The sequence below is a fragment of the Ctenopharyngodon idella genome, chromosome 9 (assembly GCF_019924925.1).
Source record: "Ctenopharyngodon idella isolate HZGC_01 chromosome 9, HZGC01, whole genome shotgun sequence".
In the NCBI taxonomy this organism is placed as follows: Eukaryota; Metazoa; Chordata; class Actinopteri; order Cypriniformes; family Xenocyprididae; genus Ctenopharyngodon; species Ctenopharyngodon idella.
Window position 1 is genome coordinate 38,719,163 of NC_067228.1, and position 134,337 is coordinate 38,853,499.

General features: G+C 37.8%; 6 protein-coding genes and 1 long non-coding RNA gene across 11 annotated transcripts; 2 read left to right on the plus strand and 5 right to left on the minus strand.

Annotated features, from left to right (window-relative positions):
• Positions 1 to 9,749: 9,749 nt before the first annotated feature.
• Positions 9,750 to 15,709, plus strand: LOC127518719 (eIF5-mimic protein 2-B). Of its 2 annotated transcripts, XM_051905738.1 has the most exons (12): positions 9,750 to 9,974; positions 11,278 to 11,350; positions 11,807 to 11,983; positions 12,105 to 12,199; positions 12,300 to 12,365; positions 12,457 to 12,592; positions 12,664 to 12,773; positions 12,867 to 13,037; positions 13,145 to 13,291; positions 14,959 to 15,097; positions 15,176 to 15,298; positions 15,413 to 15,709. In XM_051905738.1, the coding sequence occupies exons 2-12, from the start codon at positions 11,287 to 11,289 to the stop codon at positions 15,439 to 15,441; spliced, it is 1,257 nt and encodes a 418-aa protein (XP_051761698.1). In that variant the 5' UTR covers positions 9,750 to 9,974; positions 11,278 to 11,286; the 3' UTR covers positions 15,442 to 15,709. The 2 variants fall into 2 exon arrangements, with proteins under 2 accessions (XP_051761698.1, XP_051761699.1); XM_051905739.1 differs by lacking the exon at positions 9,750 to 9,974 and having other exon boundaries at positions 11,260 to 11,350.
• A 1,195-nt stretch (positions 15,710 to 16,904) lies between these two features.
• LOC127518720 (SLAM family member 5-like) lies at positions 16,905 to 22,469 on the minus strand. Its single transcript, XM_051905740.1, has 7 exons — positions 22,249 to 22,469; positions 21,535 to 21,825; positions 19,071 to 19,310; positions 18,867 to 18,983; positions 18,645 to 18,695; positions 17,416 to 17,550; positions 16,905 to 17,071 (listed from the first exon to the last, which is right to left on the minus strand). The coding sequence occupies exons 1-6, from the start codon at positions 22,301 to 22,303 to the stop codon at positions 17,432 to 17,434; spliced, it is 873 nt and encodes a 290-aa protein (XP_051761700.1). The 5' UTR covers positions 22,304 to 22,469; the 3' UTR covers positions 16,905 to 17,071; positions 17,416 to 17,431.
• A 13,297-nt stretch (positions 22,470 to 35,766) lies between these two features.
• LOC127519242 (immunoglobulin superfamily member 2-like) lies at positions 35,767 to 53,288 on the minus strand. Of its 2 annotated transcripts, none has more exons than XM_051906820.1 (9): positions 52,979 to 53,288; positions 45,287 to 45,655; positions 44,566 to 44,982; positions 43,482 to 43,880; positions 42,830 to 43,213; positions 42,308 to 42,682; positions 39,633 to 40,016; positions 38,902 to 39,285; positions 35,767 to 38,157 (listed from the first exon to the last, which is right to left on the minus strand). In XM_051906820.1, the coding sequence occupies exons 1-9, from the start codon at positions 53,082 to 53,084 to the stop codon at positions 37,946 to 37,948; spliced, it is 3,030 nt and encodes a 1,009-aa protein (XP_051762780.1). In that variant the 5' UTR covers positions 53,085 to 53,288; the 3' UTR covers positions 35,767 to 37,945. The 2 variants fall into 2 exon arrangements, with proteins under 2 accessions (XP_051762780.1, XP_051762779.1); XM_051906819.1 differs by having other exon boundaries at positions 43,482 to 43,883.
• A 1,657-nt stretch (positions 53,289 to 54,945) lies between these two features.
• Positions 54,946 to 70,333, minus strand: LOC127519191 (dentin matrix acidic phosphoprotein 1-like). Of its 3 annotated transcripts, XM_051906725.1 has the most exons (11): positions 70,023 to 70,328; positions 64,275 to 64,565; positions 63,136 to 63,384; positions 62,933 to 63,046; positions 62,766 to 62,807; positions 59,030 to 59,077; positions 58,384 to 58,887; positions 57,630 to 58,091; positions 56,585 to 56,818; positions 56,426 to 56,491; positions 54,946 to 56,287 (listed from the first exon to the last, which is right to left on the minus strand). In XM_051906725.1, exons 1-11 carry the CDS (start codon positions 70,072 to 70,074, stop codon positions 55,890 to 55,892), a joined length of 2,460 nt encoding a protein of 819 aa, XP_051762685.1. In that variant the 5' UTR covers positions 70,075 to 70,328; the 3' UTR covers positions 54,946 to 55,889. The 3 variants fall into 3 exon arrangements, with proteins under 3 accessions (XP_051762685.1, XP_051762687.1, XP_051762686.1); XM_051906727.1 differs by lacking the exon at positions 57,630 to 58,091 and having other exon boundaries at positions 70,023 to 70,333; XM_051906726.1 differs by lacking the exons at positions 56,426 to 56,491; positions 56,585 to 56,818 and having other exon boundaries at positions 70,023 to 70,331.
• A 943-nt stretch (positions 70,334 to 71,276) lies between these two features.
• Positions 71,277 to 73,343, minus strand: LOC127518924 (uncharacterized). Its single transcript, XR_007931691.1, has 5 exons — positions 73,208 to 73,343; positions 71,983 to 72,152; positions 71,789 to 71,875; positions 71,634 to 71,674; positions 71,277 to 71,399 (listed from the first exon to the last, which is right to left on the minus strand). It is a non-coding gene; the product is annotated as an uncharacterized LOC127518924 (long non-coding RNA).
• Positions 73,344 to 73,684: 341 nt separating this feature from the next.
• On the minus strand, positions 73,685 to 76,129 carry LOC127518889 (uncharacterized). The gene is made up of 6 exons (XM_051906107.1): positions 76,099 to 76,129; positions 75,456 to 75,743; positions 75,066 to 75,314; positions 74,899 to 74,967; positions 74,664 to 74,749; positions 73,685 to 74,555 (listed from the first exon to the last, which is right to left on the minus strand). Exons 1-5 carry the CDS (start codon positions 76,127 to 76,129, stop codon positions 74,691 to 74,693), a joined length of 696 nt encoding a protein of 231 aa, XP_051762067.1. The 3' UTR covers positions 73,685 to 74,555; positions 74,664 to 74,690.
• Positions 76,130 to 84,135: 8,006 nt separating this feature from the next.
• Positions 84,136 to 87,775, plus strand: LOC127518724 (SLAM family member 5-like). Its single transcript, XM_051905745.1, has 6 exons — positions 84,136 to 84,298; positions 84,706 to 84,993; positions 85,135 to 85,383; positions 85,482 to 85,550; positions 86,176 to 86,325; positions 86,477 to 87,775. The coding sequence occupies exons 1-6, from the start codon at positions 84,241 to 84,243 to the stop codon at positions 86,635 to 86,637; spliced, it is 975 nt and encodes a 324-aa protein (XP_051761705.1). The 5' UTR covers positions 84,136 to 84,240; the 3' UTR covers positions 86,638 to 87,775.
• The last annotated feature ends 46,562 nt before the right edge of the window (positions 87,776 to 134,337 follow it).

The following is a 134,337-nucleotide window of genomic DNA, read 5'->3' on the forward strand; positions in this document are numbered from 1 at the left end:
ACATTCAGAATTTAGCAGGAATGAAGGCACACTGGTGGCGGTGAAAACTCTCCAGAGAGGATGACCCCCTACCACACCTAAGCACATTTAGGACTTTGCCACCCTTCTGGAGTGTTCCCGTCTTTGTATACAAGTCTACATGTGGAGGGTCCTGGATGCACTCGAGGTGTTTTTGCTGCATCTCCCAAACATGGCGCATGCTGTCAGGGTTAATCAGGCGAAGCCCTGTAGTGTCGGTTAGCTCCCACACTGATTCCAGCAGCCCTGAAATCATGGCCCGGATCTCCTCAGCCCCGCGCGTCCGCCGCCTACAGTGCTTTGCCAGTTCACCTGGGCTGATGCTGGCCATGAGCTGTGCCTCAGTGGGAGCCTGTCCACCATGTCTGTTTTTCCACTCCCCTCTCTTGGCCGCCTTAAGTTCTTTCACATCCTCCTGATCCCACTCAAAGATACAGGAGGAAAGTTTAGAACAAAAGGTACCATAGAGAGGGTGGTGCTCTGTAGTAAGGCCGCAGTTGAATCTTCTCATAAAATGGAAGATATCTAGCCTTACGATACACTTCCATGGCCGAAAAAGATTTAGCACCGCAGGTGCACCTGTGGATAGGGAAAATAAATAATCAGAAAGCATGCATTTGATTTATTTCAACATACTTTTCAGTCATTATAATTAATTACAATTACATTGATGGTAATAATAATACTAATTACCTCCAATAGGGAAAGGGGATTTTTTTTACACCACTATTAACTTTTGTAAAATATATTGCAATGCACATTTGTGACCCTGGACCACAAAACCAATCATAAGTCGCACAGTAATATTTGTAGCAATAGCCAACAATACATTGTATGGGTCAAAATTATTGATTTTTTTAAATGCCAAAAATCATTAGGATATTAAGTAAAGATCATGTTCCATGAGGATATTTTGTAAATTTCCTACCATAAATATATAAAACATTTATTTTTGTGAGTGGATATGCATTGCTAAGTACTTCATTTAGGCAACTTTAAAGGCGATTTTCTCAATATTTAGATTTTTTTGCACCCTCAGATTCCAGATTTTCAAATAGTTATATCTGGGCCAAATATTGTCCTATCCTAACAAACCATACATCAAATGGAAAGATTATTTACTCAGAATAAGCTTGCCTTTCAGATGATGTCTACATCTTAATTTAAAAAAACTGACCATTAAGACTTGGTTTTGTGGTCCAGGGTCTTTATCCACATTTGATAAAGTTAGTAATCTGAAAATCCCACCTGACTGACTGCAGCAATCCCAGTCAACATAAATGACCTCCGGCTCTGGCTCGCCAGCATTCTGGTAGCGTCTGACGACGCCCTGGCACAGCTCCTCCAGTTCTGCACCTTCAGCTGTTGTCAAAACACTGTTCAGAACCTGGCCGAGCTCATTGCCAATGTTGGTCATCCATGCAGCCGTGTCCCCAATGCCACCAGCCAGCTTTTTGGTGATATGAAAAACAAGCATAAGAAAACATAAAGACATAATGACACTTAATTATACATTTTCTTCTTTTTGTTATGGTTCATTACAGCATATATAACACAAATGCACACATTTTCATCATTATGATGAAATTAAATCTATTCCAATTACTTAACATGGATGGCTGAAAATAAAACTCATGCTCAATCCTTCATGTACTGTACCTTCTTAGTAGAATCCATCTTTAGGATTCAGCCATAGGTGGAGGTAATCACCCCCTTCATCTCGTCCACATGGCTGAGGATGTTATTGGAGTGGACAGTCTCAAACCACTGGGCGAGTGGAAGCGGCCTGAAGGGTGCAGGTGCAGAAAAGGAAGGTGCCATTGCAGATTGGACCAGGGCAACCTTTCTCAAATGATGCTCACAGTCAGAGAGGTACTGGATGGTCCGTCGTGCCCACTCCTCACTGTGGACTTCCTCTACTGCTGACTGGAGGTAGGAGGAACTGTTGCCGCTGGTCCTTGGCCTGAGGAAGGTCACACATGTCCTGTCCAGGGCTAGCTGAGTGGTCAGCACTGCTGGAAACAGTGTCCTGTTTGCCACATCCAGTTGTAAAAGGATGTCCTGGCTCCATGGGCATACTGGCAACCTGCATACACTGCAGCGTGGATAGTCTCCACCCACCAGGTAGTAGCGGCTATCCATGTCGATCACCTCCCTGACCTTCGGGCAGATCCCTGAATGGTGCATCTTACGGCCACACTGTGGACATTTAAGAGGAGTGCCCCACATCCTCATTGGTGCCCACAAGAACATCCTCTGGCGGAAGTACCACCCGGGCTCAGGAGGAGACAGCTTGGGCTGCATCGGTGGATAAAACCAGTTCTCCTGGATCTTCTGCCTCAGCTGTCCTGTGGGCTCATAGAGGCACTTGGCAATCCACACCCAATCTGCTGGCTGGAGGACTCTCTTGAACTGACTGGGAAGAAAGCTTTCCCAATCAGTAACAGCCTGAGGCAGAGGTGGTGTGGTCAGTGAGGGTGCTGGATGTGAGGATGGAGTGGGCTGCAGGGACGGAGTGGGCCGTGGTGGTGAGGGCTGTGGAGCTGGAAATTGGCGTGAGGATGGAGATGGCCGCCGGGATGGAGTGGGCCGTGGTGGTGGTGGTGAGGGCTGTAGAATTGGAGAGTGGTGTGGAGATGGAGTGGGCCACAGGAACGGAGTGGGCCGTGTGGACGGAGTGGGCCATGGGGATGGAGTAGGCCGTGATGGTGGTGAGGGCTGTAGAGCTGGAGAGTGGCGTGGGGATGGAGTGGGCTGCGGGGATGGAGACACTGATGCTGGCAGTGGAGACGGCAAGTGCTGCGGAGGTGGCGCCAGCTGTGGAGATGGTGTGGGACTTTTTGAAGGGCTGACATGTGGAGCCAACAGGGCCCCATAATGGTTGGACTCAATGTGTTGGAGGAGTCCAACAGCACCCTGGACCCACAGGTGTCACACCTCTCTTCAGCGTGGTGGTCAGAGAGGTGCTCGGAGAACTTCTCTGCCTCCACAACCACACTACACAGAGAAAACTTCACCCACTGTTCTCCCTGTGATGTCCCTGCCTCCTCTGAGCTTATCAGAGCCTTATCTGCCTTATCTGTTGACTAGGAGAAAACAAAAATTAGGAACAAAAGAAGGCCATACTATTCATGTTAAATAATTTCACTAATTATTCTGCAGAACTGTGCACTCTGATAACAGATCAGGGGATGGTCCATAAAATAGTCTATTACATGATACAGGGACTTATCATGCCTTTGATATATTATATCATATACCTACCTTATGGAACCCACAAGTGCACACTATATGCCTGCCAAACAGGTCCACTTATTCCCCCTTTGCAGGGGACAGGCATCAATCTGCTCCAGGGCTTCCTTACATTTTCTGCTTCCAGGCCTTTTGCCTGTACTGAACTGGAAGGTGCCCTGGGCATACCTATAGCAGACGTCATTCCAATAGGCGGAGGATTTGCCTGTTTTGGTCATATCTGAAAAATATTGTGGAACAAATCAATGTAGTTGAGCATTTCTTGGCAGTGTCTTTTGGCTATGTTAATATAGCAACAATAGAATTGTTAAACTGTTTTTGCCTTAGGGCAATAGGCCTATCATGCTAAAGTGTGGATGCATATTAGAACCATATGGTGCATTCAAGTCCTCCTATGTAAAAAAAAAAAAAAACTAATAACATTTTCTAATGCATATGTTGGCACACCCACAGAAAAAAATACTATAGTAATTTATAGTAAATACTACAGTGTTTTTGAACCATACTATAGTAAATTGTAGTATTCTGTATATATTATAATATAATATACCATATAAATTGTAGTATTAACTATAGTGAACTGATAAACTGTAATGGTAACACTTTAGGTTAATTAGTTAACATTAGTTAACTACATTAGTTAACATGAATTAATAATGAACTGCACTTATACAGGATTTATTAATCTTCGGTAATGTTATTCAACATTCAACATTTACTAATACTTATTACTATTAATACTTATTTACTATTAAAATCTTGTTAACTGTGAAATAACATGAACAAACAACGAACAACTGTATTTTCATTAACTAACATTAACGAAGATTAGTAAATACAGTAACAAATGTATTGCTCATGGTTAGTTCAGGTTAGTTAATACATTAACTAATGTTTAACTAATGAACCTTATTGTAAAGTGTTACCACTGTAATAAATACTGTAGTATAGTTTAGTTTTTACTACAATAAACTGTAGTGTATTGTAGTATAATATACCCTGTTGTAGAAAACTTAGTACAGTATTGGGTGAAGTAATTTGTTTATATTACTATAGTTGTTATATTACCACAGCAACTGTAAAATTACCACAAAATTACCACAACAAATTAATTCAAATACTTTACTATAGTATGGTTCAAAAACACTATAGTATTTACTATAAATTACTATAGTATTTTTTTCTTTAACACATTGTTGCCCTGAGGCAACAAACCAACATCTGGATCTGGGGTGGGGGGTCGACACATTTTATGATGGATATATTATCAGGGATCCCCAAGAAAATATTAAAAAATTATTTCCCCCCCAAAAAATAAAATGACGTGCCATAGAGGGTTAACTAGCGTTAGTTAGCACTAACTGTCACACGTCAATGTTAAGTTAACTTGCCTTAAGTGTACCGAACCAAATAATCTTTATTCCAAATCATGAATTAATGTTTAAACAAATAGGTTAACAAGAATTTGTAATTTGATAACGCTTACCTTGAATCTCCCGATAGCAGGCGATGTCCCGTGAGTTGCAAACAGCGGGAATGTCACGATAACCAATCAGCCAATCAGCCAATCAGCCAATCAGCGGCGAGATTGGCCTGCATGTCAACTCGATTGCTGATTGGCTCTTTTTCGGTAGGACTTGATTGGCTCGTTTTTGCCCCATCAGTTCAGAGTTTTCGGATGTGCATTAGGACCTGTTTGGATTTAGTTTGGAGGTGTTTGCACCTCGTTCGAACTTTCGTTCGGAAGTGTTCTGTTGAAAATGGTTATGGTTTCAGAATAGCATTTTGGTAGCTTTACCTCAAATAGGAACAGAACGTGTTCATAAATAAAACAGTTTTAGCAGAGGACGGTTTCGAGCCATCGACCTCTGGGTTATGGGCCCAGCACGCTTCCGCTGCGCCACTCTTCTTGCTGTAAGCAATCTTCCATTCACAGGTGTTTTTAAAATGACTTGTGTTTAGGCATACATTAAATGCTCCGCTGTCACAGATGAGATCTGTTGAAAATGGTTATGGTTTCAGAATAGCGTTTTGGTAGCTTTACCTCAAGTAGGAACAGAACGTGTTTATAAATAAAACAGTTTTAGCAGTTGGTGGTTTCAATCCATCGACCTCTGCTTTAAACCACCCCAGACAGGACTCGAACCCACAACCTCTGGCTTAGGAGGCCAGTGCCTTATCCATCAGGCCGGTGGGACTGCTAAGCTTCAGTGCTCACATGCCCTCATGCCCTCATTTCTTCTGCTTCAGTGACAACAATAGGCTTGGTAATTAAACAAGGCAAGCACAGTAATGGTTCATGGATTATAGTCAAAATTATTATGACTTTAGAATAGCGTTGTGGTAGCTTTTCTTTGAGTAGGTTCTGGACATGAATATAAAGAAAATAGTCATAGCAGAGGATGGTTTCAATCCATCGACCTCTGGGTTATGGGCCCCGCACGCTTCCACTGCGCCACTCTGCTTGCTGTAAACAGTCATTACTTCTGCCCCCATTACTTCTGCTTCAGTGATAACAGTAGGCTTGGTGGGTAAACAAGGCAAGCACAGTAATGGTTTATGGATTCAGCGCAGTGTTTTGGTAGCTTTCCTTTGAGTAGGAACAGGACATGTATATAAATAAAACAGATTTAGCAGAGGATGGTTTCGATCCAATGACCTCTGGGTTATGGGCCCAGCACGCTTCCCTGTGCCACACAAATTTGTGTGGCTATGTTTAAATGAAAATGAAAAGAGGCAGATTGGTGTTTTATAACATGTTTTGTATAACATGTTGCTGGCAGTTATACATACAGAGATAACCGGAGTAGCCAGAGCGAGCCGAGTGATGTTATTGAGATTGCTGCTGTTGCATTTTGCAGATAATGTAGAATTACCAAACTTTGTGTACTTGGTATTGAGAAATGCCCCACTCACCTGTTCACCACTCATTTTTGTTAGCTGTAAACTCCTTGTAAACTTATTTTCTATACATGATTATTTGGTTTTATATATAACTATATATGTCTTGAAATGTGTTTTGATGTATGTTTCTATCTTTTATTTCCCCTGTTCCACTGTATTTTATTTGTATGTTCTTGTAAAGCACTTTGAGATGCAACTTTTAAAGGCGCTATAAAACAAAGTTTATTATTATTATTATTATAAATGCATGTTTCAGGGCTTCTCTCGAGAGACTAGGGTAAATTGACCCATAGCAAAGCGCCATCTGCTGTTTTGGAAGAGGAAGTTGCACAACTGCATTTGTGAGAAAATCTGCCTGCACACATTTGTGAGAAAATCAAGCTGAGAGATCTCATAAAAAGACAAGTGTCTTACAATCGTAACAGACAGGTGTGCGTTTGTATGCACTAAATTTGGTATTTGTTCAAAGATTACATGCCACTTGTAGGATGGTTTGTATTTATTTGTGAAATATGGTGTAGGCACATTTATTTATATTTGTAAAACACAATACATTTATTTGTTACTCCTCTGCGTTTTCGCTCAAACTGACCTTTGTTTTTGCACATCACTTTCTGTTTGTTTGCGAGTCGAGTTTTCCTTTGAAAAGCAGATCGTGTTTGTTTGTAAAATGCTGGATTTGTTTAATTATGGCACAATATTAACTCCATAATAAAGTCACAAGACCCATGTATAATGAACAAATGATAAATGTACGTTTTGTATTAAATATACAGACAAGTAGGTATAATACATTTTACTGACTTTGTTGAACCTATTGCATTACTGTAGTCAATCAGGACTTTGTAACAGCATTTCATCTGAATTAAATTCTCTCCTTGTATTATTCACAACTCCACACATGCACTTCATACCGCAGCTTTTTTAACCAATGTCATCCAGAGTCTGCAGATGGAGTCAAGCCACAGAAAATAATTAAATATTCTTGTTTTAAATTCCTGCAACAGCAAGTGTGATATGCTGCAACGTGGGATTGATTGTTGGCTTCTAAATCCTCACTTCAGTGGCCTTCATGTTTGCTTACATATAATAGTTTGCTGATGAATTTTTTATTGTAATGTCTTAAGACAGACAAACAAAGGAGATCTTCTTTGAAAGCTTTAACGCAGAACAACAGGCACAGCAGCCTACGCAGCACTTATATTTTCTCATTCGGCACTTCCTGTACTCCCTGCATTAACCCCGTAAATGCTGGTGCTAAAGAAAACAGAAAATCACAACTATTACAAACAGACTGCTGCACTACATTATTGTTATTTTTTGCGCATTTGGGTCAGTTCAGGGCTGTGACCAGTTTGCACTCAAATCTGGTACTGGCCACTTTTAAAATATATTGTGAAGAGCCAAACAAAATAAATGTATCTGAAAAATAAATATAAATCGAGCTGAATGTAGGCTTGCAGTGCCTAAAGTCCCATAAAGACACCACTTTTAAACTGTGCAGGAACTAAATGAAGTATCGTTGTGTTGCCTTACAACCTTTTGAAAGACAGTGTGAGTCAGATTCCCAAATGTAATATCTAAAAAGGTACTTGCTTCCCCTTACAAAAAAAGAAGTTTATTCGACTCTGCTATTATTAAACTTCTTTTAAACTAACAATAAGAAAGTATACTTTCAGCCTACTTTTTATGTACTTCTCAAAAATGTGCTTAAATTAATGACAGAAATGTCATTTTTGTGTGAACTAACCCTTTAAGTGTACTTGACTTATACTGACAGAAAAGTCTAAGGGCCCTATTTTAACGATCTAAGCACATGGTCTAAAGCGCATGGCGCAAGACCTCCAAATCCACTTTTGCTAGTTTGTGGTCGCCCGGCGCATGTTCTAAAAGGGTTGTCCCTATTCTCTTAATGAATAATGGGTGTGTTTTGGGTGTGTAACATGCAATAAACCAATCAGAGTCTCATCTCCCATTCCCTTTAAGCGGCATGCAGATTCGCTATTTACATGGTGGAATTTGCAAGCGGAAAAACTGAATGCGTCTATAGTGAGGAAACGATCTGCTCGTGCATGAGGTTAAAGCGCATGAACAGACCATCTCTGGGACAAGATGGATTCCTCCAAAGCATTTTTATCTTTATGCACACAATAATAATCTTTTACATTGTAATTCTTTTATTTTTAATATTTGGCATGTTTGTGTGCTGCTGTGCATCCCTGTGTGTGTAATAAGCAGAATGCACGCACGTTGTGCACCCGCATATAGGCACATATTACTAACGCGCCCTTTAAATAACAAAACAAATATTGTTGGTCAATGGCGCAGTCTATTTCAGTTGTTTTATTTTATTATTCTATTTTCATGCACATGTTCACATAACACATACAAAATTCCATGAAATGTTTTAAACCGGCTGTGCTCTGTATAAGCTAAAAACCATCATACAAAGCTATAGTTGTAATGAGAGAGTCTATATAAAGTCTATATAAAAATGTACTACCAGTTTGTGTCATTCTTTATATCTTAGTTCATACTTACATTGAAAGTTCAACATTTTAACCTTTAAATGTTGAAAGGATCTAAAATACAGAATCCTTATAAAATCTCTGCTTAATGTTATAGCTTTCAGTAAAATGCGTTTGAAGGATTCAGTCACTTCAGACACAGTTTCTGGAAACAAGTTTTATATGTCTCGGTCATGTGACCCAGCGAAGTGTTGTGAAAGACATTTTGGTCCAGGACATGTTGCGTAACAGCATGGGATCGAAACTTTTGCCAGGTGTGACGCATCGTGTGACGTAACTCTGAATCTGAAACATTTGGGTACAATCTGAGACAAATTTCTGATAACTGAATGTACTGTACAACAGAATGAGTGTATGATATACTTTACTCTGGGTTCAAAATAAATATTTCATGGATCATCTGCCTCACTGACAGTTTAAATATAAAACTGCAAACACTTTTTATTTTATAATTAAACATTATAACATAATTCATTTTATGAACAGAATTTCTGGTTCAAATGGGCCACAAAGAAATGGACTAAGACTAAATTTAAACACTACACTGTAAAAATGAAAAGACACTATCCTGCACTTCTGATTACATCATAATTTCATCTTACTCTTTGACCATATAAATAGCAGCAACTGCACCAAATTGTATATTTTGCTCAGTTTGGGCCTATGAATAAAATGAAGCATTTTTCCTCCTCAAGTCTGTATATGAAAATGTATATGGCTAAAAGTGGCTTTTCTTCCATCTAACACTGACCAATTTTGTGGAATTATAAGGAATTTACTGCATGGAGCCTGCCTAAAAATAAACCCTGCTGATTTCTGTTTTTTTTTTTTTTCAGAATGGGTGGGAAAATGGCCTTTTTTTCCATTATTTTATTTTATTTTATTTTAGACATGACGCCACGTCTTAACAGCAGCCCTATGAGTCATGTGGTTACGAAACCCGGAAACTGAGCAATTTAGGTCTGGCCAATATAAAGAGGGGGAACCAAGTTACACGCAACGGACCTTTTTTTAAAAAATATTAAGATTACCTACTTTATTTTGTGAGCAAACAAATTTATATTCATGTTAACTAAAAAAAGTTGATAAAGGAGAGCCATTTAGTTGCTTTTATCCAATTTTCCCGTATCCCCCGTCACTGATGCCCCCTCTGTAAATGGACTCGTCCAGCCTTTATGAAGCTCGTGCTAAGCGCGTGAAGTGAGTCTCCTCGCGATTATACATTTGCTCGGTTTACTTCTTGGAAACAGTTGCCCTTATTCAAGTATTTCGGTAAGTTTTGCTTTAAAATGTTCTTTTATGATATGTCCTGTTCTTATTTTTTTTTCCTCATGTGATTTAGCCAGCGATACCTGTTTAAAACATTTTGAGTTTTCAGGGTTCCTACGCACTTTGAAAAAGTGTTGAATTTGATTTGAGTAACTTCCAGGTCTTTATAAGTATGGGAACACATTTGTGTTTTCAGACTATTGAGCTTATTCAGTTTTCTAAAAATTAAGAATTTCTAAAAATAAATGTATCGTCAGTATTTTAATGTCACAGGATCAGTGATTGTCGAACACGACTGAGTTAATCAAGACACACAATTTCATTATGCGAAGCTGTTTGTCTTTACTATAAGCGAGTCTCTTTTGAACGAATGTGCCACTCGAACCAGCAACAGATGAAGAAACAGACTGTTCTTTACTGTCTGGTGATCATGCGACATCAGCATGGATGGCGGAACGTACCAAAAGAAAGGGGGAGGAGGGGTGCGCGAGAGGGGCGTGGTTTGCAGAGTTTCACCGGAAGAGAAGCGGCACGTCTTTAAAACAAGAGAACATTCAGAGTCCTCCATTATGTTTTATAATTGTAATTTATACCAAATCCTTGTTAATATAGATGAAGGCTTCATCCAGACTGTACACTTTAATAATAGTAACAATACTATTAGCATTAGTTAGATGCCAGATATATTTGTTGTTTTTAAGCTGAATTTATGACTTTTTTTTTTATTTATTTTTTTTATTTTTTTTTTTTTTATAAATATATAAAGAGATCATGATTCTTCCACGATTCTGAAAATATTACATTAGTTACAGAGAGGTTTGGACATTTGAAAAGTAAGGAGTTTTGAAATGGGGGGGAAAACGTGTAGGAACCCTGAATGGGGAAGTATACGTTGTATCTTATAGCACATTAGTTAGTGGTAACAAGTTACCAACTTTATTAACCATATCACTGCAGAGCGTCTAACTTATAGTTTTATAGATTTTATGAAATCCTACAACTTTGCAACTTTAAACAACATCTCAGGATCAAGGTGTTTTTTTGTTTTTTTGTTTTCTCCTCCCTCCCTTTTGGTGTCCTCAAGTTTCTTTTCCCTCATTCTGTATTACTTGTGATAGTCTTTGGTTGGTATCACTTGCTCAATAGACATGTTTTTCTTGAACTTTAATTTCTCTCTCTCTCTCTCTCTCTCTCTCTCTCTCTCTCTCTCTCTCTCTCTCTCTCTCTCTCTCTCTCGTGTTGAACTCATGTACCCATGTGAATTGTGGTGAACTTTAAATTTATTATTTATTTATTTTTTTTTAAGGTATCTTTTATGAGTAATCAAAAGCAGCAGAAGCCAACGCTAACAGGCCAGCGTTTCAAGACACGAAAGAGAGGTTTGTCTTTATTTTTAAGGGAGGCTGGGGCAAGTTGTTACATTTGTACTTCAGTGAATTAGGTTTATTTGAAATCCCTTAGAGTCTTGTGTTGATGTTGACTAAGAAATGTGTGGGTGTTTTTGTGTTTTTTTTTTTTTTTTTTTTTTTTTTTTTTTTTTTTTTTTTTTTTTTGAAGCACTAAGAAGTTGCAACACTTTGACAATGCCACATGTGCCAGTCTTAATGTACTTTAACTCTTGACAATGTCTGTGTGGGTTTTGTTCTTCTGTTCTGGTAGTTACAAAGATACCAGAGTTTAGTTTCCTGGATAATTAAAGTTCTGTAATGAAAAGGATTGTCATTGGACTTTACTCTGAACCTTATAGTTACTGAGATATAGACCTTGTGACAGCTAGTCTTGGCATGTCATTGAACTGTACACCTCACTTACTACTATCTCTTCCGTTTGAACAGATGAAAAGGAGAGGTTTGACCCTACACAGTTTCAGGAACACATTGTACAAGGACTAAATCAAACTGGCACTGATTTGGAGGCTGTTGCCAAGTTCCTAGATTCCTCTGGCGCCAAGCTTGACTATCGGCGCTATGCAGAAACCCTGTTTGATATCCTGGTGGCTGGTGGAATGCTGGGTAAGAGGGCAATGAATTCTTTTGAACACTTTTTTTTTTTTTTTTTTTTTTTTTTTTTTTTTTTAAGCAATGAAATTATAGTTTTAACTAGAGCTCTTCCATCTGTCCCGGTGTTCCTCAGCTCCAGGAGGTGCCATATCAGACGACATGACTCGGACTAACTTCTGTGTCTTCACGGCACAGGAAGATGTTAAGACCATGAAAGCATATGCTCAGGTATATAACGTCTCTTTAGTGCCAGAATGGGGTCAAGATGTATAATGGTGTCAAAAATCTGAGAACATTCTGAAATTGACTTTCTTTTTATTTATTTTAGGTTTTTAACAAGTTAATCCGGCGTTACAAGTACCTGGAGAAGGGTTTTGAAGAGGAGATTAAAAAGGTAACTTGGATCTAAAATGTCAGCCTAGAATATTTGGACTTGTAAAGACCAAATACTCAAGTTTTTGTGCCATAATTTTTCCCTCCCCCAGTTGCTCCTGTTTTTAAAAGGATTCAGTGAGTCTGAGCGCAACAAGCTTGCCATGCTTACTGGCATTTTACTGGCTAATGGGAGCCTGTCAGCCTCAATCCTTAGCAGCCTCTTCAATGACAACTTGGTCAAAGAAGGTACGTCTGACACATGGTCAAGTTTTCTCTGATTAGCTTAACTTTTATACTAAATGCGGTGTTTTAAATAGGTGTGTCTCCGGCCTTTGCTGTGAAGCTGTTCAAATCGTGGATCAGTGAGAAGGACATTAACTGTGTGGCTGGCAGTCTGCGTAAGGTTGGCATGGACAATAGGCTGATGGTGAGTCTTAAAATGCATCATGAGTGAACATGCGCAGTTTGATATGGTAAGCAGCAGCTCATAACCCGTCAATGTTTGTCTCTCCTGTTGCAGGAGCTGTTTCCAGTGAACAAGCGCAGCTATGAGCACTTCTCGAAATACTTCACTGACGCTGGGCTGAAGGAGCTCTCTGATTTTGCACGTAATCAGCAGTCGTTAGGAGCTCGCAAGGAGCTTCAGAAAGAGCTCCAGGAGCAGATGGCTCTAGGGGTTTCTTTTACAGAGGTCCGTGAAGACCCTTCTACATGAGTCGCTTTCTTTTTTGGTTCAGAATCGGTATTTCAAGACTCCAGCATTTGAAGAGAATCATATGATCTGATTTGTTTTTTCAGATCATTGCCTCTTGCAACGAGGAAATGAAGAGGAGTAACATCACTGAGCAGAAGATGATCGGCATCATGTGGACCAGCGTTATGAGCTTAATGGAGTCCAATAAGAAAGAGGAGATGGTCGCTGAACAATCCATCAAACACTTGAAGGTTAGAATAGTGTTTAGGCTATAGCTACATCTACGTTATTCTGGATCTGCTTGAGAATGTCTCTGTCCGCACTCTCGTTTTCCCAAACAATTATCTACTATGAATTATCTACATTTCTTCCTATGTAAGTTTTCTGGATTCCGTTTTAATGGTTTAATTAAAAATAATTAAGCAGGTCTAATTGAATTTATGAAAATTCTTTAATTTTTCTGGCAATCAAATGAAGGCATAAAACAATATTTAATTATGAAACTAAACTACTTTTGACAAAGTGCTGCACAACAGAGCTTTACTGTTTAAATTTAGGTAAAATGTGATTCATTAAAGTTATATATTACATAATAATAATAAATAATAATAATAATAATAATAAAATTATTAGTGTTAGAATTATTATGCTGAGACCTAGTTAAATTCTACTGTACAAAAGTAAAATTTGTCACAATTTCTTCACTTTGCCGTGAAGACCTTTTTGAGTTTGTGTTTATGCTCATTAAGTGACTCTCACCGACCTGCCAACATGTACGCATTTTGTGTAGCGGGTATGCATTTTGACCTCAAAGTACGCTGGTACGATTTGTCACTCTATACTACGCAAAAACCCGGTGACTCCTCTGTGCACGTGTAGTACTCAAATCCAGCAAAAGAAAGAGTTCGACCAATCATAGCGCTAGGTTCGTTTCCCCAAATAGCAAGCGGGGATGATAGGCTGTACACATTTGCCAATCAATAAAGAGACTGCAAATCGACAGCAACACAAAATCCCGTGCGATTCCCTCCTTCCACTCCCGCCGTCTCAGTGACAAATCTCAAGCGAGGACAGTACAGCAGTCACGGTGCTTCTGACTCCCTAAGGTAAACGGGTATAAAATGATCAAGTAATGTTGAACAACAAATCTAAATAAAATGGAAATCGCTATATGGCTTAGTGATTATGAAAGTGCTGTGATGTGTGACTGACTGACAAGCGCGAGTCTGGAGAAACAGTCATTTATTTATTATCAGTGTTCAATGTAGCCTACATGTGTTGCGTTACTGTGTTAATACTAACTAAAGTACCTAATTATGTTACATAGGCTACTTATTTTGTATGAAAACTAGCACATTAGTTATGCATTTAAAAGTACAAATATTTCACGATTTAAGTGTACTTGCCTGCTTTATATTCATCAAACTTGACAAATTCTGCGTTATACAGTAAATTCTGTTTTTATGCCTGAATTCCACGTTTTCCGCACTGCCGACATCATGGGGCACGATCACTTTATTCGCAAATATACCACTACTTGCTGGTGCAGGCATTCCATTAATAGTCCAAAATGCAATTACCCTCATGTTTTAAGAGTACAGAAAATGTAAGCTGTCATTTTTGCAATATGAAAACTGTACAAAGTAACGTGTATCTTTAGCAACTCTGTGAAAGTGAACCACACATACCGGTGTATAAGCCGTTCTCAATTGATACGATACGCATCGCGTGTCTGGGCAAACAACGGATTTGGGAGTGTATTCAAAAAGCTCAGTTTTCCCAGGAAAAAATGCTGCCTCCATTTTATTTTTATATTTTGGTAATTTGAGAACTTATGTTTAATGATTCTATATGCTTGGTCAAAACCAATGAACCTGTTAATATTGTGACTGACCATATTCTCCACTTTGTTTCTCAGCAACACAGTCCTCTTCTGAAGGCCTTCACCACACAGGGCCTTTCTGAGCTCACGCTTCTGCTGAGGATTCAAGAGTACTGTTATGACAACATCCACTTCATGAAAGCCTTCCAGAAGATCGTTCTGCTGCTCTATAAAGGTAGTGATTCTCACTTTATAGTGCTTCTGAAGAGCTGTAATAGAATAGTTCCTAAACCTTCTGATACTTTTCCTTTAGTGGATGTTCTGAGTGAAGAGGCTATTCTTAGGTGGTATAATGAAGCTCACCTAGCCAAAGGAAAAGGCTTCTTCCTGGATCAGATGAAGAAGTTTGTGGAGTGGTTGAAAAATGCTGAAGAGGGTGAGTATCAGTTTTATTTAAGTGCAAGGATGAACTTGTTTGGGACAAGTCTCCCTCTGTATTTTCATATTTCTCTGTTGCTCCCATTTAATGTAACTCTCTCTTGTGTTTCAGAATCTGAGTCTGAGGAGGAAACGGACTGAAACTGAAGCCAGATTGTTTAATTCTGGAATAATCTACAGCCAGAATTGTTGTTTTTAAAAGCTTAAAGGTCCAGATCATTTAAGGGCTTAACTTTCAGAACGGTTTTTAAAGTCTTGATTTATCACATCTGTAGAACTCAGGTTTTATACAAGACCTTTTTAAGATGTTTGTTGGATTTGTTCTGGATATTTGTGTACTAGCAGTGTGACCTTTTTATCTTTTTCTTTTTTGACTTGATTCTAGAAAAATAAAGAATAGTCAGTCCTGTTTCAGTGTGTTTGTTTTTTGTTTTTTATATAAACAACTCGTTTAGGAAGACAAAATGCCACAATTTCTTGGGTCACTATTCATGTGACTGGCCTGTTCAGTGGGGTTTATTTCTGTCATGGTAAATGAGAATTTTAATCCTGTGACTTGCGGTCCAGTTAGTACATGATGACAATGTACTAAAATCTACGTGCCTATAGACTGAACACATGCACATGACATCCCAGTTTTCACATTCAGGTTTTTGTAGTTTACACAAGGTATCATTTTCAAGAACTTGCGCTTTGAAACCTGGAGTCTGTCTTTTGTACCTCATTTAATACACCTGAGATGATTTGACAGATGTCAGATCTTCTAATAATGATAATTGAACCAATTTAGCCAAAGTTCAATTATAATGAACTAGGCTTATACAGCATTTATTAATCTTTGTTAATGTTAATTAAGACTAATACACTAAAATCTTAACATTAGTTAATCCACTGAACTAACATGAACATTAAACTATTTTTGTTAACTAACATTAACAAAGATTAGTAAATAGAGTAACAAATGTATTGCTCATGGTCAGTTCATGTTAACTAATGAACCTTTATTGTAAAGTGTTAACATTATATTGGATAAATGAAATGTGTACTGTTACATGATTCCCAATTATTTCCATTGTTACATGACTAGTATTTGTACAGACTTTACTTGATACATAATGTAAGACTACAAAATAATTAGTAGGTAATTATTCCCTCAATGAGTAGAACTAGTCTGTGTCTATATGATGGACTACACATTAAATTATTTGCAAATTTATTTTTAAATCATTATTATTGTCTTTGGTTCACATTAGGGTACTCTTGTAAGAAAATAGCAGTGGCTGGGACAGACTTTAAACATCACCTCTGCTTAAAAAGATGCAATCTAATCCTGTTTACCTGAAATAAGCTGCTCCCAAGCAGGTTTGAGCTTAGGGACCTGTTGCTATGACAGCAACTCCTGGATGAGCTTCGAAGAACCTAACAATCCTGGATCACGTCATATTGTTAAGATGAGTAATACACATACAAAGAACATGCCCCTGTTTCCCTGGTTTAAAAAGGTTTGTTTTTTCAGGCCCCAAAATGCTGCTGTTGTGTAAATAAATGACCAAAATGTAGTTTAAAAGGGTGTTTTTGTTTTTTAATGAAGACACCTGAATCTTAAAGCTGAAAAATGTTTTATTGCTTAATTACAAAGAACCACATTTTAAAAAGATATTTGGGTCCTGAGGGGTTTAAGTTATTTCAGTGTTCCTGCTGCTGGGCTCTTCACATCTGACTTGTGCTGGTCCATTTAGAGCTTGCTCTTCACTAGTTTCCTGCTCTTTTTCTAAAATACAATGTTTTGAGAAATTATTCTCTGACCAATAAAATGAAAAAGCAATTTAATGACCATTTGACAAGTCAGAAAAGGGTAAAATTTAATTCTGTTCTAAATTTGCTAAAAAATTACAAAGCTAGAAACGTGTGTTTAATTTCTATAAAACAAAACTAAGCTTATGAAAAAGCATCTATTCAAGTTAAGTGCAAACTTCACATTTATTTTGGTTTTGCTCCATTTTTTTAAGTGCTATAGAAATTGGGATCATGTGTTGATGTAAGCAGAGCAAGATGTCTTTTTTTAGAGGAACTCAGTTAGACTGACATCCAGTAAAACTTTCTAAACATGCTTACCTGAATCACTTTTCATCTATGCATCTGAGTGTACTAAAGGATCCATTTCACTTTTGTTTATATTTTCAGTCGCTTCTTGCTCTTCGTTTTCCTGTTTATCCTCATTGTCTGTTCTTCTCTGCTCTGAATCTTTTTCTGGAAAAAAGTAATAATGACTCAATTCTGTGGGATGTTCAGCTTAAAATATATAAGTGCATGTTAAACCTTTAAACTAAATACAATAATAATTATTTTAACTAGATTTTAGCATTTTCTGAAAGAAAAATTCTGATTGGTTGATAGTACATAGCTTTGTGGTTGCTATATGTGTTTCTGCATGCTTGCTAAGGGGGTCTGTGTGGTTGCTTACTGATCTCTAAATACCAATAATCCTAATCACTAAGTCTGACTAGTTTACATAAAATGGAATCATTCAAACTAAGCTACCAAAGATTTCTGATCATCTCAGTTTGATCTTAACAGTTTAGGCAGCACATTTCAGCTCAGATTTATATAGAAGCAAAAAAGGACCATTTAATTCTAAGGGTCAGGAAAAAAAAAAAAAAAAAAACTGTACTTTTTCCTGTTCTATCTGATGATGATTTATATCCCTTGTGCATATTTAGTTTAATGTTCCAGACTTAATCAACCATTGAGATGCTTTTAAACCCAATACTGCACATTGTTACTCACAACTTTTTACTTACTATATATATATATATTGGGTAAGATGGGGTATACATTATTTGCCCTAACTCTTGCATATGAGTCGCAATAACTCTCATTCTGACTGTCAACTAACAACCGGAGCACAACAGAGATTCACACATACATATATTTATCTTTTTTAAAGCTTCATGGTCATCATGCAGTGCCATCAAATAGACCCGATGCGGCTTTAGAACAACACCAGAGCAAACAATTTAATTGAACTCTCTCTTTAAAGCGTCAAAAAAATAAAGTTGTATAAGTAAACAATGTGAATTAAGGCCATCATACTGATTGTGATGCATGGTTTTGTTTTATGGTGGTATTCATTCATTTTACGGTTAACTGCTTAGATGTTGCCACACTTGCCGGAGCTTGTCTTTTAGTGAACAGACACCATTGAGTGTAGGGAAAAATTTAGAGCATAGAGAAACATAATCAGAGATAACAAACACAATTGCTACATAATCGAGCTGTCAACCAGCACAGGCTTCAACGCTCATTGAAATCTCAACAGTAGTGACAAAAATAATTTTACTCACTTGGTTCACTCATTTCCATCAAATTATTTTTTGTGCCCTTTTCATCTTCCTCTAAACAACAGACAGAAGATAATACGTAATGCATCACATTTGTAGAGCATCAATTACAATACAAAACAAATAGCAAATAATAAAGACTCAATTTCATCTCCAGATGTCCGTAAATCTTCTGTAATAGGAGAAAATTGTGTTATTATTGGAATAGGCACCAAGATATCTTACTCTTTCTTTTTTGTAGAATGAAATAAATGGCAACAGGAGCTACGATCCCCAGAATAACAGTAGCGATGGCGGCTAATATAACTGGTAGAATGATATTCTGTTCTGATGGTGGTTCATCTAAATATAACAAGAACATAACAATAATCATTAGCGTCATCATGAACACTGTACTTCAGCAGTTATTGTAATGAGCATGAAGTGTACCTGTGTCACAGTCTTTCACAGTGAAGCTGCTGCTCTTCTGGCTCACTTCATTCTTCACAGTACATGTATAGACTGAATCAGGCTTCTCCTCCTTGCTGATATGAAGCTCTTGCCCGGACTGCTGTGCTGCACCTGGTCCAGTCCATTCATAGGATACATTAAACTGAGATGACACTGAACAGGACAGTGTTCTTGAAATATTGTTCAATTTACAGGTCACATTAGGCTCCTGCACAGCATCTGAGGGAAACAGTGAATGTTGATTTTTAGATGTAAATGGTAAATACTTTCATAACAAAATGAGCTAAATCTCATGGCTACAAGACATATACAAACATATACAAACCCGATTCCAAAAAAGTTGGGACATTGTACAAATTGTGAATAAAAAAGGAATGCAATGATGTGGAAGTTACAAATTTCAATATTTTATTCAGAATACAATATAGATGACATATCAAATGTTTAAACTGAGAAATGTATCATTTTAAGGGAAAAATAAGTTGATTTTAAATTTCATGGCATCAACACATCTCAAAAAAGTTGGGACAAGGCCATGTTTACCACTGTGTGGCATCCCCTCTTCTTTTTATAACAGTCTGCAAACGTCTGGGGACTGAGGAGACAAGTTGCTCAAGTTTAGGAATAGGAATGTTGTCCCATTCTTGTCTAATACAGGCTTCTAGAGGCTCAACTGTCTTAGGTCTTCTTTGTCACATCTTCCTCTTTATGATGCGCCAAATGTTTTCTATGGGTGAAAGATCTGGACTGCAGGCTGGCCATTTCAGTACCCGGATCCTTCTTCGACGCAGCCATGATGTTGTAATTGATGCAGTATGTGGTCTGGCATTGTCATGTTGGAAAATGCAAGGTCTTCCCTGAAAGAGACGACGTCTGGATGGGAGCATATGTTGTTCTAGAACTTGGATATACCTTTCAGCATTGATGGTGCCTTTCCATATGTGTAAGCTGCCCATGCCACACGCACTCATGCAACCCCATACCATCAGAGATGCAGGCTTCTGAACTGAGCGCTGATAACAACTTGGGTTGTCCTTGTCCTCTTTAGTCCGGATGACATGGCGTCCCAGTTTTCCAAAAAGAACTTCAAATTTTGATTCGTCTGACCACAGAACAGTTTTCCACTTTGCCACAGTCCATTTTAAATGAGCCTTGGCCCAGAGAAAACGCCTGCGCTTCTGGATCATATTTAGATATGGCTTCTTTTTTGACCTATAGAGTTTTAGCCGGCAACGGCGAATGGCACGGTGGATTGTGTTCACCGACAGTGTTTTCTGGAAATATTCCTGAACCCATGTTGTGATTTCCATTACAGTAGCATTCCTGTATGTGATGCAGTGCCGTCTAAGGGCCCGAAGATCACGGGCATCCAGTATGGTTCTCCAGCCTTGACCCTTACGCACAGAGATTGTTCCAGATTCTCTGAATCTTTGGATGATATTATGCACTGTAGATGATGATAACTTCAAACTCTTTGCAATTTTTCTCTGAGAAACTCCTTTCTGATATTGCTCCACTATTTTTCGCCGCAGCATTGGGGGAATTGGTGATCCTCTGCCCATCTTGACTTCTGAGAGACACTGCCACTCTGAGAGGCTCTTTTTATACCCAGTCATGTTGCCAATTGACCTAATAAGTTGCAAATTGGTCCTCCAGCTGTTCCTTATATGTACATTTAACTTTTCCGGCCTCTTATTGCTACCTGTCCCAACTTTTTTGGAATGTGTAGCTCTCATGAAATCCAAAATGAGCCAATATTTGGCATGACATTTCGAAATGTCTCACTTTCAACATTTGATATGTTATCTATATTCTATTGTGAATAAAATATAAGTTTATGAGATTTGTAAATTATTGCATTCCTTTTTTATTAACAATTTGTACAGCGTCCCAACTTTTTTGGAATCGGATTTGTACTTACAGGTAGACAATTAGTTTAAGATAATAAATATGAGAATATTTTATATGATGATAGCTTAAAATGCGCGCAAAAAAAAAAAAAAAAAAGCATTTTGTATTATTTAAAATACATTAAAATGAAAAATGACTATTACTATGATTTTCCATTTGTGTCACATCTATTAACAGTTTCCAGGACATTTTTTTATAAAGTAAAAATGACATGATGAAACAATTACTGGAAAGTCCATAAATACTGTTCATACCATCACAGAGTGAATCATCCATTACATTACATTCATCAACAAAATATGGCAGCGTCTCTGCTTGAAAAATCAGCATAGTTTGTGCAGTATGTTGTGTTTTGTGTGCTGGTGTCCTCAAATGTCTTAACTAGAGGTTAACCAACAAGATTTTCTTGGTCAACCAGTTTCACCAGCTATTTTGCTGTTGAGCAGCACAGGTATGATGAAACCAGCCATCTAAACCAACATTAAATCAGCACTAACCAACAATACTGTTGTCTTATTTCATTCTCACTTACCAATAACTTTAACTTCATTATCAGAATTTTGCAGCTTTCCATTGATCTGTATTACAGATCTATAAATACCGCTGTCATTGCTGGTCATGTGACGAACCGTGAGCTGCCCAGTAGAGATTTCAATCTCTGATCTTCCTCTGAATGGACCATAATCTTGAAATTCAGTCAAATCATGTTCAGCCACCTTGTTCCCATTGTATGTCCACAAAATGTCTTCAGGCGTTCCTTGAATATTTGGATTTAAAGTAAGACTCTTCCCATTCTCAACATAGACGACAGACGTTACAGCATCTGATTAATATTCAGAAAAGGGATTAATAAATCAACAAAGGTAAAGATCATGGTGCAAGGTTAAACATCTAAAATATAATCATATAAAGCATCTAAAAGTTGACAACATCAGAGTTTTACAATGAAAATGTAGTAGTTTATTAGCCAACAGGTCCTGAATAAATTCTTGGCTGGTACTTGAACATTGTTTTTAACATTATGCTACATCTGTCTCAACAAAGAAAAGCTCTATTCTTTATGGATAAAGTCTAATTCATTGTTTGCTTAATCAGGAAATGTCTGAATGCGCTCGAATAAGAACTTGTTATGCAGCCCATTACGACTATAACAGCTTATTGAAAAGATCTCATATTAACAACGTTCAATAATATTTACAGCATATGATGCAAATAACCATGACAAGAAATAAACAACATTACTTACTGAAACTTGATAGTAAACAGACGAAAAGATTCGATACGTCCCAAAGCGATCTCATTGTCTTATTTCACTTTCATTCAGCTGGTAAACCGGTCTGTCAGGTGTTCAGGGAATGTGTTGTGCGGTTCTAGCAGTGTGTGGCTTTAAGATGCATTTGTACGAGACTGAAGCTGTAGTTAAAATATTAAAATAAAAGGTGACTGTATTATTGTAAGCTGCCATACCTGAAAATCCTCAAAGGAAAAGGTGTGTTACTTACATTTAAATGACTCTCTGTTTGTGCCTTCATGCTAAGCTCCACCCCTTGGTTACAGCTGCTAACTCAGACAACCATTACAGAACTTACTATAGAAATGAACTGGGGATTTACATGAACAGTGTGCGTTTTAGCAAAATATGCTCATAAAGTGGAGATTATTAGATATTGTTCTTATGTGAATGAAACGAGACATTGAAAAGCATATTATCTGCAGCACTGAAGTGAAAACGTGGGCTACTGTAAATCATGGAGGCAAAGGCTTCTCACACAAATGAAAAGTGAGAAGCTTCACTTGAAACCGATTGCAAGTGATCACATTAGTTTGATATAACATAACTGTTTTATACATTCATCATTGTCCTCACTCCTACACAAATGAGTACACAGCTAGTATTCTAGTACACAAACTAAAACATGCTTCCCAAAACAAAACCAGGAAAATTATCCACCATTATGAACATTTGAAAAAAAATCAGACATAAACGATGGAATAAAACGGCAAAATAAAACCCACATATTTCTGTGTATAAATTTATGTTTTCATAATATATAACATTATGACACTTAAGGCCGGTTTTCCAGACAGCGTTTAAATTAAGACAGAAGTAGGCCTTAATCTAGAACAGTTAATTGTGGTTTAAAATGGCTTTCTGAAACACTAACACCTGGACTATGGAGTCCCGAACTAAAATAAACTAGATTCATTTCAAATCAACTGTGCTAATCTGAATTAGCATGACAGAGGTTGCCTATAAAACATGGAACAAACCAAGAAAAACTTCAAATTGCATAAAACTGAGAAAAAAAAATCCAAGGAAAACAATGGCAGCAGAAAAAAGACTGCAATAAAAAACAACAACCTTTACTACACAAGAGAAAATTCGTTTAAAGAAAGCAATATAAACTGCACACATCAACTGTAGAATAAAAGAAAAGGAATGCCTGGAAATCTGTTTGTAATGAATACTATATATATATATACTGAATATATGTGAATACTATAAATGAATACTATATATATCACTCTTGGTAAATATGTTCAAAGAAGGCTGTGAAAATGAATCTGTATTGTTTATCTCCCATAATCTTTCAGCAAGTAAAACAAATGAAAGTGGGGTGGGGGAATAACATAATGAAATAAATATTTTTTTCTAATACACACTGGCCACAATTATTGGTACCCCTAGAAATTATTATGAATAAAATCTCTGAAGTATATTGCCATTCATATTTACAATTTTCCAGCCATGGCTTCCTGACTATTAATATGAGCATACAAAAAGGTTGTACAAAAGAATATAGTTCTGATGCACAGCAAAAGATTGTTGAGTTTGTCAAATAAAAATAAATAAATAAATAAAAAATTAAGAAAATAGCGTGAAAAATTCAATTTTCACCATCAGGGCAATAATTAAGAAGTTCCACTCAACAGGAATCTGCCTGGAAGAAGACGTGTGTCTATATTGTCTTAATGCACAGCGAGGAGGAGAGTTTGTGTGGCCAAAGACTCTCCAAGGATCACAGCTGGAGAATTGCAGAAAACAGTCTTGGGATCAGAAAAAAAATAAATATATATATATATATTTATATATATATAAAATTAACTCGATTAAATCACATTTTTTTTCTGTGATAATTGTAATAAATGTAATAATTTCACAGTTAATCTCCAAATTAAAACAACATAAAGAAACAACATGAAGACAGTATATTTTAAATACTTGTTTAATGGCATCTTGTTATGAATGAAGGCCAGTATCACTGATACTAATAGCCTACAGATACTCATGTCTCGATGAAATTGATTTTTTTCCCAAATTTTAAACATGAATTATAGCCATTCAACATTACGGTGTAATTGAAAGCTATATTTTTTTTATTTTATTTTAATTTTTTACATTTATTAGGCTTCAAAAATATAACAACTTTTAATTTAAGTGCACTTAGAGCAATCCTCACATAAACCCATAATAAATGTCATACTTACCTGTGTCCTTCCTACCTGTCTAACAGATAGGAAAAATACAGAAATTGAATAATGTTACCAAACAGTCTGCACTGCATGATTTATAGCCTAAATTAAATATAGATAATCATTACTAAAGCTTCAAAAGTTTCTTTAGTCAAGAGCAGTGAGTAATTTTCTCTGTTACCTTTGTTCTTTCATTATCTTCAATGACAGACGGCATTAGTGGTTGCTGTCCCTTTAAGAGCTGCCGCTGCTACACATGACGCGGATCTCACTCAATATTGGTTAGGGCGTGGTTGTAGATTCGCTCCTCCTCGCTGAACGTCTAGCGACGGGGAGCTAACGTAAGCTCCACCCATTTGCTCTGCAGTGAGCACCTTCTCTGAAGCTTCGCAGCCTTAAGAATATTTTGTTCTGATTTAATTTTGTTACAAATTAAATAATCTATGTTGTCCAGGTAAAGTAGGTTTATTTAGCATTTATACATTTATTTAACTTTTTTTGTTGTTGTTGTGTGAATAACATTTCACAAGTTTGTTTGCCCATATAATGTTTAAGCTATTAAGGTTAAACAAATTTGGCTTGCTGTCCGCAGTGGAGGGCCTCAAGGAAGCAGCTTCAACTCGAGCTTTGATATAACCAGGGGTTAAATTGGGCCGGGGTCGTCCGGGGCTGAACCCCGGCAAATAGGCTTATGAGGGCTCGACATACGCTTGTCCGGGACTGCGGGACAAATGGATTTTTTGAAGTGAAAGAGAATTTTATTTGCCTGACCAGATAAGTAGCTTGATTAAAATGTCAATAACAACCAAAACGCAGGAATGATTAATTTAGCTTAAGTGGCGATTGATAGTGGATACTAATAATGTACAGGTGGTGATATTGCGCTGTTGAGGCTCACGTAACCTCTTGAGGAGAATTCAAAACAAATGAGCTCTGCTCACACAAAGAAACTCAGTTATCATGTTGCAATAAAAATTCAATATGTGGGGTTTTTATAGCTTGCTATTTACGACATATGATAAAGTTAAGCATCACACGACCGAAAGTGCTGAATTTCTAAATATCACCTCGATTGAAGTTGACACTAATTTCATACAACAGTTCAATAAACAAGTAGTTAATATTAATCACTTACATTTTAGGTGCAATATTGCCTGTTTTTTGTTCTATTGCAGCAGCGAAAATAATTCTAAACAAAGCAGAAACATCTGCATCTCGCAGCTACACTCAGCCGTTTTGAATGATTCAGCGTTTTGAACGAATCGGTTGAGTGAAGATTCAATGGCCCAATCATAAACAACTGCTGCATTCTTGATTCAGCCTTTTGAATGAATCGTTTGAATAAATGACTCAGTGGCTCACTAATTAAGATGGTCACTTGCCGCCATCTACTGGCGGTTTAATTTAAATTTACCATCAACATTTCTTATTTGTATATTCAAAAAGATTTAAAGAATCTCATAACATTATCGAGTGCAGTTGTACTTTTTCAGTGTAAATTATTTAATTTGGTAACAGCCCTATAGTGTCTTACTGTTTTAATTTATTAAATGTAAGAATTTGAAATAAAAGATGAAACATAAATTTAATTAGATTGGGGGGGGAAATGCCCTTTATAAAGGTTAATAAAATGCCCCCAGGGTAAATAAGAAAAATATGCAGATTTAAATATGTCACTGCTGATAAAACACTGATGAGAATGTTGCTTGTTTCAGAATAAATTATATTTACAACACACACACACAAAAAAAAAAATCCTATTTTTTTTCCAGACAAGCTACTTTTTTACTCTGACAAGTAAATGACCAACTTAGTTGTCCAAAGGACAAGCTCAATACAAGGCTTAATGTCGAGCACTGTATTTTGTATTTATATTCTCTGCTTTAATGGTAGCATCACTCTTATATTTGATACTGACACAAAGGAGAAGGCACAGGCCTAAGATTTTATTGTCATCAGATGTAGCTTTGCACACTACCAGCATCTATAGAATGATTTTGATCAGCATTTTATTGTTCATAGCAGAGGGCTCTCTCAACTTGTTATATTTTAGTTTGTCAAATGATACGATTTTGTAGTCTGTGCATACAGATGCACCCCTCAGAAGCCTGAAACCACAGAGCCCCCCCATATAACAAATCCCAATTTAACCCCTGGATATAACCACAGTGGGACTACTAATGCTTGGAAGATGAGCATGGTAGAAAAATGGCTAAATTATGTTGGAGAAGTTGGAAAGGTTGAGGTATGCCAAATCAGCTGATGCTATATCAAGATGAGCGAATGCTTATATGCTCAGGCAGTTAATTGAAAGATTAGATGGGTTCACTCCTCCTGAAATTATGTTTAGGAACTTCACTAATGACACAGACTGGTATTTTAGGCTGCTGTCACTTTTAGACTGAATGTTAGGATCATATATACTGACACATATCCCTATCTGGTTTTCAGCAAGCTGTTTACATTCATTTAAGCTATAACCGACTGTATTTACCTGAAATACTCCATATACTACTGTGTTACATAATTAATGTGTCCAGTGTTGCCAGATAGGGTGGACGATTTCCATCCCAAAATCTCACCAAAACCCGCCCACTCCAAAAAAAAAAAAAAAAAACGCCCAAAATTTTCACTGTTAAAATAATGTGATAGAATCAAGCTTGATATGGACCTTTTTTACCTCCTTAAAAACAAAATAATGATGACAAAATAGTTTAAAATAGATACATTTCCCAGAAAACGAATCAAATCAGGGCAAATAAAAGAATTACCAAATATGACTAAAACATCCAGTTAGACTACGTCAAAACGGCAATCAAGAAATTAACTGATACCCTTGGAAAAACACATGCATCATTTTCATTGTCAACAGTCAGAATAAGCCAATTTAAATGCAAAAAGTGCCCAATATAAGTGATCAGAATAAGCAACGTAATTAGCAGGTATTTCACACTCATTCATGCACACACCATGACAGTGAAAACAGTGTCATTCATTGATACATACTGTACGAACAAAAATTAACAACAATAATGTGCTTACCTTCGTGTTGCACTTTAACTTCAGAAATAACTACAGCACGTCTTTCGTAAAGTACATATTGTAGAACAATAACTTTGCACAGTCAAAAGTAATCAAGTCCAGCAGCTTTCAAGAATATGTCTGGACAGTTTAAAAGATGCCCTGATGTCCTGACAGGATCATATAGTCCCATATTCAGTTTCGATTTTGATTAAATTATTCAACTGTGTCACTCACTAATCATCACTTCTGTCCGCTGATCCCTCATGATTGGCTAAAAGTGCGGCGGGCAACGTCAACAATAGCACCAGCCAACTCTGCAGTGGATGTGTGTGTTTAGTAAAGTCATGAATCATGATGACTGATTGTATGCAGTACATGAACACTTTTGTTTGTTAACCAATTAGCCTATGCAGTTTAGATGTCTGAAACCTGCCCAACTGACCCCAAACCAGCCCAAATTTTGTCCACCCGCCCAAACCAATTTTTGCCCGCACAATCAAATTCAAAACCGCCCAATCTGGCAACAGTGACTGTGTCTGTATTTGACCATTCAGGCACAAAGAGAACTGAATTCGGGATTGTGCTCTGCCTAAAAGAGTGATTCTGGTGTGTCATTCAGTGCGATATCACATTGAGTCCTCTTTTCACAACTTACTGCGCATAATAACTTAATAAACTCTTTTTGAAGATCATTGTTAAATGTACACACATGCTTCTTTGACATCTCTGCGTCTGACTTGATCTTCTCAGCGCTCTCTAATATATCTCACCTTCACTAACTGCAAGTTAAGTAGTAATAGTAGCAGTAGTAACTTTATTATACTCTTGGGGAAATTTTGTTCCAGTGGGTTTCAACATGCGTTTTCACAAATGACAGTACAACATACATTTAACAACAAAAAAAAAATTATCATTTAAAATTATCTATCAAACACTTAGCCTGTGGTATAAAAGACTTTTCCCCCCTATTTTTAAGAAACACTGGCATCCTGAATCTTTGTCCTGAAGGCAAAATCTCAAACTCATTATGCAGTGGATGCATATAATCAGATATCATTTTCATAGCTTTACTACGGCATCTAGTCTGATAAATTTGTTCTAGGCCTATCAAAGGGATACCAAGTAATTTACTTGCAGTGCCTAAGACTTTCCTGAGCAAATTCTTTTATTCCACCGTAACATTTCCGAACCAGCAAACAATACAAAAGGTCAGTACACTTTCAATAAAAGAATTATAAAACACTTTTAACAGTGGAAGACTTACATTAAATGACACCATCTTCCTAAGGAAGTATAGTCTTTGCTGACCCTTTTTGTTCACAGTGTCAGTCCATTTGTCCCACTTTAATTTATGATCTAAAACAACTCCAAGGTATTTATACTCTTCAACACTCTGAATCTGCTCCCCTTTAATAGTGGTCACACTCACGGAGGGCTCTTTCCTATAATCAATACACATTTCTTTAGTTTTAAAAACATTTAACTTAAGATTAGATGTGTCACACCAAGAAATAAATTCATTTAAAAAGGGTCCATGACTGTCCTCATCCCCTGTAAGGAGACTAACCAATGCAGTATCATCTGCAAATTTGATTATATGTCTCCTTTGACAATTTGTGTACAAAATAAATAGTAGGGGTGAGAGGACACAACCTTGTGGAGAACCAACATTCGTAATTTGTTTTTCAGACAATGAGGTACCAACACATACACGTTGAACTCTATTACTTAAAAAGTCCTGTAACCACAAAATCAGTCCTTCATCTAGAGAGAAATCTACAGATAGTCTTTCAACCAATACAGATGGCAAAATGTCATTAAAGGCAGGAGAAAAGTCAGCAAAGAGAATTTTTACATGATTTCTGGAACCCTCAAGATGCGAATAAACAATATGCAACAGTGTTGAAAGAGCATCATCTACTCCCTTATTGGGCTGATAGGCAAATTGAAACGATCCAATAAATGTTGTGTGTTTTCCACTATATACCTCTTAACAAGACTTTCGCAACATTTAAATACCAAAGAAGTCAATGCAATTGGACGATAATCACCAAGTTCTACTGGTTTGTTAATTTTAGGAATAGGTACTATAGTTAAAGTTTTCCATAAGGTCGGAACTACATGCTGGTCAAGAGACTTTTGAAACAATAAAGCAAAAACTGTAGGTAATTGCTCAGCACAGGTTTTTAATACACAACCACAAATATTGTCCGGCCCAGGACTCTTGTGTATTACATTTTTTAAAACATTATTTAGACATCAACTTCTGTAATAGAAAATGTATTAGTCGATGTCAAAGTATTTCTTTCATTTTTATTTCTCTCTTTATTATTCCCCTCAAAATGAGAAAAGAACAAATTTAACCTGTTTAATAGTTCAAAATCTTCATTTTTTCTATCTGTAGCTATCATATTTATATTTTTCTTCACTATACTCTTATATGGGATATTAATCATCTTCCTTATTCCCTCCCAGGCCTGTTTAGAGTTTCCTTGTGACATTTTAGCCTCAATTTTTTGTTTGTATAGGGCCTTATCTACTTTAATTTGCCTTTTGATCTTTTTTAGCTAAAACATCATTATAATAATCTATTTTCTTCTTAATTAATAGTTGTTTTAATTTCTTTGATACCCATGGTTTATTATTAGGATATATTGTATACTTCTTTGTGGGTATAACTGACTCCACACAAAAATTGATATAGTCTGAGACCTCAGTTGTATGAGTATCTAGGTCTGGGGAGTCAAAGATGTCCCACAAAGTACATTCAAAACAACCCTGAAGGCACTTGATACTCTCTTCATTCCAAATCTTGATAGACTTAACCTGAGGTTTCTCCCTTTCAAGAATATTTAGGTTGAAGATTAACAACATTATGGTCAGATCCTCCCAATGTTGGCAACGTGGGGGCAGAAAAGGCACCCTTAACATTGCCATAACACTTGTCCAGTGTCTTATTTTTCCTAGTGCAACAATTCACATACTGATAATAAGTCCCCAAACAGTTTTTCAGGGAATTGGTTATTAAAATCTCCTAAAATAAATTTAGGAGCATCAGGGGACAAAGTATCAAGACTTTGTACAAGATGATATAAAACGTCCATGACTTTAGCTGGATTTGCTTGAGGATGTATATAAACCACGGTGAAAAACAACTGTGGGAACTCCCGGGGAAGGTAAAATGGTCTGAGTTTAATATCCGGAGTGCAGAGAGATTCTCTTACCACCACTGTTCTGCACCAGTTTTCCCTGATGAGAAGACACACTCCACCTCCGCGTGATTTTGCTGTGATATCAGAGTTTTGATCCGTTCGATATGCTGTGAAGCCAGTTGGTTCAACCTCACTCGCCGTAATGTTCTCATTAATGGATAACGAATTGTGATTGGATGGTAATTTTGTTCTTCAAAATATATGATGACAAGATTGGCTAGCTTCGATTTTGCTATTCTTACGTGACAGAAGACTGCTACTCACTTTTAAATGATCTAAATGATCTAAATGATCACCTAGCAAAGACAATTTAGAAAAGAAGAAATACGGGACAAAAAACACAATTTTTCATAATAAGTCAGGACACTAAAAATAGAGCTGAAATACGGGACTGTCTCGGGAAAAATGGGATGTCTGGTCACCATATGTAAGTGTTTTTTGTTGTTGTTTTTTCTTTCTTTTGAATACCACATAAAATGTCACTACTACATGATAGATATCACTGAAACAGACTCTGAAAACAGCAAAAAAGTCAGGGAAAAGCCCTACTATAAGTAATAATTTTTTTACTTCACACCTGCACTCACAGCTACCTAATAGCCAACACTTTTGGCACACTGCCTGTTTTATTATTGCTGACCACCTATGTCAATGCTGCGAGACTCACAGGACAGCACAGAGATATAGTGAAGCCCAGACCAGTATTAATCTAAGTCATCATACACAGAAGACATAACTTTTGTTTTAGGCAATACGGTGAGATAATTTAATTAATATTAAGTATTGGCCAGCTAACTGATGGCATACAGAATGGTAATTTTCTCTGCCAACTAAACTTCCAAAGCAAATAAACTCACAGAACCGTTGTGCAACTGACTCCCAGTAAGACAACAGAGTTGTTTCATTCCTGAATGAATAAGAGTCTTTTAACAACCCATTAATATAGAAGATGATTCAATGACCAATTAATATAGACAGCCACTTGATTTTATTCCTGAATGAATCAGCGTTTTGAAGAATCCAATAAATGACTCCTTCCTTAACACAATGACTTACCGCCACCTAATGGCGATATTACTTTCATAATCCAAGTATCATTTCGTTTTGTAATTTCATATTTCTGTATTATGTAAATGTTGTTTAAAATATTAATCTCATTATATTATACAGTTGTAATTGCTGTGTAAATGTTTTTACTGTAAGTAGTTACATCTGAAAGCAACTTCATGCAGTCGGTTGATACTGATTTAATTGGTAACAGCAGTGTCATGTTATTCTAATTTATTTGACTAAATTTAAGAATTTAACATTAAAGATAGCATGCATATTTAATAAGATTATAGAAATTATATGTAACGGAGTTTAAAATAATGGTTGTTAAATTCAGCATAAATTGGGGAAACTCGCCATGGGCTGTTGTCACTCACGTTGTGCACAAATTGTGGGGCGGAGCTATAATCAGCAGAGTCGCATATCTCGTTCTGCTGGTAAGTAGCATCAATGATTGCTCCGTCTTAACTACGTTTCGATTGTTTTCAAGGCCAAGTTTGAACTGTAAAGTACACACAAGTTTACTTATTTTGTCTGTCAGCTCCCAGTTGTGTTCGTCGAGTCAAATATGTGTTATTTGTGACGTTAAGATGAAGAGTGTGTTAATTGGCCTGCTTGTGAACTCCGAACTTCTGTTTATTTCATTTAGTTAAGACACCTCATACAACATCGATGCATTGAATGGTAATCAGCCTTTTGGTGCTGTTTTTCCCAGGTATGTGTTTTATTTGGTTTTGTCATGTTCTGTGTTAAAATATCAGCCCAAGTTGAGTTGTAGCTATTAGCACGTGCTGAAGTGTGTAACTGCGCCATTTTAGGGCTGCGTTCTTTTCTCTCCTTATTTCATTTATACAAAATGAGTAAAATGATGGTTACTTAAGTTTCGTTTCTCTGTATGTATGAATTGATGAGAACAGAGAAAGTGTTTTTATATTTTATTTTCTTTAATGTATGCTTTATTTAGAATTTTGTCCACTATATGTTCATGATCACTTTGTAAAAATGTGTAATCAGCAGAGTCGCATAGCTCATCCTGCTGTTAAGACATCTCATGCAACATCGATGCATTGAATGGTAATCAGCCTTTTGGTGCTGTTTTTCCCAGTCTTGCCTTGCCTTAGGCACAGTAAAGCAACTTTGAGTGACCATCCACCTGATCTCAGCGTAAATTACTCCAACACACACACACACACACACACACACACACACACACCATCACATTGGTGCCTTTGACCTGGATGGGAGTGAGGTTTAGGGGGGTGAGTGTAACGGAGGCCAGCTAGTAGTTGCTGTGTGAGTAAACCTCACTCCTTTGATCTCAAGAGATGCTCTAGCGACTGACGTTAGAGGTTGCAGCCTTTGACCTCCTTGTTAGAGTGTCTGACTTCCACACCAGAGACCCAGGTTTGAGACCTGCGCATTGCGGGCCTGAGTGTTCACTGTGATTTTGTCAAGTAAGACATGTTCCTGGATCAACATATTTTGTTGATCCTGGAACAACATTCCAGTCTGAAAATTTAGTCTTAACCCTATTCCTACCCCTAAATCTAATCCTACCCATAACTTATCCCTAAAATCAGAGGGGAAAGATAGGTGAATAACACTGATGTAGAAGCTGCTAACCCTGGTTGCAAGCCTAAACTTGACAGAAACGGTAAACTTGTCCCTCAAATCTGATTGGTTGATTGGAATGTTGTTCCAGGATCAACAAAGATGTTGATCCGGGAACATGTTTTACTTGGCAAAATCACGGTGACCATATAGATAAACAAAAAATACCCCTGAAAATCATTTGTTTCATATGGGAAAGTTAATTTCTAACACTGGTAGCTAGATGGCATGAAAACCCTTCATCTCTGGTTTATTGTTCAAAGTCTTATTTCAGGGTTTTATTCATATAACTCGAATGAGTTCACCTTAAAATCATGAAGTCAAATTCATATTTCACTGAAGTCAATCACTGAAACAGCTATTCTGTGGGATAACGACATATGATATCCATCTGTGTAAAGTGTTGTATGAATAAAAATCATAATAGAACTATAATAGATGTGCTGTGAACATAAACTATGATATGATGTCATTTCTTTTCACATCTGTCATATTATTTCAAGTTCCTCCATTGTCCAAATCTCAGAGTATTGCCTAAAACAAAAGTTTGACATCTGTGTATGATGACTTAAATTGACAGTGGTCTAAGCTTCACCATATCTCTGTGCTGTCCCGTGAGTCTTGCAGCATTGCCACACAGATTTTGATCGGTGGTCAGCAATAATAAAACGGACAGTGTGCCAAAGGTGTTGGCTATTAAGTAGCTGTGAGTGCAGGTGCAAAGTAAATTATTATAATAAAAAATATTATATAAATTATACATTATTACTTATAGCTTAAACTAATATAATAATATTTTTTAGATAAACGCGTAGGTTGCCGAATTTATGGACACAGAAGAAAGCCTTGTCTAGGCTCCCCCGGTATGTGTCAAGCCATTCGCTTGTCTTCCGAAACTGCGGAACTGATTACGTTTAATGTTTGGTTGACCAATCAGTGGAAAAGGGGTGTTTCATTCCCGCCCACATGTAGAGATCAAATATTCAAGTTGTTTATTCATTTTCTACCCCTGAACGAAAAACGAAAAATCAAGCCGAATTCTTGTTTTTCGTTTTGTTTGAAAAAAAAATAAAAAAATAAAAAGGTGCCTTTTTTTTTTTTTTTTTTTTTTTTTTCATTTTCCGATTTCTATATTAAATCAAAAAACGAATGACCAAAAGATACACGGACCCCCTGGGTCTGCTACAGCTATTTATCTTTATCACTGTCCCAGTAGCTCCTGAAAATAAATACAAAAGTACAGTACAGACACAAATGAAATGTATTTTTGTACTCATATTTCTGTTATTTTCGGGAGCTACTGGGACAGTGATAAAGATATACCAGTCAATGGCGATTAAGAATCTTAATCTTACCGATCCTTTCGCTTCTCTCTTATCTCCTCCTCAGTACAAGTTAATACAGGTATCAATAAGAGAACCTAAATCTGATATACTGTATGTTCTCTGATGCAAGTGACTGTGATATTTCATAAAAAACAAACCTGTCTGTGAAAATTATGTAATGTAACTAGAATCTTACTGATCACCTCAAAGTTATGGGTAAGAGGAAGATGCCCCCCTTGAAAAAATGTGTATTTAGGCTACTTTTAAATTGTAAATTTAGTTACAATTTTAGCATGTGCAGGATAATGATGCATCAGTCAATGTGTTATTATAGAAAATAAATAGAAACATTTGCTAGTTTAGTTGTTATAGCACAAAATTTCAAGAGGGGTAAGAAGCCCCCCCGAATAAACATTTACAGAATGACATTAAGGGCCAGATTTACTACACAGAGCGCAATTCCACAAATGCGCCGATGGGAGCGGCAAGTTTTGCATGTGATCTACTGCTGACGTGCAAATTAAAGAACACAGACGCAGTCAAATCATAATGACTAACGCAATCCAACAAGAGCAGTGCAAATTAGCATTGCCATGTACAGTACTGGGCAGATTAGGCTACATGAAAAATCTAGTCAGTCAACTAAAGATTACATATATTAGGTAATGTATTCTGCCTACTTTTTATTACTTTTAGATTACTTTTGACCAAACTCTTTTATCACATAGGTTTGTGTGGAATAATCTTGTACCATTTTGATAAATGGATAACTGGATCACCCAGTAAAAATGACAAACTTACACCAAACACTCTAGTGATGTATGTTGGATTTTTCCAAAAATGTTTTCTGTTTAAACCCACCCTAGTTTCTTACTATCAACTGCAAACTTGTCAATCAACAGCTGATGGATAGAACCAAGCCCATACCCTACATTTAATTTCTTTTTTTAATAATTCAATAATTCAAATGTGCATCACAATATGGAAGAAAAAATGTTGCTACTTCTGTTACATTATATGATCAAACATTCGTAACATGAAAACAGCAAGAACATTACACAGCCAAAGTCAGATTGCAAATTTATTTACATGTTGTGCAAATCTGAAGGAAGGTTTCCATAGTGATGGTCTAGGCCCTATATCAGTCACAGTATCAAACCTATTTGCACTATGGAAGAATTTCTAGAATTATGGACAGGTAATTATGACATTACAAAGTGCCATCCATTTGTGGTAGCAGATCAGACAAGTTATAGTTCTAAATCAAAGTCTCAAATGCTTAAAAATGTAAAAAAGCATTTGTGTACATTTTGAAGCAGAGTAAAAAACCAATACACAAACTTAAAACGTTTCATTGTAATCCACACATACATGCCGAATGTGTGTATGGCATGATTTTGTGCACTTTAATGTGTTTAGACAAAAGCCTTTCAAAAACAGCCTATTGTAATAGACCTTAGTCAGGATAGCACCATATTTAACTTTTGACTGTTGGATTGTTTAACAACACATTGATTGTTCAGTTGACAAAACATCTTTACAAAATACTTTCAGTTGACAAAAAACCCTATAAAACAGTTTTGAAATTTGTGCATTTTGAAAATTACATGTGATCGATACCTTCATAGAGTGCATGCCATTGTAAAGACTATAAGTCTCTCTGACAGCCTTGTTTTAATTCTTGTAAAATTATCTATATGCTATAGAAACAGTCAGTCTCCTGCGACGTGCACTTGGGACTGCACAGTTTCTTGTCCAGGCTGAAATATAAGCCTTTTTACCACTATTTAAACATAAGAAACAGTGCTTATAGGACAGTTCATTTCAAATTTAATTGCTGATTTGAAATGTGTTATTTAAATGTGAGTGTGGAACGAGGCCAAGGTGAAGCCACTGTGCCGGAGAACTAAGGCAGAGCTGTCGGGAGTAAGGACTGAGGCGGATCTGCAGGTAAGGAGCCAGACAAAGCTGAAGGGGTGGAGGAATGAGGCGCAGTCAAAGCCCCAGAAGTCCATGGCAGAGGTAGAGCAACGACTGACCAAAGTGGAGACGGAGCTAGGGGGGAGTCCGGTGGAGCCAGAAGGACGACTGTCCCAGGTGGAGCCGAGGGAGTGAAGGAGTCAAGGTGGAGCCATCTGATTGATGAGCCGAGGTGGAGTAATGGGCTCGGAGGCCCAAGGCAGAGCCAAGGGATCATCACACCAAGGTGTGCTGCAGACTGGGAGGCTCAAGGCATTGCAGGAGCTGAACCGAACAAGCAGAGCCGACAACAAGGAACTGGACAGCTTACTTGGAGGAGGAGGGAATGGGAGGCTGGGTGGGACCATCAGAGACAAAGAAGACTTGGAGCTGGGCAGAACCAGCAGAGCAGGAAGTGCCTCATGATCCAGCTCCACTAGTACTCCCACTGACACAGGTATAAACCAGCTCACACAGCTTGTCCGACTAGGAATGGATGACGTTGCAGGCTCTGGCTTCATTGCGGGCATTGGCTTTGGGTCCATGGTGGGCATCAGATCTAACTCTGTATAGGGCGTAGGCTCGACGAAGGACTAGATTGTCTCAGAAGTGTGGACGGGGTGAACTGTCAGCATGATGGGATCGTCCTCCCACTCACCGATAGTACTGGGGATTCACATTGATGAAGTACCCAGTCCACATACTCGATAAATGTCCCTCGAGGATCATCTTCAAGCAGGCGAGCCTTTGTTTGGGCATTTACTGGTGCTCGGAAAAATACACAGAGGCTGTCGTCATCTGAGCTAACTAGATTGACCCGACCTATAAAGCTCTCTGTGTGAGAGTAGGAGGATCTGTACCACTGCTAGATCCATTTTATAATAAATCCTTTCTTCAGTCTGGTGTTCTGTCACAGCTGAGCAGAGGATGAAGATGAGGTGAGGTGAAGTGGATCTAAAATGCTGCGCACTTTATTCAACAAAACTCCAAAACAGGAAGGCAATGCATCGGTGTGCACAAGCACAGAAAACAACAGACAAACAGTGACAGAGCTGCAGGCATTAAATACACAGAGAACTAATGAGGAACAGGTGTGTGTAATCCATGAACAATGAGTAACCATGACAACCAAAAAACTAAAAAAGTGGGAACAAAGGAAACCGGAAAAAATGATCTACAAATTAAAAGTCCATGAAAAATAAACAGAAAACACACAGATTGTGACAGTAACAATACTTTGTTTATGCCACAGGCCTGTCTGATTGATACTGTAACTATGGTAGACAGGTTAGGAATGGTCCCTTGCAGCAGAAGTCCCCTTCGGCACAGGGTTAAGGGGGTGGTTTTCAGCCCACAGACAGGCTTTCTTTTTCTTCTGATCAGAATTCCTCTTGTGCTTCCTACTCAACAACAATATTATGACCAATACCAGAAAACAAATCAGTGGAATAGTGATTCCCAGTGTCAATCCAAACAGGTCTATCGATATTTTGGAATCACCTGAAAAACAAATCAAATGTTAGATTTTTGTTTTTTGGAAAAGACAAAGATTTGCTGTTTTGTATGTACATTAGATTTATGGTTGAATGTTCTGTGTTTTTTTTTCTTTTCTTTTGAATACCACACATAAAATGTCCCTACTACATGACAGATATCACTAAAACAGACTCTGGAAACAGGAAAAAAAGAAAACCACCCGATATCTCCGATATATAACTCTAATATCTTTTTACGTACTTGGGTTTGCCATGGGGGTCAAGGTTTGGTTGGTTAGCATTGTGCAGACATTATGTAGCTAAAAAGTCTGTTTCCACAATTATGGCCATTTAAAAGTCACCTTATATTTAGTTTCAGTTGTTTTTTGGGTTTTTTTTTTTTTCTTACAAGCAAAATATAATTACAGATATTCGATTATATTATAACGGCTGTTTTACTGGTGCAGGAGGGTCCTTAAAAGCACAAGAAGGACATATTTAATCTAACTAAAACCTACCCCTAAAATTAGAGGAAATTATAAGTTGATTTAAATGGTGTTCAAGCCTGATCCTAACATTACCCCTAACCCTAAAATCATATTGGCTGATAGGGATGTTGTTCCAGGAACATGTCCAACTTGGTGAAAACATGGTCACTATGTGGTTGAAGGGATTTGAGCAGGCTAATTCAGTGACTACATCTTAGTGGAAATTGTCAAAAAGGCTCAAATTGCTTAGTATGAAGACATGTTAGTTTCTAGATAGTTACCTTCAGTGTGAACATGGACAGAGAGCTCTCCAGATTTATCTGAAGCAAATTTCTTCCAGTTGTTAGCAGTTGGAAGCCACTCCTCTACCTGACAGTAGTATTGCCCCACATCAGTGGGGTTGATCTGTGGCACAGTCAGTTTGTAGTGTGTGGCAAGTGGTCGTCCAAACACCAGATTTTTATCATTAATTGCACTGTGTAAGGTACCGTCACGCCTGGCAGTGAATATAGTGACTGGTCCTTCCTCCTGAACCTTGAACCAGGTGACCTCAAAGGCAGAATTATCACTGGACTGTGAGTCAATGACACAGTCGACGGTGAACCCAGCCTGATGTTTGGTAAGGTTGAGCATATTGTTCCCCTTCTTAACATGCAGATTACTTTCTGTTTAAATAAACATAACATCAAAGAACAAGATTACTTTTTGTCTGAATTACTTAATTTACATAAATCCATACATGCAATGATTTGAATAAATCTCTATGATGTTTAAATTTCTGAAAGGTTAAATTTCTGATATTTTTGAAGACATGAAGTTAAAAATGCCTAGGTGGTAACAACTGTCCATGGTAATTCCTAACTATTTTGTTTTGGTGAATTGGTGGCTAATTCATATGAATTTGTACGATCTCATTCATACATTTTTGTACAATATGCTTATTTCCCACAGACGGTTCTGTACGAATTCAGTGAAAAAGCCATTACAATGAAGCAAATGTGTGTTTTATTACCTTTCTCTTTGACAACAAGCTCTGTGGAAACAGACTTTTTCTCTAGGGAATACCAGTCACCAAGAGGATCCTGAAGCCACTCGTCCACCTCACAACGATACTGTCCGCTGTCAGATGTTCTAACCTGATGGACAGTCAACTGGAAGGTCTGTTTCTGTCTTACTTTCATGCAGATTCTCTGGTCCATCTCTAGTCCAGCTGTGGGGCCAAACTTGACAACAGCATCTAGGTCCATAGTTAAGAGCATCTGGGACCCAATCATCCATGTTATCGTGAGACGAGAGGTATCTGTGGTTGTTGTGAGGACTGAGCATTCAATAATAGCATCAGTGTCGGCAGTGGTTTCCATACGAGACTTGAGTTTGGACAGGCTCAACTTGCTCACTGTTGGTAAACATTACAAAGTGAGGAGAAGAGAAAAAACACAAGATATTCAACAAACCGCTGAATCTACAGTTATCTGAATGCTTTATAAAAACAGTGGGCAATATTTTGCACAAAGAGAAAATAGGAATTTTCTAAATTAATAAAAGGAAGTGTTCAAGGAAGTACAAGAGCTCTGGGAAAGGACATTTACAAATGTGCCAACATTTAATTTACATGCATCTATTTTTAAAGGCATTTCATTTAGTTTACTTAATTCTGTTATGTAGTAGTCACTTAAATATGTATTTTGGAATTGTGTTTCACATTAATGCCATTTGTGTTTGTGCTGCCTGAGCCATGGTTTGATAGACCTGGTTTCTATAGTTAATAACAGGGAAAAACTCTGACATACCTACTCATACAGTATTGCTATTTTCTACTGTATTTCTATTTAATAATAATACATAGTAAAAAATTAAATACAAATAATACAGATGGAAGTAACTCTCTGTTCCACTCCACATTAGGTGTCTGTAACTATATGCACTTTCAATACAAAACTAAGCATTTGGTATAATGTGCTTATTGTGTACACTGTCACATGTCTGCTCTGTTTTGTTTAGTTTCTGTGTTCCTATTTGCCTTAGTTCCCTAGTTAGTCTCCTAGTTAATTAATAAGTTAACACCTGTTCCGTTTTTTACCTTGATTACTCTCCCTGTGTATTTTAGCCCCTAGTTTCCTCAGTTCTTTGTTTGTTCCTGCTAAGATAACATGGTTGTGTTCACTATTCTACAGCTATCTCCTGAGTTTTAGATTGCGAATTATAATAAAGACAATGTTTTTGCTCTTACTCCTTCGTTGTGTGCATTCTTAGCACCCAAACCTGACACATACTTGTTTTTTTGGTAAATTTGATAGTTTGCATTTGCTGCTATTGAGGTTGGGGGCAAGACTTTATTTTACCTAAATCATAGTAAGTAGGCTACATGTTGTTAATTAATATTACTCAGTACTTAATTGTTACACTATAACAAGGGCACATTAAAATAAAATAGGACCAGGTTGGGATATGGATAGGATCAGGGGAAAGGTTGGGGTAGAGAGTATAAAGAGTATAAAGACAAGGGTATGTACAAACGTATGACGTAGACTATATCTTCTAAAAGCGGTAATTCACCACTGGCAAAGTAGACTTTCAAGGTGAAGAAAATAAAGAAATCTGTGCTATCTGACTAGAGAAAACGTGTTATCTAGAGAAAAAGAGCTGTTGTCCTCCCTTTTGCCAAATAGGTAGGAAAACATCAACACCCATAATGCACTGAGCATGTTGATGTCCAAGGCCACTCCCAGTCTATTCCTATTGGATAGGCTTGACCATCTTGCTATAGTAAAAAAATACTTCTTGGCAAACTTAGTCAAAATGGTGTCAAATTGTATTGTTCCAGGGTGCAAGAACTGAAAGGGTAAACGTTAAGTGGGAGTGAGTTACTTTCAGTTTCCAGTGAAGGATCCAGCACGTTTGCAGTGGCAAAAGTCTGTAAAGAATCATAAATACGGAGAAAATGCCACAACGGAAAATCTGAAAAACCTCAGTGTAGTCAACATTTCAAACTAAATGACTATGTTTTAGGCCATACGGAGGGGAAAAACTAAAAGGAAGTGCTGTTCAGTCAGTTCCACCCAAAGCGAATCGCTGTTGCATATAGATAAGAAAGCTGTTGCCATAGTGTTCCATTATACCATAATGCTGCCATAAAGAGTGCACCGGGGTGTCCACACTTGCTCCTGGAGGGCCACTGTTTAGCTCCAATTTTCCGCAACACAACTGCATGGAAGTTTCTAGTATGCCTAGTAAGACCTTGACTAACTGGTTCAGGGGTGTCTGACTGGGGTTGGAGCTAAACTCTGCAGGACAGTGGTCCTCAAGGAGCAGGATTGGACACCCCTAGTGTTAACAAAGTACTATACAATTTTCAGTCACAAACAAACTCTTACAATAACGGTTTTGTTAATAACCCTCCGTCAATGTGACTGTCAGTGGATAGGGATACAAAAATGCGTAAGTACATTCTGTAGTTTTCACAAAAGCCCTGGACCTCTCAAAAGTCCATCGAATGATAAATTTTGCTTCATCTGGTGGACTTTTGCTGACAAATAAACAGGAATTTCTCGGCCCAGGTAACACGGAGAAAGAGTAGACGTTCATTTACATATACTACTGACATTGTAACAATTCAAAATGGCATGAAAATTGGCGAACGTACACTTTAATACAACATTGTTTTTTTTAATTAACAGCTGTATTTACCAGGTTTTTGTACAGTCACAGCCAACGGGTTGGAGTTCTTCATGGCTTTCTGTATGTACTTTTGATAGGCATCAACTTGGCACTGGTACTGTCCTTCTTGTTGCTTGCTGGCTCGTGGCACTATGAGCAAAAGAATTGTGGCTGACGGCTGTGGCTGAACGGATAGCTGATAGTTTCTCTGATCTGCTCCCCAGGAGATTTCTCCAGTGTGGCGTATGGATAAAATGTTCCTTTGTACAGTTGAATTGGGGGGCCGAAACATCCAGCGTACACCCAAAGACACTTTAGGCCCTTTGACTGTACATAGTAATTCTATTGAAGAATTTATAGGCACAGATGTTGTACGACTTTTTAAGGTCACCTTCATTAGAGATTCTGAAAATAAATGTCAGCAGTGATTATTCATACTCTGGTATCGGTATCATGCAGTAGAAATATAAGTAATGACAAAGAATTTATGTCAGCATATCTAGACAGTTTCTCTGATCCTGAGAATAATGTGTGAATATATATCAGTCTTACCAACAGAATTAACTGAAATGGCTTTTTGCTGAGACTGGGTGTTGGCTTTCGTCATCTCTCCATTGCTCTGCACGGTCCATTCAGACACAATGCACCTGTATTCACCACTGTCAGATGTCGCAGATGCACCAATCTCCAGGGTAAAGTTTCCAGCTGGAGAATGGAGTGTTTGAACATGTCTGTTCTGATATCTTGTCCCAATATCTTTCATCACTCCCTCATGGGTCAGACTAATGACATCACTGAAGGAATCCCCTGAGTCTTTCTTGTGTTGCCATGACACTGATAAAGGACCTTTGAATCCCGACACAGAGCAGGTGACCTGTAGTGTATCTCCCTCAGTCACCGAATCCTTCATCACCATGACCACCGTCAGATCACTCTCTGACCAGACAGGCAAATAAACAGGCAATGTCAACAACATATAATTCAAATGTTTTATTTTTATCTGTGTATTTTTAAATGTTATAAATAATAAATATATTTCTCATTACATGGTAGATGTTCTTTAAAAAATGTAATAATTGTTTTTTCCTTTAGAAAAAGAAAATGTACAAAATGTAATCTTTTATACCAGAACACCTCAGCAACTGCATAGCAACACAATAAAGTCCACTTGACTGTAGAGGAGAAATACTGTAGCATTATTTACCTTTGGGTGTGATGTTCACAGTCTCTGGACTGGACAGTTGTTTTTGTATTTTTCTGAAGGTGCCATCATCATTCATGTGTTCCTGCCACACTTCACACTGGTATTGGCCCTGGTCTTCAGTCCTAGCCGAACGGATGGTCAGCAGGTAGTCCGTGTGACTGCTTTTCACTGCTCTCATCTCCGCTGCATTCTCTCTCTCTTTGTAACTGTCAAACACAGTGAGCATCCCAGAAGATCCGATCTGAGCCACGTTCTTCTGATTCTTCAGCCAAGTCACCGAAAATAAATGACCAAGATTCTGAGCCTTCACACTGCAGTGGATGTCCACTGCATCTCCCACCTGTAGTGGCCCCTTTGAGGCCTTCATATAGACACTAAATGAATCTACATCAGGGCCCACTTCTGAAACACAAGAAATAGCATGAGATGTACAAAGTTCTCTTACACAATTTCCAGTTTTATGACTGCAGTCGTACCACACAGTCATTACACCAGATCTAACTTATATACTTTATATCAGTGCTCCTGAACTGACAGTAGATTGCAGGTCTGTTCTGATGGATCAACAGACAGCAGGGAAAATTATGATAAACACCAATAACATAATACTATACTTACTGTATAATCATGCATGGTAAGGAAAAGAAAATAATTATTGTCTAATAATTTTACTATAATTTTACTAAATACTTTAGATCAACTTTAAAAGGGAGGAGAAAATGGTTCTTCTATCTTCTGTTGTTCATGTCAAAAGCTCTGCATCCAAACAAATTCTACAGTATAATGGCACAAATCCATCTGTCATTTGGAAGAAGCTAGACCGGCTGTGTGACAAGACCTCATCTTTAAAAACTATGGACAAACTACTCTAGGTAACAGGTTCACTTAAAAACAGAAACAAGTTTTTTTTGTACTCTAAATTATTGACAGCAGAGAGCATAAAACTATTGAAATTAAGGAGACATTTAGAAAAATGTGTAAATTTTATATTCTAAACTCTGTTGGGTCACTAGGTGTAAAGTCTGGCTCCTGAAGCAAAACCAGCTGAGAATCTCAGGTTTAAATTAAACAATATAAATCTCACCAATTCGTTTGACCTCCACGTTACATGCCGAGCTGGTTTTGTAGGCAATCTGTGTCCAGGAACGGTCTGGGTCTTGGATCCACTCAATGGCTTTGCAGTAGATCTTCCCCTGGTCTGACTGCTGCAATTGAGACATCTTCAGTCTGTAGGTTGTGTCCTCCACCTTATCCATGCTGATAAGACTTGCGCGGTAGCGATCCTCAAATCCAGCTCCTGGCTTTACAGTCAGATCTTTGTTCAGAGTGATGATTGGTCGGGGGTTCTCATCCTCTTCACTGTGGACAAACCAGATGACCGACAGATGGGTGTGCTGATAAGTTTCGCTGGAGACCTGACACTCAAGCTGAAGAGGATCACCTTCAGACAAACTCTGGGAGGAAGAGCCAAAGTATGATGCCACCAGGGTGTCCTTAATCACTGTGAATTTTTGCATTGAAAACATTAGTAACAAAGAGTGGTCGACCAATATGTGGTTTTTCAATGCCAATACCAATATCTAGAGAGTAACTGATGGCTGATATAATAGTGAATTATATAAATATATGTATTATATATATATGATCAGCTTATAGCTGATCATCTTCTATTGGAACGAATGGAAATGTCAGTGGATGCTAACAGATGGATTTCTGTAGTTATAGATCTGCCAATGAAATGTCAATAACCTCAAAATGGACAAATCATCTGATAATCACCAAAACAATCAAGATAAATATCTTACCGTTAAGTGTTGTTCCCGCTTCATAAGTTCCTAAATATTCACCATCTGTGTTTGGGGTGTCACAGAAGAAATCTCCTTCATCTCCTTCCAGCAAATTTTTGATCCTCAAGAGAACTGAAGATCCTGACAACCTCTCAATCTCAATATCTTTTTCCCTTACCCTACTGGAGAACATTGCGTAGGCAAAGTTTTGGTTTTCAGTACTGATTATATTTATATCCACGTTTGATTTCTTGAGCCTAAATTCAAAATTCTGTAAAGATGGGCCTTTAAACCCACTAACATTACAGGATATGGAGATGGGATATCCTTGTACTCGATACAGAGGACCTTCCTGGATCTGGACCAGACGCTGACTGTAGCACAGATCTGTGTGAAAAGTGACATTAGACATTAGCAAATTGTTAGGAAGACTTATTAACTTGCATAAATTAAATCAACTGAAATGTGGAGTGACATTAACTGTGGCAAGATGGTTGACAGCCCTGCTGAAAAATCCAGCATAAACCAGCATGAATTTCAGGCTGGTTAGTGCTGGTATAGTCCTGGTTCAGCTGATGGACCAGCATAGTCATGCTGTTCTCAAGCAAAATGGAGCTGGTGAAGCTGGTTCACCAGCATGATCTTGCGGGGTTTGATTGTGAGTAGTCCAGCTGCCTGTATGCAAGCAGTGCTTTGGGACAAGCATTGTTTTTGCTTGCTTATTTCTATATTTAACACATTAATGATGAAAAGGAAAAAAAATATGATTTAACATATGACTGACAAAACTACGCCTGAAGCCCTGAACCGCATGGTGAAAAAAAAAAACTTGGTGGGGAGGGAAAAAAAACGAAAACATATCTTGTTATTTCAACATATTAAGTCGTTATTTCGAGATATTAAGTCGTTATTATGACATAATATCTCGTTATTTCAAGATATTAAGTTATTAATAAGTAAGTATATTATTTCAACATAAGTGTTATTACACTTGATACACAATAACAAGTTATTATGTTGAAATAATGAGATATTATGTTGAAATAACGACTTAATATCTTGAAATAACGAGATATGTCGTAATAACGACTTATTATGTTGAAATAACGACTTAATATCTCGAAATAATGACTTAATATGTCGAAATAACGAGATATGTTTTCGTTTTTTTTCCCTCCCCACCAAGTTTTTTTTTTTTCACCATGCGGTTCAAGGCTTCCATACAAAACATATGATTTATTGTTATAACTTTGTAAAACAATTAAATTTTGAATAAAGTAAAAATTCAAACTGGTAAAATGTTTCAAAGAATCAAAGGATTTGTCTCCTGTTTCAAAGGACTACAAAAATTGGTTAAAATCAATTAAAAAGAACTTGTGTATATTGCAAAACAAAGCATTTAGAGATAGGAAAACAAATAAAAATGCCAAATAACAGCATAATCATCAGCAGTTCAATAATAGGGGTTATGAGAAGAGCTCTTTCAATGAGATTGCTAATAACAACTTGATAATGGAAGTTCAATTTGAAAGTTCCTATTTTTAAAGATTTTAATGGTCATTTGGGAACTTGTGTGTGGAGATCCAGCTGTCAGTCACTGATTACAAAAAGTGTAGTAAAAGTTGTGTCATTGCAGGAGCATGAAATGTTGTAGTCAATAGTGATAGCATGCATTTTCAACAATTGCTGAAAGACAATTAGATTAATTGTTCAACCAAAATCAAGGGACAAGTGCCCAACTAAAGGAAACACTAATCACCATAATGATGACTTCAAACACACTTCAACAACTTTTATACATGTACCATATGAAGTAAATAAAGCTAAACTAGTTTATAATACATGAACATGTTGATGATGATGCTTAAACATTCTCTGGTGAAACATCATTGATTTTATTTGCGGTTGATTTCATCTAAGGCTATGAGGCTGTGAATCAGCTGTAGTTGTTCTGCTATCTGCTCGTCTCTTCTCTTTTTTCAGTACTTGTTGTTCCTCTTATCTTCAGTAATTCTGCTTGGACAATCATCGCTTATAGAGTGAATCTACTTTATTTCACAAACTGCAACACTGCTTCAGTGTTACTTTTAGCCTCTATAGATTGGGACCATATAAAAAATGAGCAGTGTTCGTTTAACACTCAGGATTTTGTTATTTACCAATAAACGTAACCTTCAACATGCTTTTTCTCTACTAAATAATAATTTAATATATGAACAATTTAACCATGAACATACTAAGAAACATGATATGTAACACATACACAAGTTTTGTTGTGCTCTTGCTAGGATCATACCAGCACCCAAATACAACATATGCTGGTCCACCAGCACACCAACATTGCATGTTGGGGACCAGCAAACCAGTAACCAGCATCCAATGCTAGTCCCAGCATGCAAAAAGACTTAGTTTTAATGTTGTAGTATGTCCAACAACTCCCCAAATGCTGGCTTATGCCTGTTGCGTGTACGTGTGCGTGTGTGTGTGTGTGCTTGTTTTTATCACTTTGTGGGGACCGCAACCTGACAGCACACTCACGGTGTGGGGTCCCAAAAAGGTGTGCGGCCATTTTGCTGGACCCCACAAGGATTATCATTGGAATGAATAGAAAACGCTTTGCTGATATGTCTAGTGCAGAAATCTGAGTTTGGCCCACAAGTGAAAAAAAATGTGTGTTTAAGTGTGCTAAGATTTTGCTCAGTACTGCCCCCTTAACTCGCTTAATGGTATTGCACTCTCACACACTTACACACACTATAAGCCAATGAAAGGCATGCTTGTTTGTCACGTGGGTCAGTACCAAGACAAGGGGTTACGCACAGCATACAGTACATCTTTTGAAGTGACGTGAAGTGTCGTGATGACGACGTTGGATGTCGTGTTGATGACGTTGGATATCATTGGAGGTCGGAAGGTTCCACGAGGGAAAAATGTCTACGCGGGAATAATCTCTACTCATTTGGAATATTGAATATAAGGTAATATACCCAATGACATGTTTGTGACACCTATGCTATGAATAATGAAGAAAGCAATAACCTAGATTACGTTAAAAAACATTTGCAATAACTTCCGTATTTTGTTATAGAAAGTAGATAGGACTAGCTCCTAGCGTTATTATCTTAGTAGCCACTAGCTAACATTTCAACCACCCAAAAGTCCCTAGTTCCTGGGTAAAGTTTCTGCAGTCAAAACGGGCCATTACTATAGCCTTGGCTTTCGTTAGCGTTAGTAGCCGCTAGCTAACATTTAGACAACTCTCTTCTCTGTCACGGTGAAGTGACACACAACCGCACGGGTGCCTCATCTCATTCGCTCCGGTTAAATAGTATTAGCCTTGGCATTCGTTAGTGTTTTTATCTTATTAGCCGCTAGTTAGCATTATTGTCTTACTAGCCGCAAGCTAGCATTATAACTGTAGCTTACTGTCTGCCTGCTAGTGTTATTAGCTCACTGCTCACTACCTAGCTAGGGTCTAACATTATTAACTATGCAGTTATTGAAAAAATGATTGCTCATAAAGACCCCGTGTCATGTCGAAACCAGAATATATGGTTAAACAGTAGCTCCATAAAAAAATGCTTGTAATTTTTTTTGATGGCACAAAGGTTGTTGGCCAGGGAATTAAGGCCATCTAGAAAAAAATAGCCAACTCAATTTCATGTCACAGCCCATAAAAAAACACACACACACACTTGTGTTTGTTACTTTGTGAGGCCCCATGACTGGGACATCACTTGTGGGATCCACCCTTTCTAGAAGAGGTACGCTTCTTAAAAAAATCATGCAAGATCAGAACACATTCATAAACACAAATCTCACTTGATAATCTGAAAATTAAGAACTTTTGCACAAGTGGGCTGTCACATGAAATTGGCAGTTTCTCTTAAAAGCACCAATTAAATGCAATGTTAAGTGAAATCACATTTACAACATGGCACTTGACAAAATCTGCAAGTCACTAAAATTATTGTGCCAATATGTGTGAAAAAATTTTCTAAAGTAGAAAATTATCATATTTTCATCGTTACCTTTTGTCACAATATACACCCTGAAAATTAAAATAAATTAAACCTAAATTTTGCCAGCTGTATTTACACATTAAAATCTACACATCAAAATAAAATAGCATTTACAAAAATTCAGAACAATTATTTCAATTTAATTAGTAAAAATACCTGGTTTGGATAAGTGATCAGCCCCTTAGAGTAACCAATATAAAATTGCTCAGGTACAACCAGATCACACACCATTCTAACTGTTTTTTTTTTGTTTTGTTTTTTTTTTTACTTTTTCCGTACAAGTGGACAAGCATTAATGTCAATCCCTGATGATTCAGATTATTGCAGAGGTCTTTAAACAGTTGTACAGAAAAAAAAAAATGTTTTAAGAAAAACATTTGGGTGATTTGAGAATGGTCATTCTGTGAGTCACATCAGATTAAATGGTTCAACTGTGCAAAAATCATATTTAACAAGTTCTTTGTCAACAGGTTTGAAGTAATTGCCCTGGCAATGCAGATGGACAAGGTAAGTACAGTTCAAGTAGTAGCCATATTGAGTAGTTGAATGACAAAATACAGTATACTGTCTTTTTGTATTCTTTTGAGTAACTTTACTTTGCTGAAAAAGTATTTTTATTCTTGTAAAATGGGCAACTCGCAGTGAGAATCAATCTCAAACTTGCATGTATACACAATGGAGTTGCATAAAGTTCCTGGAATATCTAATTTGGTCTGACAGAGTTAATGTTGGACATGTGTTCCTAATATAATAAAATGTTCACAAATTTTGTTTTTTGGTGTATCACATGTAATTGTGTTAACAATTCGTTATAGCCTAAATAGTGCAATTAAATTATTCAGCACAGGAGGAAGTCACTATGAAGAGGTTGCGACTAAAACCGGAAGGTGTAGCACTGCAACACGTGCATAGTGCCACAGACAACACATGTTTTTTGGAGGCACGACACATAAATCCAATAAAAGGAAAGTTTAACATAAAATGTTTTACAAAATATTTGATTTACCACAATTCTGGATTATTTATGTATATTTTTGTGCAATGAATTTAGATTGCCTTTACTGTCAGTAACAGTGGTTACACAGTGCACTTGCATTCTTGCCACATCAGATGTGATATCTTTATGCATTTTATGTTGATGGGTCGTGGTGTGTTTGCCCTGTCCCCATTTCAAAAAGGGGATTTTGTTGTGGAGTACAGAGGAGAATTGATAGACTCTGCTGAATCTCAAGCTAGGAGGAAGAAGTATCATCCATCACAGGCAGTTTTTATGTTTGACTTCTACTGGCATGGCAAACAATGGTGGTAAGAATCTAGTCAGCATTCAAACAGGTTACTTTTTCAATAGCGTACATGCATCCTTTAATAACAAGTTCACTTTTTCAAAACTCTGGAAAAAAAGTCAACTCGTTATCAACCATATCATGTACATTTACATTCATGAATAAATATTTGAACTTTAATAAATAGGGTTATGACACTATAGCTTATGTTGAGCTATAGAAAGGCCTTTATATTCTTTTAGGTCCTTTAAATTATTTGTATTTATTATTTGTATTGTTTTTGGCTTCTTTTAGCATTGTTGCTGCTGTGGAAAATGGATCATTGGGGAGGCTGGGCAATGATGACCATGTTAATCCTAACTGCTGGTGAAAAGAAATTGTTGCAGACGGAAAGCCACATCTAGTTCTGTTTGCTTTACAAAACATAGAGAGTGGAGATGAACTCACATGTGATTATGGAGGAAGTTATTGGTGATTTAGTGATCATATTCCAGGTTGATGTTACTTATCTTGTCCAGTGGCACAAGTTTGTTATTTGTATTTGCTTCAGCGTTTGTGCAGTTTAAAAAACACTTTCTCTGGTTCACCCTTGTGGGAACCATGTATGACATTTGGGCTAAAACCCTACTTTAAAATGTTACATTCCTATTTATTTTGTTCTTATAATGTGAAAAAAATCCTTTTAATTGGAGTTTCTTTTGGTAATGACAAAAACAGATTTCCCTATTCATTTTGTCATTGTAACAAGAAACATCCCTTTTAATTGGAGTTTCTTTTGGTAATGACAGATTTCTTCCATCACTTGGTCATATGTTAGTGTATAAGTACATGATTATACACATACACTGGTCTACCCTTGTGGGGTCCAAATATCAATATGGCTGATAAGTCTTCTAGAATGTTCAATCTTCTGTTCAAAATCAATGCACTGAATTTCATTCTTTTGATGATTAAACACCTGATTTTGCACATGAATTGGTCATGTGTGTTTTAATGAGTACAAATATATGATTGTTCATGAGTTTACTGCTTTAGGGCTTGAATTCACAATTATTAAATGTAATTCATGTTACAGGTTGATGGTGGGCATTCTACCAATGTGGCCTTTGAACACAGCAACAAGGAACTGGTGGAAAGTTTGTTTTTGACCAAGTGATGGATCATGCTACCCCAGAAAATCGTTCAGGGTAAAAAGAAGAGTGATCTGACGACTTTGAAAATTGTGCAGCGTGAACTCGACAATAATGCAAGGGGCTATTTTGACATAGGCTTGTTAGATGTTTTGTCCAGTCCCTTGCAATTTTTAACCACTTGAATAAACTACTTTTATGGTATTATTTTGTCAGTTTTGGAGCCTGACAAATGTGAAAGTCATTCATTGAATGTTGTTTAGCTTGGATGTTTGCTAATGTTTTGCATTCCACATTGGTTTTGGGTCAACATGATAATGAGCACATTAAAAAGTTTTACAAGTAACTTGATGTTGTCAATCATGGAACAAAGAAAACACTATACAGTGGCGCCTGGAGGACTTTATCTTGAGGGTATATGCAAAACATTTTTTTGTTTTCAAAAACAAGATAACCCTAAAAAGATAAATTAAATATATGCATTATTATTTATTTTTTTTTATCTTTTTAGGGTTATCCTGTTTTTACAAATTAACTCTAAGAGAAGTTAATTGTCTACTATATCTAGTATTCATGTATTAGACTACACGTATTTCACTTCTATAAGATTTGATACTCTTGAGATACAACGATCTTGAGCAAGGGAACGCCTAGCAGAAGTTCCGAACCAATGCGTCTCTAGACGTTTTAAACATTTAAACCCCGAAAACAGCAAAAGGAAATAAATGGCCAAAGACATTCATCTAGCGCGCATGTCAGCAACGGGAGAACAGCGCGGACGGACCTAAAAACTAAACAAACACAAACAGTAGCTAAATTTTCTCAAAGATACCTCTCAAAAAAGTACCCTGTGTTTCAATTGTTTGTAGGTGAATGTCCATCTCTTCTAGCGCTATGTGTTCTCTCTGTTTTTAACTATTTCGAAACGTTGTTTTACTCTTTAAGAAACCAATTCAGATGTTTCAGTGAGAGGTCTGGAAGAATGCGAACTGAATTCAGACCGTTTTTCCAAACCCGTTTGGCCAAAACAATGAAAAGAAAGTACCGACTCAAAAAAATGGTTAATTCACGAATGATTGGCATCGCTGTGGGACACAAATAACTGCTGTCAATATTCGCATGTAACGCGTTTCGGTCAGTAGCGCTCATGGCGCGGAGTGCCTACAGCTGATGTGCGATACTGACACAGCCTACTCAAAGACCAAAAACTTAAATAAAAGGATCAATTTAGGCTATGTAACTTTTAAAATATAATGAGATTGTGTTCAGTCTTACCCCACTGCAGGAGTCCTGAGAGACACAGCAACAGCGGCAGGTGCCACAGTCGGTACCAGAAGTTGACCATCCGTAATCTGACGGATCCTTTCTCCTTCTCTCTCATCTTCTCAGTACAAGTTAATCCAGGTCAGGCCCGGTTCTACAGGTGAGCTGCATAACTCAAACACGAGCAAGAGCACCCTCAGTTAGTTGATGCTGTAATATATTTGCGTGACAGATTTAACAAACGCTCCGGTGCCTATGTGTGTTTGCGCTCTGGAGAACGTCAAATGTCCAACGTGTTTCTGCAGCGTTGAGCAATGCAGCCAATCACAGACATAGTCGTTGATCTCTTAAACGCTATGGCCAATCAGAAGTGTCTTAGTGACTGTAAAGGGAGCGGTCTTGGCTCACTTTCGAGGCCACAGCCTATGTGATCCATTGAATAAAACCTGTTTTTCATGCTGCTACAAGGACCGACGGGCAACTGCATGCTGCAAAGTTTCGGAAGTGACATCTGCAAATAAATGCAGGATTCATTCCGCACGGGACAGAAATATGACATGGTAAAACAGTAACGCATTATAGCAATGTTTAGGCAGATTAATAGATATAAAAAAAAAAAAAAAAAATATTTGTAGCAAAATATTTTTTAAATTATGTTCCGATTATTGGTAAAAGTGGCGAGTTGTAAATAACCTTAATCTCTCAGTGTACACTGCTATGGTGGAGCCGTTGCTCTACATCTGCACTTCACTAGAGCACCCTCAGTGACTGTTTCAGGAACCGGGCATGGAACAGGTTTCAACAAGAACGCCTAAACCTGATATTTGTTCTCTGACGCAAGCGACTGTGACACAATTCAATTCGTATAGCGCTTTTTTCATAGGCTATCGTTTCAAAGCAGCTTTACAGAAATTTCACGTGTCTACATTAAAATGTACAGTGATCTGTTATCAGAGGTGACTGTGTCCAAGTTATGTATTTCAGAAACAAAGAGCTCATTGAAGTAATGAATACATGTTGTTAACAAAAATGATTAGATACAAAACGGATCTGTCAGTGAACATTTATGCAATTGAAATCTTAATCATCTCAGAGTTACATTTCACAGAAGCTATGCCACCGATTTTGTTTGGTCTCATTATCAAAAATGATAAAAACTTTTTGAACCACAGGTTGACCTTTTTACTTTTCGTTTTTGCATATTTTCATTCCTAATTAGCTATAGTTATTTCAAGAAGTTCACAATTTGTTTTAAATTTAATATTAAACCAGAAACCAATGAAAAAATAATAATCATTCACATTTTTTTAAGGGATAGCTCACCCAAAAATAAAATTTGTCATCATTTACTCATCCTCTACTCATCCTCATGTCGTTCCAAACCTGTATGACTTTCTTTACAGTGGAACTCAGAAGAAGATATTTTGAAGGATATTTGTAACATGTCTATACAACAAGTTGAATCACTGGGAAACATATGAACAAATAAGTATCTAACATATACAAAAACAATTTTTAAAAGTATCAGCCCTGTAAGTCCTATTTTTAAAGGGAAACTTTTATCAAAGATCTCTAGAAATCAGCCAAGAACAGATTTAATATTAAGAATGTTTTTTTTTTTTTTTTAATTAAATGAGAAAAAAAAAATCACAAACATTTTGGTTTGTTAAAGAAAAACTAAAGAAAGAAAAACTAAAGGAAGTTTAATAAAACAGGCCATTATTATTCACATCCCAACCAATAAATATCCTCTACCTCCAACCTTCCCAAAGCTTTATGGCCATTTCTCCAGCGTTCTTCAAGACAGAGCTGAGGAGGACAACTGCTTCTGAATTAGAGCGGTTTCATCACCACTCAGAGATTATCGTGGGAACAATATTTCCTTAAATAATTGATGACTAATATTTATCTAAACAATTAATATGATCATATTTTTAGGAAATTCAATGACATTAAATATATTTTATGTCTTTGGCAAGTTTTTTTTTTTTTTTTTTTTTTTAATAAATATTTTTTTATTTAGCTGGCATATACAACATTTACAACCATTTATTATTCCTTTCCACTTTTCTCATATGCTTCAGTCAATCACAGGCATACAGTGAAGCTACTGGTTCTAAAAAATATGGCGAACAGTTTTCTGCATTGATTACTCATAAAATGTGGATTGATCTTCCTCTAAATCACAATTATTGATAAACATAATCTGACTAAATTAACGCAAAAACAGTTGTACGGTACTTTTCAAAATGTATGACATTGAGTGATCATTGTCAGGACAGGTTGGATAAAGTCATTGGAAATCCAGATAGTTTCAAATGCTACACAAATTTACTCTTGCCACTGTACCAAATGAATGTGATACACTGAAAGCCATTTGGACTGTTACTTCTCCTCTACAACTTGTTCAAGCACATGCTGACTATCCTTTCTCATCTACTGTAGGGTGTGTTCCTCATTTCCTTCATTATCTTTTGTTGTTTCTGACGCACATTCAGTGTTTTCCTTCTCACAACTCTCTCTACTTCCTTCACATCGCTCTACTTCACCCATGTTTTTCTGTTCATCTTTCACAGCTGATCTCACCATCAATTCTATCACCACATACGTTTGCTCAAAACTTTGAACTATGATTTTCCTTCATTGCATGTTTTGGGAAGCTGTCACTTTCTGTTTTCCTGTCCTTTGACTCAGACATGTCATTGTTTGTGTTTTCAGAGTTATTTACACTACAATCCTGTAACTTCTGTTCATTTTGACTCATTTCTGGAGAATCATTTTTCTCCTTCATGCCTTGTTCTGGCTCATTGTTCTTTTCTCTGTGTCCACCATCACCACCATCTTCTTCAGTAAAGTGTCGACCATGTTGAGTTTCTATTTGGCTTCAGTTTCTCCTTCATTTTGCATAACCTTTGCGTTATTATCAATCGGTGTAAAGGTTTTTATTGGTCATATCTGATTTCTCAGGGCATGCCGGCACTGCTTTATCTTGGTTACTCAACCCATCGTCATGCCCCTGCTGCTGAGACACAGTGTTTATTGTACTGTCTGGATCAGTTTGTTTGTCTTGTTTCTCAAAGTTAATGCAGCTTATTTCATCAGATATCTCTGGGTCATGATTTTTTTCTTCTAGCATTTGTTCCTGGCCACCTTTCTCTTCCTGATTTGTTACAACCTCTCTTTTCTCATCCTGACCCAGTCCAGGACATTTTCTTTCTTCTTCCTTGTCTTGGTCTGTGTAATTATGTAGGTCAGTTTGACTGGAAGATGCGACAGTGCTGTTTATAGGTTCCTTCTCCAGGTTAGCTGGTGAATCTATAACTAAATTGAACAAGATAAAAAACCTCATCCACTCATTCAAATGAATAATAAATGACAACATAAAACTGAATCTGATCTGGATATATAGAGAATAAGTACACAATTAAAGTCAGGTCAAAAGAAAAGGCAGAAACTAACCCGCTGGAGCACTTGGAGCTTCACCATCCACCGGCTGATCCACAGATGGTCGATTGCAAGTTTCAGCTAAAATGAACAGCAAAACAGATGTTTATTTCAGAATGCAGTGATTTTTCTGCAAGGTTTTGTTTCTCCAGACAAACATCATCTGCATTTTACCTGTGTTTGGTCTGTCTATCCTTTTATGGTTTTTCTCTTCAGTTCTCTCTTTTGTCTCTCCTGGTCTCATGTCATTCTCACTAATAGCTGTATCTTCAGTTTTCTGATTTCTCAGGCTTTCGTTCTGCTGCTCAAGTGATTGTTCGCCATCGTCATTTTGGCTCTTCTCATTTTCATGTACTTGTACTGCTTCATTATCCATGTTTCTTTCTGTCACAGCAGGACTCACAGTTTCTATGATTTCAAAATTGGAAAAAAAAAATGTAATTAGTAATTGTGTCCCCATCCTAACAGTAGGTTACTGCTTCTGATATTGACGTCTGCGTTGAACCCTTGTATTTTCTGTGGAACACAAAAGGAGTATTGAATTGAGCTATTATTTATTCAACAGTTCATAGTGACCAATTCCAAAATGGAAAATCAGCATAAAAGTACCGTAAAAGTAGTTCATAAATCTCAAATGAACCACTGAAGCTTCTGAAGCCATACCTTGAGTGATAAACAGACTGAAATTTAAATTGATATTCACTGAAAATTCTCTGCTGTGCTGCAGCGCTCCAGTCAATATGACACCTCTTGATGCGTGACGTCAGGCTGAACATCAATGACATCAATGACACGGACATCAAACCTGACATCTAGTGCCATATGTAATGTGAGAGTTGCCTTGGAAAAAACTTTCAGTGAATAACATTTAGGTCTGTTTTTACTTAAAGCTATTACATAAATACTTATGGATAGGAATATAGTGCACAAGCTACAAGAATTAAACTTTTATAATGCTTTTTAATGTAGTTTGTGGAGCTTGACAGATTGTCTTGAAAAGAGCTGCGTGAAGATGACTGAAATTCTCATGTTGTGTTCCACTGATATCCATCATATTGCTATCATGATGAGAAAATTTTTTACCCAATTTTCATTTAATTTCCCTCAAATTGGGTGAACAAAGCCTTAAAGCTACTTCAATGTAAATTTAAATACAAAGTAAAAAAATTATACTTTACATTTTTATGAGATGCTTATTTCAGAATCAAATTGTGTTTACCTGTGTCTGGTCTGTCTAACACCTCTTCTGTCTCTCCTGGTGTCTGATTATCCTCATTATTATCTTCAGTTTTCTGCTCTTCTAGTCCCTCGTTCTGATGCTCAGGCGACTTCTCTCCATTTTCACTCTCTTGTTTCGGTATCTGACTTTTCTCTTTCTTCTCTTCTTCTTGGCTTTGTAAGGGTTTATGGCTCTCCTTCTCTGTTTCGTCATCATTTTCACTGTTCTTCTCATATCTGTCTACTTCTTTTTCATTTCCAATTCCTGTGTTCTCTTGGTTTGTTTCTGACACAGATTGTGGACTCTGTTTTAGATTTTGTTCTGACATTTTTTTTGTTTTTTGTCCTTCATCAGTTTCACCTGAATCTTCTGGTTCGTTGTCTTGATCCCATTTTCTATCAGTAACAGGCTCCTTTTGAGAGGTTAGTCTGATGTGACTAGGGAGAGTGACATCAGATGAACCTGAAACAAAACACTCAAAGATCTTATTAACAGCAGATTCAAGCGTCATTCATTCTCAGTGAGAGCTGAGAGTGAGTTTATAGTGCTATCCAGCAACATAAACAACAGCTACCAGGGGCAACAATCCCTTTAACAGAATATTACTCTACAATTATTAAACAAACACTTAACACAGCTCTTTCAATCTAAATTTAAATACAAAGTAATAAAAATGGTACTTTACATCCAGATGAGATGTTTATTTCAGAATCAAGTTCTGTTTCTCCAGACAAACATACAATCTGTATTTTACCTGTGTCTGGTCTGTCTAACACCTCTTCTGTCTCTCCTGGTGTCTGATTATCCTCATTATTATCTTCAGTTTTTTGCTCTTCTAGTCTCTCGTTCTGATGCTCAGGCGACTTCTTTCCATTTTCACTTTCCTGTTTCAGTGTCTGACTTTTCTCTTTCTCCTCTTCTTCTTGGCTTTGTAAGGGTTTATCGCTCTCCTTCTCTGTTTCGTCAGGTTTGCTGTAAGTGTTTCCTTCTGCTTCAAATGCATTTTCGCTGTTCTTCTCATATTTCAGTTCTCCTTCATCTCCTTTTCCTGTGTTCTCTTGGTTTGTTTCTGTCACATCAGATTGTGGACTCTGCTTTAGATTTTGTTCTTGCAATCTATTTGTTTCCTTCAAAAGTTTTTCAGTTTCACCTAAATTTTCTGGTTTATTGTCCTGATACCATTTTTTATCAGCAATAGACTCTTTTTGAGAGGGAAGTCTGATGTGACTAGGGAGTGTGGCAATAGCATCAGATGAACCTGAAACAAAACACTCAAAGATCTTAACAGCAGATTCAAGCGTCTTAAATTACTAATTTAATTTACTTTATCCAGCAACATAAGCAATAGCTACTACTGTAAATATTATGTCTAGTATTAATAATAGTAAGTCATTTGTTACCTGGCACAGACTCCGTTGTGACATTACTCAACAGGTTTTGGCCTTGACCTACAGTAACAGAAAATATTTTTAATATGTAAAATGCTCATGCAAACACTGCTTGATTATGGCAAAAATCATAATCATGATTACTCTGGTCGATATTGTTATCATGATTATTTAACATCATTGTAAGTAAACATGTATACGCTGGAAAGGAAAGGAATAAGGAACAATAATCGTTTTATCTTGATTATTGTGTTTTCATAATCGTTGGAAGCCAAAATCGACATAAAAATTCAAGTCAATCCCTAACTCATGCTCTATCAAGTCTCTATTCAAGTGAATTTACAGCAGTGATTATAAATAACACGAACTGTCAGTCTTGTTTGCAAAGTCCTGCCTATTTAAGAGCTCATCCAATCCTCAAATAGATAAGACAGGCTACCAAGGCAGGACATTATATGCAAATTATAGGCAAACATCGTTTAGTCAATCCCATGCTTAGAGCTTTAGATCTTTGTCCTTTTGAAATCAATGGTTTAGCTATCTCTCATAAACTTCAATTGAAGTCCTGCACACAGATCCAAAGATTTAAGTGGAACACAGACAGCGTGATATGATTTAACTTACATTCACAAACATATCAAATGCATAAGAATTAGGGCTGGGAATTTAACACATTAATTAGATGAATTAATTATGGAAAAAAAATTACGCGTTACATTTTTTTAACATATTTAACAGACTTGCCCCACCCCCAGACCTACATAGGTCATCTGACATTACATACAGTTGACTGATGAATATGATGCAGGGACACAACTCACTCCATGATATAGCCTATAGAATGCAGTTAGAACGTCCATAAAATTTAAGATATGACATGCGAAAGGGGATCGATTTGAACCCTTTGAAGCATACGACAACACCGGTAAGGTCAGAATGTTCACTGCTAAATTCAAACGTGCTTTCGCTTCGGTGGCAGCACCCATCGCACATTATAGATCAACTCACTTAATTTAAATGACAAAACACATATATTAAACACATAACAAATATCAAACACATAACACAAAATATTTGACAATAGGCGCCGATTTATGTTTCTGCCAGTTGGTGTCCACACTCCATAAACGAGTGCGCACATGTAAAAATATCTGAGCCTGAGTAGAGCCATGAGGACACTATTTAGAGTGCGGGAGTTTTGTGGAGAGATTCATGCTGCACATTACATTAATGCGCTCTCGTGTTAATGTATTACATTGATGCACACATGCGTTGTTAAAAAATGCCATGGTAACTGCCTCAAGTGAACTATGAAAATGAAAAGAAAGTTGCGTCTGAAAGCCGCAGTAGTATTTTATTGGTTAAAATGAATGGAGAATATCTCATGTTTTCCCTGGGTGCTCAGCGCCTATAGTTCATGATAGGCTATAGTTAACAAGTTTGTGAATATTTTGAATAAAAAAGGAAAAACGATATAAAAGTGATACATCTGTCATACAGCGCTATTGTCACCCCCACATTAATAATAAATGTGCACATATTGTGAGAATTAATTTAGTAAACTAGCTTTCTTGGTAGCCTTCAGTAAATTAACTTCTGTAAGAAAATGATTCATAAAACATCAGTTGACCATACTTTCATTTTCATATATCCATATTGATAAAAAACAAATAAATAAATAAATAAATAAAAATCAAGATACAGTTCACCCCAAAATTTAAATTTAGTCATCATTTACTGAACCTCATCATTTACTGGTCCAAAAGTTTGTGTAATAAATTCTATGTTGAATCAAATAAAATATTTCTTTCTGAATCTACTTTTTGTAAAGTCTATTTGATGCTTTACACAATAATGACTTAAAATGATCTTTTAGGGATAATTTCTCAGCCAAATTTGATATACGTAATTAATATAGATTCAAAATTTTAATCGCTTCCCAGCCCTAATAAGAATATTTAAAATATTGAAAGATTAATTGTACATAGACTAAATACATTTCTGATTACATTTTAAGGGAAGCCAGACTTCCTGGACAGCCATCAAAAAATTGCTAACTAGAGCTACTAAAAGAGAGAGAAAAAAAATCTTACTAAAAAAAAAAAAACGACTATTGCTATTTATTTAGGACTATTTGAGACAATGATATCATTTTAATATAGATGTTTGAATTAGGCTAAAGCATATTATGCAAAATTATATAATAAACTTTTGTTTTGTAGAAACAAAGCTGCATTTTTATTGTTATTCTCACAACAGAACTCAGGCATGTGCATAGATCGACCCCAAGTGGTGCTCAAGCACCTGCCCTTTTGGTCTTGGACTAGATAAGTGCCTTTTTTGCAAGACAATTTTTTTCAATATTATTTAATGTATATAGCTTTTATTGCAAATTGGCCCTTGGCATCGCATGTGCTCGAAAACTGCGTTGAAGTTGCATGAGCCCCTACTCCTCTTCTACATCCCTCATCACAGCCAACTTGAAAATCGAGCGGAGCAGCATTCATGTCTCACTGACTGGCATTCACTGGTGACAGCCAGGTAATGATAGTGTGTTTACCCTAAGCTTCAGTACTGTTTAATCACTGCTGTCAAATTAGACTACTACTAAAATATCTACATAGAGCCAGCCTAACTCGGCAATAGCCCTACATTAGGCTTAATAACATGTGAGTCTGGCATTGGCATGAAATAGTGTCATGCAGGGCCTGCAAAATTCAAAATATGAATTGTCCCTGTATGACATTTTATCTTTTATGTTTAAATGGTATAGTTAAGCAATATCACACGAACAAAAGTGCAGTTTTCCCGAATATCGGCACGACTGCAAATGTAAGATTCATTTTAATATAAATTCAATAAACAATAAGTTGATATTAATTCAATTATTTTCACACTTATTTTGACCCACTTAAGACAATTTCATATAAATGCATCCTATATAAAAAATTCATTTTTTTCTATTTGATATATCAATATTCAAATTTTTAAACACTAATTCCAATTTAATGCAACTGTAATTGCAGTGTAAATGCATATAAATAATAATCGTATAATAATAGTAATATAGTAATTTCTGTCAGCAATGCATAACCTTGATTTTGCTCATTTACTATTTCCAGCATAATGCCAACAAACGACATATTTATTTAAATAAATATGCAGGTAATTTAAATATGTTCAGTCCCACTTTATATTAGATGTCTTTAACTATGTACTAACATTTAAACTCATCATTTGATACAATGCACTTACTGTGTACATACATGTTTTTCCAACTGTACGATTAATATGCTGTTTAATATATAAATATTAAAAATACCTGCACGTAATTACATCTCTAATAATTTCTTTAATTATATATATAATAACACTGTTGACCTTCCCTTACCCTGTAACCCATCCTTAAACCTTCCCACCCCACCAAAAATGTCCTAACCTTACCCGTATCCACCGCAACAGCAGCACAAGTGTTTTATAATACAACATTAATACAAAGTACATTGTACATAGTAGTTAAGGACACTGATATGAACTGTGACCAGATATTCTTTTAATCTTTTTGTTAATTACTGACTCTTTTGTTAATTTAATTATTTTTCACACTGGATGTCACACTGAATGCTCAAAGGAAAAAAAAAAAACATCAATCATTTTCAAGGAAGATATTCAAAAGTCAAGCACAATTCAAACCTTGAAAGCATAACAAAATCCAAATTTTCCAACTCTGTACAAACCCTGATCTTACCATTTTCAGGGTCCATATTTTTCGGTTCAGATGGCCTCGCTTCTAATCCATGTACATGAAAAAAAGAAAAGATCATTTTTACTCTTTGTAATATAATATTTGTGAGACATGGGTGTCAATTAAAGATTTTGAGGGTGAAGTGTTGAATACTTTTTTATGACACTTACGCTTTTGTTTTTTTCGTTTATATAGTGCATATAAGAATATTGCCAGTGCAATAAGCAGAATGAGAAGTATTGTTACTATTAAGACTGGAACAAGCACAGCAGACCCTTCTCTGCCTGCACACAAAAGACAATGTAAATGTAAAGCATCTACATCAAAGTCTCAATGCATCTAAAACAGTTGTGTCAAATGATTGTTAGCAAACCTGTGTGGCAGTCTTCCAGAGTAAAGTTGGTGCTCTTGCTGTTAACTTGATTCTTCACAGTGCAGGTATAGACAGAGTCAAGGTTTTCCTCCTGTTTATCAACAACAAGCTCTGGTCCCAAGTGACCATTTATATTAGGTCCACTCCATTCGTAGCTGAGCTGAGTCTGAGATTCCACTGAACACAACAGCTTTTTAACATTTGAAGTCTCATCCAGCTCACAGCTCACGTGAGGCTCTGCCAGAGCATCTAAGACCCAAAAGTAGAGCAGTATTAGTGATAATCGGTTGATATTTGGTTGTTTTGAGATTATTAATCAATAACTAAAATTTACCAATAATTTTCCTGTACAATAAATCAAATCGCTACATGGTCTAGGGTCTGTGAATATTAAAGCACAAAAAGACTGCTGTATAAATATATGTTTGTTTTGCGTCTCTGTGTGAATGAGCAGCGCTGTTTCGTGTACTACATACTCAAGTACGTGTGATGCTCATATTGTTTTCAGTGTTTGCTGTCTCACTATCTGAGGACATGAACACATAAACATGTCCAAGGCTGCTCTGAGAGAACGCTTAATGAGCATTTCATCATTTTATTTGAGAAAAAACATTGTCAAATACACCCTGAAACTCAAAGCTCTTCACTACAACCCGTCAAAATAAAAGTCCGGTTTTTAACTCGAAGAAATTGACAAAAATACAGTATATTATGATTGTAAAATAGAATGTACTTCTCAAAATAATAATAATAATGCAATTTATTTAAACATTATTTAAGGAATATAATTTTTGTCCATGCTTTAATTTAGTAAATCTCTGTTGTTCAGCACAGGTAAACACGCTACTGACTTTATAAATGCCACCATACTGTAGGTCTAAGTGTGCGGTACATTATATTACCTGTTCATATCCTCTCCAACTTGTACTGACAATTATTACATGAAATTTAGGAAGTCAAACAGTCACTGATATGTTTTTTTTTTTTTTAACAATGATCTGCGATATTGAATTTCACCAAGCAGAAGTGGCTTGATCATCATTTGTTGCTACAGACGGTAAGTAGTCAATTCCCCATAAACCACTGTAAGAGTCGATCTGCACATAATCATCTGAGATAGATAGAGAGATAGAGCTTACCCAAAACTGTCAAAGTATGACTGGAGCTCTGAACTTTCCCATTGATCACAATGTCAGATTGATACTGGCCACTGTCTTGGCTGCTCAATTTTTGTATTGTGAGCTCTCCTGTTTCAAAATCAACAACTACACGGCTTTTGAATGAGCCGTACTCCACCACCTCACTCCCGTCATACTCCAGAACCTTGTTCTCATTGTGTTTCCACAGTATTTCTTCAGGCTTTCCACGGATTCTTGGAGTAAGTGTGATCTTGTTTCCAATTTCTTCATAGTCATCACAGAAAACAAAATCTACAGGAGATGAAAGAGACTCCATTAGTGAAGGTTAACCTCTAAAAAATGCTGGGTTATTTTTTCAACCCAACCGCTGAGTTGAGACTGCTGGGTAAGGACGCTGGGTTAATTCAACCCAATTTTGGGTTGAAGATCGTTCTTAATCTTAACCCAGCAGTGCTGGGTTGGGAACGCGGACGTGAAGGAGAGCATGCACGTAACGTTAACAGCACTGAGGACTCCGGTGCGAGAAGCCGCCATTTTCTCCGCGTCTTCGGATGGAATCGAGTGAAAGACGGTTTATGTTAAGTAAAGATAAATAATTAAAGATATTCTCACTTATTTCTGTCCAAGAGTATTTTGAGATGTATTTGAAGGCGAAAAAAGTCAGAAAAGAACTTTTTGCCTTCGTCTCATGTCTCAACGGCCTCTTTTATTGAATCAAAGAGACATTTTTAAATATAGTGGGTTTCTTGTGTCATATTTACAAGTTTATTGAAGTTTGTTAATGGAAGGTTATCAACAGATTCACATTTTAATTTATTTATTTTATTTTTTTTTATCTTCGCGGTTAACCCGAATGTAATGACCTAGTTTTCCTTAAGGAAATGAAACTGCGATATGTAATAAAGGTTGGTTTATTTTGATGGTGTTGAAGCGGCAATTGTTAAAATGAATATTTTGCATGTAATATTTCAGACTTGTTGCGCTTTGTGTGTTAATTTGGCCCGCGCCGGGAGTAAACGACAGGCGACTGCTGTGCGAGGATGCGCGATTTTCTCAGCTACAGAAGAAGAGAGGGAAAGACGATTTATGGTAAGTTTAAAATTCCACGTCGTTATCAGTTGTTTTTTTGATAAAACCATTTTTGTTTTTATAGATCAAGCCAGAGACCTAAGGAGTGCTTTATTTTTATGAGTTTATTTTTAGAAAATGAATGTTTCTGTTGTCTTCTGCCTGTTTAACGTTACTTAAAATGTTTATGCAACAACAGTATGACTTCTTGACATTTTTTAAAATAATTGATGTTCGTGTTATTCATTGCAGAACTCAAACCATCTGTGGAGAGGAGCCCTTCTCCTTGGTCTTCCTTTCTTAAAGGAATAGTGCACACAAAAATAAAAATTGTCACCATTTACCCAACCTCATGTCTTTCCAAACCCATAAGACTTTTGTCCATCTATGGAACACAGATTAAGATATTTTTAATATTCTCATCTTTTTTATTTATTTATTTTTATCCATTTACAGTCTAGATAATCAGTATTTTTAAGCTTCACAAATGCAAAGTTATTGTAGTAATCCATACCAATATTTATATGTGAATAAAATTCTAAATTATATCTGTTTATATCATAAAAAGCAATCATGTCTGTTCAGAAAATTAAAAAATGTTGGACTCCCAGACTTGCAATGGATGGACAAAAAATTGAGAGAATATTAAAAATATCTTCATTTGTGTTTCAAAGATTAGCAAAAGTCTTATGGTTTTGGAATGACATGAGGGAGAGTAAATTATGACAGTTTTCTTTTTTGGGTGAACTAATACTTTAAAGAGCAGCCCTCCAAGTTCATCAGAATGTGTGAGGTATGTCATGACTGTTTTAATACTTCAACAAAAAAGTAGTTATTTATATTTTTATTTAAATACTTTTTTGGCATGTTAAGTTAAGCTTCATAATGACAGAAAAACATCTCACAGGACTCCACGCTACATGCTGTGTAGGGAGCCACTGGCCCCTAAATGAAGACGTTGTGGCAAAAACATGGTTTTTAAATAGGGCTGGGCAGTAAATGATATCATGTCAAGATCACAATTAAATTTATGGCTAAAAATAAGCTCTGGACATTTTTACTGTATATGGATTAATCTAATCCATCTGCAGTCTCACTGTATGAGGACAATCCACATGAACTTCATCTCCAGAGCTGCTCTTGAGTCACTTCACAAGCTTTTCCCTGTTTCATTTGAGGAAAAACTACCATCAAATACACATCGAAACTGAAACTGTTTGATTACATTTTAAAAGGATTAAATTGTTAAAGCTTTATTAATTAATTTAGTAAGACACCATTTTTGATGATAAATTTGTATTAAAGGGTTAGTTCACCCAAAAATTCTGTCATTTATTACTCACCCTCATGTCATTCCACACCTATAAGACCTTCGTTCATCTTCAGAACACAAATTAAGATATTTTTGATTAAATCCGATGGCTCAGTGAGGCCTACATAGCCAGCAATGACATTTCCTCTCTCAAGATCCATAAAGGTACTAAAAACATATTTAAATCAGTTCATGTGAGTTCAGTGGTTCAATATTAATATTATAAAGCGACGAGAATACTTTTTGTGTGCCAAAAAAACAAAATAACGACTTTTCAACAATATAGTGATGGGGCGATTTCAAAACACTGCTTCAGAGCTTTACGAATTGAATCAGTGACTTGGATCTCCTACCAAATGGCTAAACTGCTGAAATCACGTGACTTTGGTGCTGATTCGATTCGTAAAGCTCTGAAGCAGTGTTTTGAAATCGCCCCATCACTATATTGTTGAAAAGTCTTTTCAGTTTTTTTTGGTGCACATAAAGTATTCTCGTCACTTTATGTGAGTTCAGTGGTTCTACCTTAATATTATAAACTGATTTAAATATGTTTTTAGTACCTTTATTGATCTTGAGAGAGGAAATGTCATTGCTGTGAATGCAGGCCTTGCTGAGCCATCGGATTTAATCAAAAATATCTTAGTTTGTGTTCCGAAGATTAATGAAGGTCTTACAGGTGTAGAACGACATGAGGGTGAGTAATAAATGACATTATTTTCATTTTTGGGTGAACTAACCCTTTAAATTATAAAACATAGAATCCAGAAAACTATAATGGAAAACAGAATTTAGGGAAAAATAAAGTGGATTTTATGGGGCCCTAAATTGAAAGGCAGCTTACTTTGTGGAGTTTAACTGTAAATAAATTGTCAAACCGCCAAACTGCTGAAATCACGTGACTTTGGCGCTCTGAACTGCGGATTCGACACGCTGATTCATTACGCTCCGAATCTTCCTGAAGCAGTGTTTTGAAATCGGCCATCACTATATAAGTCGTTATTTTGTTTTTTTGGCGCACCAAAAATATTCTCGTCGCTTTATAATATTAATATTGAACCACTGTACTCACATGAACTGATTTAAATATGCTTTTAGTACCTTTATGGATCTTGAGAGAGGAAATGTCATTGCTCCCTATGTAGGCCTCACTGAGCCAAAGGATTTCAACTAAAATATCTTAATTTGTGTTCTGAAGATTAACGAAGGTCTCACGGGTGTGAAACGGCACGAGCGTGAGTAATAAATGACATTATTTTCATTTTTGGGTGAACTAACCCTTTAAGTGTTTGAAGTGATAAAATAGACTATTGACCTACCCTTACTGATGTGGATGCACCTGTCTGAAAATTATTCAGTTTTAACCATCAAATGTTTTAGGAATTTGTTTGGTGTTCCTTAGTAATTTTCTTTTTCCTCTTTTTAACCCAATGATGAACAGGTGGTGACAGGGATGAATACTGGTCAAAAAGGAGAATGACCTTCCCCAATGAAGATCACTGATGTGACCGTGCTTTTAAAGGAGAAGATTGTTCTGGACAATTTAAAGGATGTTGCATGCCTTTGCTGTGCTGATGGAGCTTCTTCATGACTGGACATCAGTTATCCTAAGGAGGTCATGAAAATTGGCAGTGATGCATGTTCTGTATGTACTCATTGACTCAATGAACTTTTAGCATATAATCTGACAAATGTTCAATGCTTGTTCATTGTTGTTTAGTGGAGGAATTCACACTCTCATTCAAACTCACATTCTTTCACATGTATACTAGCCTCAGAGAATTCTATAACTAACAAATGTTATAATGTCAGTGTTAATGTTGTGGTTTATTTGTGTTCAGTCATGTTTGTAAAACAAACAAACAAAAAAACTTTAGTCATGTTAAATTGTGTTAGTTATTAAAACTCTTAGTTTTATTTAACTCTTAGTTTAATATAGCTCCATATTTTAGGCAACAATAGAGATTTTAGATAATTATTACCGAGTAGTTTTGTAAACAACTTAAGGTTATGGATTTATAGTTATGTTTGAAATTGAGTGAACTTTGGAAGTTAACTTGTTACCTTTATTTGTATTAAATAATGCAATAATTTATTCAACATTAATATTATAAAGCGACGAGAATATTTTTGGTGCGCCAAAAAAAACAAAATAATGACTTATTTAGTGATGGCCGATTTCAAAACTGCTTCAGGAAGATTCGGAGCATAATGAATCAGCGTGTCGAATCATGATTCGGATCGCGTGTCAAACCGCCAAACTTCTGAAATCACGTGACTTTGGCGCTATAATAATTTATTCAAGCAATTACAGTTGAAACCAGTAAATAATTTTATAGTGTAGTGTTTTCATTGGCAATGGATAATATGCAAAAAAAGTCTTATTTTGTTTTAAATGCCAGTTATATTCATCAATGTTCACTGAAATGTGAAACAATTTAATTTATCTGTATAAACTGTGTGGCTGTTGACTTGCAATTCTTTTCTGATTTTCATCTCACATGCATGTTGTTACTTTTGACCATGTTTGTCCTTGTCCTTGTTTTTAATACATTTTTACCTTTTGATAGTCATTCTGTGTGTACAAGTGATTTTATAATGTCTAAGATTTCTGGGTTTAATTAAAAACCCATTTGGGTCATTTAAATACTGCAATGTAGTCATTTTACACCAAAATTTAGGTTACAAAAAACAACCCAGCGCTGGGTTGCCAAAATAACCCAAATTGGGTTGTTTTTAACCCAGCATTTTTTAGAGTGTTCTTTGGTTCTATGGGTGAATCTCACAAAAACAAACCCGGGTCATATTTTACACTAAAATCAAAAGACAAATATAAGACTTAATATCGACAGATTGTAATTACTGTAATACAGTAACCTTTACTATGTAACAGTAAAGATACTATAATACAACATGTGTAATGTTAAATAAACAATAGATACTCCAATTATAAATAATACAATTACGCATACAAACTACATACCTTAAAGTCTAGCACCTAAGATTTAATTTAGCTCACAAAACATAATATTGTCAACAAACAACAAATCACATTTTGGTAGAAAGTTCACTGAAAGTCCCTCATTCAAAGAGTCATGCAAACACAAGTTCAACTTTTAATCGTTTTAGTCTGGCTTCAACTATGTCTTTAATAAACGCTACTATTTAAAATAATGCGTTACAGTTTCAGAATTCTTTAAACAACGACTTATTAAAGAAACATTTCCGTGAATGTCTGTTGTCGTTTCGCACTGACCAGAAGTATCTATTTCAGTTCATTGCACCTGGCGAAACCAGGGAAAATAGTCTGACGTTGCCTTATTACGAGTTTATTCACCTCAAATCCATGTTTAAAAAGCTGTCGGACTTACCTCGAGCAAAACAGAGACATGAAATGTAAATCAAAATCCTTGTAACAGCCATCTTCCCTCTCGTCTCGAGAGTTAGTTTCTTTTAACCCGGTGTGTGTGCCTGTGCGGAGCTAATTAATGGCGATTTGAAAAGTAAAACCCATTTGCTGCATGAATCTCGACAGTGATACTGAAAACCAAAACAAATAAAAACATTAAAAAGTCGACACACTATTTTGAGACAGTATATGGACAGAAAGTATGGGAAAAAAAGGATAAAAGGTATCGAGCGACCTCTGAAACTGTGGGCGGAGAAAGAAGGTATAAATGCACCTTTATAAATGGCGCAAGCAGTGACCGACAACCTGTGTATACTGGTAAAATGGGTTCTTCCATGATCATTTTCACACTAAAAGCGATCACAAAATATCACACAAATAATATGGATTGTTGCAGAATACCGGAGCATTTTGTCACATCATATGGGGCGATTTATCAGAATGAGAAGCTGCAGTTTGTTGACAGTGATTCGAGAGGAAGCTCTTCATTTTAAAAATTATAAGTAAATTATAAAATATTAATAATAGGCTAATAATAATAATAATAATAATAGCAATAATAATAATAAATATTAGGCTATTATAAAATATTTTTCAATTTGTAAACAAAAATAAAAAAAATAAAATCCAAAACGCAACATTAATTTTCCTTTATTTTCCCCCGTGGATGTTCTCTTGGGGCATTTACTGGTCATGGATTCATGTGCACTGTTTACTCTGCATACCCCATATTATAGGATATTGCAACCTATGTAGTGATAAACATTCATATTGGTCTGGCATGTCAATATTATCCGTCTGCAATACCGGAGGCTGCACTTTCAGGACTGCACTTTCAGTTCTAGGACCGCATTCCCAGGACCCTCGTTTTTTGTGACAGCGCCACCTACCGAATCGGAGAACCGCAGTGCCAGGACCGCGTTTCCAGGACCCTAGTTTAGGAGGACCGAAAAAAAGTGCCACCAAGGCAGTATTTCCACCCAATTCTAACTACTTAAGAGTTTTAGAGGTTTTTAAAGGTTTATAACACCCAAATACTACTTTCATTCTTGCAATTAAACCTGGTTGCTACGAGCTGAATGTTGAGTAATTATTATGACTAACTAGTATAATATAATAACTCATCAAGTAAAATAAGGAATCATGGTAGCTTTTCAGTCACTACATGAACCACATTTCCAAGTACAGAGGGGAAACACAAGGATGACTCTGGGGGTAGATTTAAGATTGTGTATATTTTATAAAATAATATATTACAACAGTTGAACACACAAAAACAAATTTGTTCATGACGTGAAGCACACATAAAGAACTTCAGTGACAATGTCCTCACTGACTCCTGAGAGAGAGAGAGAGAGAGAGAGAGAGAGAGAGAGAGAGAAGTGAATTAAATAAGGAACATTTAGTTGAACATGTTCAACTCTCTAATTTTAAATGAACTGAGAAAAAAATAAAATAATAATAGAGGGAGATGCAAGAAATCTGAATAGAAATAACATGTTATTGACATGACTTTTCCTGACCTTTAAATATTTTAAGCACAGGTTGTGAAGTATGCAGCAGCACTACCTACCAATGGATGCTCTCCCCTCTTTTCTCTTTTCTTCCACTTTACTAAAATAGTAAATGGAGAACATAACCACTGCTGGGTTAACAGAAATACTGTTAATGCTTAAAAAAATGATACATTGGACACTGTGTAAAAAAAATTACATTTTCTACTCTTACATGTGATGATAATCCGGACCAGAGAAGGCGGCCTTCTCAACATCCCGCAGAGAAATTCTGCAGCCCAGCCAGGCCATATATGATGGTCTATCAAAAGAAAATTGTTCATTAAAATATACACAAATCTAGGAATTGAGGTCAAATTGAATTAATCATAACATTGCATCTCCCAAAAGAATGTTTGCAAATGTTACCTTCATAGAGAACTGCATTTGAAATGGCTTTCCAAATGGGATTTCACTTTGCTCCACTTTGTTGGGTGAAACAAAGCAGAGCTGCAGAACGGGCAGAGGAGCTCCTTGCAGCATGTGGTGCATCTCTTAAGTTCACGAAAGGATCTTCCTTCTTGGATTGTTATGTGTTTCTTGAAAAAGAGAGAGTCCAATTGGTCAAATAAAACATTTTAAGTTAATTTCATATAAATAAATAGACATAAATTAGGCCTAAGCCTAGTACTTGACCAATTTATTTATTATTCTTTTGTCATATATTGCCTGCACTGAAATCACTTATAGAGTACACATGACACAATCTAACACGTGGTATTATTATTATGATGGCCTCTCTGTTATGTCTGACTATTAAAACTGTCAAATGCCTCAATCAACATTACAAAAACAATGTCAAAATGAAGAGACATGCTCATAACATGTATTGTAGGGTAAACATGCCCAGGTAAAAAAATACTATAGTAATTTATAGTAAATACTATAGTTTTTTTTTTACCCATACTATAGTAAAGTACTTGAATTAATTTGTTGTGGTAATTCTATAGTTGCTGTGGTAACATAACAACTATAGTAATATAATCAAATTATTTTACCCAATACTGTACTAAGTTTTCTACAACTATAGGGTATATGCAATATACACTACAGTTTACTGTAGTAAAAAATAAAGTATACTACAGTATTTATTACAGTTTATCAGTTCACTGTATACTACAGTATGCTAAGGGATTTATTAACAAAGTGTTGTAAATACTATTATTTATACAGTATAAGTTACTACAATTTACTATAGTATGGTTCAAAAACACTATAGTATTTACTGTAGTATTTTTTGACCTGGGCAGGCTGACAGTGAGCACGCACATGACAGTTAAAACATTAAGATTATTTTAACTTGCTTAAAATGGAAAAGCATTGAGTAACTAACAAGATTTTACAACGAAGTGCTACAGTTTATTGTACTGCCTAGGATTATTAATCATACCATAGTCACTTGCTAGTCGTGCTACAGTTTTGTTAAACAAATATGCTAACAATTAGTTTTACAGCATTAGAAGCTAATATATGATGGCTATAAAGTGCATTCAAGACTATTTAGCAACTCACGATCACTTCACTTTGCAATTAAATGCATCAGAATTGTTTTTAATGTTAAACAAATAAAAATTGATTTACATTTGATACTCACACTCTGAATGTCGTCCATCTCTTCCGAAAAGCATGCGGTCACTGGTCCTGTAATTCGGTAGGTGGTGTTGTCACTAAAATGTAGGGTCCTAGAAATGCGGTCCTGAAAATGCAGCCTCCGGTTGTGCAGGCAGATGCTACTCTGGCATGTTGCCTCTCTGTCACTATCTTCACATCTCCTCCAGATATCAGCATTGCATTGGACAGTGTCATGTTCATCTGCACTATTCTGAGTTTGAAAGAAATAACCTGGTGATTGTGATCGTAAAACAAATACGTATATTATCCATTGTATATCTGTAGTAATATGCTAAATAATTAAATGGGTTTGTCTTATTAATAGGGCACAAAATAAATAAGGAGCATTTGTGTGTTTTGTAGGCTGGTATCAATGATTTTAAAATAAGTCAACATGACCATGTTTATTTAAACAACAATTACAGAATACATGGTAATTAAAAATTAAAGAATACACGGTAACACTTTATAAATATACAGTAACAAAGCTTACAAATCATTTGCAAACTATTAGTTAATTCATAGTTTATATATTGTAATCTCTACAATAATATATTAATAGCTTATATACAAAAATGAGTTCTTTATTCATTGTTACTGTAATTAACAAAATTATTATTGTTTAATTACTTAATAAAAATAGTTAATGTTTTTAAGCTTTGTTAACAACTTATTAACCATATAAGTAACGTACAGTATTTTAAACCAGTAGTAAAGGAGTTTTTAATATGGTTATTAGGAGTAATTAGTTCTCACTTTAGATTAGGTCACTGAAAATGGGAAAATGTCATTAATTAAATGCATTAAACCAACATTTATTAGACATTAATTGCTTTTATATTCAGCATTCCTTAAAATTATTACAAATACATTAAACACACACACACTAATCAAGCACTTTTTAAAAGCATCTTGACAAAAAAGCTTTTCAGGCTTCCATTTGTGCTTCTTCATTGTTTTGATGAAGTTACAGTTATTATAAATTGTTGAAAGTTGTAATAATGAAGTTACAGTTATTATAAATTGTTGAAAGTTGTAATAATAAAGAATGAGTTTATGTGTCCAAATTTTTGACTGGTGCATTATCATCAATTCTAAAACATATAAACAATATTTCATTCAGCATGGGTTTTGTTGGCCTCAAAGTCTTGAGAAGGTCATGTTTTTCTCTTATTGGGGTTCAACAGCAGGTGGACCTCGAGGGCTGGGCAGGGGCGGAAGAGGACGCTGGCTTTTGGATGGCCTTTGAGATTCGCTACTCTGCATGTACGGCTCATCAGGCTGATTTGCGTGATCTGGCATTAGAGAAACGAGTCGAAACTCTGCTTCCTCTGCGGAACAGATAGATACAGCAGAATGAGAAACAATTGGTTTTGAATGATTGGTTTGAGATGTTTGAGAATGTTCAGAAGCACACCCACACTGAGTGACATTATTACCTCAATCAGACCTACAAATAGATGTTCTCAGTTGTTCTCATCAGTTGTAAGTGTGAATACACAAAAATGGGAATTTATACCTTTTGCTGCAAAATAACATTTTAACAATAATTATAAAATAATATGATATATGATATAATTTTATGTAATAGCTTCATGACTGAAATTCCTCAAAGGCAGCTCTGTGGCAGGAAACATGATCATGAGGAACTTTGTGACAGAAATAGACAATTACCATCATCTTTATTTTCATTGTTGCTGTTCTCTTCTTTTTTTCTGTTCTCATCTTCATTTGCATGTACACCTGTAAGTGGATTATAAAAATATTCTTTGAGTCAACTAATTAAACCAATGTTGTCATACATGATATATATGTAGAATGATTTATTTAGATAAATGAACCTGTGTTGGAGCACACCGGCTCAACATCTTTTGCTGTCTTTTTGCTGATCATGTTGCTGAGTGTGCATGAGAACTTATCTCCAGATTTGAGCTCAGACGAGCTGACATGTAAAACAGCACGTGTCGTGTTTGACTTCTCTCCATTTTTCGTCCAGGACACAGAAACCTTACTGCTATTCACTGGAATACAAGTCAGATTGACTCCTTCTTCTACACACTCGACTGTGACTGAAGGTTCAGGCACCGGCTCTGAAACACACACAACAACAGCAAGTCTTAATGCTGAGACACACTTGGTCTAGATTTGAAAAGACAAAAAAAAAAAGGAAAGAAATTACATTTGCCTTCAGTGCAGGTTTAAATCGCAGCAGATCACAAGCTAGTACGTACCTAGAACACAGAGCTTCTCTACGGTTTTCTTTATTAATTTTCCATCTTTGTCAAAGACTTCGGCTTTGTACTCCCCAGATTTGCTCTTCTGTATGTTCTCCAGTATCAGGGACCCATAGTGGTTAATGGTGAGCCCTTCGTTCTTAACATTTGAGCCCTTTTTTGAATACACCCTCCTTTTATTATGTGTCCAGATCAAGTGGCTGTCCTGTGGTAATTCTTCATCACCCAGTCGAATCACAACATTGTCACCCTCTGCTTTGTAGGTACATGAAGATTCAAATTTACCTAAAAAAATAAAGTGGTATAAAAAGTTTGAGCAAAAGGATCAATAACACAGTGAGAAATGTTGCTGTGTTGCGTATCGAGCACAGTCATCACTTTTCACTATTGCTGACATGACTTGATTTAACACAGACACACGCGAGAGAAAAGACTGATATCTTGAAACACTTTTACTCAAAGGAATGGGTCTTACATGGGAAACACATGACTGGGTGAATAAATATTCATATGAAAATATTCATATTGCTTATATAGTATAATATACTTTGAAGAAGATCAAGTTAAAGAAATACAAACAAGACACGGAGGATTATCTTCGGAATGTGGTACACCCATGGGATATCAGACCAGCAGTTACCACTTCCAACATCAGTGACAGTGTTACCCATGAGACCAGTGTACCAGTCCGTGGATCACCTGGAGCAATACCATGGACAGTGGTTCGAGTGCACAAGTTTCTACCTCTTTTTTGGGTAGACGAGCTCCTCTACAGAGACCACAAAGAAGAAGAAATGCAGAAGTGGTTCAAGGGCCTTAAAGAAGTCTACGACCGTGGACTCAGAGCTTCTCAAAGAGACAGTAATCAATAGTTCTGAAAAAGAAAAACTGTCTGATGATCAAATTGGGGTTTTGTCTAAGGACTGTCATTTGTTCCAACTAGTGGTGCTAATTCTTTTAATCTAAAAGTGGATCTGAAATTATGATATTTTTTTTTTCTAAATCAGTTTCTGGTTCATCTACTACACCTTTCAGACCTAAAAGTACTTTTTGCCTGAATGTTTCTAACTATACTATTCATACCTTTTGTCGTTTGGTCGAACAAGATGTGATGAAAACTTCCCTCATAATGTTTCGTTGAATGAGAAAAAAAGCTTTGACTGAATTGATCGATGATCCGAATATTACTATAAAACCTGTGTGTAAAGGAGGGGCGATCGTAGTCCAGAATACGATTAAATACCAGCATGAAATTCTCTCACAATTTCAAAGCGAAAGGTTTTATAAGAAGCTGCCCAATGATCCCACTAATACTTATTGATCTGAGGTGTTTTTCTTTTTAAAGAACGCTAAAACACAAGGTTGGATATCCCAGTCAGAGTTTGACTTCATGTATTGTCAACATCAATTTAGGCCTGTTTTCTACACTCTTCCCAAAATCCATAAAAGGTTAATTGATCCTCCAGTTTGTCCATTTGAGGTGCACAGACTAATTCCCTTTTATCTCCCTTATCCCAGTATGTTGATTTTTTTTTTTTTTTTTTATCAAACCATTTGTTCACTCGTTGCCAACTTATATTAGGGATTCTACTGATTTCATTAATAAGATTTCTCAGTTACATGATTTATCTGAAACTTCTTTATTATTAACTTTGGATATAACGAGTCTATATACTAACATCTCACATGAGAAAGAGTTTAGTGCCCTTAGACATTACCTATCGGCATGCGGCGATGTCCTTCCACCTTCAGAGTTCTTGATTGAGATGGCTTCGTATGTTTTGAAATATAATTATTTCAGTTTTGACAGATTTTTTTCTTCAGATTAGTGGTACAGCAATGGGCTCGATTTTTGTCCCTAAGTATGCCAATTTATTTATTTATTTATTTATTTATTTTTTGAGCATTGTTATGTAATTAATACTGATACAAATCCTTTCTGTCCATGTATCATTGAATGGTATAGGTAAAGATATATTCTGTATTTTTTTTGGGAGATCACAATGAGGTTGACTTGGAATTCACCTTTAATTCGTCCAGAGTACACTTCCTAGACATGTGGGTGCAGGAAAATGAAGGCAAGTTGATTATGACTTTGTATACAAAAGACACGAATCGCAACACTTTGTTGCTCGCTACCAGCTTCCATACAAATGTTTTTAAAAAGGGACTGCCTAAGAGTCGGTTTTATAGACTGAGGAGGATTTGCTATTCTGATTTAGATTTTATTGAAAAATTGAGAATCATGAAAAAGAATTTTTTAGATAGGGGTTATCCTTCTGAATAGATTGATGAAGCATTTAATACATCTTTCCAAAACACACATTCTGAGATGTTAAAAATTAAGACAAAAAAAAAAAAAAAAAAAAAAATTTTTACTTTTATTACAACTCATTCATCCAAGTCTTATTTGATAAGATACATTTTTAAAAAGTACTGGTATTTGTTGTCTTCTGATATCTTTCAGTATCCTCCACTGATTGTGTACAAATGGGCTAGGAATTTGAAAGATCACTTAGTACATGAACTGGTAAAAAATATAGAATCAGTTCTGTGATCACTTGTGTCTCCGAGATATATTTAAAAATATCCTTAGTCCTCCAAGGTTTATAATGGTTGTGAATAGTAGGCCAAATTCTGAAGACAGAAAAAATGCATCCATCCATAAAAAAATGAATCCATATGACACCCAAGGGTTAATAAATGCCTTTTGAAGTGAAGGGATGTGTTTTTGTAAGAAAAATATCCATATTTAAAACTTTACATATTCTAGCTTTCGGCGAAAGACCACATGCAGAATGCACAAGTCGACTTGCGCCAAATGAGTAATCCTCTGACGCGATGTATGACGCAGGATGTAGGAGTATCATAAGCTTAGACGTCTCTCACGGTTCAAACAAATACGGCTGGGCAACAAACTCAAGCTCCTCTTCTCTTATATCGAAATCCACCGACATTTCTCTTTCAAATTTCTCATTTTAAACTTCTAATTCGTGAACAGTTTTTTGTTTTGCTCTCTACCCTGCACGTCATCGTGTCAGGTCAAAGGTTGCTATTCCGCCCGGAGGTCGTCCACCGGAAGCTCGTTATTTGAATTTATAAAGTTTTAAATATGGATATTTTTCTTACAAAAATGCATCCCTTCACTTCAAAAGGCCTTTATTAAAGTCATATGGATTCATTTTTTTATGGATGGATGCATTTTTTCTGTCTTCAGAATTTGGCCTACCATTCACAACCATTATAAACCTTGGAGGACTAGGGATATTTTTTAAATATATCTCGGATTGTGTTCGTCTGAAAGAAGATAGTCATATACACCTAGAATGGCTTGAGAGTAAGTAAATCATGGGACAATTTTCATTTTTGGGTGAACTATGTCTTTAATGAGCTCATTGAAGTAATGAATACATGTTAACTATGATCAGGATATATAGCAAAATTTGGAAAGGTGCATGTTGATCCAGAGTTTGCATCATCTGAAGTCTTTGCAGGAGTTGGGGTCATCTCTTCACAAAAGTTACAGCACTGAAAGTTCAATGCAAACGAGAGATATTGTCTTTTAAAGTTATGGCAGTTTAATGCCTACAAAAACGACCAGTTTGGACTACAACAAGCTTCTTCCCGGGTTGGTGACATGATAAACCCTGCAATTAACATAAACCCTGCCCACAGGAACACGCAACAAAGTGGGCGAGGCCATGTCGCACGGCATTATGGAAGCGGAAGAGTTGTCTACACCGGACGCACACGGCGAGATGCGACGCATCAAAAGATAATAGAACCCATTATAATCAGTGATATTGTCTACACTGGATGTGGCGCTGAAGACAGCTTCCAGAATCTACACGAGTTCAATGCTGGATTTGCACAAAGGCTATTACTGAAAGATGAAGTAGTCCCACTTTAAAAGCAGAAGCTGCTGTTTATGGGCCCCTAACTGTAAGTATTTTTTATTGTTTGTACATGTCTTTTAAATGTATTATGTTGCTATTTTTTGGTTGCATCAAGGACGTAAACAAAGACCAACGCATTTTTGCTTCGAAACAGCGGTGTAGAATAAAGGTAAAATATATGAAAAATACAGCGTTTTTTTTTAAAAACGAAGCATTAAGACATGTTAAACTGCACCCCATAAACACAGTCAAGCCTAGAAAAAAATCAGTGAACCACCCCTTTAATAGGTAACAAGTGTAGAGATGATAAAATTGGTATTATATGATCATATTTTCTTGACCTGGTAAGAACTCTCGCAGCTGCATTTTGTACCAATTGTAGCTTGTTTATTGAGTATGCAGGACAACTAGCTGCATTACAGTAATCTAGTCTAGACATCATGAATGCATGAACTAACTTTTCTGCATCAGAAACAGATAACATATTCCGTAGCTTAGCAATGTTTCAGAGGTGGAAGAAGGCTGTTTTTGTAACATATGAAATATGATTTTCAAAGGTCAAGTTGCTGTCTAATATAACACCCAGGTCTTTAACCGTAGACGATGGACATCTGGTACATCCTTCTAAATGCAGACTGTAGTCTAAGAGATTCTGTGTTCAAGTTTTTGGTCCAATAAGTAATACTTCAGTCTTATCTGAATTTAATAGAAGAAAATTACTGGGCATCCAGTGTTTTATATCTTTAACACACTCTGTCAATTTGGATAATTTAGAGATTTCATCTGGTTGTGTTGAAATATATAACTGAGTATCATCGGCATAGCAGTGGAAACTAATTCAGTGTTTTCTTATAATATTACCAAGTGGCAGCATATATATTGAAAGTAACAGAGGGCCTAACACAGATCCTTGCGGCACTCCATAATTTACTGATGTTTTCTTAGATTTTCCCCATTTAAATATACAAAATGGTAACGGTCTGATAGGTAAGATCTAAACCACCTTAACGCCTGTCCCTGAATACCAATGTAATATTGTAGTCAATCTAGGAATATTTTATGATCTATAGTGTCGAACGCAGCACTGCGATCAAGTAACACTAGTATTGTTATACAGACTTGGTCAGAAGCTAGAATTTTAACGAGATGGGTATGGATTTGAAATGGGTCTGTAATTTGCTAATACATTTGGATCTAATTGTGGTGTCTTAATGAGAGGCTTAATAACTGCCAGCTTGAACAGCCTTAGGACATAAAGACGAGTTAATAATATTGAGAAGAGACTCTTCTGTAACAGGTAACAATTCTTTCAGTAGTTTTGGGTATTGGATCTAATAAACATATTGTTGGCTTAGACGCTATGATACGTTTATTTAGCTCTTCCTGTCCTATAGTTGTGCAACTGTTCTTGATAGGCAATAATTGAAGCTGAATCATAAAACGCTGTCAAAGGTTGTACATTTACAATTGTATTTCTGATGCTTTCGATTTTCTCAGTGAAGAAATTCATAAAGTCTACTCTGTGATGCGCCACGCATTATGTAATCACATTGGAAAGGTCACGCGTGACGTAGGCAGAAGTACCGCGGTAGGGCGAAAAATTCCATCTCATTTTCTCCTCCAACTTCAAAATCGTCTGACATCGTTGTTTTATCTTTTTTTGTTTTTGTAAAGGCCGTTTGACTTAGTCTTTGCACGTTCCACCACCCCCAGTCTTTGATATCTCCACCCGTAACTACTTTGACACCTTTTGCAAGACGGAAAGCAACACTGCGGTCATTGAAGACTCCATCGTCTGGCATGTCCACGCTACCTCAGCTAAAGGTAAGGTGCACGGTCACTGCTTTCCCGGTGCTTGTGTTCTCGATGTCACTGCGCAAGTATCCTTGATCCTGAAGGGTGACGAGAGCATCGGAGCTGTCATGCTGTGGCTGTCATGGTGACATTAAGCTGCAGCAGTCAGAAATCTTCAAAAGAGACTCGGAGAGGCAAACTCGTAATAAGGCAAAGACAGCCTATTTCTATGAGGGGCCGTATAGGTCATAATTATTGAAAAGCCTCTTACAAACACTAGTGAAACAAAAAACATTGATCAACCTTAGTGAAATTCATTCATATGAATTACTAAAAAAAGCCTCTGACTCAGTTAAGCACAAACCCCACCCCACAGCCGATTCTAAAGATTTCATTGGTCAGGAACTTTGTTCTCTGACAAAATGCTTTCGAGCATCCTGAAATTGAACAAGGAAAATCACCAAACTGTCTTTAAGATTTCAATATTTCAAAATGTCCCCACGGAGACCTTTTTGGTTGCAAGTTTTTGCTTTGTTTTCCTTTACATGGAACAAAGAGGATGATATTACAGCTTTTTTTGGAGGTACACTGCAGTGTTTAGAGGACATTCAAAGAGCTGTTGATGGCATGAATATGGAAAGCCTGCTCAGAGGACTTGAGGACCACACAAGAACCATGCATTCATTGTTGCAAGCTGTAAGAGCTGTGGATATGGACAATTCCTGTTTACGGGAACTGGAGTCCTTGGACAGATGCTTGTCTTCACTGGAGCAGAGATATGGTTCCATGCAAAGACCACCTGAAGGGATGGACACAGACAACATCTTGGTGTTCAGCCATTGACATACACCAGAATCAGCCTATTTCCCTGTCCACCAGGTACAATGAACTAAAATAGATACTTCTGGTCAGGGCGAAACGAAAACAGACATTTACAGAAAAGACTTTCGTTCATTTTCAGAAGACAAATGAAGATCTTTTTAATAACAGAATGCTGTCAGATTTCCTTCCATAGACTGCCTTTGCACCTACCACTTTGATGCTTCAAAAACTTCATAAAGAGATATGGAAAACTAATCCATATGAATCGAGTGGTTTAGTCCAGATTTTCTGAAGAGAATCGATCGCTTGTTATGATGAACAGATTTAATTTAGGCTTTTACTCACACGTAAACATTGATCAGCAAACATAAGCAGAAGCTCTACTGAACCTGAATAATTCACAAGAACAAAACACTTCAGGAAGCTCAAACATGCTGTGTAACACACGAGAATGAACCTCATTGGTTACGCAGCACGTTTGAGCTTCTGGAAGAGGTCTGTTCTTCTGCGTTATTCAGGTTCATTGGATTCATATGGATTAGTTTTCCAATCTCTTTATGAAGTTCTTGAAGCGTCAAAGTGGTAGTTACAAAGGCAGTCAATGGAAGGAAATCTGACAGCATTCTGTCATCAAAAATATCTTAATTTGTGTTCTAAAGATGAACGAAAGTCTTATGAGTTTGGGACGACATGAGGGTGAGTAATTAATGACAGAATTTTCATTTTGGGGTGAACTAACCCTTTAAGGCATAGTTGAAGCCAGACTAAAAAGATTAAAAGAACTTGTGTAAACTTTGGTGAATCCTCTTTGAATGAGGGACTTTCACTGAACTTTACACTGAAGCTGTTCTGTCATCTTTTACATAGGGTGAATTCAGGGTGATGACTTTTTCCAAGTCATCTCAATGGCAAGAACTGTCCCAAATTGTTTATTTGTTTACACGTTGTATTACAGTATCTTTACTGTTATATAGTAAAGATTACTGTATTACAGTAATTACATTCTGTCATTAGTAAGTGACGCAAGCGGTGAACAACAACCTGTGTATAATGGTATAATGGTCTCTCCATGAGAATTTTCACACTGAAAGCGATCACAAAATTTCACACAAATAATATGGATTGTTGCATAACAATATAAGTAAACAAACAAACAAAACACGCAACTTTAATTTCTTTAATTTTCCCTTATTTTTTCCCATGGATTTTCTCTTGGGGCTGCTACTGGTCATGGACTCATGTGCACTGTTTACTCTGCATACCCCACATTACGTGCGATATATGTATAGGGATTGCATATTAGTTTGACATGTTGCCTCTCTGTCACTATCTTCACATCTCCTCCAGGTGGCAGCATTGCACTGAAGGAATGACAGTGTCACGTTCATCTGCACTGGTATTATGAACCTCATTATGAGTGACAAATTCATTTGATAGAAAAAAACCTGGACAGAAAATACAAAGTAAAAGTAATTTTCAAAGACTTTTAAAAATAAGAGATTAAAATGATTGTGATCTATTGCAAGAAAAAAAAAAAATACATAGGTTAGCCATGCATAAATTAAGTGCTTTAAACTAACCTTTATTGGACATTAATTGCGTTCATATCAAGTGTTTCGTAAAATGTTTAGAAATAGATTAAAGGTTTAGTTCACCCAAAAATTATTAGTTCACGCCAAAAAGATGGCATGAGGGTGAGTACATCATGGGATAATTTTCATTTTTGGGTGAACTTTAAGCACTCTCTCTCTCTCTCTCTCTCTCTCTCTCTCTCTCTCTCACACACACACACACACAGACTTTCCGTAGACATAATGATTTTTATACTGTATAAATTGTACATTCTCTCCCCCTACACTAACCCTACCTCTAAACCTACCCATCACAGAAAACTTTCTGCATTTTTACATTTTACATTTTGAAAACTGTTTTCCTCATATGGACCAAAAAAAATATGTCCCCATCAGGTCAAAAATGTACTGGTATTACTATCTTTGTGGGGACATTTCCAAACAATAACAATTTTTTTTTTTTTTTTTTCTATTTTAGATGTCTTTTAAATGAAGAGAACAGATTTTATTTTCTATACTATTCTTTTCTCAACATACACAATAAGAATGATATTCAGATCTCATTATAATCTCCACTGAATTACTGTCAGCGTTGCAGTGTTACCCGCACACACTCCCAGAGACGCACATACAGGAAACTAGACCACTAAGAGCTTGACATCTTAAAACAAACCAGCTCACTCAGAGACCGGTGTGAAAATGCTGCAAAACTTGACATTAATTCTCCTCTTCAGTTTAATCTTCATCTTCTCCTCTGGTAAGTTGTTGATTAATTATATATATATTTTCTCTAATGCCACTTGTCTGATTATACACAAATCTTTTTCACAGTGAATTATTTCTACACCAAATAAGAAATTATTTGTGTGTTTTTTGGTTTTGGGTTATTACTTTCAATTAAAAACCATTCACATTTCATAGCAATCTATATGGTTTCATATGAATATTTATTCACCCAGTCATGTGTTTCCCATGTAAGACCCATTCCTTTGAGTAAAAGTGTTTTAAGATATCAGTCTTTTCTCTTGCGTGTGTCTGTGTTAAATCAAGTCATGTCAGCAATAGTGAAAAGTGATGACTGTGCTCGATACGCAACACAGCAGCATTTCTCACTGTGTTATTGATCCTTTTGCTCAAACTTTTTATACCACTTTATTTTTTTAGGTAAATTTGTATCTTCATGTACCTACAAAGCAGAGGGTGACAATGTTGTGATTCGACTGGGTGATGAAAAATTACCACAGGACAGCCACTTGATCTGGACACATGATAAAAGGAGGGTGTATTCAAAAAAGGGCTCAAATGTTAAGAACGAAGGGCTCACCATTAACCACTATGGGTCCCTGATACTGGAGAACATACAGAAGAGCAAATCTGGGGAGTACAAAGCCGAAGTCTTTGACAAAGATGGAAAATTAATAAAGAAAACCGTAGAGAAGATCTGTGTTCTAGGTACGTACTAGCTTGTGATCTGCTGCGATTTAAACCTGCACTGAAGGCAAATGTAATTTCTTTCCTTTTTTTTTTTGTCTTTTCAAATCTAGACCAAGTGTGTCTCAGCATTAAGACTTGCTGTTGTTGTGTGTGTTTCAGAGCCGGTGCCTGAACCTTCAGTCACAGTCGAGTGTGTAGAAGAAGGAGTCTATCTGACTTGTATTCCAGTGAATAGCAATGAGGTTTCTGTGTCCTGGACGAAAAATGGAGAGAAGTCAAACACGACACGTGCTGTTTTACATGTCAGCTCGTCTGAGCTCAAATCTGGAGATAAGTTCTCATGCACACTCAGCAACATGATCAGTGAAAAGACAGCAAAAGATGTTCAGCCGGTGTGCTCCAACACAGGTTCATTTATCTAAATAAATCATTCTACATATATATCATGTATGACAACATTGGTTTAATTAGTTGACTCAAAGAATATTTGTATAATCCATTTAAAGGTGTACATGCAAATGAAGATGAGAACAGAAAAAAAGAAGAGAACAGCAACAATGAAAATAAAGATGATGGTAATTGTCTATTTCTGTCACAAAGTTTCTCATGATCATGTTTCCTGCCACAGAGCTGCCTTTGAGGAATTTCAGTCATGAAGCTGCTTTATTAACCTTGAATATTTGTCAATTTAAATTATATCATTATTGTAAAAATTTTATTTTGTTAAAAAATAAAAATAATAATAATAAAAAAGATCATATATTACATTTACATAAAACATATTTCAGTAATTTGAAATACTTTATTCTGTTTGGTCAATCACAAAATTCTGTGAATAAATATTTTTTGTATAATGATGCTAAATTGTATAATTGAATGTTGTCACAGACAATTGTTTTTCTATGTCACTGTCAAAGTTTTATGTCTCTCAAATCACTCCATAGTCACATATTAAAATCATTTCAGCTCAGATCAATATTTCATGTCCATTTAGTTAGTAAGCAGCTGTGTAATAAGTGGTTCGATATACAGACAGACGATCATTACAGTAAACTCTTTCAGGACCTGCTTACTGTCCTGTTTATGCTTAAGTTTGTGCAGAAAGTGAAATTGTGTTTTTACATCTTTTTGCAGTTGCTGAAATGATAAATGGTGGTAATGATAATGTTTTTTGTTTGTTTGTATTTGATCCTTTTTTAGATGGGACTGAGAAGAAATTACTATTTGGCTTAGATTTCTGGTGGATGCTGGTGATCCTGTCTGGAGGAGCAAGTTTCCTTCTCATACTCTTCATCATCTGCCTAGTCTGTGTCTGCCGCTGCTGCAGCCGAAGCAAGAGGAAGGCAAAAGGTATAAGTTCCCACTGAACTGTTTTCAGAAAGCAGACATAGGTCTGATTGAAGTAATAATGTCATTCAGTGTGGATGTGTTTCTGAAAATTCTCAAACCAATCATTCAAAACCAATTGTTTCTCATTCTGCTGTATCTATCTGTTCCGCAGAGGAAGCAGAGTTTCGACTCGTTTCTCTAATGCCAGATCACGCAAATCAGCCTGATGAGCCGTACATGCAGAGTAGCGAATCTCAAAGGCCATCCAAAAGCCAGCGTCCTCTTCCGCCCCTGCCCAGCCCTCGAGGTCCACCTGCTGTTGAACCCCAATAAGAGAAAAACATGACCTTCTCAAGACTTTGAGGCCAACAAAACCCATGCTGAATGAAATATTGTTTATATGTTTTAGAATTGATGATAATGCACCAGTCAAAAATTTGGACACATAAACTCATTCTTTATTATTACAACTTTAAACAATTTATAATAACTGTAACTTCATCAATACAATGAAAAAGCACAAATGGAAGCCTGAAAAAAGCTTCTTTGTCAAGATGTGATGCTTTTAAAAAGTACTTGATTAGTGCCAATTTGCTTGGCTATTGGCCCTGTGTGATCGGTCTGTACGTTTGTTTGGGTATGTTTGAGTTTATATGACTTTGTTTTACATATCTCATATTTAATTCTGAACAAACAGCATTTCTAGTTCCATAAATGCTTTGTAAATATACGCAACTCACTGAATCTAGGTCATTTCCGTTGATTATATGAGGATCTGTGTGACATTTTCTGATTGTGCTCACCGAGACCACCTTTGTACATGCAAGCACAACAGACTTTTTGCACTTTTCCTGTTTTAACTGATGTCACTGAATTGTGGTCGCAAGATCTGCTTCAGAAAACAGCATTACACACATCTCTCATACACAATCACTCAGTTCTGTACACTTACTGTTCGTGAAACCTTACTTACTGTTCAGTAGCCTCAAGCAACACAACTGAACAAAAACAAATTACAAGTTAGCAAAGTTACTTAAAATGTATATTTTATATTCATGAAACAGAAAGGGGTCTCACTTTATGAAAAGTCCTTTATCTCACTGTTTAAATAACAAGTTTAACGTTAAACCAAAGCATGAGTTACACTGAGGTTTCCCACATGTGGTAAGTGTCAATGTGATTCTGACATTTGGTTTGAACTTGTGAATATGTGGGTATTTGTGCTTTCATCTGTCTACTGTATTGATCTCTCGTGAAAATGTATTTGAATTTTCTGTTGTGAGCTCAACATATCAAAAGAACAGTCAAATGAATAAACACATTATGTCTGGAATCCAACTGAAAAGTGAGTGGGATGTGGGGGGTTTTAGCAGTCACAAGGTTAACCTGGTTATGTAAGAGGTCAATGGAACATGTTGGTATCATATTTCCACATGTTCCTAAATGAGTAAAATGATCTCATGAATATTCATCTTTGTTTTTGCATGTTTATTTTTTCTTTAAAACTTTATTGTTTTCTTATTTATGTAGCTAATAGCTAATAAGAATAACTTGGATTGTTTAGCACACTTTTGAAGCATGACTTGCATGTGATTCTAAGTTACAAACACTCTAAACAGTGAAAGTATTGTTTGATGCACAGGTGCATTGACCTGTTTTCATTTGGATTTCCTTGCTCTTGATGTCTGAAGTGAAACTCTCACACTTGTACCCATCTAGTTGTGTTCAAAAACAAAAATATCAGTTATGTATTTTCATCTCTGGGCACAAACTAATAAAGAGTAAACTAATTAACTAGATATATTACAGTTTTTCTTAATCAGTTTGACACATTTCTCCAGATGAATGTAGTTGCTCTCAAAACATTTAACAGTAAACTAAACATGCTCTTATGTTGGCAAAACAGTTCAGTATTCACTGCATAATGATGCACTGCAGTTTATTCTATTAATGCATTTGTCAAAAATAAATACTAACATCAAAACTACAAGTGTGTTCTCTGTTGATTTGATAACAAATTCAGCTGTAGATACACAAATACATGAATGAAAATACATGTTTTCCATGTTCTTTAATTGTGTTCATCAAAGTTCTTTAATAATGAGTTTAGCTGCATAATGATGAGTTGAGTAAAAAAGAGCTGCCATTGTTTTTTCCTGATATGTTTGCAATTAGCTGGGTTCCCACTGAATTATTATTTGATGAGCTGGATGATGTAATGTTTCAAGGTGTACAGTCTCCGCTGGTTCAGCTCAGTCCCAAGTCATTTTCATCTCTGGTTCAGCCCAGTCCCAAGTTGTTTTCATCTCTGCTGGTTCAGCTCAGTCCCAAGTCATCTTAGTCTTTGCTGGTCCAGCCCAGCTCCAAGTCTCCTTCATCGCCATTTTGCCAACTTTAAGTCTCCTTTGTCATAGATAATACTGCCCAGCCTCCCTCTCACTCCTCCTCCATCCAGTTCCTTGGCCTCACCTCCGCTGTCTCCTTTCATTCTTCTGCTCCTCCTTCAGTGGTTCTGCCTTGATGCTCTCTGCTCCTCCAACCCATTGCCTCCACCGTGGTTCCATGATCCCTTGTCTCCACCAGGTTCTATCATCCCTCAGGCTCGTTACAGCACGAAATAATATTTAAACCTATAACATTTTACACAGATAACTTTAAAGTTAATTAAAGTTAATTTAAAGTTATGTTTAAATTTAAACATAGCCTATAATATTTTTATTTCACAATTCTGATTTTTTTTCTTGCATTTGCGTGTTTATATCTCCCAGTTCAGACTTTATAACTCGCAATTGTAAGTTTATTTCACAATTCTGAGGGGAAAAAAGTCAGAATTGCAGGATATAAACTTGCAATTCTGAGGAAAAAAGACACATCTCACAATTCTGTTTTTCCTTCTAAGAAATGTAAGATATAAACTCAAAATGAATTTTTTATTCTTTTATTCTGTTCCTTCCATAGACTGCTACTGATGTCGTTTTCTGCAACCAGGTAGGCTCCGCCCACAAAAAGACTATATATATGGTCTATATACTAAAGCACATGAAAAATAATTTATTTTAATTTCAACTTAAGTGTGTTGTCCAAAATGGCATTTGTTAATGTATTTTAAATGTGCTTAGTCTTTAATATATATTGTGTGCATTAATACACTTGAAATGTATTTTTCTTTTGAATTTCAATACACTTGCTTATACAGTATAATCTAGTACAACTTATTGTTGAAATTTTTATCACCAGCTCCTGGTCTAAACTCAACTAGTGTCAGTTTTCTACATAATATTTGACATAAAATGTCATTAATGAAGTGCTGTATTTGTGATACTTAATGCAATAGTGCTGTACTTTACATATGTGTATAATACTTTTAATATCATTATGTTGTTCTAAGTCGATTAAACATATTTAATTGCATTAATTGATTACCTTCTGTGACCTCTTGTTCTTTTTCTGGACCAAAACCTTAAAAAGTACAATTAAAGTCATATTAAAATACATTAAAAAAAAAAAAAAACAGTTTAACATAGAAACTTGTATAGCTACAAAACTTACTGTACACATAAAATATGAGACAAACATTTAAGTATCAGTGCTTGCAAATATGATTTACCTTGTAAAATATGCTCAAAGAGTATGAGCATTTTTTCCATCACCTTATGTCCCTCAGGTGGGAACTCAAAGGGACACTGGACCTCCGCTGTCCACCTATGGGCCTTTGAACACTTCCCCAGTAGCAGAAGAGGAACGTATCCCAGCACTTTAAGTTTTTCCATCTAAAATAGAATGTCAAACAGTACAGCTTTCAAAAATGGTTCATAATTCTTAAAAAAAAAAAAAAAAAAAAAAAAAAAAGTTTAAAGAAATCTGCTTAGCCTGATGTCACGCTTAGCCAACATGTGTTTTTTCTTGCTTGAACACAAAAACAGATTTTTTTTTAAATGTCCAGGCTTACTATCTATATTTTACCATACATACATTTTGAAAGGCTATTCAGACTGTCAACTTTCAACAATATCCAAAAACAGAACTTGTGATCCATAAATGCATGCAAGTCTTATTTCAGAAAACAACAACTACCAACAACAAAAACAAATCATGGCTTCTGCTAAAGTTCCTTTTAAGGAACGTCAGTTCACTTGGTGGCCATATTTGCAACGCCTCCAGGCAGCTTTTTTTTTTTTATTACTTATTTACTTGAATGGGGAACTCCTGAAGTCTCAAAACATATTGTAAAATTAGCAATGAATCAGACATGAACGGTGTCATAAGATCAAATAGAGTTAAACCTGTAGATTTTGTTTTGATTGAGTCATTGTGCATGTGCAGAAGTTCTACTTTCTCTGGGAAATGTGGACACTGGCGTAAAGTTGAACCTGGCATTTGGACTATACAAAAACAAAACAAAATGTGTAAATTTGACATAGCATAACAGACAGACATCACATACAAAACTTAAAGATAAATGAATCTTTGATAAGTATATAGTTTTTGAGAGTATATATATATATATATATATATATACACACACACACACACACACACACACCACCATTCAAAAGTTTGGAAACGGTAAGATTTTTAATGTTTTTAAAAGAAGTTTCGTCTGCTCACCAAGGCTGTTATATAATTAAAAATACAGTAAAAACAGTAATATTGTGAAATATTATTGCAATTTAAAATATCTGTTTTCTATTTGAATATATTTTACAAAGTAATTTATTCCTGTGATGCAAAGCTGAATTTTCAGCATCATTACTCCAGTCTTCAGTGTCACATGATCCTTCAGAAATCATTCTAATATGATGATTTGCTGCTCAAGAAACATTTATGATTATTATCAATGCTGAAAACAGTTGTGTACTTTTTTTTTTTCCTTGATGAATAGAAAGTTCAAAAGAACAGCATTTATCTGAAATACAAAGCTTTTGTAAAATTATACACTACCATTCAAAAGTTTGGGGTCAGTAAGAATTTTTATTTTTTTGAAAAGAAATGAAAGAAATTAATACTTTTATTCAGCAAGGATGCATTAAATCGATCAAAAGTGACAGTAAAGACATTTAGAATGTTACAAAAGATTATATTTCAAATAAATGCTGTTCTTTTGAACTTTCTAATTATCAAAGAATCCTGAGAAAAAAATATTGTACACAAATATTTTGCCCAATAGTACACAATAAATGTTTCTTGAGCATCAAATCATCATATCAGAATGATTTCTGAAGGATCATGTGACACTGAAGACTGGAGTAATGATGCTGAAAATTCAGCTTTGATCACAAAGTATAAATTACTTTGTAAAATATATTCAAATATAAAACTGTTATTTTAAATTGTAATAATATTTCACAATATTACTCTTTTTACTGTATTTTTAATTAAATAAACGCAGCCTTGGTTAGCAGAAGAAACTTCTTTTAAAAACCTTAAAAGTCTACCTCTCAAAAACGACACTTATTAAAGAATAATACAGACTAATTTATTTTCATTATCATGAAAAGTATTTCAGGGATGGCCAAGATAAACACCCTAAAAAGTATGTGATTGTGCAGGGTTGTTAATCCACACATCTGTGATCTACACGTAATGCCTGCATGGACATAAAGTAGTGTGATCTCATCATAACGTAACCAAAAAACATGATGCGCACAGCTGACCCTCACTAAATTTTGTCCCTAAAACATTTAATGAGAAATGATTTTAAACTGATATTAACCGCCTGACAACTGTAGGCTAATTTGAGTTATCAAGAACTGATACTTTTTTGCTAATATATATATATGTGTGTGTGTGTGTGTGTGTGTGTTTTTGCTAATTACTTACTTGGGTATTCTGATGATTGACGACTTTGATGATGATGATGCACGAGGTCGCACGATGAGGGGGCGGGACATTGATGATGGCGCTAAAAAATGTTTAAACATTTGATTGGTTTCCAAGCGGGAGTGGGTGGTTCCTGAAAAAGCGAAGGACTAAAAATCAGGGCAATACACTTTTTATATTTATTTATTTATATATTTATTTATTTATTATTAATACTTTTACTATTACAAATACAATCACAAACAAAGAAACAAAAATTCGTGTAACATTAAACAAGCAAAAAAAGAAAAGAAAAGAAAGAAAAGCAGAGAGCAGATTAAATAAAGCAGACATATAACTAATTCACATTGAATTAATGAAGCTTCTGCAAGCATTTTTCTTTCCCCGTCGGGGATTGTTTAAACTGTATTATGATTCTCAGTGCGTAATAGATGTAGTAGCAACATTCGTCCCCACTAGAGATGATGAGTAAGTTATATAGCCTACAATAAATTTCTGTAAAAAAAAAAAAAAAAAAAAAAAAAAAAAATATATATATATATATATTCTAAATAAGTCTTCTAAATCAATATTTCTGCATATGCTGCTTCGGCACCTGCACGAGATGAAATCGTGAATCTTCGTTCGATTGAAGGGGCGGGACGATGATGATGATGACGTTGACTATAATAAATTTCTGCGCGCAATACATACGCATTTTCTATCAATGGAAGTTTAACGGGAGGGTTTTGCGTACCATATATACGCCAAATGTGACTTTGGCGTGTAAATACTACGCCGAATGAAAATGCAAACTCGTAGTATAGATACGCAGTAGCAGGAGACTGGGTTGCACTACCAGATGCTATAGATGTCGCTCACCAACTGGGTACCAAGCGCGCTAACAAATCGAGGCCCCGTGCAACAATCATTTGCTTCACAGCCAGGAGATTCAGAGATGCAGTTTGAAAGCGGCTAAGAGCAGCGAGTTTCTTCGGAACCAATGCATGCAGTTTAAAGAGGATCTGACGAAGGAGGACAGAGACAGTAGATTGAAGTTATGGCCTCTGATCAAAAAAGCCCGTGATGATGGAAAATCTGCTTACTTTGTCGGAGGTCGTGGATTCATTGAATGTACTGAAGTGACAGGGTGAGAGGAGCAGACAAAGGACTGATTTCGATATTTTCTCAAGATTCTCAAAACGTTAATTTCTATGTTTATATTGCTGCTATAAACTCTAATAACTACGGACATTGGTTTACACTCAAGTTCGGGTCGCAACTTCGGTTTGAAAGGGTGTGACCTTCCCGTTTGAATGTTTCACAGTATTTAAATACTGTTCGTTTTGTTCTTTCATAATAATCTGGAACTTTAAAGAGACATGTTACGTTTCGTCAGCCACCGATAGTAATTTTGAGTTTAAGATTATTTTCCTAATGTTTATTTAGTGCTGCTGAAGGTGCTGATCTTGATACTACTCTGATTTCAGCGTTTATATATTGATCAGGTATTTAATTTGTTTAATATTCTTTAACTACTTTGTCATATCTATCATTTGTTTCGTTTAATGCTAAAAGGAAAGCTCTTTTTCATTTTGCTAGACAATTTAGGGCAGATTTTTGTTTTGTACAAGAAGCTCACTCTACTAAAGAGGATAGTAAATTTTGGACATCACAATGGGGTAATTCGGTATGGTTTTCTCATGGGTCTGAACACTCAGCTGGAGTTATTACCTTAAAGAATAGATTTCATTGATTGCCATCTTCAGTGTATTTAAATCCTCAGTTTTCTCTGTTCATTGTTCTGCGTCATTAATGGTTAAGTTGTAGTGTTTGAAAGGGAAACCCACAAAAATAACTGTCCATTGCCTTTTCATTGCTATTTTTTGCTTGTAAATCCTGTCAGTAGTTTTTAATGCCAAAAGAGGGTTTGCGCTGGCTCAAGCTGTTAGTAAATCTGGCTAGTATTTATATGCATCTCAAAAGCATCTCCTGTGATTATTTTTCATTTTATTGCTTTTTTAAAGGGGTGGTTCACTGGTTTTGTTCTAGGCTTGATTGTGTTTATGGGGTGTAGTTTATGTCTTAATGCTTTTTCATATATTTTACCTCTATTCTAGACCGCTGTCTTCATTGTCATTTGAACGGCCCGTTGGCTTTCTGGTCCTATGATACTACTCCCTCCAAAATACTGTTGTGCTTTAGTCTTTCCTTTAACAGGAGGCGTGAAGAGAAGCACACAACAAAGCGAATCCGTTTCAGGAACTTTACTCATTAAACCACAGCTTTACAACAGCGGGGGTTTATGCTCTTGCCCAGCGCTGATGGGTTTATATACAACCATCCGCACCGAAGCCTGCGAGCATACTGACGCTAAACATAAACAAACAGTGAACTAAACCCCGCGTGATGACGTAGCCACATCTGATTGGCTAATACAGAACTTATTATGAATACATGAAATAACAGTAACACAAACAACTTATTTTAATTAACTAACACTATAACACCACCCCCCTTTTTTTTTTTTTTTTAGCTCTGCAGAGTCCCTTCTGCACCACTGAAGGTGAACAGTTAACTTTTCTTTTCCACTATTTTATTTTTTATTTATTTTTATTATTATTTTTTTTTTAGTCCATATAACGACTTGGGGCTCGAACAAGTCGCCCCCTTTTTGTCTTCGTCCCCTCATTTCCACAGGGACTAGGGTCAGAGTGAGAGTCCGTTACAAGAAGGGTCGGAGGTTCTTCCGACACAGTGTTGTCAGAGGATGTAGGGTTTGGCACTTCTGCCTCTATGGCTACAGGTACCTGAGCAGTTATTGGAACCCGGGAGACTTCCTCTGTGCAGGTGTATTTGCGTCGCAGACGCTGCATCCAGGCAGGTATGTGATCACTTAGATAGGGTTGCAAGCGATCATGATGCAGTACTTTTTCACTTCGTCTGTCCCTGACTCGGTAGAGCACTGGTCCGAGGCATGCTGTGACGACGAATGGCCCTTGCCATGAGGCTTGGAGTTTTGGACTGTAGCCCTTTTTCCTGCTACTGACTCTCATTAACACAAGATCACCTACTTGATGGGACTTCTCTCTGGCTCGTAAGTCATAGACCTTCTTCTGGCGCGTCTGAGCAGAGTGTAAGTTCTGGCGCGCCACTTGATGAGCCTGCTGCAAGTTAGCTTGCAGTTCCTGGACAAACTCAGATGTACCTTTAGCTCCCCTGGTAACCTCAGCCGTCCTTAACCAGATGTCATGTGGCTGGAAAACTTCTCGCCCCAACATCAGCTGATTTGGTGTGAAACCTGTTGCTGAATGCACAGTGCTCCTGTATGCTGCAGTGAGTAAGGGAAGATGTTCATCCCAATTACGCTGACTTTGGTCCACGTAGCACCGTATCATCTGCAAGAGCGTTCTATTGAATCTTTCCACTTGCCCGTTCGAAGCTGGATGATATGGTGTGGTCCGGGTCTTGGTTACTTGTAACAGGCGGCAAACCTCTGTGAACAGCGAACTCTCAAAGTTCCGTCCTTGGTCAGTGTGAATCTCAAGGGGAGCACCAAAGCGTGAGATGAAGTCAAACACCAACCTCTTTGCTGTTGTCTCAGCTCCTTGTTCAGGGACAGGGAACGCCTCTACCCAGCGTGTAAACTGGTCGATTATAACGAGGATGTACCTGTTGCCTGACTTGGATTCTGGGAATGGTCCTAGGACATCAAGGTGGAGTCGATCCATAGGCGCACCAGCCTGGTAGTTCTGGAGTTTGGCCCTTCCCATTGGACTGGTTGTCTTACAAGAACTACACTGTGGGCACTTCTTGACGAAAAGGCGTACATCGCTCCCCATATTGTACCAGTGGTAACACCTGCGTAGGCGCATAAGCGTCTTTTCCTCCCCTACATGACCTGCTTGAGCTGGATTGTGACAGGCTTGGAGAACCTCATTCTTTAGGGAAACCGGAACAAGTAAGCGCAAAGATGACATACCTCCAGTGACATCATCCCAACGGTAATAGAGGACCCCATCTCGCATCTCCACCTGAGACCAACACAGCCAGTACTTGCGAACCGCTGGGCTCTGCATCATGACCTCTTCCTTAGCAGGCAAGGAACCATCAGACATCCATTTATGGAGAACAGAAAGGTCTGGGTCAGCTAATTGTTCTTCCCTGAGACTTTCGAGGCTCAACGGTTGCAGCCAGTTTGACGAAGGACCTGGGTTGTTATCACCTGCTTCATTAACAAGACTGGGAGTGTTAGTGCAACTAACCTCATTCTGACAGTCAAGAGAGTGTGTGCGTCTTACTGCCAAGGGAATAACATCATCGACATCTTCCTCGAATCTGGCCCATTGATGGTGGAGCTTTCGACAAAAGGGACAGCCCTTGCATGGCAAGCTATCTAGCTCTCTTCCTGCTTGATAACAGTCACATGGTTCCTCATCCAGAGTCCTTCGGGACAGTGCGTCAGCGTTGGCATGGTGTGTCCCCGGCCTATGCTCGATGACAAAGTTGTACTGGCTGAGTTCTTCAAGCCACCTAGCAAGTTGGCCTTCTGGTCGCTTATACCTGTATAGCCACGTTAGACTGCTGTGATCCGTCCTTAAAATGAAGTTAAACCCCAGCAAATAGTGGCGAAACTGCCTTGTGAATCTGACAACTGCTAGGAGTTCTTTACGTGTGACACAGTACCTCTGGTGTGCTGGTGTGAGGAGACAGCTGGCAAATGAGATAACTTTCTCTTCCCCCCACTGTAACTGTGAGAGTACTGCTCCAATACTCTGGTTGGACGCATCGGTGTCCAGGACAAACTGTCCTAATGTAACTGGGAACACCAAGATGGGTGCAGTTGTGAGGCTCCTTTTAAGATTTTCGAATGCCTTTTGCTGCTCCTCCTCCCAGAAGAAAGGAGTCCCTTTCTTGAGTAGCATTGTCAAGGGTGAAGTGATTTCAGCAAACTTGGCAACAAACCTCCTATAATAATTGCACAGACCCAGGAAAGATTGGAGTTCCTGGACACTGGTTGGGGTCTTCCACTCCCTAACGTCATTAATGAGGGCTGGATTGGTCTTAATTCCTTCGCCGCTCACAACGTGACCAAGAAACAGGACTTCATCCCTTAGCAGCTGGCATTTCGAGGGCTTAAGCTTCAGTCCATATTCCTGCAACCTCTGAAAAACCTCTGCGAGCCGTTCTATACACTGTTCCACATCTTCACCAAAGATGATTATGTCATCCAGGTATATCAGCAAAGTGTCCCACTGCAACCCTCGTAGAACCAACTCCATGGCCCTCTGGAATGTGCTGGGTGCGTTACACAGACCAAAAGGCATCCTGGTGTACTCATATAGTCCATACCTCGTCACAAAAGCAGTCTTGGATCTGTCTTTTTTATTCATTTCAATCTGCCAATATCCTGACTGAAGGTCGAGTGTCGAGAATGTCTTTGCACCACCCAGCACATCCAGGCATTCCTCTATTTTTGGTAGGGGATATGCGTCTTTAATGGTAAGATCATTAAGCTGGCGATAATCTACGCACCAGCGGACCCCCCCGTCCTTTTTCCTTACAAGGACAATAGGGGATGCCCATTCTGAGCTTGAGGGGACAACAATACCTGAATCAAGCATTTTTTTGAGATGTGTTTCCTCCTCATTCCAGAACCCTAAAGGGGTACGTCGTACTGGCTGTCGAACAGGCTTACACAATCCAGTGTCTATGCTGTGCTGCAGAGCAGAGAACTTCCCAAGATCATCATCAGTTGCTGCAAAAACTGCTTGATGTTCACTTAGCAGAGCCACTAACAACTCTTGTTGCTGTTCAGTGAGTGTTTCGCTTGCAGAAGTGAACAATTGTCTGAGGTGCTCTGGAAGGTCAAGAGCATTTGGTGACGACACCCTTCTTATGTTGTGCTCATCTGGAGACTCACCGTCAGGGTCTTGTAGCACTGAGTCCCCACCTTTTTCATGTAACTGAGTGTCAACTGGAACTGAGTAGGCTCTCTTTCCCTCCTCTTGAGCATCAGGATATGCTTCGATGAGCACACCCAAACAGACTCCCCGTGATAAGGGTCTACTCGAAGCTGTAACATTGCATAGCCTGACAGGGATCCTCTGTTCCATGTTAATCATTATACTGCCTGAAGACACTCCATCAGCCAGGCTAACAGGCTCTAGAACAGCAGGGAGTTCTGGTTTCGGGTCATCTACCACACCCCAAACTAGACATTCACACTCTGGCGGCACAGTGACATCACTCTCTAACATCACTCTCGAAATGGCATAGTCTGGGCCCTTGCCTTCAGATATATAGGCTGGGATGAGTTCAGAGCCCATGAAAACTTTACCAGAAGCATGTATGGTGAAATCAGCAGCTTTTAGGAAATCTAAGCCCAGAAGCAGGGCATCCCGAATTGGTGCAATGCAAACTGTCCACTCCAACACTTTTGCACCTTTTGCTGACATCTCCCTTCCAGTTTCTGCATTTCGAAGACACACATTTTTCAGTCCTGAAGATGATTTAGTGGGTAATTTGCTGTATATCTCTTCAGACATAATAGTAGCTTCAGCACCCGTGTCAATAACTGCATTAACTGGTATGCCATCAACAGTCAGCAAGATCATTAAACTGGGCCCTCGACTCTCAGCTCTGCTCACATGTACAATAGATGGACTCTGCTCTGGATGTTCTGAGTTATTTTGACTTGGGGGCTCCATTTTGGTCACAGTATTTGCAGGGGGACTTGTAGATGGACTGGGGGACCGGGAGCAGTTTCGTTTGTAATGTCCATCCTCCCCACACTGGAAACATGGCCCGCTAGAAGCTCTGGTGGGGCTGGTATTTGGCTGTCTGTATCTGTTTGGCTTGAAAGAGGTCTGAGCTGCACGTCCCCTTTCTGACTGGACTGCCATACTGGAATTTATTTGTTGGGTGGGTCTTACACTAGAAAGATGAGCAACAGAAGAGGGAGGAGGCAGACGGTCTATGGCTAGTTGGAGCTTATCAACTTTATCAATGAGTGTTTGCAACTGGTGCTGTGTAACATAGCCCTGTGACTGCACTCTGCGTGATTGCAACGCCTGTGGCTCCTCATCAGAGTCCATGTTTTGATCAGCCCAGAATACTCGACGTGTCCTCCCCCTCTGATCGAAGTCTCGTCCGAGTGTGGCTTTAAAGTTGTGTTCATAAGATGATACTAGCCGTTGTGCTTCATCCAGTGATACAGGGTCGCGGTTCATAACCTCGTACGCCACTTTTTGGTTGCGCAGCCCTTTGAGAAAAGCATCAGCAGCGATTTGCTCCCTGAGCTCAGTGTCAACCCCAGGATAAGCCAAAATGATCAGCTTGTGAACCTCCTCAGCGAACTCTGAAACAGTTTCTTTAGACTGGCGCAGTTCTCCAAGTCTCCTCCGTGCTGTGGTGGGAGGCTCTTTTTGGCCAAATCGGAAAGCCAGCTGTTCTTTCAGCAGAAAATAATCTTCACGTATGTGTTCGGGTAATGAGCACAGATATCTGATAGCAGCTCCCCGTAGACATTCATGGAGTTTATCCACTCTTTCTGCTGTACTCCATCTGTAAATGACAGCTCTGCGCTCAAAAGGAATGATGAAAGAGTCCCAGTCATCTTTACCATCATATGTGTCAAGTTTAGCTTTAGGTCCATCCGGAGCTCTACCACGAGGGGTTGTGAGGTGATGGGTGGGCACTGAAGCAGTTAAAGGTGTGTACATGTTTGGGCCCAAGTTGAAAGAGCCATTATAATGGCTGGGTCCCTGTGCACGGCTCCTGGGTCTTACATCAGTGCCAGGTGTAGAGGAAGTTGGACTAGTTGGGCTTCGTGCATGTCTATCAATGACTGCAAGCTCAGCAGCAAAAAGCCGTTCAGCACTTGAAGGCCCTGTAGCATTTCCGTCTGTCACAAGGATTTTATCAGGTGCAGCTGCAAGTGTGGTAGTGTCTTCATGTGGGTGTGGACCACGGGTTACTTTGCTGGCATCAGGCTGCTGCATGAGAGCAAACAAACTGGCCTCTGTCGCTTCCAGTCTTTGGAGCAGAGGTGCAATGGCATGTTGGAGTTGCTTATTTTGTTGTGACAGCACAGCCTGTAGCCAATGTGGGGGGTCTGGAGCAGCTGATGCACCAAGTTGGACTTCTGGCTCACTCAGATCCATTTGTATTACAATTTAACTTGAAAACTTCTTACACTTATTCTCTTTTTTTTTTATTTATTTATTTTTTTTTATATATATTATTTCTTTTCTCTCTCTCTTTTTTTTTTTTTTAGTTTTTTTTTAATATATATATATATATATATTATTTCTTTTCTTTTTTTTTTTAGCTTATTAATACTGAAATATATTCTGTGGCTTGTGAGTTTCAACGTAGATTTGCAGGGCTGTTTGGTATAGCGTCCGTGAAACTTGCAGCCAACAGCAGCACTGGATTTGGCAGACTGCCAGCGCCACGCCTCTCCGCTGGGGGAAGGGAAAGTCCGTGCTGCTCGTATCTCCGTGAATTCACGGTTAATGCAACGACTAACGTGGTCAATCAGTCTTTAATACTTATTCACAACGACGTTTTGCAGTGATTACAATGTCCATCGACTCAAAAAGGATGTCCCAGCAGTCCACCACACTCACAATTCGCTGATGACTGTCAATCGCGCTCCGCTTCTGACACCACTTGTTGTGCTTTAGTCTTTCCTTTAACAGGTTCCGAGGAGGCGTGAAGAGAAGCACACAACAAAGCGAATCCGTTTCAGGAACTTTACTCATTAAACCACAGCTTTACAACAGCGGGGGTTTATGCTCTTGCCCAGCGCTGATGGGTTTATATACAACCATCCGCACCGAAGCCTGCGAGCATACTGACGCTAAACATAAACAAACAGTGAACTAAACCCCGCGTGATGACGTAGCCACATCTGATTGGCTAATACAGAACTTATTATGAATACATGAAATAACAGTAACACAAACAACTTATTTTAATTAACTAACACTATAACAATACGCAGTGGGCTCAGATTGGTTAGCTGGCCCAGAGTATTGTGATTGGCTAACCGCCTAGCACGCATTGTCCGGAAACTTCACACCCCTTACCATTAGTTGCATGTGCTGTGGAAATGTAAATAATGCGTCAATATTGCCGTATCAATTTGAGCCCGAATCAGACCCAGATAGCAGTAATGATGAAGAGGGTCAAGCAGAACCTCTGCAAGCATGGTTTTTAAAGGATGTTTCTGAATGGTAAGTATTTCTGTTTGTGTCAAAGTGTTTAGATATGCTGTCACTTGTAAAGGTTACTGCTGTTTGTTAGCTTTAAATATATGGTTTTATCCTGATTAAAGCTTTACTGTAGCTTAATACATGACTGAGTAGTAGCATTTTTGTAAAGGTATTGTTTAATTTATAGCATGCACAACTTGTTTTTCTATGAACATAGAAGTTTGTTGGTGTTTGTAGGCGTTTGTTGGAGAAGCATGCAGTAGAATTTAGCTAACTGTCTAGCGAAGCCAAACCGCGTTGGTCTAATGTAGATTCTGGAAGCTGTCCTCTGTATTGCGTGCAACATGGCCTTGCCCACTTTGTTGTGTGTTCCCAGGGGCAGGGTTTATGTTAATTGCAGGGTTTATGATGTTAACAACCCGGGAAGAAGCTTGTTGTAGTCCAAACCGGTTGTAATTGTAGGCATTAAACTGCCATAACTTTAAAAGACAATATTTCCATTTGCATTGAACTTTCAGCTCTGTAATTTTGCAGATACTGTTTATGCTCAAGCAGCAACATTACACACTAACTAAAGTTAAAAAAAGTGAAATCGCAATGAACCACCGCTTTAACAAACAAACAACAGTGGGGCGGAGCCAGGGGGTGGCCAGGGGTGGCCGTGGCCCCGCTCACAACTGCTGTTTCTGTCTACTTTTATGGTTGACAAGAATTGCGTTTATTTAAACGCAGAACCGTCTCTTTAAGACTCTTCAGACGCACATTCCCACTTCGCCTCAGAACCAACGCGCGCGGAAATGATACAGGTGCCGAATGAGCTTAAGCAGAACAACAGTGAACGGCGAACACTATATATAGCTTACGTAAATGTTTCTCAACTGGTGGGTTGCAAGACCGCCCACTTTTCAATCTCGCGCAAATACGACGCGCTGTATATTACTCACTGTAAATAAAGCGCAAAAGAAACTACTGTCGTCTATTAAGTCATGAAATAACCAAAAAGGCGATTAAAGCTGCGTTAAAACTGAACTGCATGCATGTATGTAGGCCTATTTGATATATATATATATATATATATATATATATATATATATATATGCGTCACATGTCTGTGGACTAAAATATTCTGCTATGTGAGATCACAATATAAGGCACAAACTGATATGCATAAATAATGTGAGAACTGTGCATTTGTACTAAAGATGCTAATTTATAAAGTACAAACAAAAATGTATCACATTTAAATGCATATAATAATAATTAATTTTACATTCTGACATTCATGTGCTGTTGACTTACGCTTCCGCATCAGCAAATGGGAATTCAAAAGAGAACACTTTTTTTTTCTTTGTACTGAGTTTAATTTAGGTATTATAGAACTGTTGCAATTATTTATTTTGACAATATAGAAAGTTAAACATTTAGTGTATTTTGTCGGTTAGTTTTTGAAACAAACTCAGAATTGTTGAAGTTCACTGATTATACATAAAATTCAATGAAGGTTGAATAATCTTTGAACTACAGTATGGAGTTATCTCCATGTCTCATTCATGGAGATGCAACAATGGAGAACAAGCTATTGGGGGTTTTGAGAACCAGAACTGACTGAACAAGTTGAAATTTAGCTATAGTGTGAGACCCTTTATTAATATGCCTGCAAGTGAGGAATAATTAGGAAAAAAAAAAAAAAAGAAAAGAAAAGAAAAAAAAACCCCGTCAAATTCACTCAGCATTCCATGATCTAATTCACTATCTCAATTACAATTAAGTACAAATTAACTGTATTCAGTTGTGTTGTTGGCACAGTCCAGTACATTATAGGCAGACTCATTTTCTATGTTGTAATAATGAAGATTTGTGTGCCACCCCAGACTGGTTGCTGCCCCTGCCTGGTTACCCCTATAAAAAAATCCTGGCTCCGCCACTGGTTATATAGCAAATATCTTAGTGTTAGTTAGCTACTTTTTATTAGTAACTTATAATAATAATTATATTAGTAATACTTATAATAATAGTAACTTGTAATATAGCTAACTATTTTTGCTATATAGTATAGTTTAACTATTTAAATTATGAGCAGCTTGTAGCTTGACAAATTCCCTCAACAATGGAAAGATTCTCCCGCTTACAGTTTTTCTTAATTGATTTCTCCAAAGTATGTAACTGCTCTTAAAACAGTTAATACAGTGATCTAAACACACTCTTACCTTAGCCAAACAGTTAAACTTTACTGCAAAATAAAGCACTGCATTTGTTTTTCTTGTAATGCATTTATTAAAAGTAAATACTAACATAAAAACTACAAGTGTATTCTCTAATGATTGTAGAACACTTTCAGCTGTAGATGTACAAATACACTAACGAAGATACACATTTATTGTAATGTTTTACCAACAGGTTTTGGGTCATTAAGCAAATAAAGCTTTTTTTTGTGTATATTATGTGTAAACATTTGGGGAAACTGAATTTCCTGTCTTGTGTGTATTATTAATCAAGCAGATATCAGTTTGGGGCAAATTCCAGAGTTTTGTTTGTTGTGTTTGGACAAATGATACATAAATGTTTGTGATTTGTGTAAAGCCCATAAAAATAGCTGTGATTGTTTTTTTGTTGTTGTTGTTGTTGTTGTTGTGTTTTTTTTTTTTTTTTTTTTTTTTTTTTTACTGATATATTAAAGTTTTTGTTGGAAGTATGAGCTACTATGAAAACATCTGAGATTTTTTTGCATAGTGTTTTGAGAAAATGGTTCACATGATTTGCAGTTTGTGTGAAATGAATGAAAACTTACATTCTGTTTAGGACAATTACAAAGTGTTTAGATCACTGAGTTAACGGTTTTGAGAACAGTGATCCGAGTTTGGAGAAATGTGTCAAATCGATTGAGAAAAACTAACTCATACATCCTTCAAACTCTGAATGTACAGATTATCACCACTAGAGGGAGCTTTTGATCAATCTATGTTGGATGTTGGACTTAAGACTGCATTTGACAGACAATAGCTGTATCTCAATTCAGGGGCTTCCCACTTTGAAGTGCATGAAAGGGGTGGGCCTTTGAAGTGGAGGAAGGTCTAACTGAGGTGCAGGGTTGCCAGGTCTGCGCAACAAAAACCATCCCAAAAGTAGCGTAATCACGGCACAAGTGTAAAAGTAGCCCAATTCCAGATGTGGCAACAATGAGCCAAGCGTTACATGGCCTAGCCGCTGTGTGACAGACAGGTGACAGTTGACATTTGTGTGTGCGTTTTAAAGTTTTATGACTTTTTATTGGGTTTTGACATGCTTCACTGCCAGCGACGATGGGACACTGGACCATTAAAACAGGTAAAATATGTATGGTTAAACTGTGCAATGTCAGTTTTATGTCGTTAACAACTATTAGTTAACCTTGTTTGTTTTTTATGTTAAATGAAACGTTATCTGTGAAAATATATACATTCATATTTATACATTTTCTGTTTTTAAGTCTAAATTTAAAGTACAGTACTTTAGGATTTTATTCAACTCCACCTTATCTCAGAGGTACGGAGCCTCGCACATGAAGAAAAAAAATTAAATCGTGCGCGCGATTTACTAATTCGTTCCCCACGTTTTAGTAAATCGAGGGAACGAATTAGCCTACTATTTTTTTTTCCTGCATGTCATGTCCGGGGCTCCGTACAGAGACAAATATTATATTTATGAAAAACTGATGTTTTGGACATCATGGGTATTACAGTTTGATTTAGATATTACATATTGGTGAAAAAATATGAACACTATATAATAGAAACACTAAAAATGTTTAGTCCTAGACTAAAATGCATGTTTGAGTTGTTTTAACTAAAAGAAACTTGTACTGACATACCTTAAAATATACCTGCTGAGCACGACTATTTGTAACAGGCAACACAATTGTAAAGCTACAATGCCCAAGACCAAATTTGAATGGACCAGAGAACTGTTTTGCATGTTCAAATATTTTATGGTTTGATTTGAGTTTGTGAGTTAATTTCTTTTATTCTTTCCTCCTTCTGAAAATATCTCGGTGACATGGCAGCCGTCGATTGATTCAGCCCTGCAAACCTGTTGGTAGACAATGCAGTGGACAGTGGAAATATGCACTCAAACACTCTGGAAACCATCCCAGTTGATGTCCCACCGGCAGAGAGGCCTTACCTGTGTCTCTGTTGTGAAGCCCATCCAGGTCCAGCAGCTCGACCAGGGTCTCCCTGCTCAGCCGAATAAAAGTGTACACAAAAATGTTTTGTTCTGTATTATATACTGTTAATTGAAAATGTTATGTTGTTGTTCTGATGATAAACCTAAGTTCTGTTGTAAATAGCTGTAAAAGGTACTTTAAGTAATATATAGAACAATTTATTTTAATTAAACATTTAATTTACATGATGAAAAAATGATTGTATATGTTGTATATGTATAATGTTTCATGTAAAATTATAAGTTGCATAAAAAAATAAACAATGAACAGAACAATTACTTATCTTTTATTTATACATGTGAACATACATAAAAATGTACAGAAATTACTCTGGCTCATTTACAAATAAATTACATTACAAAAATAATGTATAGCCTACAACTTATGCATTTCATTTTTAACTTACATCACAATAATAAGCTGTACAGAAATTAGGCTGTTTCATTGACAAAGTGACATTTTTTTTTAAAAAAAAGTATATTGACACATTTTAATGTACCCATTTTATGCACTGTATTCTCTTCTTGAGAAAATTGAAAAGAAAAAAAAAAGTTTTTATGTGTTTTTGCATCACCACGGCGCAGGGAGGGCTGACGTAATTCCAAAGCGACTTCAAATGCACCCTCTCCGTTTCCCTGTGGAATGAATTGTCCATCTCAAGACACTTCACGGTCTACCCTATCCCATAATTCATTGCGTGTCGGTGATGAAAGGAGTTCTGTGTAAATTCACATATAAATGTAAGTAATCCCCCGGTTTCACCAATATGTAATATCTAAATCAAACTGTAATATCCATGATGTCCAAAATGTCATTTTTTCATAAATACAGTATTTGTCTCTGAGATTGAGTGGAGTTGAATAAAATCCTAAAGTACTGTACAATAAATTTAGACTTCAATACAGAGTAAATATATTTTCACAGTAAACGTTACATTTAACTCTCTGGGGTCTGAGGATTTTTGGGGCCCTGGAGAAGTTTTGACATGCCCTGACATTTGTGCTTTTTTCAGTTGCTCATAAACATATTAATGGAAAAGGTGTCATTACACTGTATTCAGCATGAACTAGGCTACCATAATATGTGAAGAACATGTACAGTGGGTACGGAAAGTATTCAGACCCCCTTAAATTTTTCACTCTTTGTTATATTGCAGCCATTTGCTAAAATCATTTAAGTTCATTTTTTTTCCTCATTAATGTACACACAGCACCCCATATTGACAGAAAAACACAGAATTGTTGACATTTTTGCAGATTTATTAAAAAAGAAAAACTGAAATATCACATGGTCCTAAGTATTCAGACCCTTTGCTGTGACACTCATATATTTAACTCAGGTGCTGTCCATTTCTTCTGATCATCCTTGAGATGGTTCTACACCTTCATTTGAGTCCAGCTGTGTTTGATTATACTGATTGGACTTGATTAGGAAAGCCACACACCTGTCTATATAAGACCTTACAGCTCACAGTGCATGTCAGAGCAAATGAGAATCATGAGGTCAAAGGAACTGCCTGAAGAGCTCAGAGACAGAATTGTGGCAAGGCACAGATCTGGCCAAGGTTACAAAAAAAATTCTGCTGCACTTAAGGTTCCTAAGAGCACAATGGCCTCCATAATCCTTAAATGGAAGACGTTTGGGACGACCAGAACCCTTCCTAGAGCTGGCCGTCCGGCCAAACTGAGCTATCGGGGGAGAAGAGCCTTGGTGAGAGAGGTAAAGAAGAACCCAAAGATCACTGTGGCTGAGCTCCAGAGATGCAGTCGGGAGATGGGAGAAAGTTGTAGAAAGTCAACCATCACTGCAGCCCTCCACCAGTCGGGGCGTTATGGCAGAGTGGCCCAACGGAAGCCTCTCCTCAGTGCAAGACACATGAAAGCACGCATGGAGTTTGCTAAAGATGGTGAGAAATAAGATTCTCTGGTCTGATGAGACCAAGATAGAACTTTTTGGCCTTAATTCTAAGCGGTATGTGTGGAGAAAACCAGGCACTGCTCATCACCTGTCCAATACAGTCCCAACAGTGAAGCATGGTGGTGGCAGCATCATGCTGTGGGGGTGTTTTTCAGCTGCAGGGACAGGACGACTGGTTGCAATTGAGGGAAAGATGAATGCGGCCAAGTACAGGCATATCCTGGACGAAAACCTTCTCCAGAGTGCTCAGGACCTCAGACTGGGCCGAAGGTTTACCTTCCAACAAGACAATGACCCTAAGCACACAGCTAAAATAACGAAGGAGTGGCTTCACAACAACTCCGTGACTGTTCTTGAATGGGCCAGCCAGAGCCCTGACTTAAACTCAATTGAGCATCTCTGGAGAGACCTAAAAATGGCTGTCCACCAACGTTTACCGTCCAACCTGACAGAACTGAAAAGGATCTGCAAAGAGGAATGGCAGAGGATCCCCAAATCCAGGTGTGAAAAACTTGTTGCATCTTTCTCAAAAAGACTCATGGCTGTATTAGATCAAAAGGGTGCTTCTACTAAATACTGAGCAAAGGGTCTGAATACTTAGGACCATGTGATATTTCAATTTTTCTTTTTTAATAAATCTGCAAAAATGTCAACAATTCTGTGTTTTTCTGTCAATATGGGGTGCTGTGTGTACATTAATGAGGAAAAAAAATGATTAATGAAAAAACTTAAATGATTTTAGCAAATGGCTGCAATATAACAAAGAGTGACAAATTTAAGGGGGTCTGAATACTTTCCGTACTCACTGTATGTACATGTTTGTATTTTTAAAGGAATAACATTTATGCATGGTTATTGAAAAAACAAAAAACTTAAGTCATTGAAATAAGGCCACAAAATAAATACAAAATATGTGTTCACAAGACTTCTGGGTATTGGCGGTTGTAGACTAGAGTTTTTGCTTCAAAATCATGTAAAAATGATCCTGCCTACTCGTTCATATAAAACAATATATTGATTTAAATTTGTAAGACACTTTTTGTCAACAAACACAGTATGCATGGAGGTGTGAATCTTCGAGAATAATGCTGTGTATCACACCTGAGAAGACAAAGACCCACTTAGTGACCCGCATAATGAGTCCTTTCAGTCAGGTAGGCTATGTGAAAAAAACCCTCTGATAACAGGATCGTATCAGCTGTATTAATGTTAATATAATGTCCACTCTTGACAAAAAACATGATTTTGTGTAGGCCTATTATAGTTTAAAGGAATAGTTTACTTTCAAATAAAAATTTCCTGATAATTTACTCACCCCCATGTCATCCAAGATGTCCATGTCCTTCTTTCTTCAGTCGAAAAGAAATTAAGGTTTTTAATGAAAACATTCCAGGATTATTCTCCTTATAGTGGACTTCAATGGTCTCCAAACAGTTGAAGGTCAAAATTACAGTTTCAGTGCAGCTTCAAAGGGCTTTAAACGATACCAGACAAGGAATAATGTTCATTCTTGCACAAATGACTCATGATGACGAACAGGCATACCATGTGACATTCCAGGAACTAACAGAGGCTTCCAGAGATCACTAACCATGGATATAACATGCAGATAGACACTTTTGTAGATAATAAATACACAATTGCAACGATGTATACATGTATTGCCTCAGAATTTGCCTCTGAATAGCACTCGCTCCGTTGGTGTGGCCGCATTAGCGGATAATGAGCTGACTCGCAAATGACTTGAATCTCTCTATTTTCATTCAGATTACATAAACAGAGAATATTTGTTTTCGATTTGACTTACACAATTTAAAACCTGACATTTCAACGTTTCTTTAGACATAAGTCTCATTTTTTTGTGATTAGTGTTCACTAAGTTACAGTTCATTTTCTGAGGACTATCAGAATGGACTTCCTTCAGAGGGAGACGACAGATCACTCATCATGAATTGCCTGTGACACAGTGTTAATTTTGACAGCAAATTTTTATTCAGTTTTAGTCATAGTTTTTTGACTAAAATGGCATTTAGTTTTAGTCATATTTTAGTCATTTGAAATTGTTTTAGTTTTAGTCTAGTTTTAGTCGACTAAATCTACATTAGATTTAGTCAACTAAAATCTAATTTAATTAAATTGTAATGCATTAAGCAAGCATTTCTCTAACAATACACAGATGCAATACACTGATATCCATCTGATATTCTCCAAACTTATGTCCACTTAAGACAACCAACTGTACTTTACTTGCCAAAGCGGACAGTTTTTGACCGTTCAAGTGCAAAAAGACACGAAAGAGAGCTCAATTCTCTACTTGTAATTTCAATTAAGTTTTTGCTTTTAAATGTCTATATAGTTTTTTATTTCTGTTTTAGTTATTTTAGTAGGCCTACATCAGGTTAAGCTAAAGCTTGGAAACTAGATGAAATACAATAAGTTTACATTTTTTATATATTTATTTTTTATTTCAGTTAACATTTATTTCAAGTAATGAAGGTTTTTTTATTGTTTTGGGTTTACTTAACTATAATAACTCTTATACTTGTAAAATGTATTGAATAATGTGTCAAATAATGTACTTAGTCTTTCCTTCCTGTGACAGAAGATACAGTAGTTTACTATGAATTAAATAGAAATTAAATTAAGTTAAATACAGTTTATTGTGTAAACAAAATAACAATAATAATAAATAATAATAATAAACCATCCTGAAATACACCGTGACTCTTGTTCTGAAATGTCTGCAGTCTGTACTGTAGTTGCAGGCTGCTCATTAAAGTTCAGGTGAGGGATAATAAAATATGTGCTCTTACAACCGTCTAAAACATATTACCATATAAACATTGTATAATAAACATTGTCATAGTTCATCAACATTAGCTCATAAGCAATTGCTTGGCATAAATGTGCGCTATTCATTGATTGCGAAGCAGTCTGAAGTGCTGGACGAGCCTATAGAGGGTTAGATCAGCACGTTACACTTCAAATGTGCGCATCTTCCACACAGGACAGCAATCCTGACTGGATATCTTTCCAAATCGTCCCTCTCTATCATTTTCGTCTCGTTTTTATTTGTTGACGAAAATTAGAGTAGATTTTAGTCATAGTTTTAGTCATTCAAAACACATTTTTATTTAGTCATTGTCTCGTTTTTGTCCGTGAAAAAATGTTGTTGACGAAAATTATAACGAAAATTATTCGTCAACGAAATTACCACTGCTGTGACAGACTGTAACAGTGTCTTTTGTAACTGGTAGTGAGCTGTTACTCTGTGTTAAATCCTGTAGTAGGACAGTCATTAACAAAAAGCCACATTTGTGTGGCGGTGTCCCGGTTTTACACTGGATAAATTAATAAAGCAGAGTAGTGACGCATAACCTGGCAAGTATCTTCATTCACCAACTTGCAACATAGACCACCTTGCTAAAACACACATACGTGGGAGATGCGGAGTGGATAAAAATAACAAAAAAATAAAAATAAAAGAGGACTTGAATAAGCCCATTAATAGCAAGTTTGAGTCATGCTCATAATGAACTATGTTTTATTTCCATATTGTGAACAATAAATATCATTTTAATTTGTTTGTTACAAAATGGAGCCTAACTTATTGTAATAATTATTTGACGTAGCCTACTTTTACACTCAGAATTATTCCTTGGCATCCTCACATACTAACTAGCTAGCTGTTGAGAGAAAATGGCAGTATCAAAGTGTCCAAAGAGGAAAGTTGACAGCGAAAATAGGGCATACAAAGAAGAATGGAAAGACAACTATGCGTTCATCCTACCTGGTTTTGTGAATGCAAAGCCAGTGTGTCTTATCTGCAGCGAAGTTGTCGCTGTTTGCAAAGAATATAATATTAGGGGCCGTTAACATGTCGCGTCTAAAACGCGTGGAAAGCGCGGCCGCGCCTCTTTCCTTTCCAAAGCGCTTGCGCTCCTGTGGCGTCTGTCGTTGCTATGCAACCATGAACTGCGCTCTCCAGACAGATCTATTTCAGAACCAGCCGCTAAATAATCTGGCTGCAGGCGCGGGCCAGATATTATTGCTGGCGGGCCAGTTTTGGCCCGCAGGCCGCCTATTGCCATCCACTGCTCTAAGGCATGCAGATTTATCCCCCTCCTCAAGTTACCTTCTGCCAAGGAAACTGCAGAAATTGTCATTGAACATGTGCTCAGAGTCTTCGGGATTCCACAGGACATTGTCACAGATAGAGGACCACAATTTTCATCCCGTTCTGGCATACCTTCTGTCAACTGCTGGAGACAATGGTGAGTCTGTCTTCCGGTTTCCACCCAGAGTCTAATAGACAAACTTAGAGACTGAACCAGGACCTAGAGACCACAATGAGGTGCATGACATCAAACAACCTGACATCCTGGGCATCTTTTGTAATTAGGGCAGAGTATGCCCATAACACTCTGCGTTCCTCAGCAACCGGCATGTTTCCCTTTGAGTGCCATTTCGGGTTCACACCCCCATTATTCCCTGACCAAAAGGTGGAGGTTGGAGTTCAATCTGCTCTACGCTTTGTTCAACGCTACAGCCTAACCTGGAGGAAGGCTAGGCTTAAGCTTCTTCAGATATCTCAGAAGTATCAGCGCCAGGCCAATCGTCTACGTCGAACTGTTCCTGCCTTACGTCCTGGCCGTTTCATCAGTCCTTTCCACATTTCAAGGAACGTAAATCCAGTTACCTATCATTTATTCTTACCTAGATCACTAAAGATTAATCCCACCTTCCATGTGTCTTTCCTAAACCTGTTGTTTCTTCTTCTTTTACTCCTGCAGTCAGACCTCCCCCTCCTCCTCGGATCATTGGCGGCCAGCCTGCTTACACAGTCCATCGGATACTGGACTCTCATCGAGTACGGAGATTCCTTCAGTACCTGGTGGACTGGGAAGGCTATGGCCCAGAGGAACGCTCCTGGGTCCCCGCCCGGGACATCCTTGGACCTGAATTGATCAGGGATTTTTTTATTTTGGCCACTAGAGGCCCCCATTGCATCTCTGTCATTTCAGTCGTTTTCAGTCTCTGTCATTATGCCATATTGTTGTCACCTGTGCCTTTTTCCCTGTTTGTGTATTTAAGTCACCCTTCTCCTAAGTACTTTGCTCAGTGTTTCCCATGCCATGATCATGTCTAGGTCATTCTCATGCTGTGCCTTTTGGATTTATCTAAAACCTACTTTGTGTACCTGGTATGGTTCCTTTGCCTTGTTTTATTGACATTTGCTCTTTGAAAAAAGTTACTCACATAATTTCTTTGTAAACTTTTTTGAAAGCCTTCTGGATTGGCTTTGTGAACTTTTTGGATTTACCTTTTGAAACTCTTTCTCTTTATTTTTTGTATTGACTCCTGAGAACATTTTTTGTATTCCTTCTGGATTTACTTTGTGGACTTTTGGGATTCATCCTGTGAAATCTTGGAATTGCCTTTTCATCAAAATTAAAGATTTGAAAAAACTTTTCCCCAGAACTGTCATCTGGTTTTCTGCATTTGGGTTCACCTTTTTAACTGTTTTCAAGTTTTTCAAACTAGTCCTATCCCTGTGTTTCTGACAGTCTGAGACAGAGGCCATTGATAACCAAAAGAGAAATAGTACAAGCCACATTAAGGAACTGTAATCCTTGACTTGCTAGTAATCTGAGAAGTAAAGTTACTACCTTTGATGACCTGGTAAGTGTCAGAGCTTTAGTGGAACGAGACATGGCAGAGGAAAGAGCCTACTGGAAGCAACGCAATGCTGAGCAAGCCACCAGAAAAGTAAAGTCAGACAGATCAGGTAAAGGCAAAGGTGGAAGCCATAATATTGCCATACTATCAGAAAGCAACATCAAGCTGTTAACCTTTCCTGTAGTATTGCAGAAACATTTGTGTGATGCTGTTATAGACACTGGTAGCTCATATTCCCTGGTTCATGAGTCCTTGTAGAGGAAGTGGAAAGATGATGCTGAGACCTGGAAATCCAGCAGAGGACTGTTGTTTGCTCTTGCCAGTGGTCAAGTACAATGAGCAATAGGGGGAGTCAGTTGGGAATGTACATTGCAAGACAACACATACTCAGTGCGACTGTTCATTATGAGATCAAGACCTATCATTTCCACTCATTCTTGGCCTTGATTTCTTTGTGTCAGTTGCAGTTCTTCTTAATCATTTCCTGGACAGGAGGAATCACTGCAATTGTTTTCTTGCTGCAGTATCTCCAACCTGCCAGTATTAACATTCACTGTGCATTATCAACTATCAGAAAATGTCAAATGTCAGAAAATACCACAACCACCATCAAGGATTTGGTGAGTCAAGCCGTAGCTTGAGATATTTCACGTAGTGAGAAGAGGCAACTGGAAGGTCTCTTATTGAACTGGCCTACTGTCTGTACTGACGACCTCGGACAAACCTCCATTATCAAACATCAGATTGTGACGAATGATTCCATCCCACTACAAAAAAGACCATATCCTGTACCAAATAACAAACACAAGTTCATTGATGAGGAGACTGAGTCGATGTTGAACAAAGGCATAATATAACCGTCTACTTCACCATGGGCAGCTCCTATAGTCTTAGTACCGAAGAAAGATGGGAGTGTTCTTTTCTGGGTAGATTATTGGTCCTTGAATGCCAAAACCCCATTAGACGGCTTCCCAATGCCTCAAATGCAGGACATCTTAGAGTCAATGTATGGAGCCATTTATCATACAATCATAGTCCAGACACTTCATCTGGACTATGATTTGAACTTGTTCTACACCTTTGTTGATTACCTGGACTTGTACCTGATTATGGTTTGGGACACTTTTGTCGGACTTCTACTCTTGGATTTCTAACCCCATTATCGAACTGTTGGAATATTGCAAAATACCTGAACTCCTTTGGACTGTTGAGAAATTGACTTTATTTCTGCCTGGACTGGACTCAAACTTGTTGTGGTTGAACTGAAATGCTCTAAAATAATGAAGTGTAATAATAAATATAATATAATAAAAAAAAAAAAAGGAATGAAACAATAATGTTTTGCTGACATTGTTGCTTTTGTGTGTGTGTATATATATATATATATATATATATACCCTTAATTTATGTGACCAAAATAAAAATGTTACATAATAACATATTAATGAAGAACATAAAATGTCTTCCACAGTAGGCTACAAAATAATAACAGAAAGTTACGCTGTAAATTTGTTTTACTTACGTAGTATTTGTAAGCTGTAATCTAAAGCATTCCCTTAAAAAGTCAGTTGTGGTGGATTACACACAACCTGACACATCATAAGTAATTTGAGCCATGTTGTCATTTGCTTATTACTGTAATTGTTTGATGGTTATAAATCAAGAATAAAGCATTTACAGCTGTATTTATAAACTGCTTACTAATGTCTATTAATGTAGGGACAATGCTTTATAAATGATAAACTGACTATTTACTAATGCTTAACTAATGATTCATAGAGTGCAGTTATTATAAAGTGTTACCGAACATCCTTGGAACGTGGGAAAGTTTTGTAGCCTGTCCCAGGGCCACTGGAACAAGGGGGGCGAGCTGGCTTTTGACCTGCAACTTTTCAAATCACTGGGGCAGTGTCCCAGCACATGTGACAAGGGTTGGACGACCTGCTTTTTGCCACTCACTGCTGCTTAATTGTATTGTAATGTAATTAGTATGGCTAACGTTTCGATATTTTCATTGAATATAAGTCAGCTATGCTTCTGATTGTAATTTTGGCTGCCCCTTTAATGGGTCATACCATTGATAATACCTGCGCAGCTCATTCAGTGCATTTATTTCATGGACCTGGAGCAAGAGCATAACGCAAGTGTCTAAAATAGATGTGCACGGTTCAGTTGAATGATAAAGTTTGCCTTTATCTAAATGCTGTTAAAAAAGCAAACTGTTAGCTGAAACAACCACAGCACTGTAGAGCGTACAGTCAGTCAGATGCGCCTGGAAGTTGTGTTCGTTACTATAGCAACAGTAGCGCATTGGGCTCGCTATGATATCAATACCATGTTTTTGATCCAAACTCACATAACACATCAAGTGTTTGAAATAACTTATTTCTGTGACCTGATGTGGCTTCTTCTCATAGAATGAGAGAAAAATGATTTTATAGTATTCTATACTGTGATAGGCTATGTTGATTAGCGTTATAAATATACATTGTAATGAAAATACCCAAAGTAGATAAAAACACACACACAAAAACACAAACACACACACACACACACACACACACACTCCGTTGTCATGTGTTTATTTCCTTCAAGTTTCATCAGCCAAAACTCTTCTATCTTTATATTCAGTATTCAGCTACAGTGATAGCTGGATGCCTTTGTCCATATAAGGGATTTCTTGTAACCTCATAAAGTATTATTGTTTCTATGAGTCTTGGACTTTCTTGTGCGAGGGCGACTCAGGCTCTATGAATGAAACACATTACACAAGAGTTCCCTTTCGTGGGAACTATCGACGCTACGTCGAATGACGTGATGGGAACCCTCTGCGTGATTGCGTCGTGAAGCACTTCTGTATCCAACCAATGATGAGACGAGACGTCAGAGGCGGGTGACGTCACGGACCAGGAAACTATAAAGCATACCCAGAACAAAGAACGCTAGCTTCTGTTGTCTTCAGCAAGCGCTCTCTGTATCTTGTGTGTCTTATTTAGTGTTGTCTGTCCCGTTTTCTGCTCACAGTGATCTCTTCGTCTGAGGACAAGAGTTTCAAAAGCACTTACAAGACACGATATATATATATATATATATATATATATATAATGGCGGAAAAAATGAACAAGCAGCAGTTCATCAAGTGTGTGCCTCCCTGCACGCGATTCATCTCGGGTGGGGACACACACGAGATGTGTGTTGTTTGCCTGGGAGTCGAGCATGCACAGGCAGCTCTCGAGGGGGCTGTCTGTGTACACTGCGAGCGGCTCACTCTCAGAGTATTAAGATCACGCCGCGAGCTCTTTGAGGAGGGTGCCGCGGCGAGTGTTCCCCGCGGATCAGGTCCCGCTGCTGCTGAGGCACAGCGGAGGCTGCATTCGTGGGGATCACAAATGGATCTGGTAGAGGGGGGAGAGACGGGCTCTGCCTTATCTCTCCCCTTACCTGCCAGACCCAGTGTCTCTCCTTTGGCGGTGGAAGCACGCGCTGCGGTTTCTTCCCCCCGGAGGGAGACACCGACGCTTAACATATCTTCCTCTGAGGAGGTTGACGTGGTGAGCGTCGAGGCTGGAGATGAGGACCCGCCATCCTCGTCTCCAGCTTATGAGGAGCTGCTGGAGGTAGTAACCAGGGCAGTCGATAAGCTAAAAATAGACTGGCCCGCGGAGAGAAGCGAAATGAAACCAAAAAGCAAGCTTGATGAGCGCTTTCTCCCCGCACGGTCACTACCCCAGCGTCGGGGTCGAGGTCGTGGAATAGACCTGTGCAATATCGTGTGTTCAGCCCCCAAACATCCACATATAGTAACATCGTGGGGCTGAAACACCACGGCTATGGGGCGATGCCTCGGGTCGAAGAGACGCTTGCGAGCTATCTCTCGCCCGAGTCTGCATCGTCCCTTAAGACCCCGACATTGCCCACTAAGCCATTAAAGACAACATCGGGCTTGGTGGGCAAGGCTTATTCGGCAGCAGGTCAGGCTGCAGCTTGCCTTCATACAATGTCCATTCTGCAAGCTTACCAGGCTGATCTGCTGGGGGAAATAGATGAAAGCGGGGAAGCGACATTTGAGTCCATACAGGAGCTCAGGAGGGCGACAGATCTAGCTCTCCGGGCCACCAAGGAGACGGCCAAATCAATTGGCCGCTCTATGGCAGCCTTGGTGGCCACAGAGAGGCATTTATGGCTCAATTTGTCAGACATGAAGGAGAAAGATAAGAACATCCTCATGGATGCGCCGCTGTCTCCTGTGGGCCTATTCGGCGACGCAGTGTCATCTGTCGTCGATAGGTTCCAGGAGACACGTAAACAATCAGCGGCCTTCCAGAGATTCCTTCCCCGCCGTATTCATCCCCCTGGGGCTGCTGAGCGGGAGCAGCCTCAGCCGATAGCCGGCTCCTCGGCGCACAGAGCGCAACAGAAGGCCAGTGTGGCCACCCGTGCTCCCCCGCAGAGAGCTTGGGGACCGGGGCGGCCAGCACAGGCGAAGTCTTCCGGGGGTAGGGCGGATCTGAGGACCGTCATTATTTCCCGGAAGGCTTCAAAAAAGAAGTCCTGACGCCAGCTGTCCGGGACTTACGAGGGCAGCCCCTCCCAGAGGGGTTCGGGTATTAAAAAATCTGGTACCTGTTTCCCTTCGGCGCCCTCAGGGGGCCGTTCTGCCAACCCTGCCACCCAGTGTGCGTCAGGGCGCAGCGGCCTCCACCGATCCTCCGAGGAGGGTCGGTCATCACTTGATTCGTTTGTCTGCCGGTGCGCCGTGTCAGACCAACGAGCCAAGTGCTCAAAAAACATCAGAGGCCCGAACATTTCGAAATGGGTGCTGCTCATTGTAGAACAGGGTTACAAAATACAGTTTGGCTCTCGGCCGCCCGGGTTCAACGGGGTTCTTCCAACAGTGGTGACTCCAGAGCAGTCTCTGATTATGGAACAAGAGGTTATGACACTCTTGCAAAAAGGAGCTATAGAAAGGGTTCCTCCTCCCAGCAAGCTGTCAGGGTTTTACAGCCGCTACTTCATTGTTCCAAAGAAGGATGGAGGGTTACGTCCGATCATAGATTTATGTGTGCTAAATCGATCTGTACGAAAGTTAAAGTTCAAAATGCTTACACTCAAACAGATTATACCACAGATCAGGTCCGAGGACTGGTTTGTGGCGATAGACCTGAAAGACGCATACTTTCATGTATCCATCCATCCTCATCACAGGAAGTTCCTCAGGTTTGCTTTTGGGGGCGAAGCTTACCAATACAAGGTTCTTCCCTTCGGCCTATCTTTATCACCCCGCACGTTCACGAAGTGCGTGGATGCAGCTCTGGCTCCGTTGAGACTCCAGGGCATCCGCGTGCTGAACTATATCGACGATTGGTTGATATTAGCTCAAACAGAACAATTGGCAGTTCAACATCGAGATGTTGTTCTGTCGCACATGAAGAAGCTTGGGCTGAGGCTCAATGCCAAGAAAAGTGTGCTGGTCCCGAATCAAATTACCAACTACTTAGGGGTAGTGTGGGACTCTACCACGATGCAGGCATATCTATCCCCTGCTCGTGTGAGTTCCATTCTCTGGGCCGTGAAAGGGGTGAAGTTAGGCCAGTCACTCACTGTAAAACAGTTTCAGAGACTGTTGGGTCTTATGGCAGCTGCGTCCAACGTGGTAACTTTTGGCCTTCTGCACATGAGACCCTTACAGTGGTGGCTCAGGACCAAGGGGTTTTCTCCGAGGGGAAATCCTTTTCGCATGATCAAAGTCACGCGGCGATGCCTTCGTGCTCTGGTCATGTGGAAAAAGCCTTGGTTCCTGTCCCAGGGACCCGTGCTGGGGACTTCTCGTCGTCGTGTAATGCTTACGACGGATGCTTCCCTCACGGGCTGGGGGGCGATCATGAGTGGTCGCTCGGCTCAGGGTTTATGGGAGGACCATCAGCTCTCCTGGCACATAAATCGGCTGGAGATGATGGCGGTATTTCTTGCATTGAAACACTTCCTCCCAGACCTGAGGGACCATCACGTGTTGGTCCGCACGGACAACACGACGGTGGTCTCATATATCAACCATCAGGGGGGTCTGCGGTCTCGCCGACTTTGCAACTTGGCCCGTCGGATCCTCCTGTGGGCCCAGGGAAAGCTCCTCTCATTGAAAGCAGCGTATATTCCAGGGCATCAAAATGTGGGGGCGGACGCCCTGTCGAGGCAGGCGCCAACGCCCGGGGAATGGAGACTCCACACCGAGGTGGTGGAGCTCATCTGGAAAAGATTCGGTCAAGCGGAAGTAGACCTATTTGCTTCGGGAGAGTCAACCCAGTGTCCACTGTGGTACTCCCTAACGTACCCAGCACCTCTGGGGCTGGACGCTATGCTACAGACGTGGCCGAGTTCTGGAAAAAGTACGCCAGGAAGGGGTCAGCCTAATACTGGTGGCTCCGTACTGGCCGACCAGGATATGGTTTGCGGACCTAATGTCCCTGTTAGACGGCTCTCCATTGGAGCTTCCTCTCAGGCAGGATCTCCTGTCTCAGGCGGGCGGCACAATACTCCATCCCCGCCCAGAACTATGGAAACTGTGGGCCTGGCCTCTGAGGGGGCAAGGCTCATAGAGGCTGGTCTCCCAACCGAGGTTGTGGAGACCATCCTTCACTCCAGAGCTCCCTCCACAAGGAAGCTATATGCATATAAATGGAAGTTGTTTTCTACTTGGTGTAGCCAACGAAATACGGACCCTGTCCAGTCATCTGTTAGCCTTGTGCTTCAGTTCCTTCAAGAAAAATTCTCGGAAGGATTATCTACTTCAACATTGAAGGTTTACGTAGCAGCTATCTCGGCTTATCATGCTCCGGTAGGGGGTTGCTCGGTGGGTCGAGACCCTCTTGTCATACGCTTCCTTCGTGGCACGCTGAGGCTGAGGCCTGCAGTGCGCACAAGAACTCCAGCCTGGGACTTGGCTATAGTGCTAGAGGGGCTAGCTGAGGCTCCCTTCGAACCACTAGAAGAGGTGTCAGGGAAATTCCTCACTCTAAAAACGATATTTCTTCTGGCAATCTCGTCTCTTAAAAGAATAGGAGATTTATAAGCACTGTCGGTTGCTCCTTCGTGTCTGGAATTTGCGCCTGGTATGGTTAAGGCTTTCCTACACACTAGACCTGGCTACGTGCCAAAGGTCCCCACCAACGTCCCGGGTCCTATTGTGCTCCAGGCTTTTTGTCCTCCTCCTTTTGTAGATCCGGATCAGGAGAAACGCAATCTGCTTTGCCCCGTCAGGGCCTTAGATACATATGTCCACAGAGCTGCCCTGTGGCGAAAAACAGACCAGCTGTTCGTATGTTATGGGTCCCCTAAGAAAGGGGGCCCAGCATCTAAGCAGAGGATGAGTAAGTGGGTGGTCGAGGCCATCTCACTTGCCTATGAAGCGGCCGGACAGCCATGTCCTCTAGATGTCCGTGCTCACTCCACCAGGGGTATGGCGGCCTCCAAGGCATTAATGTCAGGAGTATCATTGAATGATATATGTGATGCAGCTGGTTGGTCGTCCCAGCACACATTCATCAGGTTTTACAACCTAGACATGAGCTCTACTCCGGGTTCCTCGGTTCTGTCTACAAGATCGCAGACAGGCACTCGGTGATACGGCGTAGTTGGGACAGCGTTCCCATCATGTCATTCGACGTAGCGTCGATAGTTCCCACGAAAGGGAACGTCTCGGGTTACTGGTGTAACCCTTGTTCCCTGAGTAAGGGAACGAGACGCTACGTCACGTTGCCGTACCCCCAGCGTACCTGGGAGCGTCTTGCTTCAGCCATAATTCAGAAGCTAGCGTTCTTTGTTCTGGGTATGCTTTATAGTTTCCTGGTCCGTGACGTCACCCGCCTCTGACGTCTCGTCTCATCATTGGTTGGATACAGAAGTGCTTCACGACGCAATCACGCAGAGGGTTCCCATCACGTCATTCGACGTAGCGTCTCGTTCCCTTACTCAGGGAACAAGGGTTACACCAGTAACCCGAGACGTTTTTAGGGCACCATAATGCTCACATCGCCCTGTTTAGGGTAAAAATAGAAAACATTTCTCTATGAATAAATTTGATGTAAACATATGAGTTTTTTTTCCAAATGAGCACACGTTTTGACTAAAAACCCTGAGGGATTTTTTGTAAATAACTCTGATGAGAAGTGTAGAGGACTTTTTATTTATTTATTTATTTTAACTTAGTGGATGCATAAGAGGCAAATTTTAAAGGCATGTGCTCCAATTTTGAAGACATTATTGTCACTATAAGAGTGAGCTCATGAGCTGGAGTGGACTCTGGAGCGGGCTCATGGGCTGGAGCCATCACTGGACTCTGGTTTGGGGCTGGAGCCGATGTGTGTGTGGCCCAGACAAACACAAATGCTAGCACCATTATAGGCACTGCAGTGCTCTCTGGGCTGAGCTCTGGGATTGAGGCTGCCTCTGGAGAGCATTCTGGAGAACTTTCTGGAACCATTTAGCCAAAGGATGAAATTAATGGAATTGGCTAAGGGTAAATCACAATGATCAGGAAACTGAATCACCTCATCATCCAGTCCCATCTGAAAGTAAGCATTGAGCGTTTTATTGCTCCAACTCTAAAGCTCTAAAAACTCCTCCACATACCAGACAACCATCTTGACTGAGAAAGAGTAGATGATCTTCAAAAAAAATTCAAAATTTTGCCCCAACACTTTTGAAGTTGTGGTGCCACCCTTGGCCTGTCCCATAATCATTAATTTGTTCCTGACTGTTCTCTTAAATTTATGTAACGGTTATGCAAGTGTTAGAATTAAACACTTTTAACATTCATGAAATCACCATAAATTGTCATGAGTATTTGATGAATGTTGTCAGTATGTTCAGAAAACACTTTCACTGCAGCATAGAACGTCACAGAATAACATCACGTGATGTTTGCTGTTAATAAATATCATTGCGAAGTGGCCTGATCACATCTGAGGTCTAATCACTGATCAGAAGTGTGTTTTGTTATTAATTAGTTTAAATATTGTGCTATTGACCATATGATACTACTGTTACAATTATATATTGTAAAAGTTTATGAAAACATATCGTGAGCATGAGATTATTAGCTACAGTGTCATTCAGACACTCACAGACATCAACAATTATTTATTTTTTATTTATTTAAATTTTATTTAACAGGGACAATGGACAGTCAATGACAGCCCCAGAATTATCTACAGAGCTAAATTTCATCTGCAGTCCCTGTGCAGGAGAGACTAAAACACATAACATAACTAAGGCTACGTCCACACGAAGCCAGAGCTTACCCAATCCGATCTTTTTTTTTTTTTTCTCTCGTCTCAAGAAATATCTGCATCCACACGAAACCACTGAAACGACTTAAAACGATGTAGTATACATGCCAGACCAGTATGTGGCGCTGTAATTCTGCCACAGAGATACACTTAAAACAGCGAATAAGACTTGGAGCATGCGCATAAACCTTGCGCGCTGTATACAAACTATAGTAAAGTTTAGAAATAACGCTTTATTTTGGCTCAGTAGCTTCTGCAGCACGAACACAAACATCTAGAGTCTGCTATTGTTGTTGCTGCTGTTTTGTGCTGTTAGCGGCGTCTGATTAGGGTTGACACTAGGGGTGATGACACCATCGTTTCACAAAATATACGGATAGGCTGTCCACACGAAAACGCAAAGATGGCGTTTTCAGATTTATCCACTCTGGGACCCGGTTTCAAAAAATAGCGGTTTCACCTTCCGAAAACGCCGGATCCGTGTGGACGAAACGCCTATCCGATACCAAATTTGTTTTTTTGTTTTTTTTACACAGAAACGTGTCTCCGTGTGGACGGGGCCTAAAACTGTCACATTTCAGTTAGTGTTTGGACTTAATGTTTGTATTTCCATCAGTAACTTTGTTCAGTTTCCTGCCACTCCTTTGTTCCTATGGTTACCATCATGGAGTTCATTTGTCCCAGCTGTGTCTGATTAATTATCTTGTTAGCTCTCCTGTTTGTTCTTGTATTTAAATCCTGTGTTTCATTCAGTTCACTGTCTGTCCTTGTCATTGTAAAGTTGGTTGTTCTGTTCCTGGTTCTGTGTGTTGGGTAGAGTTTTGAGTTTGTTTGAATAAAGAAGCTGCTGCATCAAGATCCTGACTTTATTCTTTTGTGTTGCAACCAGCATCCCTGACAAAAACATTCATCACCTAACAAATGAAAATACATTCCAAATAATATAGAAAAATACTTTAAAAAACATTACGCTATAATGAATATTACATCTAAAATAAACATGAGAAAAAAAAAAGAAAAGAAAAAAAAAAACTGCCAAGATTATATAACTAACACAAGATGTTCAATGATCACATGTTTGACTCATCTTTAACAATATTTTCAAATGAAACTTAAATTGTGCAAAAGTAGGACACTGTCCGATATTGGTTGGTATATTATTCCAGTTATTAACAGCTCTTTGAGAAAAAGCTGAACAACCAAAATCAGTAACTCGAAAATGCGCTTCACAGTCACCTCTTAAAAGTCATTCATGGCTCCCAGCATGCATTTGAGGCATGAATAAATTATGCTGCTGGGTTCTTTTACAATTTATATTTGAATATTTTTTTGCTTGTCACCATTGTTGAGGTTTGTATGATGAGTGTTGATGTCTAAGTGTGTCTCAACCTTTACTCAAAAGGTTGAAGCGTTTTTGGAAGACCTTACATAGATCTCTTCAGTGTCACAAGTAATCTTTCTATCACAAAGGCTGAACTTATTTATTTATTTTATTATTGCTTCAACTACATATTTAAATCAGTCACAAAACTACAGTAAAAGTGTTTTAAAACAATTTAATTCAATTATTTGACTGCTATTAAGGCATACATGTTGATCTGCCTTTCACCTTTCTCTTTCTTTATCAATGCAGAAACATTCTCTAAAAACACTATTGCAATTGCTGAAAGAGAAATAAATTAACAAAATTCAAGGGTCAGGAGCCCAACTAAAGCAAACACTGCAAACAAAACATTTTCAACCAAACATCAACATCTTAACCTTTTTTAATTAAACAGAAACCTATGTAGACATCAATCTGGTTAGTAACAAATGAAGCTGGTAATGCTGTTTATGGAGTTGTTTAATCCTCCTCTGCTGAGATCTTGAGAGATTTAATGTCTTCTTTTATCTTCAGTTGATTTCATATAAGGCCAGGTTCACACTATACGATTTTGGCCATGATTTGGACGTCTGAGACAAATGTTGATAATCTCAAAAGATTCCTCTGAGCCTAGGCCAAAAAAGAAGGGTGAGAAAATAATTAGACTTTAAACTTTAGATCAACTTTTAAAAGGGAGGAGAAAATGATTCCCCTATCTTGTGTTGTCCATGTCAAAAGCTCTGCATCCGATCATATTCTACAGTATAATGGCACAAATCTGTCCATCATTTGGTAGAAGCTAGACATACCAGCATGGAAAAGCTGTGCGACATGCTCTCATCCTCAAAAACCATGTACAAACTACTCCAGGTAACAGAAAATTTGACCCAGAATACATTAAATACAGAAATGTAATTACAGAAATTAAATAATAATAAAAAAGTTCACTTAAAAACAGAAACAAGGACTTTTTGTTTTATAAATTATGGACAGTAGAGAGCATGAAACTATTGAAATTCAAGAGACATTTAGAAAAATGTGTAGATAAATGTGAATAAATATCAACATAACTCCAAAACTCTAGCAAGGAGAGTCAAAAGGTAGGAATCATTTGATAGAACACTTTTTAAATTTTTAGAAAATATAAATTACATTACATTTGGACATTTCATGCTGAGAAACCGCTAATAAAATACAAAAAATATCTATATTTTTTTTTATTTTATTTGACATGGAATAACTCAGGAAGGCAATAAGATCGGAGAAAAATTCTTTTTTGGTGATGCTCTCCTATATGTGAGCTGCATCTGGTTCGAATTTTGTGGCGATAGCATAAAGTATAGTTGAATAAAGTGTTATTCATTTTTCGCAGCCAGATGGCGCCCACGGGCGGTAAACTCCGGTTTAGGCACTTCTCAGCACTCCTTAGGAGTTTTTCAAAATGATTAGATGCATTAAAAAGTTTCTAAGCTTTAAAATGATATCTATTTTGTATTATTCCACGTTGGAAAACGAACATGGATGGTTCAGGGAACATTGGATACACACTGCATACCGGAAAGATGAGAGACATGTTTTTAGCCAAGTATGTTACATCATTCCGTGAGTAATATATTGTGATCAACGCAATATATTATGTTGGGTTCATTTTAATCGTGAGAATCTGCTTTAAATAATGATGTGCCATTTTCTATGATCTGTGCATTTTTCATGAAGTTATGAGCACGTGAAATATACATATTTGTATTCAGTTAGCGGCTGTGCTGTTTTTGTTGTAAACGCATATTACTCAGACAGATTAGAGGGTGAAAACAACGCAACAGGAGCACGTGGGAGGCTTCATCTGAACGAGTGAAGTCTCTGGTTTTGTATGCAAAAATAATTTTTGTGCTACCTATATGGGTTCAGTTTTTATTGGATCTTAAAGAAAGACACACAAATGGGAGCGCGGGCGCTCCATCCGGTCTTAAAGGGTTAAGGACTTTTAGATTAAAATCTCAATCATAGGTAGAATATTTGTAATCTCAGTCATCAGTTTATAAACAGGCACCTCAACCCCTGTGATGTGTGCAGCAGCAGAGCGAGATCTCGGGAGAATGACCAAGCAGACACAGATCAAGTGTGGTACAAAGCATTCTCCCGAGATCTCGCGCTGCTGCTGTGGAGGCCCTGGGCTGGTGTAGTTACATGTGGTCTGCGGTTGTGAGGCCGGTTGAATGTACTGCCAAAATCTCTGAAACGCCTTTGGAGACGGCTTATGGTAATGAAATGAACATTTAATTCACGGGCAACAGCTCTGGTGGACATTCCAGCAGTCAGCATGCCAATTGCACGCTCCCTCAAAACTTACGACATCTGTGGCATTGTGCTGTGTGATAAAACTGCACATTTTAGCGTGGCCTTTTATTGTGACCAGCCTAAGGCACACCTGTGCAATAATCATGCTGTCTAAGCAGCATCTTGATATGCCACACCTGTGAGGTGGATGGATTATCTTGGCAAAGGAGAAGTGCTTACTAACACAGATTTAGACAGATTTGTGAACAATATTTGAGAGAAATAGGCCTTTTGTGTACATAGAAGAAGTCTTAGATCTTTGAGTTCAGTTCATGAAAAATGGGGGCAAAAACAAAAGTGTTGCGTTTATAATTTTGTTCAGTGTATAAATCTCACCAATTCGTTTGACCTCCACGTTACATGCTGTGCTGGTTTTGTAGGCAATCTGTGTCCAGGAACGGTCTGGGTCTTGGATCCACTCAATGGCTTTGCAGTAGAACTTCCCCTGGTCTGACTGCTGCAATTGAGACATCTTCAGTCTGTAGGTTGTGTCCTCCACCTTATCCATGCTGATAAGACCTGCATGGTAGCGATCCTCAAATCCAGCTCCTGGCTTTATAATCAGCTCTTCGTTTAGAGTGATGATTGGTCGGGGGTTCTCATCCTCTTCACTGTGGACAAACCAGGTGACCGACAGATGGGTGTGCTGATAAGTTTCGCTGGAGACCTGACACTCAAGCTGAAGAGGATCACCTTCAGACAAACTCTGGGAGGAAGAGCCAGAGTATGATGCCACCAGGGTGTCCTTAATCACTGTGAATTTTTGCATTGAAAACATTAGTGACAAAGAGTGGTCGACCAATATGTGGTTTTCAATGCCAATACCAATATCTAGAGAGTAACTGATGGCTGATATAGTGATTCAAAGAAATATATGTACAACTACAGCTTATAACTAATCACCTTCTGTTGATCATTGTCAGCGCTTTTCATATATCTCAGCAATTCAGTGTTTTCAACCACATAATGTTTATTTGAGGTTTCAGACATTTAAAAATACATTTAAATAAAGTACTATAAAAAAAAAGACAATGAAATAAATGAGATGCACTTTTGTCACAGTGTGGCTGCATGACGAGCCGTCAAGGAATATGTTCTAAAATAATGTTCTAAATTAACGGTCACCTTAAAAAACTCACGACTGGGGCTCAGCTAGAATATAGAGCCACTAGAATATAGATAGCCGTAAAAGCCCTGTTAAGAATTATGAATGCCCCCCAGTTAGTGTGTCCTGGCACCAGCTCTGGAACAGATGCTAACAGATGGATCTAGATATAGATATAGACCTGCCAACGAAATGTCAATAATCTCAAAATGGACAAATCATCTGATTAATCACCAAAACACTCAAGATAAAGAAATATCTTACCTTCCTGGATCTGGGTCAGACGCTTATCTCTCTTATAGATCCTAGATATCTCACCTAAAAACATTTTGAACATTAGAACATTTTGTCATCATTTACTCTCCCTTGTGTTCCAAACATACATGTCTCACTTTCATTCACTGTTTTTTTTTTTTTTTCTCTCTCTCTCTTTTTTTTTCATTCATACTGCTCTTTTCCATACAACAAAGTGGGGGCTAGGGATGTTTGATCCATATGACTTCTGCACTATATGTTCTATGTTCCAAGTCTACTGAACCCATATGATAGATTTGTGTGACAGCATTCGTTTTCTCTTGTCTTGTCAAACAGCATGACTGAATAAGTAAAAGTGCAAAATAAGATTTAGGAACTTCAGCAGAGTGATTTTATTTGAGTAAATTACACTTAAATAGCACAGAGCTATTGTTTAGATTCAGAAGAGTTTGAATTATCGTATAAACCACTTCTGTGTAGCTTTTATGGTATTATATAGTCATTTTTGTACTTGTGAAAGTCGTCACCATTTGCCTTCCCTAATTTCATAACAACATCACCACATAACCACACTTCACTGACACCACTGACAAGCCCATCTAAGGATTGATGACTCCTCAAGATAAAAACGGCATCATTGTTCGGCAGCATTTTGTTTTGTTTACATAGCATATTCACAAAACATTTAATGACACCAACAACACTAATAACAATATAGTTACAAATTATTACTAATAATAACACTAACATTATATACAGTCTTTAGGTCCGAACACAGCACAAATCAGTCATCTGTGAAAATCAAAAGCAGCTTCAAACACGACTTAACAAAAAAACGTGTTTAATAAAAATAGGCCTATATCCTTCTCATTTTTTCACTGTAATTACTGTATGGTACACAAGAGAAAATTTTAAGATAGTAAATTAAGATGATATAGGCTACCATTATCAGCACAGAGGTAGATTTGTCTCTGAGAGAATGCGTTGTTAATGCAGCATCAGATGCCAAAAGCTGTTTTTCTTCTTCTTCTTCTTTTTCTTTTTCCGATTTTTTGGCCAGTGTGTTTACAGTCACTTTAGACGCGACTGGTATCCGATATCTGTGTTTACATTACTTCCTGCCCCAAAATGATTGTCATCGATAGTTTTACATGCACATAACAGATCCTCGGGTTTTGAATGACCATGCTATTAAAATTATTTATATATTTCATGTCGAGTGGCCACGAGTGATTACCTGCCAGAATGGATAAGTTAACAGCTGTCAGTGTCCGGTGTCAGTGAATGGATATAGAGTGGAAAATAAAGGTAATTTGCGTTTGATATTTTATCTACAGTTATCAGTTTTATAATTCCATTTTTTTTTTTTTTTTTTTTTTTTTTTATGAATTCGACCGAGCTAGGGAGAGAAAACGCGCGCTAGAGAGAGAGTAGCTACAGTGAAGCTTTTGGCTTATAAGAAAAACAACAACACAGCGGTCTCTTTTAAACTAACCGAGCAAAGGTTGAAATTCAGCTGGTGAATGTATGTGTGTGTGCGCAATTTCTTTCTAGAAAAATAGATAACGTTAGACATTAAAGTTCCCACCTGAAGCTGCGAATTTTTTTTTTTTTATTTTTTTTTTTTTTGAAGCACGTCTGCTTCATAATACAACATAAAAGCTACCTTTTAGTGAGCAAACGTGTCGCCCTCGCCTTGTGATGGCTTGGAATTCCAGTGGGAATCGAATATGCGTGTTTAGACGTGTCCAGAGATCAGATATGCATGTGATTTAAAACCACATTTGGAAGTGGCTCAGATCGGATGTGAAAAAACCGGATCTCATGTGGATTTTTGTGTTTACACGTGTACAACTAATTCCAATCTGTGTCAGTTGTGAGCAAAAGATCAGATTTTTTGTGCCCGTGTAAACGCAGCCTAATTCTCTATTCAGGACATTAATTGCTTTTATTTTTAAATAATTTTGTTAGTATTATTTTAAATAAATGCTCTATATATGGAATATAGCCTATATTTGGCTCTATACTTTTCCTTTTTGTTTTGTTTTTGCGCACAAAAAGTATTCTTGTCATTCCATAACATTAAGGTTGAGCCACTGCAGTCACAATGGGCTATTTTAACAATGTCTTTAAAACCTTTCTGGACCGCAAAAGGTGCAATGGGATGACTTCCGGTGGAATGACACGCGTTCATTCGGTGTGGTAAAAACTGACTCTGAATATCAGTGCTGCCAATTTAGCAATTTTGTTGCTAGACTTAGCGACTTTTTTCAAAAGCCTAGCGATAAATCTAGCAACTTCTTGGACCTTATCTAGATTCTGTGACTCACCCACTGATCTATATTTAGAATATAGATCTATATTTATAATATAGATCACTGGACTCACCAGTATGACATCACCTAGCGACATTTAGCGACCAGTTTTAGCTACTTTCAGCTGAAAACAATTGGCAACACTGCTGAATATCCCCATTTATAAGACTGTTTGGGGGTTTGAACTTTTGTTTTTTCTTCATACCTTTTAAGATGATTGTTTTGATATTTTGATAAGACAGATCTGAGGACTGTTATTATTGCGAAGAAAGCTTCGTCAAATAAGTCCTGATGCCAGTGCTGTCGGGCTTCTGAGGGCAGTCCCCTCCGGGGCGAGTCGGTGTTCACCTTATTATACGGTGCCCATCTCCCCTCTGTGCCCTCAGGGGGCTTTTCTGCCAACCCTGCCACCTTGTGTACTTCAGGGTGCAGCGGTTCTCAGCGAACATATGTCTCAGTGTCTGCCCGGAAACGTAGCGGCACTGGGATGTTTGCTCCCTATAAGGAGGGTCCCAGAGGGGCCAGTTTGGCTGTTCCCTGCCGGTTCACCACTTCAGGGCACCAGAGGCCAGTCTCGAGAGACTGGTTCCCTTAGTGGGTTTTTTGGCAGCGTGGAAACTTCTGCCAAATATATGTCAATAGGTCCTGCAGACAGTAGAAAATGGGTACAGAATTCAGTTCGGGTCACGCCCACCCAGATTCAACAGGGTTGTATCCACAGTGGTCCTCCCCGAGCAGGCTCTGGTCATGGAACAAGAGGTACAGACTCTTTTGTGTAAAGAGGCTATAAAAAGGGTTCTCCCCACAAGTTCATGAAATGGATGCAGCTCTGGCTCCGTTGCGACTCCAGGGCATCCGCATATTGAACTACATAGACAATTGGCTCATTCTGGCACAGTCAAGACAGTTAGCAGTTCAGCATCGAGATGCTGTTCTCGCTCACGTGAAAGTGTTGGGGTTAAGGCTAAACGCCAAGAAGAGTGTTCTATCACCACAACAGAGAACCTCTTTTCTAGGTGTAGTATGAGATTCAACTACTATGCAAGCACGTCTGTTGCCTGCTCGAGGAGAAGCAATTCTCATAGCCGTAAACAAGTTAAAGCTAGGCCAGTCAGTCACTGTGAAACTGTTAGGTCTGATGGCAGCTGCGTCCAACATGATACCTTTTGGCCTGCTGTACATAAGACCTTTTCAGTGGTGGCTCAAAACCAAGAGTTTCTCCCAGAGGGGAAACCCGCTTTGCATGATCCAGATCACGCGGCGATGCCTTTGTGCTTGTGTAATGTGGAAAAAATCTTGGTTTCTTTCCCAAGGCCCAGTGTTGGGAGCTCCTTCTTGTTGCATAATGCTTATGACGGAAGTGTCCCTCACCGGCTGGGGGGCAATCGTGAGTGGTCGCTCGGCTCAGGGTTTGTGGCGGGGCCATCATCTTCCCTGGCACATAAACCAGCTGGAGATGATGGCTGTGTTCCTGGCACTCAAACACTTCCTCCCAAACCTGAGGGGCCACCATGTGTTAGTCCGCACAGACAACACAGCGGTGGTCTCGTATATAAATCATCAAGGGGGCCTGCGCTCGTGCCCATTATGCAGATTGGCACACCAGATCCTCTTGTGGGCCTAACGGAAACTGCTGTTAGTCAGAGCAGTGTACATCCCAGGGCACCTGAACTAGGGAGCAGACATCCTGTTGAGGCAGGGGCTGAGGCCCAGGGAATGGAGACTTCACCCCGAGGTGGTGGAGCTCCTTTGGGAGCGCTTTGGACGAGCACAAGTGGATCTGTTTGCGTCTCGAGAGACGACTTACTGTCCACTGTTTTACTCCCTCACACTAAACAATCCAATAAAAAGAAAGAGGGTACTCCAGAATCTTAAGAGAGATAAAGGGGAAATTATTTTTTTTCAAAAAACACATTTAAATAAAGAAGAACATAAAAAACTAGAGAAGTTGGCTGGAGCTCAAGTATTCGCATCATCATTTACATCAGCAGAAAGAGGAGTAGCAATATTGGTTAAGGAATATTTGAATTTTAAAAGTGAATTTAGTAAAATAGATAAGGAGGGAAGATATGTATTAGTGACAGGAGAATTAGATGTACAAAAAGTAACTTTAATTAATGTATACAACCCACCTGGGGAAAGTGTAAAATTTAAAAAAAAATATATATTTTATTGTTGTTAGTAATGGAAGTTAAAGGAATATGGCAGAAGATTTCAATTTGGTTATGGATGAAGAATTAAGCTGGGTGCACACTGTGCGATTTTGGCCACGATTTGGTCGTCTGAGACAAATTTTGAGAATCCTAAAAGATTCCTGTAATCCTAGGCTAAAATCTGTAGTCTTTGATCGCTAGTTTGACATGTTCACAGAGAGCCGTTGATGACCGTTGCGATCAAGTTTTACCTCCGACAAAATTCTGGCAGTGTCAGAAGATTTGGCACACAGTCCTGCAGTGTGACTTCTCCTACGACGAATGTCAAATTGTCTTTGTTTTTCAAGACAAGCCATGATCAAAATTAACGCTAGAGATGTCTTTGTTAGCCACCATTTCAGTCCCGCATGCAATGCAGCTCACTGTCACCGAACGTGTATGGGTTGATGATGTAATACTCTGGACAACTTTTCATGCGCACGTCTGTTTTTAACGCGTCTTGACTGTCGTACAGTCTGAGATAAATGACAGCTGAGATTGATGGAGTATTTTATCTATCCTATAGAAAACAATTGTAGAATTAGTTTGCTTACTATAAAAGCTAGAAGTGTTTTGAGGCCTCTTGGCCTACGTGACTGTAAGGGTCAGATGTATCTTAGAAGTTAGCTTGGCCACAAAGCATATTTTGCTGGTAGGTCCCTTTCGAAAGGGAACTCTACACTGCGTTTGAACATGCTATGGGGAACGTCATCACGTGAACCGGTGTCTGAAAGCAATTATCAAATCTCACCAATCCTATTGGCTGGCGACAGCCTATGACGTCATTAAAGATGTGACCCGGAAGTATAAAAGGAGCGCCTAGAGAAGCAGTCAGTATCTTTTCGTCTTCAGGGACTGTTTTTGTCTGATTGCGATTACTTCGAATCTGGTAAGAATTACTATGTCTGAGAAACATTTCAGGAAGTGTGTGGATCCATGTAAATCTCTCTCAACCCTCAGTGGCTGACGAGGACGAGCTGCTGGTTGATAATAATAATAATAATAAACTATATTTTATATAGCGCCTTTAAAGGTAATATCTCAAAGCGCTTTACAAGCATAGAAATAAAAAATGAAATAAAGCCCGGTCACCCATAGATCGTAAACGAGTAGGAGGAACAACTAAAAGAATCAGAGGAATGGAGATCACGTCTCGGAGTTTAGATAGTTAAAAGTTGTGACAAGTAATGCGGAGCCATACCATGTAAGGCCTTGTAGGTCAGCATAAGAATTTTACAATCAATCCGGAACCTGACAGGGAGCCAGTGTAGTAACTCTAAAACTGGAGAGATATGGTCCCTAGTCCTGGTCCTTGTCAGGATCCTAGCGGCCGAATTTTGAACAGATTGCAATTTATTTAAGGTAGATTTCGAGACCCCAGCAAGAAGAGCGTTACAGTAATCGATGCGTGAAAAAACAAGTGTTGATCAGTTTTTCAGCAACAGAAAAGGATAACAAGGGGTGCAGTCTTGCAATATTTCTTAGATGAAAATATGAATTTTTAACTGTGTTCTGGACGTGAGAGTCAAATGTTAAATTTTCTGTCAAATATCACCCCCAATTTTTTAAATTTTGTTTGAAACTTTAGAGCAGAGCCTTCCACGATTAGGGTTAAAGGACCAGATTTATTCATATTGATGGGGAGAGCCAATAAGTATAACTTCTGTCTTCTCACTGTTGAGACGGAGGAAGTTTTGAGACATCCAACTTTTTATCTCAGAAATGCTGTGTTCAACAAAAACCAATATCTGCATTATCACCAGTTTTTTGTATGAATATAAATTTGGGTGTCATCTGCATAAAAATGGAAATTGAGACCAAGAGATCTTAAAAGCTGACCAAGAGGAAATGTGTACATGCTAAAAAGAAGGGGACTCAGAATTGAACCCTGGGGGACACCAAATTGAACTGAACCAACTTTGGACCGACATCCACCCAAGGAAATAAACTGTCTACGGTCAGAAAACTAAGACTTAAACCAGTTTAATACAGTATCAGTAATACCAAAGGTAGATTCCAAGCGAGTGAGTAATAGACAGTGATCTACTGTGTCAAAAGCTGCAGTTAGATCAAGAAGGATCAATATTGAAAGACAGCCAGAGTCAGCAGCAATCAACAAGTCATTCGTAACTTTAACTAGAGCTGTTTTAGTGCTATGAAATTTGCGAAATCCAGATTGGAGTGGTTCAAAAATTGTTTGCAGTGAGATGAGTGTGCAATTGAGATGCCACAATACGCTCAAGAATTTTAGCGAGAAAAGGAAGATTAGAAATGGGATGAAAATTGTTTAGGTTGTCCAAGTCCATGTTTGGTACAGGGGTTACAGAAGCAATTTTAAATGCAGCTGGCACAACTCCCGTACACA

Coding starts and splice junctions, on each gene's coding strand:
- LOC127518719 (XM_051905738.1), top strand. CDS start 11,287: ATGAGTAATCAAAAGCAGCAGAAGCCAACGCTAACAGGCCAGCGTTTC. Junction 12,200..12,299: donor CCATGAAAGCATATGCTCAG/GTATATAACGTC, acceptor TATTTATTTTAG/GTTTTTAACAAGTTAATCCG. Junction 12,366..12,456: donor TTGAAGAGGAGATTAAAAAG/GTAACTTGGATC, acceptor TCCCTCCCCCAG/TTGCTCCTGTTTTTAAAAGG.
- LOC127518720 (XM_051905740.1), bottom strand. CDS start 22,303: ATGAGATCGCTTTGGGACGTATCGAATCTTTTCGTCTGTTTACTATCA. Junction 21,826..22,248: donor CTGTTTACTATCAAGTTTCA/GTAAGTAATGTT, acceptor AATATTAATCAG/ATGCTGTAACGTCTGTCGTC. Junction 17,551..18,644: donor GATGGAAATGAGTGAACCAA/GTGAGTAAAATT, acceptor ACTTTTTTCCAG/AAAAAGATTCAGAGCAGAGA.
- LOC127519242 (XM_051906819.1), bottom strand. CDS start 53,084: ATGAGAGAGAAGGAGAAAGGATCCGTCAGATTACGGATGGTCAACTTC. Junction 40,017..42,307: donor TGTGACTGTACAAAAACCTG/GTAAATACAGCT, acceptor GTTTACCAACAG/TGAGCAAGTTGAGCCTGTCC. Junction 39,286..39,632: donor GCTTGTTGTCAAAGAGAAAG/GTAATAAAACAC, acceptor TTATTTAAACAG/AAAGTAATCTGCATGTTAAG.
- LOC127519191 (XM_051906725.1), bottom strand. CDS start 70,074: ATGGCTGTTACAAGGATTTTGATTTACATTTCATGTCTCTGTTTTGCT. Junction 59,078..62,765: donor AAATATGGACCCTGAAAATG/GTAAGATCAGGG, acceptor CTGTTACTGTAG/GTCAAGGCCAAAACCTGTTG. Junction 56,819..57,629: donor GTTAGACAGACCAGACACAG/GTAAACACAATT, acceptor TTGAAATCATAG/AAACTGTGAGTCCTGCTGTG.
- LOC127518889 (XM_051906107.1), bottom strand. CDS start 76,129: ATGGGTAACACTGTCACTGATGTTGGAAGTG. Junction 75,744..76,098: donor TGTCACTGATGTTGGAAGTG/GTAACTGCTGGT, acceptor TTATTTTTTTAG/GTAAATTTGAATCTTCATGT. Junction 74,968..75,065: donor GCCGGTGTGCTCCAACACAG/GTTCATTTATCT, acceptor ATCCACTTACAG/GTGTACATGCAAATGAAGAT.
- LOC127518724 (XM_051905745.1), top strand. CDS start 84,241: ATGCTGCAAAACTTGACATTAATTCTCCTCTTCAGTTTAATCTTCATC. Junction 84,299..84,705: donor AATCTTCATCTTCTCCTCTG/GTAAGTTGTTGA, acceptor TTATTTTTTTAG/GTAAATTTGTATCTTCATGT. Junction 85,551..86,175: donor CAATGAAAATAAAGATGATG/GTAATTGTCTAT, acceptor ATCCTTTTTTAG/ATGGGACTGAGAAGAAATTA.